The sequence below is a fragment of the Hemiscyllium ocellatum genome, chromosome 30 (assembly GCF_020745735.1).
Source record: "Hemiscyllium ocellatum isolate sHemOce1 chromosome 30, sHemOce1.pat.X.cur, whole genome shotgun sequence".
NCBI classification, from domain to species: Eukaryota; Metazoa; Chordata; class Chondrichthyes; order Orectolobiformes; family Hemiscylliidae; genus Hemiscyllium; species Hemiscyllium ocellatum.
Window position 1 is genome coordinate 31,404,209 of NC_083430.1, and position 144,179 is coordinate 31,548,387.

At 40.3% G+C, this 144,179-nt stretch overlaps 1 protein-coding gene across 1 annotated transcript; it reads right to left on the reverse strand.

Moving 5' to 3' along the window:
• Positions 1–6,325: 6,325 nt before the first annotated feature.
• fndc5a (fibronectin type III domain containing 5a) lies at positions 6,326–64,058 on the reverse strand. Its single transcript, XM_060847165.1, is given in 6 exon segments — positions 6,326–6,382; positions 6,734–6,867; positions 8,107–8,184; positions 29,490–29,682; positions 34,266–34,440; positions 63,973–64,058. Coding segments are annotated over 6 exon segments (723 nt in total).
• Between the last annotated feature and the right edge of the window lie 80,121 nt (positions 64,059–144,179).

Below are 144,179 nucleotides of genomic sequence, written 5' to 3' on the forward strand. Positions count from 1 at the left end.
CCTCTTCTTTAAATAATTTCAGTGATCTAATCTTTGTAACCCTAGGATAGAGATTTGCAGGCATCTACTACCCTTTGAAACAAGAAATTCTTTTATATCTGTTTTAAATGCGTTACTCCTTATTCTGTCATCTAATTTGTGATTCCCCTGCTAGTGGAAACATCTTTTCAGCATCTGAGGCTCCCTCAGAATCTTGTATATTTCAGTAAGTTCACTAAAACCAGAGAGGTTTAGAGATGGAATTCCATAATTTATAACCAAGTGACACAAGTTGTACATTATTGAATAGCAACAGAAGTTAGCTAAGAAAATTAGTTTCTTCATGAGTCATTACAATTATTACTGCCTTTGCCATTCACTTATACTTCACATATACTGTTGGCAAATATAATGTCATCAATCTGTAAAGTGCTCAGGAGCTATGAGCTTTTTTTCCTCTATGGTTTCCTATATTGCTCCTTTTCAGTGTAATCACTAGTTGTTTCCCCAGTGGAATCAACTTCAGCATGAGCTGTTGTGACAAAGTAAACATTGCAAAATGCTGCATTTATGTTTAATACCATGTCAACATTTCAGAATTTGTCAGGGACTGAACCTGCAGCATATTCTGTCACTATGGCGACCCTCACTCAGGTCCCCATAACTGTTTTTTATGCTGAGTACCTCAGTATCACTTCCTAAACCCTACTTTGATGTTCCATGAAATTTGCCAGGTATTTATGGAGAGGATAAAAATGAGCTTTCTATGGTGATTCAGCATCATTAAGGATTCAATGCAGAGTAATTCTCATTCAGTTATTAACAAAAACATTCTGGAGAATGTTCTATTCTGCACAACTATTCACGGTCAAATTGGATCAGGCCAGACAGATATTCAAGTCATTTACAAATACAAAAGTTGCTGGAAAAGCTCAGCAGGTCTGCCAGCATCTGTGAAGAGAAATCAGAGTTAACATTTTGGGTCCGGTGATTCTCACAACCAAGGTTCAGAACCAGATTCAAGCCATTTATCTTGATTGACTATACTGAGTAGGTGTTGATGAGACCCTGCTGTGAGGTTTCGGATGGAACAATAGATCAGAGTTTTGGGATAATTGTTTATTAGACAGTCTGGATTCTCACATCAGCTCGGTCAATAGGGAAATTACAATATCAAATATTGCCTTTGTACTGAAAACAAAAAGTGCCAGAAATCACAGCTGGCCAGGCAAGATCCCTGGAGAGACAGCAAGCTAACATTTTGAGTCTGTCTTTTGTGTAGCACCTTTTCCTGGGACAGAGACTCATTCATATCGAGTAGTTGAATTTATGTGAATTGTAGTGGCATGGTGGCTCAATGGTCAGCAATGCTGCCTCACAGCCAGGGACCCAGTTTGATTCCAGCCTCGGGCGACTGGCTGTGTGGGGTTTACACATTCTCCCCCGTCGCTGCGTGGGCCCTCTCTGGGTGCTCTTATTTCCTCCCACAGTCCAAAGATGTGCAGGATTGGTCAATTTGCCATGCTAAATTACCCATAGGGATATGTAGGTTAAGTGCATTAGTCAGGGGCAAATGTAGGATAGGGGAATAGGTCTGGGTGGGTTACTCTTCCCAAGGGTTGGTGTGGACTTGTTGGGCCGAAGGGCCTGTTTCCACACTGTAGGGATTCTAAAAAAAGGTTACATTGTTGTATCAAACTGCTGTATCTTCACAGGAGAAATCTGCATGTTGGTTATCATGCCGACATAGTACATGATCCTAAGCAACTGTACTTGGGGATGGCTCAGAGACCTGTGTTTAAAGAGGCCATTCTAATCAGAGGGTGGACGTTCCAGAAACAATGCCAGTGCAAGAAGCAGGAACCTTGAGAGAGAGAGAGAAAACAACCTTAGCCTCCATTCGCCAATTGTAACCAGGGTAGCATCAACTTCTTTAACATCCTCCGCTTCCAAAACAAATTTTAAACCAATGTCAGAACATAGTAGTTTTAGAACTGTAAGGTTACTTGGAAAGTTAGAGGGAAAAGTGGGTTTCACAGAATTGCTTGGATGTTTTCAATGATAATAAACCATGCTCCATGGTAAACCACATCGTATTACAAGTGTAAAACGAATATCACAGAATAAGTAAATCAGACGCATGTGAAAATAATGTTTACAGAGCCTCAGCTGGGCACAGTATGGGCTAACAGGATGGATGCTTCTCAGCATACCTGCTATTAAAATTCCAGTGCTCACAGAAGGAGTGCGTTTAGACGTCACTAACTGACCATAAAAGGTCCCCAATTGGCTCAAGAGCAGAAGAACCACCCAATGCCTCCCCTGCTGCTAAGTACAAAGGGAGTGGGTTGGCAATGGGCATGAGATCACTATGACACCCAATTTTAGTAGCACTGCCCCTCTCCCTGAGGGTGGATGGGTGCCAATTTAATTTGCACCTAAATTGAAGGAAAATTGAAAGAACAAAAAATTGAAGCATAATGATCTTATTTTCAAGAAGCAGCAGCATTAAGAGTTGGGCCTAGGAACTAGTTATTATTTTCTGCCTGAAATTAGATGTGATCTAATCCAATTTCTAAGTCATGATCTTTATATATTGGGGCACTGAAATGTGGTTAGTTAAATCCTTACGTCTGCAATGCTCTCATCTCCTGCACAGTAAAGGTCAGTGGTGCTATTATTTAACTTGAGTACAGACCGAACAGATGGAGCTGCCCTTTTACAGTCCTGTACAGTTCATTCACCATCCTTAAAAGCCAGCCTGAAGTTAGGTTTTCTGCAGATTATTAAATCTTCTCAGTTGCTCCCTAATCGATGTAATTATAGTGGAAAAGGCAGAGAAATTTATTTCAAGGGCTTCTCAGATGCTGCTCTGAACCAGGCTGCTAGGAAGTGCAGGAGTCCAAGCTATTAATAACGGTCTTCCTAATTATCCTCTCATTAATGCTTGTGGAAAGGTACCTAACCCGTGTGCAGTGATGCAGTTGAGATAGAAACTCAACTGCATGGGGGAAAATTAAACCAGCATGTTGTCAACATTTTGTTTCCTCGGTACTAAACTGTCAGCAACTTGTGTTAAATAATCAGAACTAGGCTTCCTTCAAATGGATACCAAACTGCCTGTAATTACATCTATAATAGATATAAATCTACTTATGAGTGAAATTAAAAACATTTTAAGATAATTGGCAAAAGAACCTGGAGGGTCGGGAAAATACTTTATGTAATGAATAGTCTGATACGGAATGCATTGGCTGCAAGGTTAATAAACACCAGCAACATTCACATCCCAAAAAAGAATTGAAAAGACGCATTAAAGGTACGACTTCCAAACAAGAACTGGATGAAATCTTGAAGGGGAAATGATTGAGGTGCTGTGGGGCAGAGAGCAGAGAAGAGAAACCATTTTCACAGTTCACAATGGATCAGATGTAGTCCTTCTGTGCTACAAAATTCTATGATTTTATAAGAATTTTATATCAAGTTGAAACTATCAGAAAAGTAAAAATGTCATGGGCACAAAACGCCCTGATTAAAAAAGTAGTGCAGACTCATTGTAACAGAGCAACCTTTATAACTTCAGAAATGGTGCAATTCACACAGCGAGGTCACAACTGCATTAGGTAAATGCAGGCTGATGGCAAGCAGAAGAGTTAGATATACTTAATCAGAAAGCATTAAATGACAAAAGCTACTCTATAGAAAGTGTTTGAAAATCTTTGCAAACAACTACTAATTTTCCATTAATATTGCTGGTCTCTGATTACAAAGCATGTTGTGACTGTCTTAGGCAATGCCATCCCCTATATTGCCATGCAAATCATCGCCAGGGTCAGGGACCCAGGTTCAATTCCAGCCTCGGGCGACTGTCTGGGTAGAGTTTGCACCCGGGTCTGCGTGGGTTTCTTCTGGGTACTCCGGTTTCCTCCAACAGTACAAGACTGTACAGGTTAGGTGAATTGGCCATGTTAACTTGTCCACAGTGTTTTGGAATGTGTAGGTTAGGTGAATTAGTTCAGGATAAAGATAGGGTAGGGGGAATGGATCTGGGTGGATTACTCTTCAGAGGGTCGTTGTGGACTTGGGCTGAAGGGCCTGTTTCTGCACTGTAGGGATTCTATGATTCATCACTAATGTAAAAAAAGCATTGGGAAGGGTGGCTGATAATGCACTCTTTCTGCAGTTTGTTTCAATTAATGTTATACATGTCCCAGAGAAAACCTAAGATTTGATTACAAACTTCAAACTTTGCAGCGTTTTCATGGGGGTCAAGTGATGCATTGCTAAAACACTGGAACCTTACACAGCAATCGCAAGAATTCATTGCAATGACAATGGTTCAGAATTAAAAATATTATTTCTTTATTTTTATCAGCAGCTTGGAGGTATCAAGCAGGAGCAGGCCTGAAATAGCAAATCTCTACTCTGACTTGGTTCAGGCCAGCAAGCCCAGCAAAAATACTTAAATGACCCTGAAGTTGGCTATAACTGCAGAATCAGTAGCACGTTTATTTTGGAGGGCAGAAATCTAACTAGAATGAAAGCAAACCGCAATTCAGCAAAGAATGGGACACTTGGACCTGCGTGTTCATTCTTGAGGGTAGCAAGTAAAGGCTTTTGGTGGTGGTTTTAAAAGGAATGGCATTAATGCTGATAAAAAGGGAGATTATAACCCATGGTCAAGAAAGGGAAATTGGCTGTTCAGAAGCTGTTCAGAAGTGGGACACAAGAACAGATGATGAGTCATACAGAGGAAATATATCCAGTGAAGCCTTCACGGAGATGTGACATTGAACAGTCTGGAGGATGCAGCTCACGTAGGAGTAGCGGAATGTTGTGCGCAGGAAATGCAACAATGGGGAAGTCAGAGCGAAACGCAACATAGGAAATGGGAGTAGGTGTAGGCCATTCAACCCATTGAGTCCACTCTGCCAGTCAACATTCTTTATTTCAACATCTATTTCTTTCTTTAATATATTCAGTGACTTCATCCCCACAGCCTTATGTGGTAAAATAATTCCTCAGGTTTATGTCCCTCTGAGTGAAAACACTTCTCCCTATCTCAGTCTGAAATGGCGCATACGGTATCCTGAGGCTGAGCCCTTGTTCTGGGTGCACTGGCCAAGGGAAATTGATTTTACATCCAAGATACACCAAGCTGTTCTACATAGGATCAGCCATTCTTATAATTTTATTCCAGATCTTATTGACGTTCATCTCCCTTCATAACATTCATTAAGTGCCATGGCGAGTTTCATTGATTGCATTATAGAAAACAGTGTGAACCATTATATAACTTATTGTCATCCTCGACACATTTTCATTAAGTATGTATGATGATAAAGTGATTAATGATCCAACCATATGCAATAGTTTGCAATATTAAGGGGAAGATACAGAGTTCGCCCCATTCAGAATTCATCCCCAGGTTCCTTGGCTTTGCAATAAAGAGTAATAAACAAGGGTAGAGAATCACATCCAAAGTGTGGGTTGATGTGTTCAGTGGAGACTGACTCGCCACCCACACCACCAAGAAGGCTTTCAAGTTTGTGCGCCAACCAATTTGTTAGGGGCTGTCCCACAAGCTTCTCGGACCATCCCAGGCCTCTATGTTTATGTGCCACCTTGCCAGATACCAGCCACTCAGGGCCAGCAGCTTCATGGGATCCATCATCAAGAACAGAAGTGGCTTTCTTTTGCTTCTCAAAATGTGGGGCTCTGTACGGAGAGACCGCAAGCAGGTCTGAAGCATGAGATGCGTAGATTAGCTTTTAGAGGTCATCCTCCTTGCCCTCAATATATGCCTCTGATCACCCCTAGATTGAAGCAAACATAAGCTTCCCAACTTCAAACTGGCAGGCAAATCGCCTTGGTTACTCAGTCAGGAAAACAGCCACTTGTCTGCTGAGGAGAAAGGTATTTAGTGGTTTATTGAGGCCTTCAATTTTCTATTAATTGACTGATTTAAGAGTCTTGTGGGTGGTGCTGGAAAAGCATAGCAATTCAGGCAGTATCCGAAGAGCAGAAGAATTGATATTTTGGGCCTAAGCCCTTCATCAGAATCCTGATGAAGGACTTAATGCCCGAAACGCCGATTCCCCTGCTCCTTGGATGCTGTCCGACCTGCTGTGCTTTTCCAGCACCACACTCTCGACTCTGATCACCAGCATCTATAGACATCACTTTCTCCTGATTAAGGGCCTTAATTATTGGCAGGTTGAGGAAGTCCGAATGGAGCTTCTCAATCAGCAATTTATTTTCAAAGTGATGAGAAGGGGCTGAGTATCTCTTGAAGTCCAACTAACCCAATTATTCCCCCCTTTCTACCTCCAGGAAGGGGAAAGATTTAGAAAGAATCTTCCTGTGGAACCAGAGGTACAGGAAGTACCTCTCCAAGTCTGGCCTAAACAAGAGAAGAGTAATATAGAGAATGAGTAGCCAGCAATGGGAGATGTTCCTTCAAAGCAGAAGTCTACAAGCTGGTACTATAATAAATAGAGTTCTTTTGTTCAAATATATGGTGAAGAAAACAATTTATGTGCATCTGAGTGTTATTTAACATGCAAACAAACGTTACTTCACTTTATTGAAATATTATGAATTCCTGAGAATTGCAAGTAATTAGAAATCCACAATTTTGCTACCTATTGGATTATGCATTCATTCAGCTTTGAAAAAATTGATGAGCCTCTATACATCATGGAGTTTAGACACAGTTACTCTTTTTTTGTATGTCAGACAGTAGTTATCCTACCTTGCTGCGTAGTAGACCTCCTGTTGGGTGTTCTGGTGTGCTGTACTCTGAAGAGCTCTTGGCTTTGTCCTTATTATTCGTAGGTTCATTGTCCTTGATGATATCATATTGCCTACAAAATAATGCTATTACACCTGGCAGACAGATGAAAAAGGAATGATTCTTAATTCATATGGATAACGCTTCACTGTCTCAATAACTTGGTACCTGTAATGTAAATGTCCCAATGCATTTCCAAAAGGGAGAATGGGTAGTAGCTGTAGATGAATTAAAGGAGGAAAAGGAATGCAATGTTGTGGATATTGAGAATTTTTTGAAGGTGTAGAAAGAATAAACAACATTAAACAGAATACCAGATGTATTGGCCTAGAAGTATAGAGGAACTCACAGATGTAAAGTAATGATACAGTAGCGCCTCAACATACGAACGACCCCATTCACGAACAAATCGGTTTACGAACAGGATTGTACGTAAAACTTTGCTTCAACGTACGTACGAAATTCAAGGTACGAACGAAGGTACGAACCTAAAAAGCCCGTGTGTGACCACGTGGTTTCATTGTTCTACTTTGCTAAGCGCTTGTTGAACCCAAAAGCTCTCGGGCCCCGAGGGATCTCATTCAGTTTGTCTTTGGCGCGTGCGCTGTGAACAGCGTTCGTTGCTACATCCAAGCATTCTTACGTTATCCGAATAATGGGAGAAATTGATTCAGTTCGTGAACTTTTCGGTTCGCGAAGGGGGTGCCAGAACGGATTAAGTTCGTAAGTCGAGGCGCTACTGTATGTTAAAGTAGTTGAGAATTCTGAATTCAACCTATTTGAGATTTCTGAAGGTTGTTGAAAACAGGATTAATGGGAAACAGCATGAGACACAGGCAATAGAATTTAAAGTTCTGGCCAAATTTAAGGTAAATTGCATCATGGGGGACTGATCAGGACAACGTTTCAGAAGTGAAATTTAAAGGTGACAATGAAATCGATGAGAATTTTGTCAGAGAGGTGGAAGTTGTCAAGAAGGTATAGGGAAGAGTTAACAGCAGAACCTTGTAACCATTGAATAATAAATGGTGCAACTAGCTAAAGGACTTGTTAATTGTTAGAGTTCAGACATAACAGATAAAGAGTTGTGACTTTTAATTTGATCTGGAATACAGAAAGCTGTTAATTTTTCTTAACTGGCAATAAAAGCTTATTAAATAATGAATGAATAGGTTTTGTAGCATTGTTTGCAACATTCCCTAAATGTGCAAAAATGCTTCTTTTCAATTTGAAATGAAATCACAATATCTTCTTGCCTTCTCATTCTGAAGGGCAGGTTAAACAAAACATATTTCGCCAAATTCAAAGAAAAATGGTATAGAGCAAACACCCACCTGCCCACATGACGAGCACAACCAGAATAATGATCATCTCGCCCATCCTTAGTTGTGTATAATGTTGCTGAACCTCCTCTGTAAGACAGAGATCAAACAGCTCAGTCAGTGAGAGACATTGGATAACATTGCAAATCAGTGTGTAAACTTATAACTACTGACAAAATATCTACTACTTTAATAGAATGACTTATTTTACTGTTTCAATTAATAAATATTTAACAAACCTTTGAAAAACAAACATTGACAATCAACTGCAGGAAAAGTACTTGCAATTGTTAAACACTGTTTATTAATTGTAGGTTGTGGCATTATAGAGAATAAACTATAGACATATTTCTATGTACGCAAGAAGAAAGATTTTGTCTGTGTAGGGTGGCACAGAATTGATAAATTATATACTTGTAAACAGGTTGTTTTGCTATATTTGTAGCAACAGATGCAGCAAGTCTTCCTCTGTGGTTTGTACCACATTTAAATATCTCTCCCAATGTCTCAGCCTACTTGTCTCCTCTGTGTTCTAGTCCCTCACCATCTGCTTCTCTGTCTCTAACATTTTCTGCTTGCAACTTTGTTTCTATCTTTCTCACAGTGAGAATGAGTGAGCAAACACTAACAGAGCCAAGTTGGTTCTGAGGTGAAACCTGCCTCTTTGGAATTTGGGAGAGAGCTGGGAAAGTGTAAAGATTTCAGTAAGAAATAATGGAACAGGGTGGAATAACAGAGGGGAGGGAGTGGGAGGTTGGGGACATATCATATTCTGTTTGACTATTTTATTGTAGATTTAGATATGTGTCCAGAATTGTGAAAGTGGGTGCCTGTAGACAAGTTGTCAGTTTAACACTGCTCTGAAGGTTGTTTCAATAAAAGATACCTGAAACTGATAAAATCGTTTTAAAGAAAGACATTTTGCCATGTTGATCTTTTCTAAAAGAAATAGAAAGAGGATAATTTAATAAATTAAATAGATAATTTACTTAGTTCTAGTCTTTCCTGACATTGGTGTTTAGTTTCTTAGCTTTTATTTAGTTGTATGCACTGCCAGGAGCTGGAGCAATAGGAAATACAGCATCTTTCAGTCCAACTCGTCCATGCCAACCAGATATCTGAAATTAATCTAATCCTATTTGTCAGCATTTGGCCCATATCCCTGTGAAGGCTTCCTATTAGTGTACCCATCCAGATGCCTTTTAAATGTTGTAATTGTACTACTTCTGGCAGTTCATTCTATATACGCAACACCCTCTGCATGAAAACATTGCCCCCTAGGTCCCTTTTAAATCTTTCCCCTTTTACCTTAAATCTACGCCCTCTAGATCTGGACTCCCCTACTCTGGGGAAAAGACCTTGACTTTTCACCCTATCCATGCCCCTCATGATTTTGTAAACCTCTATAAGGTCACATATCAGCCTCCGATGTTCCAGCGAAAATAGCCCCAGCCTATTCAACCTCTCCCTATAGCTCAAACCCCCCAACCTTGGCAACATCCTTATAAATCTTTTCTGAACCCTTTCAAGTTTCAAACATCCTTTCTCTCTCAGGGAGATCAGAATTGAACACAGTATTCCAAAAGTGGCCTGTTTCCATGTTGTACATCTCTATGATTGTATGACCACCTTTTGGCTTACTACTCTTTGTGTCCATTAACCTGAGCCTTCCCCTTTCCTGCCTTCAAGGCTTATCTGATACCGGTCTTGGCATCAATGCAAACCGATTTCAACAAGGGGTCAACTACTATATATGGTATTGTCCCACCTGCCATCTTCATGGGAATACGATGTTAGGTGCAATTTGGCAGGGGACATGGATGCATCTATCTTCAGAGGTGAAGGCTTGAGTCATACATTCCACATTGCGCCAGTTGTTGGAAATTTCTCAGCAAATTTCTCAGCCTTGATGTTGAATCTGGTGCAAAGCCATGGAGAATGCCTAATACATTAAAAATTCTATTTCTGCATGCACTTGCAGTCTTCAATTCTATTGTCATTGATATTACCTGCCTCTGTGGGTAGGGGTATTGTGGGAAGGAATGGAATTTCATTCCCTCCCTATAAATAACAGAACTCCAATGTGATAGGTCATATGAAAGTGAATAATAAACTACAGCAGGCACATTAATATGGTCTAACATTTATGAGTTGGATAAAGTATATTTCATCTTCAAATGATCAACACTGTTAATAGATATATATAAGAGATGCTGAGCAGCAATGCATCACTAACTTTGTTCTTCCAAATCAAAAATAACCTTGGTTTGTAACCATTGTGGGATAGTATGAAATATGAGATCACTTTCACAAATGAATGCATCAGTGACCACATGTGGTTTAATATTCAACACACACTACTTATCAAAAACATTGCATCAAATGGGATAAACATTGAAATAGGTGATAAGTGACTTGCCCTCCAATTTCTCCTCCCTCACTTTGGAGGGGAGATCTGATTTGTGCTTCAGCATTGCTGTGAGAGGGAGGATTTTGACTCAGAGATTTGAAGCATCTTTCACTAATTGGGAGGACCTTGATACACGATTGGATTCATGGATGTGTAATAGAGTTCCACTCTGCATAAGCATTCTTCTGTGATGAGGCATAACCTGGATAATCTGATTTATGTGCGAGTTTTTGAATGCATCAATTCTATTGAATTGCATTAGAAAGCTGTACAACAAAAAAGACCCAACTGAAAAAAAAATTAATTCTTGAATGAATATATAAATTATCTGCAGTGATAATAGCATAACAGTTTTTGTGAGCCAAGTGACACAATGAGAAAAGAATTTTTCTCCAGCAAAATTTCATTGGAAAAGAACTGACAAGGGTGGAGCACAATCCATTGTACATTGGTAAAGTGTTTGTATTCAGCCAACAAAAGATACAAACGAATATCGAACTATTATTTGAATGTTTTCATTAGTTTAGAATATGCAGTGTGATTGTTTGATCTGGATATTTGATAACCTGAGCAAGACATAGCATTGATTTTTCAATTATTCAGCTTTTGTAATGATGGCAAAACTGTCAGCAATCACTAGAATTAGTCTGTGGAATGACAATAACCTCCAGGGGCAGATTTCACGGCATCAGGAAGACTCTGCGGATCTTTAAAAAAATGGTGGATGGGACCTGAATGCAGAGATTCTAACCCAATTTTCTGCAGATCCTGTTTTTACTGGTGGATGAAGAGGGTGAATCGTGAATTGCACAGTTCAAAAACCCAAATTCAGCGGAACCATCTGAATTTAGTGCTGAGTTCAAACTGGTCTGATCTGGCTGCTCTGAGAGCTTTAACCTTGAAGTGTTGGAATCATAAGTTTATGCAGAGAATGCAAATAGCCTTGAAGGGAGGAAGAAGTCAAAGTGTCCAGATTTTAAAAAATATTTTCCAATCTTTAAAAAAGAAATAAAAGATCAAACTGTCACTAAGATTTAAAAACACCCCTACTAGAGTGATAAGCTGTCTAATGTGGGTTAGAAAAAAAAATCATAAAATTACGCAGTTTCAAAAGACGTGTTTGTCGACACTTCCTAAAGGCTATGATTATTGTATCATAATGAATGCTGGGGTGAGCTTCAAAAGTTGTAAATCTCAACAGGGAATTCTCAAATCACAGTTTTAGTGACAATTTAAGGAACCTATTAAAGGATTAGATGTCTTTGATTTAGGGTCTGATTAAAAGTTTGTTTCTTTTTATGAGCGATTGACTACTTGGAGAAGTTTAAAAGTTTTGAAAGGGTTTCTTGAATGGGAATTCTTTTCAGAGAAAAAGTGAGGACTACAGATGCTGGAGATCAGAGTCAAGAGTGTGATGCTGGAAAAGCACAGGAGGTCAGGCAACATCCAAGGAGCAGGAGAATTGACGTTTCAGGCATAAGCTGTACATCAGTTCTTTTCACTGTCAAATGGGCGTGAATGATAGCTATTTTAAATTGTTAGCATTTTTACTTTATCTCCATATGACATCTTAGGTCGCCATATAGTAAATAGTGGGCTATGGAGGTGGCATATGAATTAGCATGGAAGTGACACAGAAGTTATGAAACATCATGAGGTGAGTGAGTAGCATGAATTGGTGTAGAGGCAAGTGAATGGGAACTTGAGGTGACACGCATGTGACATAGGAGTATGAAAGGGCACAAAATAGTATGAGAAGGGTGAGGACTAGATCGCTTGACAGCATTTAAAACAGCTAACATTCATTTAGCCACTTATCTCTCCTTCTTCTCGAGTTGACAGACCAATTTGATCCCGCCCGTTTTCCCGGGGTGAATATCAGATCTAATAGAGGCCTTTCAATTGAGGCAGGTCTGCCACGTCAGGACATTTCCCAATTTGATTCCAGAAATTAGGAGCAAAATCCTGGCCTGGAGTGTCTGTTACAGTCAGTGATTCACAAATAAGAATTAAGAGATGAATCCAAAAAGATAAACGTTAAAAATAAATGAATAAATCGATCACTGAATTGTACATGACCAGTGGATTGTTTACCATGTTGAACACTGCGGCCAATGCAGTAGCATTGACGTTGGTAGTTTACCAGTCAATTTTATTAATGCTGGCTTTGTGGGCTAAAGGAAACTCTGTCCTGATTCCTTTTGTTATGAACTTGTGGGTGTACTATAACTTTAAGAAAGTTAAAAGCTAGCAGAACTACCTGATAGCATCAAGTATTCAGAACAAGATACAGTGAAACCTTTTGGTCCAGCAGCTAGTGTAGCTGGTTGCCTGGAGACAAAAACAAATTTGAATTAGGCCAATCAGTTTAAATTTTACACCCCAAAACAACCAAACTCCAATCATGTTTGAATTTAGTATATTGACAATCTTAAAAGCCAATGCTGTGGGGGTATAAGTCTGGGGAAAATTGAATAGTTGGGGGAGAACTGCCAAGCCACCAACACATGCAGACTGCCCAGCGAATAGTCTCTTAAAGGTACCTTGATCAATCAGTGACCTGTGAAACAGAAATCCTTAAGAAGAAGAAAAGAAGACAGAGCAAGATATAAAGAGAAGATTCGACAGTTGGCTGGTTTTGAAAGTTGCATTTTTCTTAAATTTTATTGAGGGGATTTTATCGGACTAGTATTGTAGAAGGGGAAGATAAAATATAGGTTAGAGGAAGGAGTTGTAAATAGCTAGTGGGCGGCACGGTGGCACAGTGGTTAGCACTGCTGCCTCATAGCGCCTGAGACCTGGGTTCATTTCCCGACTCAGGCGACTGACTGTGTGGAGTTTGCACGTTCTCCCCGTGTCTGTATGAGTTTCCTCTGGGTGCTCCGGTTTCCTCCCACAGTCCAAAGATGTGTGGGTCAGGTGAATTGGCCATGCTAAATTGCCCATAGCGTAAGTTAAGAGGTGGGTGGCAGGTCGGTGTGGACTTGTTGGGCCGAAGGGCCTGTTTCCACACTGTAAGTAATCTAAAAAAAAGTTCTTAGTTAATTATTCTCTGTTATACTTTAAGAAATAAAGTTGTTAATTTTTACTTTAAATAATGACGTTTGGGATAGTTCTTGGCCTCTCGAATTTTCACAAATTAACGCATGGAGTAAATCTTTTCTGTGTGGCTGGTTTGAAATAGCAGTAGTGGTGATGGGGTGGGGGGTGGGGTTTAGTATTGTAACAGTTCCGACAGTGGGTTGCTGGTTAGTTGGCTTCCAACACTCAGGATGAGAGACAGTGTATTTTTTCTTTACTTCTATTGCAGGTTTACTCAATGGCAGTTCTCAAGGTTGTGACATCAACAGTACACTAGTCCAAACATTAGAATGTTAGGCCATTATACATAAAGATAATCATTACTTTTGGTTTTAACCACGTCGACAAGAGGTAGTTTTCTGATGAGGTGGCAGTGGTGATGAGGTCTGGGGGTTGGGGTGGGGGGCTGGGTGTTGGGGAATAATTGCCCCCCCCCATAATATCTTCCTGTTAAGTTTCTTACTATTTGAAACTTTCTTGACATACAGAAGCAGCATTCCATAGGTTCCACAGTGGACTTTTCCAGACAGCACCTGCATTTACATCCACAGTCATTTGTCAGTGGCAGATATCTTTTAAATAACATTAAAAGGCTAACAACGTCTATGGTGCTTTGGGATTCTGATCTGTGAGCACGCCACTTCCTCTGCAGGACAAATGCAATGACATCCATTCTCATTTCATTACTAAAGAGAAAGTGAAAAACAAATTGAACATAAAGCCCCCTCCCCCAACGCTCACACAAAGTTCTGGGCAGGATGTCTGTGATCACAGATTTGATTTCCCAGCAATGTGGGTGATGTTTTAGTGGTACAGTTGAAGGAACAAGCTCTAACAGAATAACCTGGAATTGTGTCTTATCCCTTTCCACAAAAGCTGATAGATTGTGGTCAGTATTGCTGTGGTCTCTTTGTATCCATTATGGACATATACTTTCAAAGGGATTGAGAACCACTAACAATCTAAGGGTTTCCTTCTCTACTGTGGAGTACAGTTCCTAACATTTGTTTAATTTTTTGGATAAGTACCGAATTGGTCTCTCCATTCCAGATTCATCTTCCTGAAGGAGGGCAGTTCCTACTCACATTGATAGCTGCTTTAAATACTAGCTTAACTTGGAGGTGCAAGCAGCACAGGGTCAGTTCATACTGATTTTGCTTTGCCCAATGGTAAGCCTATCAGCATGGCTATTGTGCTAAGGTTTAGGGCCATGGCAGAAGAAAAGGTACCCTTCTGATCATTTTAACTTCCCAGCTAATGGGCAACATTTCCCACTAAAAAAATGTTGAACTCTTCGGCATTTGAGAATATGTCACTTGAGAAACATGGCTAAAAACAACAAGTTTTATCTTCCTGATATCTCCCAATGACACAACTTTCAAACATCATGCTCCTTTTAAACTTTTTTCAATGTTTTCTTTGCCTAAATAATTTATTCCACCTTGAGATTTTTTTCAAAATTGTACTCAGCTGTAACATTTCAAAACTGACATCTGGCTCTGTTCGGGTGCCCAGCCAACTCAGCGATCCAATTAGACCTCCAGTCCTTCATTTCAGTTTTGGAAGCTGCTGCATCTTATTCTGACGTTCTATTAGACTAATAGCAATAGGGCTAATATTTTCCAAATGAGATTGCTGATGTAAAGTGACATTTGTTCCATCCCGCCTGGTTACCAAGCCAATGTACTTAAAGGCTCAGAAGTCTGACTTCCAAGTTTGAATTTGGCTTAAGTCCATTTGTCACAATGCTTGCAAATTCTCTGCTCCCACCCTGCAAAAAAAAATCTTTATGAATCATAAAGATGTCTGGAAGTTGCAACTCAGTGTCAGTAAAACATAGAAGACAGCCCAATCTTAATAAGACAGACATTAGTATGAATAAGCAAACTCAAGGGGCATCATTCAGGCCATATACACATTTCTTCAGATTCCAGAATGTCCTCAAAGTATTTGGTGCCTCTTTTGAAGGGTAAAGAAAAACTTCCCTCTTGATCTTCCTACAGAAATGCAGCTTCAGCACCAATTGATCTAAGCCCCCAAACATTAGCTGCTGATAAAGCCAAGAAAACGTTCAAAATTGCTTTTCCAACCATGAATGAATCTAATTTTATCTTGCTCCCATTTACTTTGGTCTTTTAATTCTCAACAGGAAATATCTATGCTGTGCATAGAATGTAGAACATTACAGCACTTCAGCCCACAATGTTGCACTGACCTGTGAAATCAATCTGAAGCCCATCTTACCGACATTATTCCATTTTCATCCATATGTTTATCTAACGACCATTTAAACACCCTTAAAGTTGGTGAATCTACTACTGTTGCAGACATTGCATTCTGTACCCCTACTACTCTCTGAGTAAAGAAACTAACTCTGACATCTGTCCTATGTCTATCACCCCTCATTTTAAAGCTATGTCCCCTCGTGCTAGCCATCACCATCTGAGGAAAAAGGCTCTCACTGTCTACCCTATCTAACCCTCTGGCTATCTTATATGTCTCAATTAAGTCACCTCTAAACCGTCTTCTTTCCAATGAAAACAGCCTCAAGTCCCTCAGCCTTTCTTCATAAGACCTTCCCTCCATTCTAGACAACATCCTAATAAATCTCCTCTGAACCCTTTCCAAAACTTCCACATCCTTCTTATAATGCAGTGACCTGAACTGTACACAATACTCCAAGTGTGGCCGCACCAGAGTTCTGTACAGCTGCAGCATGACCTCATCGTTCCAAAACTCAGTCCCTCTAGTAATAAAAACTAACACACCATATGCCTTCTCAACAACCCTATCAACCTGGGTGGCAACTTTCAAATATAGAAATGACAAACAGCAGTGGACCCAAAACAGATCCTTGTGGTACACCACTAGTAACTGAACTCCAGGATGAGCATTTCACATCAACCACCAACCTCTATCTTCTTTCAGCTGGCCAATTTCTGATTGAAACCGCTAAATCACCCTCAACCTCATGCCTCCGTATCTTGTGCGATAACATACTGTGGGGAACCTTATTAAATGCCTTACTGAAGTCTATATACACCACATTAACTGCTTTATCCTCACTCACCTGTTTGGTCAATTTCTCATAGAAGTCAATAAGGTTTGTGAGGCACGACTGACCCTTAACAAAACTGTGTTGACTATCCCTAATCAACTTATTCCTTTCTAGATGATTACAAATCCTATCTCTTATGCCTTTTTCCAATAGTTTACCCACAACTGAAGTAAGACTCACTGGTCTACAATTACTAGGTCTGTCTCTACTCCCCTTTTTGAACAAGGGAAAAACATTTGCTATCCTCAAGTCTTTTGGCACTATTCCTGTAGTCAATGATGACATAAAGATTAAATCCAGTGGTTCTGCAATCTCCTCCCTGGCTTCCAAGAGAATCTAAGGATAAATCCTATTCAGCCCAGGGGACTTATCTATTTTTACCCTTTCCAGAATTGCTAATACCTCCCCCTTGTGAACCTCAATTCCATCTAGTCTAGTAGCCTGTATCTTAGTATTCTCCTTGACAACATTGTCTTTTTCTGGTGTGAATACTAATGAAAAACATTCATTTAGTGCTTCCCCTATCTCCTCTGACACCATGCACAACTTCCCCTTCATTGGCCCTAATCTTATTTTAGTCATTCTTTTATTCCTGATATCCCCATAGCTATCAGCTTTAATGAGAGGGCTCTTTATCCCCTATTTTGCACCCCAGTGTACATCACAAACTTTCTCCAACTTTGTAGTTCTCATTGTTTGGCATCTTTCATTAACCCACCTTCTAGTTTGTTCAAGGTTATAAACACTTCTTGATCAATTGACCTTCTGCTCCTGTTAAAAGGATTTCTTGCAATGGTTTGTGATCTCCTTTCACAGGGAGTGTTCACTCATCGACCCATTTTGAGCCTAAGCTTTGTTTTCATCCCTCCAATTTGTATTTCATGTTTATTATAATAGAGGAAATGGAGACACCTGGAGAAGGTTTTTGGTAAAGATGGAAAAATAATAATTCTGCAGCTAAGGAACCAAATTATTCAGATGCATTCTTCAAGGTTTCTTGCTATGAATTAAAAATTTACAGTTTCTGAAAGAGTTATAGAAAATAGAGTGTAGCGAGGTACCTCTCAGATCCATACGTTACACAGCTATGAGAATCAAACTGCCATAACTGAATGAATATTTCATGTTCCTGATCCGTGCTTCTGCCCCTCATTCAACTTTTATACATTCCAGTGGCCTTCCCCATTCTACCTATAATTTCTGTATTGACTCATCCCTTCTAGTTAATATTTTACTTTATTATCCACTTTTGTTAACTACCCTTTGGAACAATAACTGCCTTGACTATGACAACTGATTTGTTCATCATCAGACAAACTGTGGCAGTTTGATCCTCATAGCTCTGTGACATATGGATCTGAGAGGTACCTGGCTCTTCTTTATTTACTATTACTGTGATGTGGGGATGCCGGAGTTGAACTGGGATGGACTCAGCCAAAAGTCAAATGACACCAGGTTATAGTCCAACAGGTTTATTTGAAATTGCAAGTTCAACTAAGTCAGTTGGACTATAACCTGGTGACGTTTGACTTTTGACCTTTTCTATAACTCTTTCAGAACCTGTAAATTTTTAATTCATACCATGCAACATGGAAGAATGTACTTGACTAGTTGGTTCCTTTGCTGTCCACTTCTTATTTTTCCACCTTTACCCCATACCTTCTCCTGGTCTCTTCATATAAGAAACTATATCGCCCAGATTGATGCTGGTTTCTGATGGCCTTGTATGTTAACACTTGCTGAATTCTGTGAGAATTTGGCTTTAATGATACCTGCATGCAGTGCATTCAAATGCGCTGAAAAAGCAGAACTAATTGTAACACCTTCCAGAGCTGGGACTGTTCACTTTTTACTGATGAAACTTAGGATTCCTACCACAAAATAACTGATACGGACTATATCCTCCCACCATCTGCAATGAATTATACAAACAAGGAGCAAAGGTAGGTCACTCTGCACTTCAAACCTGCTCTGCCATTCAATAAGATCATGGCTGATTTGATTTTAACTTCATTCTGCATCCTTGCATATCTTTGATAATGTTTCATTCATTTGGCAATCAAAAATCTATCCATCTTTGCCTTTAAAAATATTTGAAGATGCTGCATCCATTGCCTTTTGAGATGGGGAATTCTCTCAGCTCAGTAAATGTTTTTTCATCTCAGTCATAAATGGGTGACCCTTTCATACTTAGACCATGACCCCTAGTTCTAGTTTCTCTCACAAGAAAAAACTTCCTTTCAACATTCAGCTAGTGAGGAATCATTCAGGATCTCAAGACTTTTTAGTATATAAGTTTAAGCAAGGGCAGATGATAACTTCTTCAACCAAACTTTTACAAACCATTTTGTCTGGTACTGCATGGCTCCTTTCGCATAACCCATTGTTAAAAGGGCTTTCTGATGCTCCATTCATAATTATGTCTATATTCACACACATTGCTTTGAAGTCATCAATAGGAAACATCACATATTATCAGTGAGAAATCCAGTCAGTGAACATAGAACATAGAACGTTACAGTGCAGTCCAGGCCATTTGGCCCTCAATGTTGCGCCGATCTGTGAAATTAACCTAATGCTCACCGAACCTAGATTATTCCATTATTATCCATATGTATGTCCAATGCCCATTTAAATGCCTTTAATGTCGGCGAGTCTATTACTGTTGCAGGCAGGCCGTTCCATGCCCGTACTATTTTCTGGGTAAAGAAACAACCCCGATATCTGTTCTAAATCTATCACCCTTCAATTTAAAGCTATGTCTCCTCATGTTAGCCTTCATCATCCAAGGAAAAAGGCTCTCACTGTCCACCCTATCTAATCCTCTGATTACCTTATATGTCTTGATTTAGTCATCTCTCAACCTTCTGCTCTCCAATAAAAACAGCCTCAGCCCCTCAGCCTTTCCTCATAAGATCTTCCTTCCATACCAGGAAACATCCTAGTAAATCTCCTCTGAACCCTTTCCAAAGCTTCCACATCCTTCCTATATTGTGGTGACCAGAACTGTACGCAATATTCCAAGTACAGCCTCACCACTGTCTTGTACAGCTGAAGCATGAACTCATGGCTCTGAAACACAATCCCTCTACCAATAAATGCCAACACACCATAAGCCTTTTTAACAACCCTGTCAACCTGTGTGGCAACTTTCAGGGAATTATGTAACTGGATACCGAGGTCTCTATGCTCATCTACACTGCAAAGAATTTTACCATTAGCCTAGTACTCTGCACTCCTGTTACTTCTTCCAAAGTGAACTACCTCACACGTTTCCTCATTAAATTCCATTTGCCACTTTGCAGCCCAGCTCTGCATCTTATCTATGTCCCTGTGTAACCCACAACATCTTTCGGCACTATCCACGACTCTGCCTACCTTAGTGTCATTCTGCAAATTTACTAACCCATCCTTCTACACCCACCTCCAGATCATTTATAAAAATGACAAAAAGCACTGACCCCAAAACAGATCCTTGCAGCACACCACTGGTAACTGAGCTCCAGTATGAACATTTCTCATCAGCCACCACCCTCTGTTTTCTTTCAGCTAGCCAAGTTCTGATTCAATTCGCTAAATTACCCTTAATCTGATGCCTCTGTATTTTTGTGCAATATCCACCATGTGGAACTTATCAAATGCCTTACTGAAGTCTATATACACCACGTCAACCACTTTACCTTCATCCACTGTTTTGTCACCTTCTTGAAGAACTCAATAAGGTTAGTTAGGCTTGACCTACCCTTCACAAAACTGTGTTGACTATCCCGAATCAAGTTATTCCTTTCCAGAAGATTATAAATCCTATCTTATCTCTTTTCCAACACTTTACTCATAACCAAAGAAAGGCTCACTGGTCTATAATTACCAGGTTATCGCTACTCCCCTTCTTGAATAAGGGAACAACATTTGCTATCCTCCAGTCTTCTGGCACTACCCCATCAACAATGATGACATATAGATCAAAGCCAAAGGTTCTGGAATCTTCTCCTTGGCTTCCCAGAGAATCCTAGGATAAATCCCATCCAGCCCTGGGTCTTATCTATTTTCAAATCTTCCAAAATTGCTAAAATCTCCTCTTTGTCAACCGCAATCCCATCTAATCTAATAGCCTGCATCTCCATATTCTCATTAACATTGCCCTTTTCCAATGTGAATTCTGATGGAAAGTATTCATTTAGCACTTCTCCTATGTCTTCAGATTCCACAAACTACAGTCTTTGATCGGCTGTAATCTAACTCTAGTCATTCTTTTATTCCTGATATACCTATAGAAGACTTAAGGTTTTCCTTGATCCTATTCGTCAACAATTCTCATGTTCCCTCCTGGCTCTTCTCAACCCTCTCCTTCGATATTTATTGGCTACCTCTTAACTCTCAATTCCCTTAACCGAGCCTTCACTCCTCATCCTCACATAAGCCTTCTTCTTCCTCTTGACAAGATATTCAACTTCTTTAGTAAACCATGGCACTCTCTCTCGACAACTACCTCCTTGCCTGATAGGTATATACTTATCAAGGACCTGCAGTAGCTGTGATTTGGAGATGCCGGTGTTGGAGTGGGGTGCACAAAGTTAAAAATCACACAACACCAGGTTATAGTCCAACAGGTTTAATGGGAAGCACACTAGCTTTCGCAGCGTCACTACTTCATCAGGTGCTAACTGCAGTAACTTCTAACTGCAGTAGCTGTTCCTTGAATAAGCTTCACATTTCAAGTGTGTCCATCTCCTGCAGTTTCCTTCCCCATCCTATGCATCCTAAATCTTGCCTAATGGCATCATAGTTGCCTTTCCCCCAGTTATACCTCTTTCCCTGAGGGAAATACCTAACCCCGCCCATTGCTATTGTAAACATAACCAAATTGTGGTCACTATTGCTCAAAGTGATCCAAGTCCAGTCCCTATGAACTTTTTCATTACCTTATCCACAAGTATTTTCTTATCATACTAAACATTTCTGTTGAATGACAAAATGTGGTGGCTGCACCTACAAAATGATTTTATTTTACTTTATCCTGTACCTTTAAATCTACAGTCATTACTTTATTCAAATCTCTTTTTATAAGCTATGACAGTTTTTTTTTGATGATTTTTAACAAAACCCACACCTGTCACTTATCTCTTTCATAAGCTTATCATACTGCACATTCCGTATTCATGCATCCATTACAGAAGCGTTTATCTTTTAGAAGAAAGTTAAGCAAATTACCTCTGTAATTTTAACAAAATTGACATTTTGTCCACTGAACTTCCACCCCCGACATTAAAAATAATTCTTTAGTTTCTTACTGGACAGTTAGTGTTCCATTTAAGAAGCTGAAAATGTGTTGCTGGAAAAGCGCAGCAGGTCATGCAGCATCCAAGGAACAGGAAATTCGACGTTTCGGGCATAAGCCCTTGCTTATGCCTGAAACGTCGAATTTCCTGTTCCTTGGATGCTGGCTGACCTGCTGCGCTTTTCCAGCAACACATTTTCAGCTCTGATCTCCAGCATCTGCAGATCTCACTTTCTCCTTCCATTTAAGAAGTCCAGTAGTGTCTCAGTTGTGTAGATTGCAAATTTTCTGATTTTCCAAATAGATTAGCTTTGACATTTTCCAAATCTACAAGTTATCACAAGTCAGCTAATAGAGTAGGATGACACTTGGATGCATGCTTACTATCATATACACATTTGCTCACTTGGCATTCTGTTATTTAACACCTACAAATTGTAATCAGCTAAGTATCCCTGGTGAAAATAATTAATTTACTAAAGAGAAGATCTTGAGCAAGCGAATTCCTGAGACAGTGAGCCTACTGTTGCTCCAAATGTGTATGTTTATCTAAAGAATATCCTTTTAAAAAGAATCTCCTCTACTGTGTACAAGTCTCCTTCTTTGCCAACTACTTCTGCTGCTTAGGGAGTTGGCAGCCGAGGGATAGTCTAAAAATTACAGCCAACATTCAGGAGTGAAAATATAAACACTTGCACACCCAAAGGCTGGTCGTAGTTTATAGTTTTCTTTCACAGATGGCAAATAGTACAGTGATTAAATAAAAAACAAAACATACTCTATATCTGTTAACAAAAGGTATACATTTTATAGGAAATGCTGGATTTTAATAGGTCAGCCATGACCTCACTGAATGGTAGACAGGCTCAGGGGGGCTAAATGGTCTATTTCTGTTTCTGTGCTACTGGATGATAGCACAAGGACTGAACCTGGTCTCGATAATTTCACACTATAGCACAATATTTGACAAAAATTGAATCAGATGATATAGAGATGTGCAGCATGAAAACAGATCTTTCAATCCAACTTGTCCATACCAACCAGATATCCTAAATGAATCTAGTCTCATTTGTCAGCATTTGGCCCATATCCCTCTAAATCCTTCCCTTTCATATACACATCCAGATGCCTTTAAATATTGTAACTGTATCCCCCTCCACCACCTAATCTGGCAGCTGTTTGCATACAAACCTCACTGTTCATTTGTATAATCTATTGAAGTTAAAGCAGCAACACAATTTTTGAATGGTGTTCACTCGTTAAAATAAAATGCAATTTGGATTTACTATAGTTAATGACTACAATACTCCTATCAGTTCACAATCATCAAGACTATAAGGTTGTAAGTGGAATTTGAACTGGAACCTATGAGGTTGTCTGTATTGGTTACATGCACATTGGGTGTTTGAGATGTGAATAGCAGAAATTCTTTATTCTTTTTAAATAATTTGAATGGATGCTGTCGGAAATCACTTCATGTATAATTAATACTTTAGTCTGAAATCCTGTTTATGTTCTTTTAAATTGTTTATAAGTAATGTCACTAATTAGATATAAAGTCAAAATTCATGAAAATGTTAAGTAGTTTTGCAGTAGTGTACACAGCATTATTTCAGAGTTTAAGGATTCAATTAGGAGCATTAAACATCATCCATATTTAGAATATAGTCATTGTTTAGATTACCTCTGTATTAACAACAATTACTATTACATCATTAATCAATATTACTCTCAAATGAAGAGCCTCATTGTATCAAAGGTTTACTTTTTTAATGAAACCTGAAAGTCTTGCATTTCACAAAGTATTACTAGATCTATTTGAGGAACAATAGTGCAGGCCATTATGCAGGGATGAGATATACCTTATTGCTGATTGCATGTTCTATATATTAAATTGTGATTACTTAAATGAATGTAAAGAAACAAAGTGATTATAGGAGATCTATAAAAAGTAGTAAAACATTTAACACTGCATTGAATGATAATGAAGTCTACTTAATCTGTTCAAATGTGACCATTTGATTGATTACTGTATTCATTCAGCTATAGTCTACCATTCTCAGGACATATTTTGTTTGATATCAGTATTTGTTTAATCATTCAGAAGGAACATAGAATACTCACAAGGTTTATAAAATGTATGTAAGCCATGACTTTGTTGGTATTTTCTAAAGAAGTTGACAAACATGACGGTGTAGCTAAACTCAGAATTAGGGCAGTACACAAGGAGGTGCTTGACAAGAACGAGCAGAAAGGGCTGCTGCCTGGCTTGCTGTGTTCTTCCAGCATCTTGCCTGTGTACTATGATTTTGTTAGTAGCTGTTCTATCTTTGAGTCAGAAAGTTGTTATTTACCTACATCAAAACTGAGCAGAATAATCAAACTGAGATGCTCCAGTGCAGTACTGACGGAGTGCTGCACTGTTGAAGGTGTGTGTTTTCTGGATGAGATGATGAAGCCTCATCTGCTATCTCAGATGATATAAAAGATTCCACAGTACTATTTTGAAGCAGGAGAGTTATACCTAGTGGCCTGGCTGATACTTATCCCTTAATCAACATTACAAGAACAGATTATCTGGCCACATTGTGGAAGTTTCTTTTGCACAAATTGGTTGCTATGTTCTTACATTACATTGGAAAAGTATGTCAGGGCAGATTTAAACAACAGCAGAAATAATTCAATTTGACCATTTTGCTTTTAGCTCTTGCTGTCAAAAGAAACAACGTTTTTTACAGTTATTTCTGGGTAGCAATTATTTATTTTACAAGAGTTTGCCATGGCAGCTATATTATACACAATTATACTGTGCAACCCAATTAGATAAAAAATAAGTTCTGTACAATTCTTTATTGATAAGAATATGAAAATGTAGAGAGAAGAAAATGTGCAAAACAGTTACGGTAAATGTGCTGCTGAAACATCAGTGCACCTCTTTTGACCAGTAATAAATCATCAGACTCCTTTATTGGAAATTCATTGCAGAACAATTTCCCTATCACTTGTGCAGCTCTACATTAATGTAGCAGGATTGAGAGTAGGTAGGGGGAAACTATTCCCATTACTGGATGACACCAGAGAACATCAATATAAAGGTGATTGCCAAAAGCTTCAGAGGTGACATGAGATAAAATGTTTATGCAGCAATTGATTAGGATCTGGAATGCCCTGATTGACAATGTGCTAGATGAAGATTCAATCTGAAGGGAAAAAGAAAATTATCAAGGCTATTGGGAACGGAATTAAAATGAGTGAGACTAACTGAGTTGCTCTCACAAACAGCTGGCATGGACATGATGAGTTGAATGGCATCCTTCTGTACTGTAATTATTCTATAATTCACAAAGCTATTGCAGTAAAGTGTCAACAGACAATCACAAAAGCAAGATATGTAAAACAGTAATCATCATCCCTGTATATGGTGCCTGAGAATCATCACCGGGCTGGGTTTGGTAATAATAGATGAAGTTCAATATTTAATGTTAAACTAGAAAAAAAAATTAAATTACAGCATGCTTGGGTGTTATGCAGAGTAGCATTGGAAGACATGGTAGGCTATAAAAGTGGGTTTATTGGCAGTGGCTATCACAGTGGCCACCACAGGGGGTGCAGACAAGAACAAGGTGGACATCATTAAAGTATATTGTCAGGCTCAGAAGGCAGGGAGGATAGTTGGAGGCAGAAGTTTAATGTTGTGTCTCTACATGGATGGGTGGAAATAGGCTGTCAGAATGGTGCAAAGGAAAAGGGACACGGAGCTCATTGGGGGTGGAGGATGGGACGGAAGTGGGCCGGGGGAGGGTGTTGTTGCTGATGGTAAGCAGCTGTGCTCTCTGCTGACATTTGGTGTTGTCTGGAACATGCCCAAGTTAGCCGGAGTCTGTGTCGCGTCATGTCTGCTAAACAAAGGATGTTGAAGGGACAAATAGAGGCCATTTAAATTTGCAATAATTTCATTGTGTATTTGCAATGCATGCAGAGCGAAAGTGCCTCGAATTCAAATGCTAGTCAAAGGAAAATTGCCAGTGTCCTTGCAAATTGAATGTTGACATTTCAGTGATGCAAAACTTAGTATCAAGGACGTAAAAAGAGACCAATGCTGGCCAAGAGTGAACCATGATTAATGTAAGTTCGAAGGGTGTTGTGAGAGAACATTGCTTCAGTATCTCTCATTTAAGTTTAACAATGTTCTGTGCTGAGTGCAATGAAAAATTGAACAAATGATGTGGGTCTGAGATGTGAATGGGGTCAAAGCACAGCAGACACTCCCTGTTGTGGTAATGTGTTGATCTTTCAGCTGACATGACACCTTCACCAAGTTGGTGCACATGGTGAGGCTGAATGGTAGAGACATGTCTGTCATTATCATGGTGCAGGATGTCTCACTGTATGCAGAAATGTATACAGACCTTACTGGCAGTGCATGCCACTGATAGTCCTTCTAAAAGCTGCCTTTAACTCCTTATGTTTACAACTTATGCCATTTCCACTGAGAATGTGCTGAGCTGCTGGTGGGATGTTGGTCACAGTGGGTGTCTTCTGAAGAAGTGAAAATGACTGCAGGACCAGAGCCGATGATAAGCTCAGGAACAGCCACAGGCCACCACAGAAGCCACGTAGTATTCAGCCTAGGGATAAGTTGTAGCCAGGGCTCTCTCAAGGTTCACAGGAGTTCCAGAGATTTTGATTCCATAATGGAACTGAGCTGGATGCTAGAGCAGGATCTGACGGGTGCAGGCATGGGAGACCATCCTCTCCTGATGACTGTGAAGGTGACAGCCAGTCAGGTCACCTGTCAATCACTGGAAGGAACAAGTCACATAGAGGTTCTGTGTGGGCTGTCTCAGTTGTGCTCCCGCAAATACATCAGGACAGTGACCGGCATTGTGCAAGACCACACTAGGTCATTTTGTTTCCCAATAACATGGTCAGTGTTGCAGCCTGGGGGCAGTAACATTTGGAAATAGCTGGTTTTCTCTAGGAGCAGGGTGCAATTAACTACATACATGGCATTTCACAATGCTGTGGAATTCATCGTTAGGAAGGTGCTACATTTCGTTAACATTCAGGTGATCTGTGATCCTCACTGCCACTTCTTGGAATTGTGTGCCCAAGAATTGTGTAGCAATTCCTGAAGAAGAGCTTATGCCTAAAACGTCGATTCTCCTGCTTCTTGGATGCTGCCTGACCTGCTGCGCTTTTCCAGCAACACATTTTCAGCTCTGATTTCCAGCATCTGCAGTCCTCACTTTCTCCTTTGGGTGCCCACAGTCTTAGTTGTTGCCATGACTCCGACATCCTGAAGCACTCTCGTGAATCTGGGCATTTGAAGGTCCAGGTGCCTTACAAAGATGATAACTGAGAGAAAATGTTACCCATTGTGACCTTGCCTTATGACACATTGTGCAGCCCTCTGATTGGTGCAGAGTGCAGTACAATACTGCCCCTGCTACAATCAGGAAAAGCGCAGCAGGTCAGGCAGCATCCAAGGAGCAGGAGAATCGACATTTCAGGAATTCCTGAAGAAGGGCTTATGCCCGAAAAGTTGATTCTCCTGCTCCTTGGATGCTGCCTGACCTGCTGTGCTTTTCCAGCAACACATTTTTCAGCTCTGACCTCCAGCATCTGCAGTCCTCACTTTCTCATGCTACAATCAGGGCCATGATGGAGCAAACACGGGGGCTGCTAACGATATGGGTTCCACTGGGAGCATGACCTCCAGTACAGTCTGCATAGACTGGGTCACATCAATCTGGCAGGCTGTGCGGTGCACAATTGAAGCAGGCAATGAGACAATGTGCTGGATACTGAGGAACTGTGAGAACAGGAGCAATGTTCTGAGGAGGAGGAGGATGAGGACAATGAGGCACTGCAAGTCAAATAAGACCTGACTGAGACACCCAGTTCCTGTGGATGAAAGCAGGGTGCAGCAAACTGTCATGAACTCCAGACCCATCCTTTGTCTTTACAGCCCAACATTTGGTTTGCACCATGGTGGGTGAACGGGAGCCTCGACTGATTTGGTAAATAAAGGCTCATGTTTGCAGTGGTCTGATAGGTTGCATGTATGGTGTGATGTTCCCCTTCTGGACAATGATAAAATGTGGACATTGAGGACAGAGTAGCAGTGACTTAGAGAGAGTCTTTAAATGGGGTGGAGAGGTAAACTGTGTGGCTTGGTGCAGTGATGAGGGTGAGAGAATGGGGTTTACATTAGGGGTGTGTCATGAGCAGTGTGGCTTTGTGGCTGCTGTGGTATAGAGTTGCCTGTGAGAGGCAGTGGATCAGTGGTTAGCACTGCTGTTTCACAGCAGCAGGGACCCACATTCGATTCCACCCTCAGAAAATAGTTTGTGTGGAGTTTGCACATTCTCCCCCGTCTGCGTGGGTTTCCTCCGGGTGCTTCAGGTTCCTCCCACAGTCCAAAGACGTACAGATTAGGTGAATTGGTCATGCTAAATTGCCCGTATTATCCAAGGATGTGCAGGCTAGTTGGATAGGCCATGAGAAATGCAAGGTGTCAGGGATAAGGTTGGGGTTCAGGTATGGGTCTGGGTGGGATTCTCTTTAGCGTGTCGGTGTGGACTTGATGGGTTGAATAGCCTGCTTCCACATTGTGGGGATTCTATGACCTATGCACTTGTCTGGTTGAATGGTAGCCTTTCAAAGATAATGTGGGCACAAGGGATGCAATTGGGTGAGCAGTGAGTTGTTCTGGGAATGACATTTAGTAAGATGGTGCGAGAATTGAAAGTAGGGGATGCCATGGGGGAAAGGCTAATTAGACCTGTCTGGCATGAAATCTCACATGGTGAGAATTCCTCCTAGAAACCTGACACAATTCACACAGAGCCAAAAATCACAAAATTCAGCCTCACAACTCTATTCTCACATTTGATGTGTTTGATGAGAAAATTTCTTTATTTGCTGATGATTCTTCAGTAATAAGGGCTATTAAAAAAAAAGTATGTGATGTGGAGTTAATTATCAAAATGAATTCATAAAATATTTAATAGCACATACAGAATTACATTAAAAATATTTATAGGTTATTTAGAATTGCAATATTCACTTGCAGGATTCAGCCAAAAACCAGATTCTATTCTGGAGTCAAAGTGTTATACAACATGGAAACAGACCCTTCAGTCCAACTCGTCCATGCTGAGCAGATGTCCTAAATTAGTCTAGTCCCACTGGCCAGCATTTGGCCCATATCCCTCCAAACCCTTCCTGTTCATATACCCATCCAGATGCCTTTTAAATGCTGTAATTGGAGCAGCCTCCACCAAACCCTCTGGCAGCTTGTTCCATACATCCTCTATCCTCTGCATGAGAAAAACTGTCCCTTAGATCCCTTTTAAATCTTTCCCCTCTCACCTTAAACCTATGCTGACTAGGTTTGAACTCCCCTACCCTGGGGAAAAGATCTTGGCTTTTCATCCTATCCGTGCCCCTCATGATTTTCTAAACCTCTATAAAGATCACCCTCAGCCTCTGACATTCCAGGAAAAAAAAGTCATTCTATTATTCAGAAGCCATTCCATTAAAGCACTTCAATTTAGCATTACCTTTTGAAGCTGATTTCTCGGCTTCCTTTGGGGTCCAAAAGGAGATAGGGTCACTAGCTGGGCTCACACCGCTCAGACTAATTGACTGCACATGGACAATATACTCAGTATTCTCCTCTAAGTCCCACAATACACAGGAACGGGTTGTGGTATTCACTTCCTGAATAAGGCGTAGCATTCTCACATCCTTTTTCTAGAAATAGAAAGTACACTTGTTAAGCTTAAATGAAACGATTACATATTGAACACATAAGAAAATCCATTGATAATACATTAATTTGTTGAGAACTTAGATACATTTCGTTAATACTAATGAATACTATAGCCATGAGGTTAATTCTCTGGGTAGATTGGGATTGCAGAATTAAATCAGTTTGCAAGATGAGGGGAGGCCAGGAACAATGGGCTGAAAAGAAGAACAATGTTTTAACTTTCTCATTGTTAATATTTTTAAACTAAAGTCTGGTTGACATCTCATAATATTCACTGATAAATAGAACATACATAGCCAAAAGTAGTCTGATGCATTTAAATTTACGACTCTCACATAGATAGACAGCTATCAGCAGCTGTATGCCAAATGAGGACTTGTCATTAAGAAAGTTTACTTCAAAGTGCTAGTCCTTTATTTCATCTTAAATAATGACTGCAACGTACAGCTGTCCCTTCAGTTATACCAACAGCTTTCACCGACACCTTGCCCTGTTAAATTTTCGGGTCTTGTTTTTTCTTAACAAAATGACTCAGGCTGTTAAAATTCTCATGCAAAACCTTTCAGCATTACACACAGGGGGCATGAGACTCCTAAGATTACATTGTAACAGATAGTCATGAATATTCTAAAATGTCAAAAACTTATGACACACCAGTTCAATATTTGACATCCACTAATTTTGATTGTGTTTAATTTCAGTTTCATGGAATATCATTGTTATCATCACACTCCAGAGGGGCTGGCAATACAACTGACTGAGATTGATTTCTTTGCAGTTGTTTCCTGACTGTATAATGCCTGTTAAGGTTGATACATAAAATAACCTCAAAAAGATACAGTTAGAGTATTAGCTATTAATTATCACCACATTCCTATTTACTCATTTAGACTTCCCTCCCACGCAATTCAAGAAAATGAAGAAATTTTACAGCTGCTTGCCTGATACACTAATGTTATCATATCACAAAACAGAATCCCAGGATATAGAGCTGATTAATTTTTAATCTTTATTAATGTCGTGATTACATTTGAAGGAGGAAAAGACCAGATAATGGTGAGTATCTACATAATGTTTGAATATTCTGGAGGATGAGTACTGTCAGATAGGCCGTGTTTGATGGCAATTTGTTTGGACTGATCTGGAGGTCATCACCATGAGGACATTCTCAGTGCCCCAATCTCTAGTGGGGAATAATTTTCATTTCTCAGGCATGCATTGGCATGGATGATTATTATAAATAAAGAAAGGAGAAGCCCAGATGTTGATCGGGTTCAGAATATTGAAATGATAGGGTCAAATGGATGTCCCACTAGCGATCCAGAGGTATTTTGAATTCTACAGGTAGATGTGTTCTCTTCAGGGTATCTCTGCCCCTTCAAATGCATTTCTACCTTTCAATGGCAGTCCTACCTGCAGCACTATTGATACTTCTCTCTTAGTATTTCCCGTTGGGAATAAACACCACAGTAGGGAGATAGGTTACTGCTGAGTCACATTTACAGTGATGCTATGATGGGAGAATCATGATCTAAAATTATAAAGAGAAGCTCGAGAGGAGAAATTAAAATTCATGAAGAATGTGCAAATAAAAAAAAGTTAGCTTTTTGTTGCAGTGATGTTATGTACTTTATATGTATTTTTGTGAATGGAGAGACAGCTTGAAGCCTTTTGGAGTTAAGAAAAATTTTGCCAAGTTATACTTTCACTGTGTAATAAAAAAAGACCATAAATCATTTGGATAAATGTGTGCACAGTTACTCAAACAGAACTTGTATATAAAGTTAAAGGAAAAATCGAAAGAACTATGGATCCTGGAAATCAGAAACAAAAACAAAAACAGCAGTTGCTGCAAAACTCCAGCAGGTTTGGCAGTATCTTTGGAGAGAAATCAGAGTTAATGTTTCAGATCCAGCGACACTGAAATTCTGAAGCAGGGTCACTGGACCTGAAACATTAAGTCTACTTATTCTCCACAGATGCTGCCAGACCTGCTGAAGTTTTCCAGCAATTTCTGTTTTGTTTTTGATAAAGTTAAAAGTCTTTTCTAGGGAAAGCGCATTAAAGTTATGTATGTGAATGGTCAGTGTCTGGCATTATCACAGAGTATAACTTAGATTTCAACTTCTCTACAGAAATTATATGAACCTCCAACAGTCACCTTATTCTGTGTTCAAGATATTATAACAGATCTCACAATTATTTCAGAAGCTGTAATTGATTGAGAAAGTATGTGTCATATTAAGTATATCACTCCATTGACAGCACTTATTGGAATGCTATCAAATATTATTAAAACACCCTCCCGGCAGGCAATTATTTTACATTTCAATTCTTCAAGTTTCTGCATCTTTCTATTATATTCATTGCTTTTTCTATCTCCATGCCATCCATTTTCAAATAGGTGAACAAGTTAATATAGGATGTTCTCTGGTTATTGCTATCGTCACTTTATTACTTGACTTGAAATGTACTATGTGCAGCAAGGTGGATTCTAATTTTCTATTCCCCTCAATAATACTACTGCACCATCTTTTGGCTTGCTCAAGCTCTGGTAAAATTCATCCCCTGAATGTAACAGAAAAAACATAATGTCAACCCTAGATTGAAAACTAATTTTTCTGAATAGGGTGTAAATTTACCTCACAAATGACATACATTCTAATATAGACATTGGCAGTTTGCCGACAGTTGAGCTTGCCTCAGTGTTTAATAGCCATACGGCAGTTGTGAGTTGTACAGTCAATAGAGATGTACAGCAGAGAAACAAACTTTTCGGTCCAACTCATCCATGCTGTCCAGATATCCTAAATTAATCCAGTCTCATTTGCCAGCATTTGGCCCATTTCTCTCCAAACTCTTCCTATTTATATACCCATCTACATGCTTTATAAAATGTTGTTATTGTACTAGCCTCCACCACTCCCTCTGGCAGATCATTCCATACATGCACCACCCACTGTGTAAAAAAACTTGCCCCTTAGGTGTCTTTTAATCTTTCCCCTCTCCCCTATCTGTGCCCCTCATGATTTTATAAGGTCATCCCTCAATGTCTGACACTGCAGGGAAAAATAGCCCCAGCCTATTCAACCTCTCCCAAAGGTCGAACCCTCTAACCCTGGAAAACCCTTCTAAATCTTTTCTGAACCCTTTTAAGTTTCACAACATCTTTTCTGTTCCCATGAAGCTGGAATACCTTGCTGCTTTATAGACTTTACAATTATAAAACACATTTTGATATCAAACAGCAGCTTAAGTTTGAAACTAATATTAGCAATAACAATATTTCTAAGTCAAACTGTAGAAGGAAGATCAGAACAGAAAAGTTTTGTTCAAAAGCTTGAAAAAAATCGACTAAATTCATCTTATTAATATTAGTTACATTCCATCCAGGCTTGCCCATGAATGATATCCCTGATAATGTTGAAAATGTGATCATTCTTAAATAAAGCAGATCTATGGGGTTACCAAGTTCATCATGATTTATGCTGAGGTCCCCTACTCTTGAGTTTGGGAACTATAAGTTGATTAATAGAACTTGTAGTAGAAAGTGAGGTCTGCAGATGCTGGAGATCAGAGCTGAAAATGTGTTGCTGGAAAAGCGCAGCAGGTCAGGCAGCATCCAAGGTACAGGAGATTCGATGTTTCGGATTCCTGAAGAAGGGCTTATGCCCGAAACGTCGAATCTCCTGTTCCTTGGATGCTGCCTGACCTGCTGCGCTTTTCCAGCAACACATTTTCAGCAGTAATTGAACTTGTACACTGCAATGTATAAAAAGTCATAGCAGCTTTATCGAAGCAATGTTAAAATAACAATTTTGAATACACTAGACACTTTACACATGCAGTGGTCTGCATACTGCAGATGATCCTCAATTACAATACACTTGCAATTTTTACTTAGGTTGTAATTTTAGTTTCTTATAAATATTATTAAAATGTGATGTATGTTGTGCTGTAACATTCTCAACATTAAGGATTCAGCTTACCATGGAGCACTATGTCTGGATTTTATTAAATCAAAACAAAATTCTTTTGTGGAATGAAAGTATTTCTTGTTCCTTTCATAGTGCAACCAAGACATTGATTAGATTAGATTAGATTGGATTCCCTACTGTGTGGAAACAGGCCCATTGGCCCAACCAGTCCACACTGACCCTCCGAAGAGTAACCCACCCAGACCCATTTCGCTCTGAATAATGCACCTAACATATGGGCAATTTAATGTGGCCAATTCACCTGACATGCAAATCTTTGGACTGTAGGAGGAAACCCACGCAGACACAAGGAGAATGTGCATACTCCACACAGACAGTCACTCGAGGTTTGAATTGAACCTAGGACCCTTGTGCTGTGAGGCAGCAGTGCTAACCACTGAGCCACAGTCCCACCCCTTTTATTTCCTTTTTTTCTTTTTTTAATTGGTTTTAAGACCAGTACAGAACAGTTACAGAGTCATACAGCACAGAAACACACCATTCAGATCGGATTAGATCAGATATTGAGGAACAAGTGCAATGCAATGGGCAGAATTAGAATTAAAAATGACCAAATACAGTAATACCTGCTGTGATATAGCATAGCCAATAACAGCATCTCCATCAGGAACCTCCCATGATACCACTGCCGAGTTGGCCTGCAGCTGTCGAACTGTGACATTGACGGGAGCTGCTGGTATGTCTACGATTGGAGAAAGGAATCAAATTAAAATAAATTTCTTCACATGTTCTACTTGAAATCTATTTTAAAAGCAATGGTTTCCCACCCACTGATCTCCAGAATTTTAATTTGCAACACATCCATCTAACTTAAATTGAGTTTTGTCTCTTTTTCAATTCTTGACAATTTGAGGAATGGCAGGTCTTGGGAAATAATAATTTCAACCGCAGGTATACTGCAATACAAACTCATCACACACTCCCTTTGAACTTAGTCTTCGAGGAACACCTCAGCTGTGATAGTGTGTCATTTCCATTTGTCACACTATCTGACTCAATGTAAAATTGCTAAGTCAGTGTCCTATTTGAAAGCAATTTTTATCTTACTTAGTCTTCCTAAGCACATCTCGTTTATCAATGGAACACTGTATAAAATGATATATGTTTAGGTTTCTTGCTGACAGTATCAAAATTACTTATAGATTACTATCTGATCAGTAATTTACAAGTAAGTACTTGTGGTCCAAAGCAAACTGATATTTTCATGATAGGAAAATCAAAAAGTTTCAGACAATTTCTATTTGACCTTGGTAACTTAAGTCAGAATAATATGTAGATGTTATAAATATTCGTAGGGCACCAATGCAAGACAACCTGAAGTCCCCATTCAGCCGTGCACTGTTAAATTATTTACAACTTTCAATACTCCTTCATGAAATGTTACTTATTCAAGAACACCAAACAAAAAAAAACATCTTACCAATGGCAGAAAACCAAACAAGATCGTATAAAAATGTACTTTTTAAAATGTTGAATGTATAGGGACTTTCTATTGGTAAATTAATGAAATCCTTCTACCAACCAGCAGACAGGTCTATGCCATTGTGCCTTTGCAGAACCAATCACTACAATCTACTACTTGGGTAGAGTACTACCACCAATCCTCCTTTCTATACTCTGTCCAAGCACCTGTTGGTTATCTTAGAACCTTTGCTGATTTTTCATTAATTTTATTTTATTATTTTATCAGTTTTGGATTGGATTTGTGAAGGTGGAACCGTGAGCAAAATGTGACTTTAGACTGTAGGCAATGGCTTGTGTTAAAAGGAAAATAGACAAAACAAGCTTTTGTTTATTCATGAGGCCCAGGCCTGGGAGGTAATTGCAGGTTGTTTCCTGATCAAAGGTTCTGCAGATGTTTTACCGTTGGTGAACAGCATTATATTTTAATAGGTAACAGAAGTTGGCTATTAAAGAAGTTAGCACCTGAAAATTGGTTCCAGCAAGTCTGGAAAAGACCGTATGCTCACACAGATGACAGATGTTGAATGGTAACTGGGATGTTGTAGGGGAGATGGTTAGTATGTCAGGGAGTGATCCGAGTCTCAATTGAATTTTGGACTGCTCTTTCTGTGAAAAAGAAAGGCAGGAAGCTTTCAAATCAACAGCCAATCCCCCTTGAGCAGCTCTTGGAAGTTCAAAGAACTGAAAACTAAGTATTCCTGTCTTTATCTGAATGAACTGTAAAGGTGGCAATGATCAACATCTTTCAGAAAGTCAACTAGAAAACCAAAATCTTTGCCTGTGGAACAACACTTCATGCAAACCATTTAAGTAATCTGGTCAGTTTTGTTATTTTCTTTCATTTATTGCCTAACTCTTGTTTGTTTGTCTGTCTTTTGTGTGAACAGGGCTGAAAATAAAGATTTTCAGGTTTATAGCATAAACCAATTAAATTAATTTTTGCTCTCCTGAAGTTATTGTGCTGTTAATAAATTGCTAAGTCTTTTGTTTAAGATACAAACCAGTGATTGGAATTGATTATTTGCAAAGTCTAGGATTGGTTCTTCAAAAGTCATGTTCAGAATGATTGGGATCAATTTTGAGAGTCTTTGAAGGTTTTAGTTTTAACGTGTTATTAATGTGGAGTTTGAAAAGTTGGTTTGGTTCAGCTGTTTGTCTCCATTTCATAACAGTTAATAGTGGTAAAACAAAACCACTAGTGAATCTTGACAAGATGTCGTAACAACAGGATGTAATTTATTGTATAGTATCAAGAGCTACAAGTTACTTTGGTTTATTAAGGTTATATAGAGCAAGAGGTGACACATCTAACCCCCACTGACATGTCAAACTAGACTCCTCAATTCTTCACCCAAATCTCTATGTCAGCACCAAGTTGGGTGTAGCTGACATTAACCCTTTCAGAACTTATACAACAGTGCATGCTTCATAGGATAGCCAGACATCCTGTTTTAAGCTAGATTTTCTTTATGGTACAATAAAAAAAATTTCACTTGCTTCTATGTCACATGATATGAAGGCTTTGACTTTCAAGGCAAGTAAGGATAGTGATTAATTGTCTTCAGCAAAATAAATCTCAGAACTCAAGCAAGATTACAGCCCTGCCTGTTTTTTTCAATTTAGTGAAAACTTATACTTTTCATGTCCATAAAAATAGATGGATACTGATGTCTCTACTACCCCTTCTGGATGCTGATGTTGAAACTGTCACACATGGTGCATTGCTTTTCAAGTTGTTTTTCAAATATATCTTGAGGAACCACAGAACCGCTCTTTTGTACTTAGCTGTGTGCGGTGACTGAGCAACTGTAGCATCTCTCAGACACTTGCAATCACCTGTTTTAAGACATTTACTGTTGGTTCTGAAACTGTCAAATACATTAACCAGTCACCGACTTCCAACCAAAATCCTCTTCTAGAATCAAATGGACTGCATATAAATAGACCCAGTTTGCATATACTTTATGGCCTGACTAATTTGTTTTTGTTATCTAGTCTCTCTTAACAGGGTAGTTATGTCTTAGCCATAAACTATGTCAACCAAACAAGAAAACATAACATTCCTAGCTCTTCAAAAGCACCACTATGCTGATTATCATTTGATAACAGCCTCTCTTTATATATTTACTGCATTCCAATCAAGAGGCTTAACTTCAGCTTGATACATCCAGCACCTTGCACTTTCTGCCTGCCTGTGACTATTATCCATTTGCTAGCTTCCTGCCAATCTCCTATTAAACCTTTACTCGCTTAAATCCTAATACCACGCAGGGCAAAATTTTCCCGTGCCTCAAGCAACATGGGCAATAAAGAAATGTGAGAAAGTACAGCGAGAATGAAAAAAATCTGATTCTCGATGCGGAGAAGAAAAGGACTCCAATTTTCCCCTTAAGGTTTTCACAGCAAACTCACAATCTCATTTATTTCCATGCATTTGCATCTTATTAGTAGCTAATCTTCCTCATTTATATGCAGCTCGTGGTTCTCCCATTCACTTTGAGCTCAAATTGTGAGCTTCTCTGGACCTCCATTTTAAGCTCTACTTACCAACATCACATCACATACACCGTGAACAGCATCTGCATCCTCCCTTCTTCCAGGGAAGTCAACATCAGCGAAACAATCGTTTCACCACATCTTTATAGTTGATCTCTGACTAAACTTATAATATATACTTCAGCCCTTCACTAGTGCCCTTTGGAGCTCATGGAACTATCAATGTTCTTGCAGGACAGTAGTGATGCACACCTATCTCATGCACTTGAGTAGGATGCATTTTATGGTTCTTAGCTTGCTTTCATACAGCTTAATCATTTTGAGCTTACTTGGAGGCGCACAGGATCTCTGGCATGCATTACTGTTTAGCAGATTGAGCTTCACTAAGAACTTACAGGCTTGTTGACATCTCTGGATTGCATTGCCCTTTAGTGCAGAGGGGAGGTTGGGCAGCCTGTTATTGCTACCATCACTGAACAGTCAAAGGAGTGGATATTGTTGCTTAATGGCACTGTGCTCTGTCTGTGTCACACATACAGAGTGCGCCAGCAGTATGCATGTCAAACACCCTGCATGTGCTTCAACCAAATGGCCAAGTCTGAAAGTCTTGGAGAGAATGGCATCAATGGTTAGTCAGGGGGCATTGCCAAAGTCAGTCAAGCACTCACCTGATTGCAGTCCAGATGCTCGGTCTGACTCAGATTCCATTGCCTTGCAGTTCAGGATTTTACTATGGTCAATTCTGCACATCAAGTCCAATCAGTCCAGTATGGTATATTTGGTGGAGATACACATTCAGTGCTATTAGGGAGGAAGTTCCAGGAATCTGATTTAGTGACAATGAAGGAACAGCAATATATTTCCAAGTCAGGATGCTGAGTGACTTGGAGAGGAACTTGCAATGGTGGTATTTTTATGTATCTGATGCCATTGTCACTTTAGATGGTAGTGGTTGCAGGTTTGGAAGGTGCTGTCTAAGGAACCTGAGTGAATTTCTGTAGAGCATCTTGTGGCTGTTACCCACTGTTGCTACTTGTGAACGGAATGACTGTTTGTGGATGTTGTGCCAATCAAGTAGGCTGCTTTGTCTTAGAGGGTGTCAAACTTCTTGAATGCTGTTGGCGCTGCACCCATCCAGGCAAGTGGGGAGTATTCCATTTTTTATTAGATTACATTGGATTCCCTACAGTATGGAAACAGGCCCTTTGGCCCAACAAGTCCACACCGAATCCTCTGAGGAGTAACCCACTCATACCCATTACCCTACCCTGCATTTTTCCCTGACTAATGCAACTAACACTATGGGCATTTGTGCCTTTCACATGGTGAACTGTCTTTTGGGGAGTCAGGAGATGAGTTACTCATTGCAGAATTCCTAGTCTCTGACCAGTTCTTGTAGCCACTGTATTTATATGGCTCCTTCAGTTTAGTTTCTGGCCAGTGATAATCCTCAGATTGTTGATAATGGGGGGACCCAGTGATAGAAATGCCATTGAATGCCAAGGGGTCATCTGCTTTCTGTCCTTTAACTATATTAGACACAGCACCTAATAAAAAGTGACTCCTCAGATCCCCCCACAACAGCAAGTTCTATTCTGTACTCAAATATTTGTCTTTTCTGGGTTCTGAGATTAACTGCAATTCAATATCCTATTAGCTGTCTATTTATTTTGTTCCTCAGCTCGATAGCAGTCTAAATCACTTAGAGTCAAGGAAATGTACAGCACAGGAATAGACCTTTCGGTCCAACTCACACATGCTGACCAGATACCCTAACTAATCTCATCCCATTTGCCAGCAATTGGTCCATATCACTCTGAACATTTCCTATTCATATACCCATCCAGCTGCCTTTTAAATGTTGAAATTGTACCAGCCTCACCACATACTCTGGCAGCTCATTTTATACATGCACCTTCGGACCCTTTTAAAATTTTCTCCTCGCATCCTAAACCTCTGCCCTCTAGCTCTAGACTTCCAACCTACTTATTTAATCCATTCCCAAACAATTCATCTTAAAACGCACTCAGGCATATAATATTGATTTATCCCCAAAGCACCCGGTCATCACATATGATACTCCCAAATAATTTCACTTGTACTTGCCTATGGACTTTCTATTGGATTTATCTGTAAAGATACCATTTCCATTAGGCTTATGAAAAGCTGCAAATGGATGGTAACCTGCTGATGTCATAGTTTAACAGTGTGTGATCACCGCATGTTGCTGACTGATTTACCTTTAGTAACAGTGAACTTTAAACCTGAATGTTACTTCTGTTAAAATTTGGCCAATGTCAAATGTAAGAGTTTAAAATGAGATGAAATAACATAATGAACTGCTTGATGACTACAGGATTTATTCAAGTGTAGAAAGACCAATTAGATTAGATTAGACTTACAGTGTGGAAACAGGCCCTTCGGCCCAACAAGTCCACACCAACCCGCCGAAGCGCAACCCACCCATACCCCTACATTTACCCCATTACCTAACACTACAGGCAATTTAGCATGGCCAATTCACCTGACCCGCACATCTTTGGACTGTGGGAGGAAACCGGAGCACCCGGAGGAAACCCACGCAGACACGGGGAGAACGTGCAAACTCCACACAGTCTGTCGCCTGAGTCAGGAACTGAACCCGGGTCTCAGGCGCTGTGAGGCAGCAGTGCCACCGTGCCGCCCTGCATTGACATCTGTCTTCTTTGTCATGAACAAGTTCGGAGAGATGAACTGATCCCCACTGCACCTTTTGAAATCCCTGGTTTGACTATAACAAAGATTTTTAATCCTTGTATGTATGCAGGTGTGCCATGCTTCAATTAAAACATGATACTAATCAGAATTAAAGTGACAATTACCAGGTTTTCTTGAGTGAAGAGGAATTTTATTATTCGCTAGTCACAAGAAAACTAATAAAATGCAAGTTCAACTACACACAAACACAGGTATGAAGTTTATAAAGATGTGAAAGTCTAAAACACAAAAAATTAAGAATTCCAGTCTCCCTGATATAGGAAACATATGTTGTGAAACTTGGAAGAATTCAGGGAAGACTTAGAAGCATATTGCTGGGGTTGGAGGGTTTGAGCTATAGGGAGAGGTTAAATATCTGGGGCTATTTTCCCTGGAGCATTGGAGGCTGATGGGTGACCTTATAGAGGTTTATAAAATCATGAGGGGCATGGATAGGGTGGATAGCCAAGGTCTTGTTTCCGGGATGGGGGAATCCAAAGCTAGAGGGCATAGGTTTAAGGTTGGAGGGGAAAATTTTAAAGGGACCTAGGGGGCAACATTTTCACACAAAGGATGGTGCATGTATGGGCTGAGCTGCCAGAGTAGGTGGTGGAGGCTGGTGCAATTACACACACTGCAGCACCGAGGAACTACACAGAGCAGAGGAAAATCACCTATACCGTGTATTCAAAAAGAATGGGTACCCAATGAACACAGTCCGCCGATTTCTCAGCAACAAACCCAAACAAGTAGACAAAATACGTCTAGAAACCCTAGCCACTCTCCCCTACATCAAAGACACCTCAGAAGTGACTGCCAGACTATTCAGCCCCCTTGGCCTCATGGTAGCCCATAAACCCACCAACACACTAAAATAGCACCTAATGAACTTGAAAGACCCTATACAAACAACAAGCAAAACTAATGTTATTTACAAAATATCATGCAAGCACTGTAACAAACACTACATTGGACAAACAGGCAGAAAATTAGGCATCAGAATACATGAACATCAACCAGTATCCTTAAATACAGATATGGAAGGACACCACTTTGACTGGGATAACACATCCATCCTAGGACAATCCAAACAGACACACATGAGAATTCCTAGAAGTGTGGCATTCCAACTGGAACTCTATGACCAACACATTGACTTGGACCCCACTTACCACCCCCTGAGAAAAAGAACAGGAAATAACATCACCATAGGAAATAACATCACCACAGGAAATGACATCACCACCGGAAAGAAACCCAACATATAAATAGAAAGCAGGAATCATTAGCAGTGCATTGCCTGGAGGCTCACTGAAGATGTTACCTAACATGGTGACAAAACATCTGAAAATGAACCTTCCAGCTCAGCGAGCAAACCTACATCCAGCACCTCAACCTGAGCTACAAAGCTTCTCAAAACTTGGTACAATTACGTTTAAAAGCCATCTGGATGGTACATGAATAGGAATGGTTTAGAGGGATATGGGCCAAATAGTGGCAAATGGGACTAGATTAATTTAGGATATCTGCTCAGCATGGACAAGTTGGACCAAAAGGTCTGTTTCCATGCTGTAAAACTATATGATCTATAAAGGGAGTCAGTTTGAAACATCTTCAGGGACCTTGAGGTGTTAGATTTTAATCTGAGACCATAGTTATTTAATTGTTGTCTTATATCTTGAGCAGCAGGGTGATTTATTGGTATCCTTGAGTTGGTAGTGAATGGATGTTTGCCTTATCTGCTTTTTCACCCGGCATTATTGCTTTGGAGAGACTGAGAGAAAAACAGAGTAGAAAAACAAGTCTTCTTGCTCTGCAGTTACAAATCCATTTCTCTTTCTCTGTCTCTCTCTCTCTCCACCCTATGCCCCCAAAGACTGAACTACTTTCCCTTTGTGTATTCCCATGTCTATCTTAATTGTTTATTTCCAAACTGGATAATCTGTAGACAACTTGCATCCCAGTATGTGAAATTTCTAGAAAGGTCTAAATCAAAAAGGGAGACACTGATTTCGGTTAATGGATTTAATCATTGTGATGACATATTCATTTAAGTCTTGTTTATTGATGTATTTTTGAACTGGGACAACTTGTGTTCATCTTAGATCAATGTTATTTCCTTCTTTAAAAAGGTCCATGAAATGTCCCAGGTATTAATAATTGGATGATGAAAGTCGAAAATTGATTTTACTATTATTGGAACATCTTACAATGGTGCAAATTAAAGTTATGTTGTAACTGTATTAGTCCTGAAGAAATCTGGATTTTATTTTCAGTCCCCTCAAGTGGATATAAACATTGCATGTATATTAATTCCACAATTTAAACCGTAAATTTCACACTCTCTTGTAATTCATTCTCTGGGTCTCAATGCAGGTTGCATTTCAATGACTAACTGCTTCATTTCTAAAATGATCATGGGAAATCATTTTGAAATATCCTAGCAATAGTTAAGCCAGGAATCATTGAAAATGAAGCATGTGAATCATCTAAATTTCATCTGCTATTTCTTTTAATTTCAGCTCATTTTAAATTACTGTGCTTTTATTCATTTTAACTATATTATTCTAAGAGAAATCAATATCAGACTTAAAACAGTTCAAGGCTTGCTGTGCACGTCCAGCCTCCTGCTTGTCTACCTTGGATTCCAGCATCTGCAGTTTTTTTTCTCTAAAGAGAGAGAAGGACGGTTGGACAGACAAATGAGTGGAAAGCGGTCAGCCTAAGAAAATGAATAGCTGCTAATGGGGACAATTAGTGGCTAACAATAGGTTGTGTGTAATAGCAGACCATATGATAACAAAGCCTGGTGTGTAGGGATTGGGTAGGGACATGAGAGAAATTTCCTTAGGCCCTAAAATTGTTGAACTCGATATTGAATCCAGAAGGCTATAGAATTCCCAATGGACTCCCAAGTTCTGTTCTTCTCTCACTTTGCACTCTATTTCTGTTTATCATTTACTCCTTACCCCTTCCTCTCATCCGATCCTCTGCATAAAACCAACTTTTTCATAGCTACCATCAGTTCTGAAGAATGGTCACTGAACCTGAAATGTTAACTCTGATTTCTCTCCACAGGTGCTGCTGGACTTGCTGAGCTTTTCCAGCAATTGCTGTTTTTGTTTCTGATTTCCATCATCTGCCGGTCTGTCATTTTTCATATAGCATTTTTAAAAGGTCTGGCCAGTACAGACTGGTTCTTTATTAGACAATTTTATCACAAGACAGATGGATACTAAAGTACAGCTGTAAGTCAGTTAATTGCTAAAACAATTCTGCCACAAAACACAATCACTTCCCTAACTAATCATCATAATCATTTCAACTATGGATGCAATCAATCATACAGATGTATTTACATAATTATCAAGACACAAATGTTGATGTGTCTGTTTTGACACATTAACTCATCATTTTCAATGCATCTCTGAAAAAAATTCTGAAAAATATTCTCTCCATTCAACACTGCTATTTAATGTGCCACTTTTTAAAAAGCTATTTCATAGATTTCTGTTATCTACACAAGCTGATACATTATGACAATCTGGTTACAGAAGTCCAGCCTTACTTCACCTTACAGGAAAATGAAATAAAACTGCATACTATAAAATCTTTCTTAATTAACATAGGGTTAACATTCACAGTGCTATAACACTAATGTGCATCCTGCTTAAATTAAAATAAATGCAAGTCAACAGTAAGTTTTCAGAGATGGAACTGTCAGAATTGTGCTTGTTGGATTGTCATTCACTTCTCCAGGAAGAACTTCCAATTCAATTCTGAAGGAGGACAAGGTCAAAATAGTAAAAGGAACAAAAACAATTCAATAGAAATGTCATTTCTATTTTTCTGATGTTTTCTGAGCACTTGCCTTCTCTATTCTATAGCCCATGTTGACAGCAACAACTTATTCATGGCCGTTTGATGTGGGCTTACAAATAGAAAGAGCCAGAGCTGTTAAATTGCATAGGATTTGAGAGAGGCATGAAGCCTTTGTCAGACTGGTATCAAACAATGTCAGGAATTCCTTGAGTCCAGGGGACAAATGAAGCTTTACAAAATGTCAAACGTACGTTGCATTCAATTTTCAGGCTGATCATGGAACCTATTAATTGTATTTTGTCTAAAACCCCAAGGTTCCATGAGTTTGTAAATGTATCACTAATGACTACCAACATAGATGAGACCTAATCAGAGTTTATTCTGAATTAGCCAAATTAGTCTGGAGAATACAATAATGGCCATAGTTTCAAATTCTTGTAGTTTCCATCGTTTCTTAGGTAATGCAAGTCCATCTCTATCCTTTGGGTCCTTTTAATCTTTGTTTTTCTCTGAACCTCGAGGGGTCCCTGCAGATATTTCAAGAAGTTATTCCTCTTAACTAAGTGCTAACTGCAGCTGTCTCAGCAAAGTCTGCATCCTCCCAAGTTCTCCTTAAGTGACAGTGGATTGAATTTATCCATTATCCAGTGTCAGAAGATTGTAGATGGGGCAGTGGCTCTGTGGATTGCATTGCTGCCTCACAGTGCCAGGCACTCAGGTCAATTCTACCCTTCGGTGACTGTCTGTGTGGAATTTGCACGTTTTTCCCCATGTCTGCTTGGGTTTACATCAGATGCTCTGGTTTCCCCCCAAAGTCCAAAGACATGCAGGTTAGATGGTTATGCTGAATTGCCCATAGTGCTCAGGAATGTGCAGGCTAGGGAAATGCAGGGTTACAGGGATGGGATGGGTCTGGATGGGATGATCTTCAGATGGTCAGCTTGAATTTGATGTGCCGATTGACCTGCTTCCACACTCAAGGGATCCTGTGATTATTTTTACTCTTAGTGTAGCAGTCTGAAGTCTGGACTATGGGCATTATTTTAGGAGGTCCTTGACATAAGCTAGGATCATTCAAAATGTAATATGAAAATAAGGCAATACATTGAAAGCATTGTTATAGGACTGTGAATATAGCAAACCCTTAACAATGTGAGAGGTTCTTTAACAAAGATTAAAATGTACAACATACTTAGTTATATTGTACATAGATTAGTGATAAATATTTTCTTAACTCAACTACCTTCAATTGCAAAAGAAGACAAGAAATTTGTGGGATTCCTTTATGATTTGGTTCCCATTTGCATGCCTCTACCTTCCTCCTTGTGTTCCAAATGTTCAGCCACTTCCTCCATTACAAAAATTTCTGATGTCAAACTTTGTGTTTTTTCGTTCTTGCAGTTCTTTCAGATTCAGCACTGGCATTAGAAAACATCCTGAACTGTTTCCCACTCTCTATTCTCATCTCATTTATCTGTGGATAATACTGTAGTCATTGTTTCTTTCATAGTTAGAAAATGCTCACAATGGACTGGTCAAGCATTTTGGATTAAAACGATTCACAATGTTTTTATCCTTTACCCATGGCCTATATGTGTTTCACAAAATCAAAATGTTCTATTTTTTCTTTGTTTCATGCCATATCACTGACAAAAACTATGGGTGGAATCTATTGTTGGTAATGGGGTGTTGCAAGTCATATCACTTCTTTGTGGGAGACCTGATACAGATATTAGGCAATTAAGTGTTCGCCCAGACAGAGTTATAATTCCCATCGGATTCAGTCCCTGGTAGGATGGAAATGCTGCCCGGAGAGTTGGCAAATGATCAGAAAGCCAGCAGATCTCAAGTATCAGCAGCACCACCAGGAATGTTGGCTGCTGTTGTTGCATAGCATTAGGGTTGCACGCTGGAAGTCAAGCCCTCTTACTCCCAGAGTCTTCACAAAAGTTAAAGGCTTTGCAAAAAACACAAAGTTCCCCCAATTTGCCTTATCCGCAGACACAGACTGACAGAAAACATGTGCCAGGTTTCTATACATAACCAGCATTGCTACTTATTACAAATTAATAAACACGAGTTACAGGTAAACAGTTATGAACATCATCAAATAAGCCTACTAATTAAAACTCTAACCAATTTATAAACTCCCTCGGCACACACCCACACCCACTGCACTGGCTTAGACACAAAAACATATGTATTATGGGTGGCAGGAAGGTTGGGAAGGCAGTTCACTGATCTCCGTCCACATGGCTTACTGAGATGATCTTTTTACTGATCAGAAAGCCACTTCTCAATCTTCCTTTTCCAGATGCTTCCACTTGATTGCAGGAGTCACAGGGTGATTGGTTCACACTTACAAAGAGTTTTGATTTATTGATTAAAACTCAGAGCTGACAGCAGCTGGAAAGTGGGAAATAAACAGGCTATCTTCAGGCTTCAGATGCTTTTCACTGCAGAGATCCAATGGTTGTTGCAAAAGCATTCACACCCTCAGCTGTTTACTTCCCAAGAGCCAATGCATAGTTGTTGCCAAGCAGAAGGTCTTTGTCATCATTAGCTGTTGTTAGGTAACCTGGTTTTAAAACGTGTAGTAATCCTTCAACAATCATTTATTTTTTCAAAATAGTTTTTTTTTCCATTTCTGTTCATAATCATGAAAAACAATATGACACTGCTGGTAATTCAGAGACATTCAGCAAGAATCCTCACTGGATCTTTAATAAAGGGGAAATGAGAATAAAATGCAGGTGTAGAGAGGGGATTGCTTATGGGGGAGGGAGAAGATGGGTTTGAAGTAAGAGCAAAAGGGTGGTTTCTAGCTGGTACCCTTCCTGATCACCTCAATCAGGCACTGAGGGTTTCTATTATGAAGCTGGTAAACCCATGAGGGCTTGGTGGACAGGATTCTAGACACATGGGAGACCTGTGAAATTATCATTTGATTCCTGAGTGATCATTAAATCTCGGGGATTAGTAATCATTAACAAGCCTAATTGACTTCCTGGTGCTCGTAGTTCACTTCCCCTCATTGGCTTCTTTCCAATGCACACTTGAGGCGGGAGTCTCTGCCAGGAGTTGGACTCTCAGCCTTCTGTGTGATTGCCTGCATTCGCCCATTCCAGCAGGTTGCATTTAGTAGAAATCAAGAATATACATGCCAACAGAATTTACTTATAAATCCAATAGCTTGCATTAAATAAAATGTTAAGATTGGACAATATAATTGTGCACTTACAAAATTTCAATGCTTTTATTGCAACTTAGTTTTTCCTGTATCCATTTGCATGTGTTTAGACAGTCTATAATTAATTTGTCCAGATAGTTATTCGATGCTCCTGTGCTTTTCTTTGTAATCAATGAGTGCATTTTACTTTGCAGAACATTATATTTATCCTTATGCATATTAAAGAGTAGATAGTAAGTGGAAGATGCTGTAGTTGTATTTAATGTCTGAAAAACTATATTCACCAATGATAAAATCTAGCCCCATGTCTCAGCAGCATACCGCACTAACAAATCTGTTCCTACCTATCAAATGTCGTGCTATCTGTAATTAATTCTATATTCATCACCAAGATATCAGCAATCAGCCTCAACATGCATCTAATTAAAATAAAGCTCCTAGAGTGTGTATTTCATAAGACAATAGCTATGTTAAAAATATCATTTATAATGGATTATTACTGCTTTATCAAGCAAGTATGTGTAGTGCACGGTGGGTCACTGAACCTTGCACAATAATAAGCTTTCCAGATAACTCCAGCTCAGTTTAGTAGACTTCATTTTGGATGGAATAGGAGCAATGAACCTGATTAGGAATGGACTAAAGTAGAAATAGGTTCTTGAATGCAAATGAATGACACTTATGGTATGTGTTAACATGAACATATGTGTATGAATATATGTGTGTATGTTTCGATGTATATAATGGCACAGGGTGATCACTTATCTGTGAAGTTTTTCAAGACTGAACAAAATGCAGACGTTCATTGGTTAGCTTCTTAAATGAAGAATAGTGACTCTGTGGTAGTTCTTAAAGCAATTCGGCTTCAGCAAATATATTATTGGTCTCTCTCCCGCCTGCTCTAGAGCTGTGTAATAATATCTCTGAACAGGGTAGTTAGAAAATATCTTGTCTCTTATGGTGGAAGGGTTCTTGTGGTGCAGTGCTAGTGCCCTTATCTCTGAGCTAGGAAGTCCAGAAGTTAGTAATAATGTTTATGAAGAGCTTGATTAGAAATTATTTATCATTATATTTATCGAGAGAAAAATGAAGCAGAAAATTAAATATTACAAATTGGAGCATTTGTTCCAATTTTCAATGGAAGCACTCTAGACTTCTAGGTCAGATATAATTTAGCCAGTTTACATTCTCTGCTTAAATATTTGAGTTCAGCCTCACTTGAAGTGCCCTCCTGGTTATTAAACAGCTTTACATTGTGTTGATTATCACATACAATATAAAATCAATGCCAGCTCGTTTGAAGTGGATTTGGACATATGTTTTTATTAGTTCTAGACCAACGTTATCAGCAATTTTTGCTACTGGTATGAATTTTACCACCATACTATTAGAAATGTTCTTGTTGTCAGTTAAAAGGCTGTCATCTGTGGCTGGAATCAAATCAAAGTTACATATCTTAAAACATTAAACTTGTCTGTGACAGGTTGTATATTCAGAATTTACTGGTTGATGAAATACATGCATAGTTTTTGTGAAAGCAGTGTGATTCTTCTGTGAAAGAACATTTAATTCTAACCCTGGAGAGACAAACATACAACCAATATTTCTAGCCAGTGAGAAGAGGCAGTATGATGACTCAGTGGTCAGCACTGCTGCCTTACAGTGCCAGGGAATTGGGTTTGATTCCATCCTCGGGTGACTGTGTGGAATTTGCACATTGTCCCTGTGTCTGTGTGCTTCCTCATGCAGATTGGCTGGATTGGCCATCTAAATTGCTTATAGTGTCCAGGGATGTGCTGGCTAGGTGGATTAGCCATGGGAAATACAGGGTTACAAGGAGGTGTGGTATGATGCTCTTCAGAGGGTCAGTGTGGGCTTGATGGGCTGAATGGTTGGCTTCCACACTGTAGGAATTCTAGAAAATTAAATGAATCGAATGCAGCCTAACCTTGCCTGCATCTTAAATCCTGTATCAAAACCAAAAGAACTGCAGATACTGCAAATCAGAAACAAAACCAGGAGTTGCTGGAGAAGCTGGAAACATCTGTGAAGAGAAACCAGAGTTAATGTTTTGGGTCTGGTCACCCTTCCTCAGAACTTCTCCAGTAATTTTTGTTTTTGTATCTTAAATCCTGTGTTTTTTTTTTGTTGTTTTTTTTTCACCTAGAACTGTCATGAGGAGAATGGACAGAGTTCAATACTGACGAAGATCAAGGAGACCAATGTTAAATCTGGACCTGTTAGGTTGCACACAGTAATGAAGAGGTACATGTCTCATGACCTCAGCCTGCTTATGAAAGCTGCCATCAAGCTGTGAGTGCCAGATCAAGTGTAGTGGGAAAAGCTTGAACTCAGCATGAAGAACTTTTTCTCGATGCTGACAGGGAATGTGAAAATGTATTCAGGATTTACTTGATTATTCACAGAATTAATTTCACACAATTGAAGTTGGTGTAAAAGCACTGTAGGAAATCAACAGAGTTCAAGTGGTGAGAGAGTATGGTGTAAGTTATGTAGTTAGTCAAATATAAGTCCTTTCATGGGAAGGATGTAGCAATGACGTAGCACCATCATTGTAAAATTCATTGTTTGGAGGAACTCAAGCAGCTGTAGGAGTAAATATCCATCTACAAGGTTTAAAAGATTTGGAGAAGGAATGTTTGGCCTATGTTATTATGCAAAGAAAAATGGATAATAAATGTAATAGGATCTTTGTTCAATGTTTACATTTACATTAGTGTTTTTAATGCTGTCACAATTCACGTTGAGGTGGGAGTACTGGGGTTTGTGGAGGTGGGAGAGGGACAAGTCATGAGTGGTGAGGTAAAACCAACTCAAACACAGAAACATTATCTAGCTCAGTTAGTTATGGTTTGAAGGGAGCCAAACAATGTATTTGAATACAAACATGCTTTGTTCAAAGATATTTGTTTAGTAACCCCATTTAGTGTTTAGAAGAGAAATTTTTTACATACTGCAATCCTGTTCACTATATTTCAATGTTATCATACCTAAACTTTTCAAATTGGTGTTTGAAGATACATAACAAATTAACTAAATAAAAAAAAATCAATATATTTAAAATATCATGGCAGTAAAAGTCAAACTGTGAAGATGAAAGAAATAAAATATGTAATCATAATTCATAGTAGTCATGAACAAACAATTAAACAAAACCCCACTGAGGGGCTTTGGTCAGCCAGCTAACATCTGTTGTTGGTGAGAAAAGGAATTGACAATTTGAAGATAAAAAGAAATGTAATTGGCTGCACAGAATTTAAATATTGATAAATGAAATACAAAACCTGAGCTTCCAGTTCCTTGCCACTACAATACACCACCTTGTTGATTTACCAACATCTCTGTCTCAGACTTGCTGCAGTGCTCCAGTGAAGTTCAGCACAAGCTGGAAGAACAGCACCTCATTTTCCACATGGAGACCCTGCAGCCCTCTGGACTTAATATCAAGTTCAACAATTTTAGGGCTTGAGACACCTTCTCCCATGACCTTACCCTAACCCCCACATACCAGAGCTTTGTTATCATATGATCTGCTATTACACACTACCCATTGTTAGCCACTAATATTCCCCATTAGTAGCCATTTATTCTCCCAGGCTGACCATTATCCACTCTTTGTCTGTTCTTCTCTCTCTTTGGGCCTCTTTCTCCACCTATCGTTTACTGCTTACCCCTCCCTGACCTCTGCATAAAAAAAAACTTTATCCAAGCTACCATCAGTTCTGAAAAAAGGTCACTGGACCCGAAACATTAATTCTTCTTTCAGATGCTACCAGACCTGCTGAGACTTTCTAGCAATTTCTGTTTTTGTTTCTGATTTCTAGAATCTGCAGTTCCTTCTGTTTTTTTAAATGGTCACGGCATTGTCCTGGGGAATGCTGCAGGGATTGGCAGAATCTGTAAACCTTTTCTCAAAGAAAGTGTCATGCAATGTATGTACAAATCCTTTCATGTTTACAGAACAAGGTCCTGTAGCCCCTAACACATGCAATGAAACATGTGAGCCAAACAAATAATGTAAATTAGTTTCAGAAGTAATTCTTAGTACAGTCTGGATTATTTAGCAGATGTTGTTTAATCACATTATTGCATCTAGTGTTGTGCTCTATGTTCCGAGCTTTAAAAGGCATCTGGATGGGTATATGAACAGGAAGGGTTTTTTGGGCCAAATGCTGGCAAATGGGACTAGACTTATTTAGGATAACTGGTCAGCATGGACGAGTTGGACTGTCTGTTTCTGTGCTTTAGTCTCTATGACTCTGATTGACCTGAATGGCTTTAGAGTACAGGATTAGTTTCAAGTAAGAGATAACTTTGGAAAGATAACACAACAGATGGCAGAGAGACAAAAAGAAACACTGGCAATTGGATAATTGGGAAATGCTAATGCAGAGTTTGACTAAGAGGCAGCAGCAAAGGTTTATTTTTAGATAAAGAAATCCTGAAGCTCCTTGAACTTGTTTTAATATTACTGCAATATTGTTACTTTTCAATCATGCTTACCCTGTGCTGGATAAATGTAGGTGAATGGTACTTGAGAAAGTGTACTGGCAAACATGGCTGACCCCCTTTTGATAACTTTTAATGCCATTCATGGGTATCAGTCATTTGTTTAATAATTAACTTGTTACGTAGCAGTTGGTTATCTTACACTAACGTACATGAACATGACTGGATTATTACTGGATATGGATCTTACTGATGAATAACTTAATTGAGAGTGACATTTATACACACGAACAGATAAATTAGAAACAGGAGTAGCCGTTTTTCCCCTCAAGCCTGCTCCACTATTTAATTGATCTAATTTTGATCTGAACTGCAATCAACCTCTATACCCATTGACTCACTTGTTGGTCAAGAATCTGTCTAATTCTTCCTTAAAAATATTCAATGATCCTGCTTCCACTATTCTCTAGGGAAGAAAGTTCCACAGATTCATGATAGTCAAAAGAAAGTCTCATCTCCATCTTCAATCAGAGACCCCTTAGTTTTAAACTGTGGCCCTGTGTTCCGGTCTCTCCTGTGAGAAGAAACATTCCTTCGTCATAAATCCAGTCAAGTCCCCTTAGCACTGGGCACTTCTTGGCCAAGAGATAAGACAACATCAGATTCTCTTGTTCTTTGAGTCACATATTATAGTACTTCCAGCACTGAATACAGGTTTTGGGAGCTTTATGCTAGTATTGAATAGATTTCAACATACCCACAGATCTTCAAATATCTGAAAAAAATAACATCTTACTGTATGCCTCTTATGGCCCTCAAGATGAAGGATCAGAAAAGTAAGTTATCTTTACTGGCCTGAAAAATGGTGATGTGGCTAATCCTTTCAGTGATGCTACTGAATTCCACTGAAGCTGAAAGATGCCTCTCTTTGAAATGTTGATTGACTCTTTAAATGGGCAGCATATTCAACTTAAGAGCTGGAATCGCTGGCAATGTATAGGAGCCAGAGGCCACCCAGCATGGCTCAATTAAGGTCCATGTATCCAACCATTGGGGGCCTCAGATTAATGTTATCAAGTAGACAATACAATTGTCATAAATAGCACTTGGTCAAAATCAACTTATACTTAAAACTGACCCCATTATGTACAATTGTGGTCACCCCAAAGGATACACAATATAAAGGTCTTGAGGAGGGATCAATTGATAAAATAATTAATTGTAGTCATTAAGCAGGCTTAGAGAGTTAATGCTTTAGATTCTAGAAAAAAAGATGTTCAAGAGATTTGATCAAAACCTTTAAAATAATTGCAAAGTTCATTTCAGTATATGTGAACAAAATCTGATTGTTAGACAGGTTGGCAGGCATACACAAATTAGATACTGTCAGTGATTCTTCTTCTTTCTTTTCACAGGAGGGTTTTGAAAGAAGTTCTTGACTCATGCAGTGAGTTAGTTTCTACTGTAACTGAACATTGCAACATTCAAAAGATAAATGGGACATTGAGTGAGTGCTCACTGGCCATTGTAATCTCTGGAAACTTGTTGAATGAGCCCAAACTCCCAACTTCTTTCCCACATTGTCCCAAACTTTCATTTCCTTTTTTTCTGAGCCCATTGCGGTTGGCTGGGGTACAATGCTGGATGGCACTGTATTTGCACATGGTCAATGGACCAGCTGGTCCCTCCCTGTCATTTTTGTGTACTTGTATGCTAACATTTACTGGAGAAGTAAATTCATTCCTATATGATTCATGCACCTATAGATAGGAGAACAACATAAATGAACATTTTGTATTTAAGTAAAATTCATGTCTTAGTTTGTGTGAACAACAGAATGAATGAGCAAATATACATTGGGGAGCATAATAAGTTAAATCATTTATCAACTAGAGTAAAAGCTCCAAGGTTCAGGCTGAGTTCAGTTTCCGGGATTTGAACATCTTTGTCTCAGTCAGGTGCATCCCATCAGTTCCTCACTGGGATACCATATGATAGTCTGGCAAAGGATTTTTTCTTTGCAAGTGCAAGGAAATATAAACTCCAGTCACTGGAATAGGATTTATACCAAATATTAAACACAGACTTTCCATAGGCTGTGAAAGCGGAAAGGATTTTGTTGATTCAGGAGGTGTTTCACTCCAAATATAAATAATAAAGGAAGAACATTAGCCTGCTCACCAACGTTGAGAGACAAAAAAAACCCTGCTGGTGCTGGAATCCAAAGTCGACAAGCAGCAAGCTGCAAGAACACAGCAGGGTAAAAAATGAGGTCTGCAGATGCTGGAGATCACAGTTGAAAATGTGTTGCTGGTTAAAGCACAGCAGGTTAGGCAGCATCCAAGGAATAGGAAATTCGACGTTTCGGGCATAAGCCCTTCGGCTTATGCCCGAAACGTCGAATTTCCTATTCCTTGGATGCTGCCTAACCTGCTGTGCTTTAACCAGCAACACATTTTCAACTGCAAGAACACAGCAAGCCAGGCAGCATCAGGAGTTGGAGAAGTCAACATTTTGGGTATAACCATCATTGGTGGACATATTTTATGAAAAGGACTACAGAAAGTGGGCAGACTGTTGATTGCAGATTGGAGCTTCTCAGTAAATGAATTATTTTCACTTTATTCAATATATCAAAATAGCTTTTTACTATCTTAATAAAAACAAAATCTTTTTGAAAATGAATTTATGGTAAATTGTGCCTGAGTAGATTGGGTGTAAATAATGTACAATTAAAATTAACCCCTTCAGAACCATTACTTTATGTGATTGACACTGTGGGTCAGTCGTACAACAATTCTTTAATAATACATGGGCTAAAACATGAGCAGTAATATTGAAACGTAAAGATTGTGAAAGGAAATTAGTGAGGATTATAATGGTCATTGGCAAGGTAGTTTCAACATTTGTCATGCCTCAGAGAAATGGAAGTTTATGTCACAGAAAATTAGAGTCTTGAAAAAATGGCAATTATTCTGTGAGAGAAGGAAAGAAAATGTTAAGGAAGAATTATACAATGAGACATCACTGACATTTGTGTGATATTAGGAAAACTATAAACATAAATCACTAAAGTTAGTGATGGGTTAATAAAGCCATTCACAAAAAAAAAAGCACAGGGTTCATTTGAGATAGAATTGAAAATGTAGAGCCTATGTTAAACATGTACAGAACTTTGTTAAACTTGTGCAGAACCTTGGTTAAACAGTAAATGGTTCTGGTTTTCACATTACACATAAAAAAGAGATAAAGAGACACTGGTGAAGATCCAAACATGATTTAGAAGGATAATACCAGAATTAGGAAGCTTATGCATTGGGAAAGATTGAACAGACTAGTCCTACCAGAAATTTTTGAGATCTTTGGACATTGTTTAACAATGTTTCCATTTGATAGCTTTCATCCATTATTCAAAAAAACAATCTTTCAGGCATCATGTGAATTTAATTGGCAATAAAATATTATATTCCAGCTATCATTTGATATCAACTGCACCAAAAACCAATCAGAAGGTTATAAACTAGCAAGCCAGATGTTTATCAATTGGCCCATTGTTATTATTTGATATAGGATGCCTAATTTCTTAAGAAAATGGAAGGCTGAGGCGTTAGATTTATTAAAATTATCAAAAGATTTGACAGAGTAATTCTACAGAAGGTGTTTCTAATGATAGGGAATCCAAAATCAGGGCCCATAATTCCAGGAATTCTAAAGAGACATCTCCATCCAGAGATTGGTTAGAATGAGAAACTTGTTAAGCACAAGAAGCAGTTGAGACAAATAGCATGGAATTGCTCAAATGGCAGCTGGATGCACACCCAAGATAGAAAGGAAAAGGTTATGCCAAAAGGATTAGCTAAAGAAAGTTAGGATGAGGGCATATGGAGCACAAAGAGCATTCTGGACGATCAAACCAATGGTTTCTTTCTGAGCTTAATATGTAAAAAATGAGTCAGTGATTTGTAGGAGCATACAAAATGCAAGCAGTTAAATAAAAGGCAATCAATTAGTTTACACAAGATGAGTAATTATGCTGTATAATTCCTTAAATAGTGGAAGGAGTTGTATTTGAGAGGGTCAAGAAGATGTAATTAATTATATGGTCTGATTATTAAGCGAAGGTAAGGTAAATAATGTTATGAGGTGGCTTGATAGCATTATGAAAGAGGGTGATAAGGACCCTGAGCATTTCTTATTTAGGATTAACTGCATCAGCAGCAGGACCTTGATAGCACTAAAAATACTTCACTGTGATTCCAAAGCTGTTTGACAGATGAATAAAATAATCACATGTGGATATTAGTCAGAATTTTATTGGTAGGCTGGGAGTCTCCAAAGTAGAGAAACATGAGAGCCCCAAACTGGCACAGGCAAAGATCAGGACCATGTTGATAATTTTCTATTAATGCATTAATAAATGGCTGCCTCATGTGGTCACTAGTCTGCCTCTGTAATCTGCCCACCCAAAAGCAGCTATTGGGATAGCCACCTTGATATAGTTGGCCATCTCCCAACATGCTTTATAATCAACCTGTTCATAAATTCGTGACATAACTCTGGAACAGTTGGGACATGACCTCAGGTCTCCAGGCCCAGATATAGGGAGATTATGTGCCACAAGAACACATTCTGACATCAGCAAAATGACAATATCCTGGCAATAATGACCTTTAATAAGGCAAATAAATCTTTTAATGAGTCATCAGCCTCTGATTAGTGGGCAAGTGATCTGCTGCTGATTCTCTCCTGACAGTGGGAAAGTGTTGGGCATCCCTTCCTACTACTTGGCGTGCACTGCTATTTTACCTGATCTCCCACCCATAATCCACCTCTAAAAGGGCTGATAGAATTCTGACCAATGGCACAGGATTACGAAAACATTGAGCAGGCTAACTTCAGAAGGACCTCACTGAAAAGGAGAACTGAAACTAATGAAAAGCATTTGGAAGAAGACAGTGCAAGTACAATTTTGTGGAATCTCCCTGCACAGAATAAAGGGGGCAGTTTCCCAGTTCCCAGGACCAGAACATGTTCCTACAGATGGTGAGAGGGCATGAGTGTGAACCTTTTCTTTCCACAAATGTTTCCCAACCTAACGAACATCTCCAGCAATTTCTGTTTTTGCTTTAACTTTCCATCATCTACAATATTTTGCTTGCTACAGCAGTTCAGTACAAAGGCACCAGAAGGCATCTAATCCCCTACTGAGTTTACTCAATTCCTCTTTGTTGCTTTTGATAGTCACTGCCAGTTCCCAAAGTTCTGTTCTGTAAACTTGCTGGTCTCACTAAGACCGGGATTCAGCATAAGACTAAAAACAACGAACTGCAATGTTGGAAATGTGAAACAACATCAGAAAGTACTGGAGAAACTCTGCAGGTCTGACAAAATATGTAGAGAGAACCACAGAGCTAATGTTGAGTCCAGTGACTGTTGTTAGTCTGACTATTTGGGAGTCATGATGTGGTGGTGCCGGCATTAGACTGGGGTGGACAAAGTTAAAAATCATACAATACCAGGACTATTACCTGGTGCTGTGTCATTTTGGAACAGGCTGGATTGGAAAATGGGGTGTTAGTGACAAAGATATCAGCAACAGGTAACCTGTTAGCTCATTAAAAGAGCCTGATTAACAAAAGGCCAGCCTTTCAATATTGACTGGAATTTTTCAGTCAGTATGCTTGCTCAGACTGCTGATGTGACATCAGCTGCCTCAATTTCTCCACCCAGTCCAATCCCACCCCCTCCGAACATGCAGCACTCCACTTGCTCCGCAATAGTCCCCGGTTCATCATCAAACCCACTGACAAAGGCAGGGTGGTGGTGGGTTGGAGAACAAATCTCTATGTCACAGCGGGCGAACTCCAACTCTCTGACATCACGTCTTACCTCCCCCCTGCCCATGACCTCATCGTGACCCATCAGGCCAAAAGCACCCACATTGTCTGTGCCCTCATTGCCTCAGGTGATTTCCCCTGCACTGCCTCCAAACCCATGGTTCCCTAGCCCCGTACTGCCCAGTTCTGTCTGCTCCCCAAGATCCACACGCCCAACTACCCCAGCCAACCTATCATCTTGGCATGCTCCTGCCCCACCAAACTCATTTCATCCAACCTTGACTCCATCTTCTCCCCTTAGTTCAGACTTTTCAGTAGCTTCCAGTTCCTCAGCCACCAGCGCTTTATCTTCACTATGGATGTGCAGTCTTTATACACGTCCACACCCCACAATGGCCTTCTAGGCCCTCCGCTTCTTCCTCTCCAACGGACCCATCCAGTCCCCCTCCACTGATACCAACTTCCACCTCGCCGGACTGGTGCTCACTCTCAATAACTTTTCCTTTAACTCCTCCCATTTCCACCAAATCCAGGGGGTGGCTATGGGAACCTAGATGGGCTCCAGCTACACCTGCCTCTCTACTGGCTATATTGAACAGTCCCTCTTCAATAGTTTGCACGTTCTCCCCGTGTCTGCGTGGGTTTCCCCCGGGTGCTCCGGTTTCCTCCCACAGTCCAAAGATGTGTGGGTCAGGTGAATTGGCCATGCTAAATTACCCGTAGTGTTAGGTAAGGGGTAAATGTAGGGGTATGGGTGGGTTGCGCTTCGGCGGGTCGGTGTGGACTTGTTGGGCCTAAGGGCCTGTTTCCACACTGTAAGTAATCTAATCTAATCTTCAGTACCTACACAGGCACTGTGCCCAACTCTTCCACCATTACATCAATGACTGCATCGGTGCAGTGTCCTGCATCCAGGCTGAACTGGAGCGGTTCAGTTCATTGACTTTGCCCACAACTTGCACCCCACCCTCAAATCCACTTGGTCCATCTCGGACACCTCCCACACTTTTCTTGACCTCACCATTTCCATCTCCAGCAATAGTTTCCAGACGGACATTTACTACAAACCCACAGACTCCCAGAACTCCTGGACTACACCTCCTCCCACCCAGTGTCCTTCAAGAACTCTATCCCCTTCTCCCAATTCCTCTGCCTCTGCTGGATCTGCTCGGATGAGGAGATATTCCACTCGTGAGCATCCCAGATGTCCACCTATTTTTAACAGAGTGATTTTCCTCCTTCTTTCATTCAGACAGCCCTTTGCTGCACCATTTCCATTCCCTGTTCCACTGCTCTAAATCCCTGCCCAACACTATAAAGACAGAGTCCCCCTTGTCCTCACCTACCACCCCACCAAGTCTCCACACCCAATGCTTCATCCTTAAACATTTCCGCCAACTCCAACAAGACCCCATCACCAAGAACATCTTCCCCTGCCCCACTCCTCTCTGCCTTCTGCAAAGACCATTCCCTTTGACAGTCCTTGGTTTGCGCCACTCTCCCCACCAACCCACCTGAACCCCCAGGTACCTTCCCGTGCAATTGGAAAAGATGCAAACCCCCTCCTCTCCATCCAGGGCCCCAAACAGTTCTTCCAGGTGAGACAGAGGTTCACCTGCCTCTCTTCCAACCTAATTTACTGCATCAGGTGCTCCTGATGTGGTCTTCTCTACATCAGAGATACCAACCGTAAACTTAGGGAACGATTCGTCGAGCATCTCAGCCAGGCCCACAGTGGCCGACTGGACCTCCCAGTCACCGCCCATTTTAATTCTCCTTCCCACTCCCTTTCCGACATGACCATTCTTGCCCTCCTCCATTGCCACAACAGACCACACTGCAAATTGGAGGAACAACACCTCAACTTCAGCCCAGGAGGCTACAGCCCGGAGGACTCAACATTGAGTTCTCCAATTTCAAACAACCTCCCTTCCCATCCCCTGACTCCACTCCCAGCTCCTCCGCATCATTTCTACTCCTCCCTGCCATCAACCGGATTCATTCCTCCTGTTGACCAACCAAGTTGGTCTCTCTACCTGCCTTCATCTATCCCCACCTCACCACCCTGCCCACCACCCCCTTTATTTACAGCTCCATCCACACCCACCCCCAGTCTAGAAGAAGGGTTACATCTGAAATGTCGACTTCTGCACTTCCTGATGCTGCTTGGCTTGCTGTGTTCTTTCAGCCTCCTGCCTGTCTACTAAAGCCAAAACACAGTCAAGGGATAGAGGTAGCTTTGTGAATGGCTGCATACTCCTATATCAGCTGGATCCATAAAGTTGCAGCTTGATCATCTGAATGAACGACCCCCACACTACTTCATGAGGGCAACCTTGCAGTTAAGATCTCTTAATTGTTTTAAATTCACAGATGTTTACAGAGGCTGCCCTCTCCTCATACCAATGTTACTAGGTCCGACAGTGGGGTGCCAATTTTTTTAGTACCGTCTGTCGTTTTGCTTAGCTCCATTTCATTATATTCTAGGTGTTACATAAATACATGTTGTTGTTGAAGCTGCTCCTGCACTGCGCTGGCAGGATTACAGAATTACTGTGCCCATACTATCTTGCCTTCCCAGCTGGAGAATGATGTGCAATGATGAGCAGTTTGTAAAGGGAGAAAACCAATTTAAATAAAACAAAATTGACTCTGCATTGCTTCAAAAAAAAGCCAAAATCGCTAAGCCAGCAGAATACTATGAGCTCCAGCCAAAACAAAATAACAATTGTTTCAATGTGTTCACTGCTTTCTGAAAAGTAATGTTTCCTGAACCTACACGTTGCAAGTGAAATTGGTTTCAATTTTAATTAAAAATTATAGTATAAAAGAAAGTGTAAGTGCAAAAGAAAATCAAAGATGGAAATTGACATGTATAAACCAGCAAGTATTATGCAGGGGAAGTAAAATATTACATTTATCAATAGACTTTTCACACGAAGATAGCTTATAAAACAGATTATGACCTGATGCAATTAATGCTAATTTAGTTAAAACAATTAGGGGATAATCAGGCATTTGGATCTGTACCTTGATATGTGAATTGATGCATGTGCACCCAATTTTAAAGTTTTTTTTAATTACTAAGCTATTTTAATACTTTCTAACAGAGAAATAAGCCTTTATGTGTGTAAGTGTTCCCTGGGAAATTCTTCACAGCTCTGCAGTTAAATATTAAGATTAATTTGCAGCTGAATGGAAAGAGAAAAGATGTTTTGCGTGCATAAAATGTTTTTATGGTCATCAGATGCCTCAGAGAGGTCTTGTAGCCAATGGAGTACTTTTGAATTGTAATCACCGTTACATTTGTCATGACCATGGATCATCACCATGGATCACCTTCAGACATATTGAATTTTAATTCTGCTTTTGAAAAGCTGACTGACACGGAGTAAATAACAGCAGATGTAAATTCTCCCACTGTCTGGAGAAAGATACTCTGGAATGTCATACCTGACGAGGTGCCAAGGAAGCTTCAAAAGGATGGCTTTAAAAAAGGAACAATGCACTAAAAACTGAATCTCTGTGAGTTTTGTCAGAAAGTGAACATAATGGAAGAGAAAGGCAGCAGTCTGAGCAAGTGACAGAGTCATACAGCATGGAAACAGACCCTACACTCCAACTCGTCCATACCAACCAAGTTTCTGAAAGTAAACTAGTCCCACTTGCCTGTGTTTGGACAATAACCCTTTAAACCTTTCCTATTCATGTGCTTGTCCAAATATCTTTTAAATGTTATAACTGTACCTGTATCTACTACTTCCTCTGGCAGTTCATTCCATGTACGAATCTCCTCTGTGTGAAAACGTTGTCCCTCAGGTCCCTTTTAAATATTTCTCCTCTCACTTTAAAAATTTGTCCCCAGTTTTAAACACTCCCACTCTAGGGCAAAGACTTTTGCTATTCACCCTATCTATGCCCCTCGTGATTTTATAAATCTCTATAAGGTCACCCCTCAACCTCCTACCTCCAGTGAAAAAAGTCCCAACCAATTCAGCCTCTCTTTATAACTCAAACTCTCTTGTCCTGGCAACATTCTGGTAAATCTTTTCTGAATGTTCTCCAGTTTAATAATATCCTTCCTTAGCAGGGTGACCAGAACTGTATACAGTACTCCAATGTCTGTACAACATCAACATGATGTTTCAACTTGACTTCCAGCATCTTACAGTCCTTACTGTCTCCTATAAGCAATGGTCTGAGCAATGAAGACAGGTGTGTTAAGCACCTTCTGAACAACCCTGTCTACCTGTGATGCAACTTACAAAGAACTATGTACCTGAACATCTAAGTCTCTCTGTTTGATAACTCTATCCAGGGGCCTACCATTAACTGTATAAGTCCTGCCCTTGTTCGTTTTACCAAAATGCAATAGCTCACATTTATCCAAATTAAGCTCCATCTGCCCATTGGCCTAATTGATCAAGATCTGTTTGAACATTGAGATAACCTTCTTCACTGTCCACAATACCACCAATTTTGGAGTCATCCACAATTTGCTAACCATATCTCCTATATTGTTATCCAAATAATTCTTAAATGACAAACAAAACCAATCCTTGTGGAACACCACTGGTCACCGACCTCCAGTCCTAAAACAACCCTGCACCATGAGCTACTGTCTCCTACTGTCAACTAATTTTGTATTCAATTGGTAAGCTCTCCCTGAATCCCATGTGATCTAACTTTTTTGATCAGTCTACCATGTTTTGTGCCTTTCCTTTCAAGAATAAGGGTTAGAAAAATTAGTTCAACCTGGATCTGTGTGCGCTAATGGAAGATGTGCCAGTGGATGCCAGTGCCTGGGCATACCAATGGACAGAGGTTCGATTGTTAGCATGACGTGAAGGACATAATCAAAGAACCACCCACTAGTCACTCTGGTGCTGTATTAATTCTAGAAGTAAGAATGACAATGAAAAGGAAATACAGAGTCTCACTGAGTTCTGCCTGGCATCAAAAGGAAAGAATTTCAAATAACCTGCAAAGCCTAGAATCCTGAAATCGACAGTTTAACCATCAATAAAAATAAATCCGCAGATGCTGGAAATCAGAAACAAAAACAGAAATTGCTGAAAAAATGCAGCAGGTCTAGTAGCAGCTGTGGAGAGAAATCAAAGTTAACGTTTCAGATCCAGTAACCTTTCTTCAGCATTCTTCAGAAGGGTCACTGGAGTCAAAACGTTAACTGTGGTTTCTTTCCACAGATGCTGCTAGATCTGCTGAGTTATCCTAGCAGTTTCTCAATGTTCCACTATCTACTGCTCATAAGCAATCCATGAAGACCGATCTGTATATCCTTTAATTTTTATCTTCTTCTTGGACTCACTTCTCATTTATAACCTGTGTCTGTGTGTGTTGGTATTATTATAACTTCTCACATTTAGTAACTAATAAACTTAGTCTTTTGTTAACTCATGAAACTTGGTTAAATTTGGCTCCTTTCAAAACACAAATTAACTTGGTCTGGGAGAAAGGTATCCCCAAGGGAAGGGATACTTTGTAAATTAAGCTTGTTATGCTCCACCAAAAGGCAGGTGAATAAAAAATAAAGGGGAGACCATTCATCCTGCCTCACTCAGGGCTGAACAATTTGGATATCCTGTCTGAAGTCGTAATAACTTGAGGAACCTTGACACAGGCTTAGAATTGATGTGATGCAGGAAATGTAGTAAATAATTTGCAGACAGAATCTCCCAAAACAGCAGTGTGATAATAACCACATAATCTGATTATATAATGCTAATTCATAATAAATATTAGCCAGAACTTCAGGGAAAACAGTCCTGCTTAAATCTCTCAACTTTATATAATCTTCAAGGCATGCAAGCAGCTAATACTCTTCCAAAATCTGGCAAGTTGTCCAAAGTTGACAACTGCTGATAAAAAGTATATATAAAATTAGTCCTTCACATTGGATTGCTTAATATAACATTTGGGAAGAAATGGACTTTGGGCTAAATCTTACATTTTTTGGCAATGTGCAAGTTGAGTCGAGTTTATTTTTGGAGGGAGCCTTGCCATGTGGACTGGCAAAGTTTCCAACTGAATCTTACCAAACACAACTCATCAAAGCCTACTCCATCATGTAGTATCCCTCAAGTCTGATTCTATCCCCATCTTACTTAGTGCCAATTTTGGAACAACTAACCACTCAGCAGATATCTGCCAAAAGACCAGTTGCCTTGTGCTTGTGTCATCTTAAAAAAGGCAGCTGTGTACCTAGACAAGTGTTGGTAATCTGCTGTTGCCCCTCACCTGCAATATGATGGCAGAACAGCAGCCATGAGGTCACACGTCTCACTGCTCGTAGCTACCTTGGCACATTCAAGCCCACCCGCCATCTGTGTCACTGTTTAATCACCAGGTCACACAATAACCTGTCCTTGGATACTGCCTGTCTAAGGATCCTAAGTAAGTCAGGGCTATTCTGTCCTCAGTGCCCACTGTAGACCTATGTCTTGTTATTCCTGCATTCCTGATGAAGGGCTTTCACCTGAAATATCGATTTTCCTGCTCCTCGAATGCTGCCTGAACCGCTGTGCTTTTCCAGCACCACTCTAATCCAGAATGTGTCTTGTCATTGTCCAGTAGGGGAACATCACATCAAGGCAAGCAGTTAGACAATTCCAAGCAAGTGCTTTTATTTACAGCCACCAAAAGGGGCACACGCAAAACTCATGGAGACTGCAGTTTATCCCCACTAGACAAACTGGCATGGTGACTGATTAGAATTTTACAGTCCATGATGGTCTCCTGCACCCAGATCCCCATCTACAGGGGATCGGGTCCTGTCCTGCATCTAATGCACTCAGCTCTGTGATGCACAAGAAGTCACTTCAAGGCAGAGATTGATAGATTCTTGTTGACTCGAGGAATTGAGGGCTACGGGGAGAACGCGGGTAAGTGGAGTTGAAATGCCCATCAGCCATGATTGAAGGCAGAGTGGACTCGATGGGCCGATTGGCCTTACTTCCACTCCTATGTCTTATGGTCTTAAGAACATCCTTCATCCTAGTGACCTACTCCTTCTCCTCTTGATCCCATTTTCCCAATTCTTCAGCATCTAACAAGTTGCCCGCTATAGCTGGGTAGAGCACAACATACCAGGATAATGTGGAACACACTGTCTGAACTATACTGGATGGTGCCCCCAGCCCCCACCAGACCAAGCAGTGGAACTGCAAGGTCAGCAGCCCAGTCTGCTCCATTATGGATCTGGTCAAAGTATAGGCAGCATTATACCTGTGCTCCACATCAGGCAGGGGGCTTGTGCAATGGTGTCATGAGTTTTGGTCACAGTGGGTCACTGTTGTGCCCCAGTGGCCAGCTTTGTAATGCACCTTGACACTTAAACACTCTGGGTACATGAGAGTGCTCAGGATGTTGGAGTTGGGACAGCTGTCAGAATAGCAGGCACAGGACTCCAGGAAGTGATCACCTGCATATTAATGAAATAGAATCACTTCCTATTGATAAATTCTGCAGCATTGGGAGTTAACCCTCAGTGCCATGTGTGTGCAGTCAATGGCATCCTGCAGCTAGAGGAGACCAGCTAAAATTCTGAATCTACTGCCCGGGCTGAAGAACTGACTTTGGCATGGGGAATGACATGAACTGGAGTGATCTTGCACAGAAAGCATCAGTCATTGTCCTGATGCATTTACGGTTGCACAACTGAGAGATCTCATTGCTCCTTGGAGGACCAGTTGCATGGAAGTTCAATGCAATTTCACAGCCACCTGTAAAGGGAGCAAAAGTGAGTACTGCTGGAAATCAGAGTCTAGATTAGAGTGGTGCTGGAAAAACACAACAGGTCAGGCAGCATCTGAGCAGCAGGAAAATCGATGTTTCGGGCAAAAGCCCTTCATCAGGAATGAAGCAGCCTCCCACTCCTGCAGGCCTCCGATCCAACTCCAGTATCTGGCACTGTTAAAGTGTCCCGGGACACATTACCAGATGACAAAGTGATGGTCTACACCTCCCATCACACCCTTGCAACTTGTTTTATTAATTGTTTGACTTTTTAAAGTTATTGCTGCTAACTTCAGCATCAGTTAGATGCTAATTTCCAATTTTCTCACACCAAAGCATGATGCAAATCACTTTTGATCATATTTAAACCTTAAGCACCTTCACTCTGCTTGAGTTGCAAATGGACAATGAAGTGATTGCAAATTAAATGTAGCCGTAGTTTTTAAAATGCCTGCTTCGAGTATTGATTTGTTTAATGTCCTATAGTACACCAGACATTGATCTTATGCTTTTTCCCATCAAAATGGTATTGACTCTGTCCAGCTTGGGCATTGTCCTAGCCATGAGAATGGTAAGTGATGTCAGGGAATGTCGCTTGTGGTGGACACTGTCAGCACTGGGCTTTGGTCACCAGGTCACCCCTTGTAACCGCCTTGCCCCCTGTTATCCTACTAGCCCATTTACAGCCATTATCCAATCTGGAGTGCTACCAGTTAACACCACCTCCAATTACACCCTTCCCCCAAGTCCTGCTATTACTACTTAAAGATACCAACCATACTCCTCTGCATTCCCCCTGTGGAGGCAATGCTGCTGGTGGTCACTGCCAATAAGCTCCCATCCATAGCCTACCTTGCCCCTGGTGCCATTTCACCCACATCCTCATACATCTTGAATACCTCTCCCAAACCCGATCACTGTTCTTGTCACCTATTTGTTCAAATACCCCTTTCCGCACCTCGTCTTGACTACCCCACCCTCTCACAATGCTCTCCGAATGACCGATGGACCCAGGACTTTATTCACACCAGAGTTCTGACCGATGTCAACAAGCAGTCCCTAAACATGACTGGCCAGGCCCCTAAATGCTGTCTTTGCATCTCCCTGATCAACAATACAAGACTTTCCTGACTACTAGTGCTGGTCCTACAGGACTGACTGTTGGTCACTCCCTGGACTTCTATCAGAAATATCCCTTGGTTGTAAGTAACCCAAATGGATTACTGACTGTGGCCAACCCTGGATTGAGCATGGGTTGTGCCTGTGACTGACAGCATTGAGACCCCCGAAACGACAGCAGTCCACCCTTGACTGGGTTCAGGACTAGCCCCTACCAACTTTCTGACATGGCCATTTAGTTGAATAAAGTGCATTTTTTGCCTTGTTATATTGATTTCTACATGTGCCATAAAGCACGTCATTTCCCTTCTTTCCCCCAAAACGAATCCTGCAGACAAACTAGACAAGCAGCCTGTCTGTGTTCTGTGCTAAGGAGCACTTCAATACAGTGGTATTGTTCACATTGTGGCACTTCAGCTAGAGCCAAAGACTAACAGGCATAGCACAGCAAAGCATGGATGCAGTGAATATGCAGGTAGGTGCTAAGTGAGCAATCACCAAGGCAGCAAGCAAGTATCCCTGAGGTAATACTTGGCCCAATCTATGAGCTGTGTGCCTGCCCCTGTGTACCAAGTGTCCTTACAGCAGACTTTCAGTACTGGTTGTTAGGACACCCTGAAATGTGGGTCTGTGCTTCCACAATGACCTTCTCTGAATCAAGGAAGTGCCTCCAGGATTATGAGGGTTTGGTAAGCATTGGATACCCATGCTCATTGATGAGGGTAGCATATGGATTATGTCCTGAGATGCTGAGCAACATGGAGCTGGTTGTAGCCAGCATTGAGCTAAAGCGGCCAAGTATCTGCTCAGAATTCAAGTCTAGATTTCTGGATGTCTAGTTTGTTCTGTGCTTTTGGTAAAATGGGAAACTGAATCTTAATGGGGAAAGCTGTGGCATCAATGCAGCATTTAACAAACTATAGTTTCTTTACTCTGCTGAGTGAGAAACTCACCTCTCTGCTCCACAAAAGCATAAAAGATGGAACTTTTTTATTCACTCGTGTGATATTGGTATCACTAGCTGGCTAACACTAGCTGGCCTGTTCCTATTTGCCCTTGAGAAGGTGGTGAGGAGCTGCCTTCATGAAATGCTGCAGTCCTGATGCTGTCGATAGCCACACAATGCCCTCAGGGAGGTAATTCCAGGATTTTGAACCAGTGACACTGAAGAAATGGTAATAGATTTCCATGTCAGAATGGTGAGTGGCTTTTAGCTGAACTTGCAAGTGATGGTGTTCGTATGTATCTGCTGCCCTTATCCTTTAGATAGAAATGGTTGTGGATTTGGAAGGTGCATTCTAATGATCTTTGGTGAATTTCTGCAGTGCATCTTGTAGACGATACACACTGTTGCTACTGAATGTCAGTGAGGGAGGGAGTGGATGCTTTTGGATGTGGTGCCAATCAAGCAGGCTGCTTTGTCTTTGATGGTGTTAAGCTTTTGAGTGTTGTTGGAACTACATCTATCCAGACAAGTGGAGAGTATTCAATCACACTCCTGAATTGTACTTTGAAGATTGTTGGCTGGCTTTGAGTTAATCACTACAGTATTCGTGGCCTCTGACTTGGTCTTGTAGCCACCATATTTATATAGGTGATTTTAGTTGAGTCCCTAGTCAATTGTAACCCCAAGAATGTTGATAGTAAGGGATTCAGTGACAGTCACACCACTGAATGTCAAGGGGTGGCGGTTGGATTGTCTCAGATAAATTTAGAGACAGATTTCAATTCACTGCATATAATGAGAATTAGTTGCTGGACTGATTTTACTAGATCAGAAAATCAGTACCTCAACACTAAAATTCCCAGTTGTTGAATTCTATAATGAATTTAAAAAAAATTAAAACAGTAAAGAATAAGAAAGGTCAATTACCCCATTAAAGCTGGATTCCCTGGAACCCAAGTTCATGCTCCCGGCCTTCCACTTCCCTGAATATTAAAATGTATCTTTGTTTCTGCTGCCACGTCTATGAAATTGTTTTAAACATTTAACATGCGTAAAATAATCGCTTTCCAATATATGTTTTCAATTTACTTTTCACGATTATAAATGGATTTCTCCTGATTCGACTAATCATAGTAATTTGTAATAATTAGTTCTATCATTAAATATTTTATAAGCCTTGACTTTTACAAGGCTATTCCCTTAACCATTTTCATTATGTACTGTACAGCTACATCTCCAATATTTCCTCATTAACTTAGTTCTATTACCCTTGAGATCATACTTGTTGGTTTTATTTGCTTGCATACTCCTTACAGAAAATATCCCTTACATTAATTTCAATACTGAGTTCAAATGATGACTTTCTATATGAATATGTTTTGGCCTTAGTGAACTATTAGAGTTTGGAAACTGTGTAAAATAATAACAGGCTCTTAATTCTATGATGTTGTTTATAACCACACTGATGCTGAGATAACAGCATTCCTTTGGTAAGTTTTGTTTTCTACAAGCATTTGTCTGTGAATGAAGTTCTACTCGTCACAGCAATCCCGATTGCGTGAGAACTATTCATGTGTCAAAAAGAAAAGTGTAACAAGCAGGGAAAGCCCTTTAATGTGGATCAGTCATTACAGATGATAGTTCTGTCTACATCTTAGTTGTTTTGTGATCAATGCAAGGGAGCAGGATATCTGTTTCAGGAATTTTGTTTACCTTGTCAGGATTAAGAGAAGGCCTTTTTGCAATTTATATCAGGGTACTCAGGAAGGCTGATACAAGATGACCTGACTAACCTTTAGAAAATAAAGTTACTGGATTCATTATTTTGATTGAGTTGTCATTGAGTAAAATGACAGCAAGATCATTCATTACGGTCTTGAGTTCAATTTATCTTGTCACCTTTCATTATATCTAATAATGAGTTCAGCTTCTAACCACATATCAGTTCAACCACTAAGACCACCTACTTTAATCTCAAACACCCTTCTCCTCTCCTGTCTCTGTTCACCTCCAGCTGAAACTCTGATCAGCCCCCTATCTTCTATTTTGCTGCAAAAGGTGAAATATTTGCTAATCTTTGGTGTGAAATTTGTTGACATCTTTACATGTCAAAGATACTTATTCTCCGTAATACAATGATTTGATTAGTGGTGTAGAGCATTATTGTTCTCTCACACAGAACACTGAAATCCATCTCAGATAATCTATCATCTGTGTTTGCTAACCGAAACTGGTTCCTCATCTGGCAAATTGTCCATTGTAAAACATTTGCCTTGTTTCAAATCTTTCCATAGTCTCAGCACTCCCTGTCTCTGTAACTGCATCCAGCCCTCCATGATCACTGTAGTCCTTCAATTTTGGCTTCAAAGTCACTTAAGATGCCCCTTAAAATGAACATCATTGGCTAGGTTTTTTTATAACTTATGATCATGCAATGAATCTGTGAATATGGAGCAGATTTCCAGGGAGTTGGTTTACAGCTCATTGCATTTTGATCAAAGAAACAGTGACTTTCATTCTGCTGACATCTTTGAGTTGAGCTCTTTACTTAACTCCTTGATTAGGTTGGATATCTTCATTAGCCCTCTGGATTCCTTTCTGATGAATTAGACATTTTCACATTCTCAGTTGTATTGCTGGAGAAGAGTAGCTCATTCATCATAACCTCAGCGATTGGTACTGACAATTCTACATTGTAAAATAATAGATTGGAATGCACTTCAGTTATAATAGGAATAGGAAATATTCCCACCAGCTCTGTAAAATCTGTAAATGCTTTCATATTTACAGTATGAATAATTATCTTATGCAAATATAGATAATTAATTTGATTCTTTCTTCTGTTTAGGCTCTGTCATAAGTCTAGGAAGCCCAGTGCAATCTTCTACTAGTTGCCCTTTGACTGGTTGGTTGACAAAGGTTTGTTTGGCCATTAGCTCTTGGGGAATTTCTTGCATAGCTGCTATCTGAAATCTTTCCTCATTTTATTAAAATTCAGCTCTTTCGATTTTCATGTTAAAACATATAACGCCATTTTACCCACATTATATTCCAACTGCCAATTTTTGTCCACTTGCTTAACCAGTCTATATTCCCCCTGCAGACACTATGTCATCCTTTCTACTTGCTTTCTCACCCTATTTTTGTATCATCTGCAATCTTGGCAATAAAACATTCATTTTTGTTACCTGAGTCATGAATGTTTATTTTAAATAATTATGATCACAGCACTGATTCTTGTGGCAGCTCATCAAGTTACCATACTGGAAATGTCCCTTTATCCCAACTTTCCATTTTCTATTAGTTACCCAGTTCTCTCTCTATACTAATATACTATCTTCAACCCCCAGGGCTGATATTAAGTCATTTTATATACAATACCTCATCAGCACCTTCTGGAAATCTAAATATATTACATCTACTAGTTCTCCTTCATCTACCCTGCTTGTTATTTCAATTAATTACAGTAGATTTGTCAGGAAGTTTTCTAAATCATCTATTATTTCATCCTTTATACTATATTCAAACATTTTCTCAAGGACGTTGGTTAATCTTTAGTTACCCATTTTATTTTCCTCTCTCTCTCTTTGAATAAGGGTGCCACAGTGGTAGTTTTCCAATTTTCTCGGATTTTACGAGAATCTAAGGATTCATGGAAAATGACTATCAGAGCATCCACTATCTCTGCAGTACTTTGAAAATCCTAGGACACAACCCATCAGGTCCAGGAGGCTAATAATGCTTACACCCCATTTATTTCCCCAGTACATTTTCTCTAGTGATAACTATTTTGTGATTTCCTCTCCACCCATTCCCCCCTTATCTGTTTTTCCTTGTTTATTTAGTACTTTTGAAGTACTATTCATGTCCTCTACAATGTAGTCTGATGCAAAATATTTATTTAGCAAATCTGCCATTTTCTGATTCCCCATTATTATTCCTTCAGCCTCATCCTCTACAGGACCTATGTTACTTTGGCCTGTCCTGCCCTTTATATGATTTTGTTTTTATACTACTTTCTTGCTGGCTTGTCCTCTTGGTTATTTACTCCTATTATTTTATTGGTCACATCATGTGAGCTTTTACACCTTTCCCAGTTTTCTGATTGCCACTAATCTTTACCACACATGGTTTATTGCTTTCAAGTTGTTACTATCCTTAACTTCCTTGGTTGACTATGGTTGGCATTCCTGATGAAGGGCTTATGCCCGAAACGTCGATTCCCCTGTTCCTTTGATGCTGCCTGTCCTGCTGCGCTTTTCCAGCAACACACTTTTAAGCTCTGATCTCCAGCATCTGCAGTCCTCACTTTTTCCCTATGGTTGGTGTAGTCCTATGCTAAAGTCCTTCTTCCTCATGAGGATGTATCTTTGTTTTGAGTCATAAACTAATTTCCTAAATGTCTATGATTGTTCCTCAAACATCCTTTCTGTTAAATAACTTTCCCCGTCCACTCCAGCCCTCTTCCCTTTGTCGTTACCCTTCCTTAAGTTTAACACAGTTGTTTGTAACCATGTTTCTCACTCATAAACTGAATGCTAAATTCTGCAAGTTTATAGTCACCCTGTTCCTAGGGATCTTTTGCTTCAAGATCATTTATTAAACCTGTCTCACTACACATTACCAGGTCCAGATTAGTATGATTCCCTGATCCAGGAAACTGCCCCAAATGCACTGTATGAAGTCTCCCTAATGACTACCTTTGCCAGGTTAATTTTCCTAATCTACATAAAGATTAAAATCCCTCATGATTAATCTACTGCCTTTTTTATATAACCTCATAATCTCTTGATTTATTGTCTGTCTTACAGAGCAGCTACTGTTAGGGAGATACTAACTTACACCCACCAGTGCATTCTTCCCCTTGTTATATCCACCAATATGAATTGTACATAAGCAGATCCCAGATAATTTCTTACTATCTTAGTCCAACTCATAGTAACAAAGTTTCTTCACCACATTTCATTTCCTCACCACAGTGCAAAAAAAATCACATACCTCTGAATGTATAGTTGCCAGCTATTTGTAACTCTGTCTTTGTAATGACAATAATATCATGTCCATTAATCCCTTTGGGCCACAAAATTAATTTATTTTGTTCTGAATACAAAATAATGCATTTAATTAAAGAGCATTATGTTGCATTAATTTTGTTAGTACCAATGTGGATGATGACAAGTGGTTCCCTCTTCTCCCATTCCAAATTCCTCTCCAATCTTGAGGAGATGTCCTTAATCCTGGCATCAGGCAAGCAACACAGACTTTGGGCCATGGGCTCATGGTTGCAGGAAATGGTATCTATTCCCTAATTATACTGTTCATGCCACTATTATTTTCCTATTTCCTCCCACTACTTGAATGGTTCCCCGTACCTACTCAACATTCATTCACGTTAGCAGTGTTAAAATCATGCCTTTTATAAGAAAGTCTATGAAATTTGCTTTTCGAATTGCTTGCTGTGCCTGCACGTCAACTTTGTATGATTTACATTTAAGGAGACCTGAATCCCCATGAACACCAAAACTTTCAATATCACTAATTAAAAATATTCTGAGAGAGAAATAGAAAAGCAAATTTTAAAAGCCTCATATTTTATATTCCATCTGTCCTCTCTTTGTAACTTATTTATACCATTATGCAGTGTCTTTGTATACTCTTTACACATTACTTTCACTCCAACTATGTATTATCAATAAGCTTGAATATTTTGTACTCAAGCTCATTAATAGAGTTTATAAATGAAGCTCAAACACTGATCCTAGCAGTAACCTGAGATTTACAGCAAGCCAACCTGAAAATAATCTGTTTATTATTCATTATGCAATCAATCAAAACTCTAAAATGTCTGCCTTAAATCCATGTTGACTCTGCCCAATAATATTATGATTTTTCAAGTGCTCTGTTATTTCTGTTATTTGACCTTAATAATAACTGAGCTATAGATTTGTAATTTTCTATTTTTTCTCTCTTTTCTTGAACAGTGGAGTGATTTTGTTGATTGCAAAAATATACTTTATTTATAGATTATCTGTGCACGTACACAGGTATTAAAGCAGTTCTATGCAATCGAGTCATAGAGTCATAGAGATGTACAGCATGGAAACAGACCCTTTGATCCAACCTGTCCATGCCGACCAGATATCCCAACCCAATCTAGTCCCACCAGCCAGCACACGGCCCATATCCCTCCAAACCCTTCCTATTCATATACCCATCCAAATGCCACTTAAATGCTGCAATTGTACCAGCCTCCACCACATCCTCTGGCAGCTCATTCCATACACGTACCACCCTCTGCATGAAAATATTGCCCTTTAGGTCCCTTTTATATCTTTCCCCTCTCACCCTAAACCTATGCCCTCTGATTCTGGACTCCCCCACCCCAGGGAAAAGACTTTGTCTACTTATCCTATCCATGCCCCTCATGATTTTGTAAACTGCTATAAGGTCACCCCTCAGCCTCTGACGCTCTAGGGAAAACAGCCCCAGCCTGTTCAGCCTCTCTCTATAGCTCAAATCCTCCAACCCTGGCAACATCCTTGTAAATCTTTTCTGAACTCTTTCAAGTTTCACAACATCTTTCTGATAGGATGGAGACCAGAACTGCACGCAATGTTCCAACAGTGCCCTAACCAATGTCCTGTACAACTGCAACATGACCTCCCAACTCCTGTACCCAATACTCTGACCAATAAAGGAAAGCATACCAAATGCCTTCTTCACTATCGTATCTACCTGCGACTCCACTTTCAAGGAGCTGTGAACCTGCACTCCAAGGTCTCTTTGTTCACCAACACTCCCTAGGACCTTAGCATTAAGTGTATAAGTCCTGCTAAGATTTGCTTTCCCAAAATGCAGCACCTCACATTTATCTGAATTAAACTCCATCTGCCACTTCTCAGCCCATTGGCCCATCTGGTCCAGATCCTGTTGTAATCTGAGGTAACCCTCTTCGCTGTCCACTACACCTCCAATTTTGGTGTCATCTGCAAACTTACTAACTGTACCTCTTATGCTCACATCCAAATCATTTATGTAAATGACAAAAAGTAGCGGACCCAGCACCAATCCTTGTGACGCTCCACTGGTCACAGGTCTCCAGTCTGAAAAACAACCCTCCACCACCACCCTCTGTCTTCTGCCTTTGAGCCAGTTCTGTATCCAAATGGCTAGTTCTCCCTGTATCCCATGAGATCTAACCTTGCTAATCAATCTCTCATGGGAAACCTTGATGAAACGCCTTACTGAAGTCCATATAGATCACATCTACTGCTCTGCCCTTGTCAATCTTCTTTGTTACTTCTTCATAAAACTCAATCAAGTTTGTGAGACATGATTTCCCACGCACAAATCCATGTCTTTGCATATAAAAAAAATAAACATTAGAATTTGATATTCCTGCAGTTACAAAAACTTTAGTCTTTTCCTATCCACATAGGACACTATTTACATACAGTTTGAGGCAAAGAGAAGGTCTGATAGCTGAACATAACCTTGTTGTACTTTGGCAGAAAGACCATTGTCTTCCCTCATTGCATTTTGGCACAGCTGATCCACACTTTGGTGTGCTCCTCAGCACGTAGCCCTGGACATGTAATGCACCAGTCTGCAATATTTGGTTAAGGTCAACACTTTGCATTGGAAGACCAACAAATTCGGAAACCAAAGGGTATTGTTCACTGAGTTGATGGTCTTCCAATGCAGTAAGTGTTTGTTTTGATGTGCGTCCCGGATAATAGACCATAAAACACAGTCTTGTGTCATGGAGCTGTTTGGGACAAACCTCGACAAAAATCATTGCATCTCTTTGCAGACCTTCTTTGCAAGGGTATATTCTAGAAGGAGATGTGTAACAGTCTCATCTTCCCAAAAGCGGCTTCGAGAGCAGTGTGAAGTTTTGCAGAGAATCCAGGCATAATAGAAGAATCTTCTCACCTCCAGTCAAGCTAGATCTTGGTGCTTGTTAGACTTGTATTTGTTACTTTCAAATCCAAGGGGACAGTCCCAGGATCTATTGGATTCTGGAAGATCAAAATCAATGCCTAGCTCTTCAACTCAATGAGATCACATTGCTGTGGCAACATACACATAGTTATTGTAATTCAGAGATATTGTAGTGTCATGCACATGGGTCAAACCACCGAAATACTGGGAACATTTTTAATGTAATTTCAAAGTGTATGTTTTTAAAGGATGACTCATATGGCCAAAATCAGCAATGAATGTAAATTAGCTGGCTGGCTAGAGAGAGAGAGAGAAACCCGCGCAATATCATCGACTGATGCAAAGGTAACTTCAAACAACACGCTCTTCAAAATTGGGAAACAAGCAAGTCAAACAGACTAAACAGTGATTTCACCTGATCGACTAGGAATCCCTCTTGGTTTTAGTGGATAGAGTTCAGGTTGCTACTCTGTCTGATTCATTGCATTGTGAATGCACCTTCCATATTCATCAGTTGCTAACTCTTTTATAACCCTAGGATATGGGCCATCAGGTCTCAGGGATTAGTCAGCTTTTAGTTCTATTAATATCTCTTTCTTTCGATAATATTAATTTATTTAAATTCCTCAATCTAACAAGACTCTTGTTTCCTCACTTCACCTGGCTTTTCTTTGTTTTTTTCCTCCCCCTCTTCCCTTACCATGAAATCAGTAACAAAGCATTAATTTCATGATTCTGCCATACACTTATTCTCCATTATATTTTTTGGTCAGCTTTGCCTTCTTCACTAATCTCTTCCTTTCTCTGACAATCAGTGTTGAAGTAATTTGTTAGTTTGCTCTTATTTCATGTTCTCTTTCTTTACCAATTTATTGCTTGTCATTTTCTGAATTTCTAGAATTCTTTCAGTCCTTTAGCTTACTAAATATTTTGGGCAATATTGTAATCTCTTTTTTAAATGTAATATTTATTTAAACAATACATTCACTATGCAATGAATAATCATTGTGAATTATTAATTGAATGATCAAGTTTTATTCATTTCTCAATTAACCATATGCCTTTCTTGACTATTTAGTTGCTCTCGTTTTAATTTTAACTAAGTCGACCTGAAACTCAATGTAAAATTCAATCATTTAACAAACGCACATAAACAATTGTTCCTTCACTAAGAAGTTATTAATTCATTATTTTTCATTGTACAATAAGTTAGCTAGTCTTTAACTGGTTCCAAACATATCTGATCTAGCTAATTATGCAGAATGCACTTCCTAAGCTAATTCTCCATTTTCTTCCTGCATGCTTAGTTTGTCAAGTCCATATGAAGATTAAATTTCCCCATGATCCCTGTAGAAACCTTGTTGCATTCACCTTTTAATTTCCTGACTTAGACAATGTCCATGGCAGGGCACTTAGTTCTGTTGGCTAGACTTCTAAGGTATAGTACAAAATGATATTAATATTGTGGGTTTAATTCCTTCTCTGGTGGAGGTAAACTTGAGACCTATGTCCTCACTGTCGCTCTGAAACTTGAAGGCAATGGAAAGTCTTCAGTGACAAAAACCACCAAAGAAAATGGTTCAGGATGAAACATCAGTTGACGTGTATTCCCTGGAGTGGAAGCATCCATAACCAGAGAGCATATGGTTAAGGTGAGAGGGGAAAGGTTTAAAAAGGGCCTAAGGGACAACCCTTTCACACAGAGGGTGGTGTACGCATGGAATGAGCTGCCAGAGGAAGTGGTAGAGGATAGCACAATTACCCATTTAAAAGGTGTCTGGATGGGTATATGAATAGAAAGGATTTATAGGGATATGGGCAAAATGCTGGCATATGGGATTAGATTAATTCAGGATAGCTGGTCCACATGGACGAATTGGAATAAAGAGCCCGTTTACCACTCTATGACTCAATGGCCTGCATGGAGCACAGCAGTCACAGACTCTGTCCAATGCTACAACTTTCATTAATGGCTTTATAAATTACTCCCATTAGTATTTGGCAGTATTGTTCACTATTTGTTTCGCCTTGGTATTCTGAGCCAAGAACTTTGCTGTCATCATCCCATCCTTTATTATCAGGGTACCCACTCCACCTTTTAAATTTCACCTTTCTCTTCCAAAAGAGAAGTAGTAGGAGTCCTAGTTCCCAATCTTGGTCATTCTGCAAACATGTCTCCATTTGGATGTAGGTTTGCTCGCTGACCTGGGAGGTTCATTTTCAGATATTTCATCACCATTCTAGGTAACACCTTCAGTGAGCCTCTGGACAAAGCACTGCTGATGTTTCCTGCTTTCTATTTATATGTTTGGGTTTCTTTATGTTGGTGATATCATTTCCTGTGGTGATGTAACTTCCAATGGTGATGTTATGTTCTATTCTTTTACTCAGGAGTGGTAAATCGGGTCCAAGTCCATGTGTTTGTTGATAGAGTTCCGGTTGGAATGCTATGCTTCTAGGAATTCTCGTGCGTGTCTCTGTTTGGCTTGTCCTAGGATAGATGTGTTGTCCCAGTTGAAATGGTGTCATTCCTCATCTGTATTGAAGGATACTAGTGAAAGTGGGTCATATCTTTTTGTGGCTAGTTGATGTCATGTATCCTGTTTTCTGCCTGTTTGTCCAATGTAGTGTTTGTTACAGTCCTTGCATGGTACTTTGTAAATGGCATTAATTTTGATGTCAGGAATCTCCGATATCAGGGTTGTTAGCAGAAACAGTAATGCAGAGACTCAAACAAATAGCCCTGCCAACCATCCAACCCAAATTTTGGGTTCGCTATGTGGATGACACCTTTGTCATCACTAAATGAAACAACTTAGAGGAAACCTTCAAGACCATCAATAATACCCTTACTGGCATAAAACTCACTAAAGAGGAGGAAATATAACAACAAACTGCCATTCCTAGATGTTCACAGTAAAGCGAACAGCCAATGGGCAACTTCAAATCAGTGTCTACAGGAAAACAACACATTCTGACCAAATATTGAACTACAGAAGTAATCATTCCAACATCCACAAATTAAGCTGCTTTAAAACGTTATTCCAATGAGCCACTACACACTGCTGCACAGAGGAACTATGCAGAGCAGAGGAAAATCACCTACACATTGTATTCAAAAAGAACGGGTACCCAATGAACACAGTCCGCAGATTTCTCAGCAACAATCCCAAACAAGCAGACAAAATGTCCAGAATCCCTAGCCACTCTCCCCTATATCAAAGACATCTCAGAAATGATTGCCTGACTACTCAGACCCCTTGGCACTATGGTAGTTTGCAAACCCACCAACACACTAAAACAGCAGCTGATGAACTTGAAAGGCCCTATACAGACAACAAAATACCATACAAGGACTGTAACAAACACTACATTGGACAAACAGGCAGAAAAATAGCTACCAGGATACACGAACATCAACTAGCCACAGAACGACATGACCCTCTCTCACTAGTATTCTTAAATACAGATGATGAAGGACACCACTTCTACTGGGACAACACATCCATCCTAGTGCAAGCCGAACAGAGACATGCACAAGAATTCCTAGAAGCATGGCATTCCAACAAACACATGGACTTGGACCCGATTTACCACCCCCTGAGAGAAAGAACAGGAAATGACATCACCACAGGAAATGACATCACCAACCCAAAGAAACCCAAACAAATAAATAGAAAGCAGGAGTCATTAGCAGTACTTCATCCGAAGGCTCACTGAAGATATTACCTAGTAAAGTGACGAAACGTCTGAAAATGAACCTTCCAGGTAAGTGAGCAAACCTACATCCAAAACCTCAACCTGAGTTACAAATCTTCTCAAAACTCGCTAATGTCTTCATTTGCCTGACACATTCACATATAGCCCTTAACTTTTTTCTCTATTTTCCTAATGTCATTTTAGTCCCAATGCCGTATTATTTTTGTTAAGCTGTCTATCTGTTCTTAACCCATTCTGCTTATTTTTATCATCATTATTGCACTGTTTAAGCTCTTTGATAGCCCTTGACTGTACAATGACCTGGACTCACACAGGCTTACTTCATTTGTCTAATTTAATTTGGGGGCCATGATGTGGAGGTGTTGGTGTTGGACTGGGGAAGACAAAATTAAAAATCATACAACACCAGGTTAGAGTTCAACAGGTTTATTTGGAAGTACAAGCTACCTGACGAAATACACCTGTTGGACTATAACCTGGTGATGTGTGATTTTTAACTTAATTTTGGAGGGTAGCTATATGCAGTTTGATTGCACACCAGTTCAAAAAGGTGAACCCAATAAACACTGAGTGACTTTATTTCAGTTATAATTTGTCATGTTTAATTTCTGTGGACTATGAAGTAAAATAGAGGTCATCTTAATACCTAATTATAGCTAATCTAACCTTTGTGCACTAATGCTGTCAAGGCTGTACATGCTGATATACCTGATTTACACACCTGGAGTTAATGAGCCTGCAAGAGTTCTCACCCACTGTGGGCAACTTCTGACAGTTCTATTTGGGGAGTGGGTGTGGGGAACAAGCTTGATGGAATTAAGTACCAATCAGGCACTTTTACAGTCACTGTTGGACTTTCTTCTGAATTAAAGACTGCAGAGATGGAAATCCAATCAATTAGAAACCAGCCTCTCCTCATCAATGTCAGCTTCACTGGGATTTAGCAACTGTCATTTAACCCTAAACCACTACTAACTACCATGATTCCACTGCCATTTAACGTCAATTGGCTGTTAATGGCTGTATTTCATATAATCATAGAATCACTACAGTGTGGAAGCAGGCTATTCAGCCCAATGCATCCACAGCCTCCGAAGGACATCCCACACAGAACCTCTCCCCTACCCTATCCCTGAACCCTTCATTTCCCATGGTTAATCCACCTAGTCTGCACATCTCTGCATACTATAGACAATTTAGCATGGCCGACCCACCCTAAACTGCACATCTTTGGACTGTGGGAGGAAACCAGAGCACCTGGAGGAAACCCACACGGACAGGGGGAGAAGTTGCAAACTCCACACAGACAATTACCAGAAGGTGGAATTGAACCTGGGTACCTGGTGCTGTGAGGCAGCAGTGTTAACATGCCACCATGCTACCCTGCCAGCAGTTGGGATTTCCGGTCAGGTTATTCCTTCCCTCAAATTAATTTGGGATAATTCCTTAGTGCTGGGAATGCAGCGGAGGTAGTCATATCCAACTCTCCCATCAATCAGTCCCCAAACCACCTCCCCCAACATCATGCCCATTCTGGTTCAATTAATTTCACCCAATGGTTTTGAGAGAAACAAAATCATAATTGCCAGATTCTCTGTGACATCTCATGTTATAATTAATTAGAGAGGTTAAATAGATATTCAGTAACTGAACTTTGTATGTGCTTTGGTAACCTATAAAAAGTCTGGATAGATAATATCACTAACTGTCATCATAGAAATGGGCTCTTCAACTCATCTGTATCAGATGATCTGTGTCTAGATTTGAATGTTCACTGAAAAGGAACAGCTATGTTTCACATCACTGACCAACTCCATCATTAACCAACTCAGCACATTATAGAGAGAATAAATACTTTCAACATGCAAATACTTCATCAAAACATCCCGGTAAAGATGAATAAACAATTAATATATTACAAATATTGCCCATTATTACTTTTATGATCAATTTCCATGAATTGAAACAATTTTAATGTATTTTGAAAATAAGCTGCTAATTTTATTCACGTCTATCTAAACTGAACAGAGTGTTGCCAAATTTGGCGTTTTACATTAAGCACCCAATTAAATTAATGAGATCCATCATTACGCGTTTCATGAAGGAATTAGTTGTAAATTTAGTTCATAAAAATCCACTCATAAATGCTCACAAAGCAAATCTGTCGTGCACCCTTTCAGCACTGATGTCATTCGGAGTCTATTTACAATACCATGTGACTTTCCGGATCTTACACACAATCTCTCAAAGAAAATAAATGCTATATTATTGTTGTTTCATTTCACTGTCTAATTAGTTTGTTGATAGATCATACTTCAAAATCAGCTTGAAACACTAATTTACTTAATGCTTTAAACTCTACTCCCATGGCCTTATCAATAAAATTAGTTTAGACAGAAGTATAAAGTTGATAGATCTCTTGTTTACTCTTTTGGAAAATGATTAATACACTAGTTACAGTATTCTAAGTTTTCATTTACTCAACACAATGATTGAAGTGCCAATCACATCATTTGTCGCACCACTTCTTTTTTATTTTGGAGAATAAGAATTAAATTCTTATTTCAGAATTACTGGATGGATGCAAACTGTTTGGAATAAATATTCTGAAGCTTTCAGAGATAATTCAAGAAGTTCTGAACTGCTTATTGTTTCTTTGAAGATTAAATTATTGCATCTGCCAATCAAGTATGCTGATGCTTTTCTTAACATGGTGAATTGAATTTAATATTAAATGAGCAATGTCAAGAAAAGCTTATGAACAATACAATATCCAACAACTGCAAATCAGAGATTAAGTATACTCAAATGAGCTTTAACAAATTCCTTGATGAAATAGTCCTCTTTCAATTTAAAAGTTCCTAGCTGTTATTATAATCACATTGTCTAAATACGGAGAGTACCACAAACTATCAAAACAATAGATTATGAACGTTTCAGCCAGTTTCAGTTAAAAACAGTAAAACTAGATACATGCAATGCTGTTTGAATGATATAATACTGTAAAGTAAATATCATTGTATTGACAGAACCCCTTCAACTGATATTCTACTGTTAACTCATAGAGATTTCCTCTATGATAAAAGCATGTTAGATTTAAGAAATGAACAATGGCACTTCTGTATATCATGCGTTCTCAAACTGGTGGTAAAGCACACTAGTGCCATGGTAAATTAGTATAATGTATTAATCATATGAAAATGCATGTGAAATATACCTAACAAGTACAAAATGAGATAAAGCTGAGCTATATCACCTCTTCAATTTAATATTTAAATTTCATTAATAACTTTGATGCACTTGGGAAATTTTAATAGCTTCTACATCAAAGTTGCATTTTAATTTTCAATTGCACATAAATATAGCTTTCTTGGCCTATAGTGTGTTGAGGTCATATGGCATCAGAGATATCATCCCAGATTAAAACTAATCACATAAAAAATATCTTATATCAACACTGCTTCACGGAAATGGTGAATACCCAAAATCAATGGTATTAAAATATTATTTTCGTAAAAATAAAACTTAAATTTATGAACAAGTATAGACATTGAACTCTGTGCATATTGTTGGTATTCATGAAACTTGATAATTCATGACATTTATTTTTGAAGTTAAAACATTCCTAGTAATTCATATGTTGCCATACTGTAATCATTATGTTATTACTGGAAACAGTTTTACTGTTAGGTTTGGGATGAATTTGAGTGCATTATAAGAAAGTTTATTTCGTCAATAAATTATCACACTCTAGGTATTTTTAAAATCAACCTGTTGAGGTGTATTGGACACATCTTTGGGGCAGGTGGGACTTGAATCCAGGAATTATCTGATTCAATTTAAAAATATCACAAATAGGAAGGAAAATTGACTTGCGGATATTTCAGAAGTAAAGTGTGCTTTTTGTAAACTGAATGAGCAATCAGGATTCTGTAAATATGCTAGTGGGGCAATGAGGGAGCTTAATAGCAAAAGTCTGAATTTTACAGGTAAATCACTGACACTTTAACTTAGAGTCATAGAGTCGTAGAGATGTACAGCATGGATACAGACCCTTCGGTCCAACCCGTCCATGACGACCAGATATCCCAACCCAATCTAGTCCCACCAGCCAGCACACGGTCCATATCCCTCCAAACCCTTCATATTCATATACCCATCCAAATGCCTCTTCAATGTTGCAATTGTACCAGCCTCCACCACATCCTCTGGCAGCTCATTCCATACTTGTACCACCCTCTGTGTGAAAACGTTGCCCCTTAGGTCTCTTTTATATCTTTCCCCTCTCACCCTAAACCTATGCCCTCTGGGGACTCCTAGACCCCAGGGAAAAGACTTTGTCTATTTATCCTATCCATGCCCCTCATAATTTTGTAAACCTCTATAAGGTCACCCCTCAGCCTCCGACGCTCCAGGGAAAACAGCCCCAGCCTGTTCAGCCTCTCCCTATAGCTCAAGTCCTCCAACCCTGGCAACATCCTTGTAAATCTTTTCTGAACCCTTTCTAGTTTCACAACATCTTTCCGATAGGAAGGAGACCAGAATTGCACTTAATATTCCAACAGTGGCCTAACCAATGTCTTGTACAGCCGCAACATGACCTCCCAACTCCTGTTCTCAGTACTCTGACCAATAAAGCAATGCTCATTATCTTCATTGTTCCTTTCATATGGGAATATTTTTCAATTGAATGTATATCATCGAGTTATAGAACGGTGTAGCATGGAAATAGACCCTTCAGTCTGACTTTTCCATGCCGAGCAGATATCCTAAATTTATATGGTCCCATTTGCAAGCCTTTGGTCCATATTCCTCTAAAGCCTTTCTATTCATATATCCATTGAGATGCTTTTTAACTGCTGTAATTTTGCCAGCCTTCACCATTTCCTCTGATAGCTCATTTCATACATGCACCACTCTTTGTGTGAAAACATTGCCCCCGGAGACTGGTTAGCAAGGTTAGATCTCATGGAATACAGGGATAACTTGCCATTTGGAAACAGAAATGGCTCAAAGGTAGAATACATAGGGTGGCAGTAGAGGCATGTTTTAGAGACAGGAGGCCTGTGACCAGTGGAGTGCCACTAGGGTCGGAGCTGGTCCATTACATTTCATCATTTATATAAACGAATTGGATGTGAGCATAAGAAGTATAGTTATTAAGTTTGCAGATGATGCCAAAATTGGAGGTAAAGTGGACAGCAAGGAAGGTTACCTCAGATTGCAACAGGATCTTGATCAGATGAGCCTATGGGCTGAGAAGTGGCGGATAGAGTTTAATTTAGATAAATGTGAGGTGTTGCATTTTGGGAAAGCAAATCTTAGCAGGACTTATACACTTAATAGTAAGGTCCTAGGGAGCGTTGCTGAACAAAGAGACCTTGCAGTGCAGTTCATAGCTCCTTGAAAGTGGAGTCGCAGTTATATAGGATAGTGAAGAAGGCACTTGGTATGCTTTCTTTTATTGGTCAGGGGTTGGGAGGTCATGTTGTGGCTGTACAGAATGTTGGTTATGCCACTTTTGGAATATCGCGTGCAATTTTTGTCTCCTTCCTATTGGAAGAATGTTGTGAAACTTGAAAGGGTTCAGAAAAGATTTACAAGGATGTTGCTAGGGTTGGAGGATTTGAGTTTTAGGGAGAGATTGAGTAGGCTGGAATGTCAGAGACTGAGGGGTGACCTTATAGAGGTTTATAAAATCATGAGAGGCATGGATAGGGTAAATAGACAAAGTCTTTTCCCTGGGGTGGGTGAGTCAGAATTAAAGGGCATAGGTTTAGAGTGAGAGGGGAAAGATATAAAAGAGACCTAAGGGGCAACTTTTTCACACAAGGGTGGTATGTGAATGGAATGAGCTGCCAGAGGAAACGGAAGAGGCTAGTATGATTGCAACATTTAAAAGGCATCTGGATGGGTATATGAATAGGGGTGGCATGGTGGCTCACGATGCCTCACAGCGCCAGGGACCCAGGTTCGATTCCAGCCTTGGGTGACTGTCTGTGTGGAGTTTGCACAATCTCCCTGTGTCTGTGTGGGTTTCCTCTGGGTGCTCCGGTTTCCTTCCACAGTCCAAAGATGTGCAGGTCAGGTGAATTGACCATTCTAAATTGCCCATAGTGTTAGGTGGTTTAGTGAGAGGGAAATGGGTCTAGGTGGGTTACTCTTCGGAGGGTCGGTGTGGATTTGTTGGGCTGAAGGGCCTGTTTCTACACTGTAGGGAATCTAATCTAATCTAGGAAGGGTTTGGAGGGATATGGGCTGTGTACTGGCAGATGGAACTAGATTGGGTTGGGATATCCAGTCGGTATGGATGGGTTGGACCGAAGGGTCTGTTTCCGTGCTGTACATTTCTAAGATGTGGGTCCATTTTATATCTATCCCCTCTCACCTTAAACCTAGTTTTACACTCCTCTACTCTAGGAAAAAAAAGACATTGTCTATTCAACCTATCCATGTCAATCATGATTTTATAAACTTCTATAAGTTCAACCTTCAGCCTGTAATGCTCCAGGAAAATAGCCCTAGCCTATTCAGCCTCTCCCTACATCTCAATCCCTGCAACTTTGGCAACATCCTTCTGTATCTTTACTGAACCCTTTCAAGTTTCGCAACATCTTTCAATAGCAGGGAGACCAGAAATCCTCCAGTAACTACATCAGCATTCAAAGCTAGCCACTATTGATACTGGTCTTAGAAGTACCAGCCTCTCCACCAGCCTCCCCACCAGCAATATTTATTGATTAAGACTAAGGCCTCTTGATTCTGATGTATAAAACTTGACTATTTAAGTATTTTCCAATATGAAGTAAACATCGCAAGCAATGATATTTATTATATATGTGCATGCACATGCAAATAAAACATACTTTGAACCATTATATAGTAAATTTAATAAGCTATGATTCCAAATATTTCCATATTTGATTTATATTAATTTGCATTATAAACAATCCATTTACCATCATACATAATCACACTTTAAAAAAATTAATAAAATCCAATGGATTATAATTCTTGGCTTGCTGTTAAAATGGTGTGATTACTACTTAAACTAATTTTTTTCTTAGAAGTGTGAGCTGACAGGCATATGTATATCAAGAACCATCAATGTTTCAGGGAAAATGCCAGTGCACGTCTGGTAACAAAATGCATTTTTCCATAATAGCAACATGTTTGGAATATTGAACCTTTATATTTCTTGATAAATATTTATAAAGTGAATTATTAGATGTTTGATAAACTAATGAGTACCTGATCGTATCACCCCTCTTCCTTTGCGTTTCTCACTTGCATATCCAAACACGTTACTTACGCTAAGTTGATAACCCTGCTCTTTACTATTTAGCGACTAACAATGTAATGGAAATAAGAAGCAGACGTTGCTCCATTGATTTATCCTTCATTATAATGCAACAACCTCCACCACTAGTCATCAACTCGAAGCTGCATTTTAGGTTGCTTTAAAACTGTGCAACATGCTGCAATTGGCAGTACTGTGGATAATCTTCTTACACTGCTTCCCTTATGTTGTCAGAATGCACCAGTGCTGCATCTCATACTTTAGATATTAAAATACAGGAAATGCAAATACAATATCATATCCAGACAAGTTATAGAAAATGAATCGATTTTCAGGTATGACTTTAAATAAAATAACTGATATTTCCTTCTAAAAGCTTCATGTTGAATTTCGAGTGCATCTCACTCTAGTGTACATGTGTTGAAGTTACAAGGACCATGTCGCCGAACCCGTTCGGTTCTGGATATTATTTGCAGTTTCCTGGCATTTGAACAAACGATCATGCAGGTGGAAACTACGCTGCGCTATTGCAAGATGAAGCTACACAAGCGAAAGGAAACGTGGCTTATTTCCGTGAAAATGCCAGAGAGAGAAAAAAAAATCCCGCTCCGCGTAAAATCAAGTCAGATATTTTGCCTTGGCGCAACATCCGTAGCTGTGAACCTTGTAGGGTTAAAAGAAAAACAAATCCAGGCCAGTTAGTTTCACAGCTCTGCTTCTCAACAAAGGGTATTACACAACCTAGATTTACAACTGACGAAGTGTGGGTGACAGTTTTGTTAAGGTTTGATTGTTTTATTCATTTTTAGTCGGTTGGCCAAATGACATACAATATGAAACCGAAAAAGGCTAATTTGTCGGTGCAACTCATTTTAAGACGAATACAACTAACTAGAAAGACTTTGATTAAGGCGAGGTTCAAGAAATAGGATTGATACTAATCTTCATATGACAGGATATCTCGTGGTACATTTTGACCGTTGACCACATACCTGATCCAAGCTTAATATTCCAATCCTGCTATTCCTATTGTATTTCTTGGGAGAATCTCTCGGGGAAGCTAAACCATGGTCGCGAATCGAACAGGAGAATTCTTGACAAACTCACTGCGGGGGCGCAGGAACAGCAGCAGACGCTGGTTGACTTACCCGCTGTGATCAGGCAGATGTTAAAATAGCTGAGAAACAGTAGCACAGTTGATCTCAGGTATACCAGAAAACGGCCCATTCCGTCAAATCCTGCCACGCATACTTGGAGCAAAAAGAAAGCCCCCTCGACATCAGGGGTGTAGATCTTCACGTCCCATTGCGCTATAAACTGCAATGTAACTTCTCAGCGGCGTAGCCCATAGTATCCACCTCGGATGAGCAAGGCTACATTTCAGCACCTTGGACAGATCAACGCTCGCCCCTCAAAATGCACATTCCAGATGTCGGTTTGGCGGCAAAGTTTTTTTTCCTCAAACGCCCGGATCCTTGACAGGAGTGGAAACAAATGCAGCAATCTATCACCCACAGCCAGTGCAGTCTTATCCCTGGAAGCGATCAGATTCCTGTCCCCGGCGCAGATGATCCGCCGCCGTGTTGCTGCGTTTTGTGTCTTATTCACGGAGAGCGGAGACTGCCAGCTACCGAGGAATGCAGGAAACAACAGGCTCATCGACTTCCCCAGCGTCCCAGCTGCCTCTCGGAGACAGGGCAGTTCCCAACTTTGCAATGCCGACGGCACATTTGGCGAGAATTTGCATATTAGGTACCGCACTGGGCAAAGCAACGATTTATTTGTAAATAAAGATTCAAGGGTGATAAAATGTTCTCAGCCACATCTCATTGCAACAGTGGCTCTCAGTAATCGCGATTACACGGGGAGTTGGGCAGATTTCTCCAGTTTTAGTATCTTGGTCAGCCTCAATTCCCAGAAATAACCTTGAAAAGAGATTGCAAAAGTCAAGTGCCTGAGTTCGGCGAGTGTAAAAAAAAACTCAATTAAAGGCGCCGCCTCAACTTTACTAGGTAGCCGTTCCAGTCAGATTCTGTTTAAACCAGATCAGATTTGATCACGGTAAGGTGAGCTTCGGCCCATGAGAAGTTTCCAACCTGGTACAAAACCTTCAGGAAATCTATCACCAAACGCTGCTGTCCTTGCAAACCAGCGGGAATCCATCATTCTTACAACCCGGGTGCATTGTGAACGAAGCACCACTGAGCTCTGAAATCCCAGCAACAGCAGGATTGTGAAACTAACCGGTTTAATAAGTAAGCTAAGTAGCTATTCAACGATGTGTTACCTCAACTAAAAAACAAACATCATTTTCACAATATGTTACTTGTACAGAAAGATGTAACATTGTAGGAGGCTATCACAGTCTCACCAGAGCGAAAAACGGAGGTGGAGGGCGCGGTTATGAGTAACACAATGGGTCAGTTGGTGGTAATGATGGCAAATTGGGTTAGTCACCTTATTACCAATTCAGTACATTAATATGGACATTTCCACGTTGAAAGGAACCCGCCAGTGGTTGTCCAAAATGTCCACTTGATTCAGGCGACAGGTTTTTATTAAGATGTAGGATTGTCATCGAACAACATACATGCCAGGGTTAGTTGTGAATCTAGTAGGGGTTCGCTGGACACCACACATTATTTTTCTGAGCTGCAGCCGTCCCCCCTTGATCATGAACCCAAAGAGCTGAAAATGTGTTGCTGGTTAAAGCACAGCAGGTCAGGCAGCATCCAAGGAACAGGAAATTCGACGTTCATCCTGATGAAGGGCTCTGGCCCGAAACGTCGAATTTCCTGTTCCTTGGATGCTGCCTGACCTGCTGTGCTTTAACCAGCGACACATTTTCAGCTCTGATCTCCAGCATCTGCAGACCTCACTTTTTACATGAACCCAAAGAACTGAGCTATTCATCACTTGCAAGTCAGTTTCCATCTTAAAACTGAAAACATTTGTTTCAAATCCAGAACGTTACTACTTTTAAAAAAAAACATGGATTTGAGTATGATACAGTGAATGGATTGAACAGATCCATTTCTATCTCATTACTTGCGGAGAGGAAGAAGCTTCCTGGAACTTCAATTCAATAACCAGAGGCTCTAAAGACCAATTGAAGAGGAAAGGGCACGACTAAGAGGCAGAGAGATGAGCAGAGGACCTGTCCTGAGGGGCATCACTATTACAGAGAGAAGCTGGGATGTTATGATGGCGTATGAAAGCCTTGCAGAAAATGAAGATTTGGAAGAGGTTTCTCATAAATTGGAGAGGGGCCATTGCCAGCAGCATAATGACCAAAAGGTAGCATCTGATGATGGATTGGAGGAAGCTGAGATGTTGGATGTTGGCCAAAAGGAAGATCACAAAGTAGGCTGTAGAGCAATAAGGCAGCAGCAAAATGCCTAATGACCATGGGAAATGATGCACTGATGATGTATGTATCACATAATTGTGTAGAGTCATCTGGAATACAACAACAGAAGCTGTACCAGATTCCCAGAGGAATGTGTGTGTCTACTAGACTTGGGAGATTTAAGCGCTTGCTGGACATGCACATGTACAACAGTGAATTGAGGGGGGTGTAGGTAAGGTTATTATATTTTACATTAGGATTAATCCTCTGCACAACATGTAGGCCGAAGGGCCTGTTCTGTGCTGTATTTTTCTATATTCTATGTTCTATCTGTGTTCTATGTAAATAGACTTTTAAAGAAAGTACCTTGGACTCAAGAAGCAGTACTTGGGAGCCTAAAGTCAGTAAGACAATGTGTACTCAATCAAACAGCAGAGAGAGGTAGAGCTATACAATGATATGAAAACTAGAGTGAGTATTTCAGGGTATCTGAACACAGCCAGAGAGGCAACGATAGGGTCAATGGGAAAATGAAATTAGCAATGCAATAATTTGTCACATTTAAACATTTTGTGAATAACATCTGAAAAAAAATGACACTAATTTGTTCAAAGAAGCTGTCAATAGATTGATGAGGTGCTGTGATGTGGATGTTGTGAGAGCCGGAATGCTAACACTAGTTATTACGAATTACTAGAAATCAGATCAGTATAGCAATGAGACAAATAAACAGAAACTGGAAGAAATTGCACTGATAAGGTGGTGCAGTGCAGAGATATAGGAATTTATGATGGTAGATAGTTTGGAGAGGTGGGGTGGATTCGACTCCACAGGGCAGAGCAGATGAGAGCCTAGAAAAAGTGAATTGAGCTGGATAGAAATAAAGGGTGCGAATTTTAGACTTGTTTTGCTTCAGTTTGCCATTGTTGCTGTACATTAGTGGTATTGATTTGTCATCTTGTCACTGAAGTGTAGTCATTGGAAACATATCAGTAGTTTTTGTGTTGAACATGTAGTACAGAAATTCTTGCACGAAACAATACTTTCACACTGGGCTTATTGAACTGTGAATGGGGTCCTGATAATGAACAGCTTTAATTCAGGCAACATGTCAATTGTATGCAATTGCTCCACACAAAATCAAACTTTATTTACATAGCAAATGATTGATCTTCATGCGTCTCTTCTTTCTGTTTCTCTATATCATAGCTCTGCCAAAGGTCAAACAGGAATGTTGATACTGACTGTTGGAATCAAATGGAGAAATGTTTTGACACGAAGTTGAAATAAAAATAAAATCAATCCATATCATGGGGTTTATGGATCCAATGCTAAAATAGGAGCCAGAATTGTATGTGTACACTGTGGGTTCTGACAGTGATAGGAGGATGTTGGCCTTCTCTCCTGGTGCCTTCTGCCACCATTTTACTCGGCCTCTCACCTCTTATTCCAGCACTAGAGGGCTGATAAAATGCCAAACAGGGAAACATCTAAACTTAAAATGTAAAAGCGTAGGGAAACACAACTTCCTTATGAGGGCTATGGAAAAGATAACTGGGTGCAGTGACACAAGAGATCCAGTAAATATCTTTTTTGTCTGAACTCAATGTAGCTTCATTCCAGTTTGATGCTGAAACAGGGATGCCTGTGTTATGTTGTACCATAAAATAGTTCCAAAATATAGCTAATTTGTAACAACGTACAGCTGTTTCATGGTTTCTTTGAGAATATAGTGAATATTGGAGCATTTTTCAAGGTGCAATAGGAAACAGACCAATGATTATGTCATAAACAATTGAAAAGGTTGCAATGCCATTCTTATTACATTTTACAAAAATATGCCAGTGTTTCACAAACAATGGGAATAACCGGCAATGCCTGCAGGGATGTATAATTGGTGGTAATGGTCCAGTTATATAATGTGTAATGTTCCAGAGTATATAGCATGCAGTTGACCTAATACCAGTTTTGCTTCCCTGATTCATTTTTACATTCACTTTCATGCATTCCTTTGTAAGTAGCTATAAACTGTAATCAAATGTAGTGATAACTTGGCATCCAAGGAGCAGTGAAGTCGACGTTTCGGGCAAAAGCCATCATTCATGATGAAGGGCTTTTGCCCGAAACATCGATTTCGCTGCTCCTTGGATGCTGCCTGAACTGCTGTGCTCTTCCAGCACCACTAATCCAGAATCTGGTTTCCAGCATCTGCAGTCATTGTTTTTATCTCTGTAGTGATAACTTGTTGACCGAGAAACATCATATTGTTAGAGAGGTATCTTCTGGGCTTAAATATTTATGGCCAGATGGAATTTCTGTTCAATATGTTATCCAAAGGAATATGCTTCCAACAGTGCAGCTCTCCCTTGACCTAGATTATGGTATCAGTTCTTGAGCTTGAACCCAAGGCCTTTTATTTCAGATGCAAGAATGCTGTGATCAGCTAATTCTGCCAAATGCAGTAACAGTATACAGTATCTTCAATTACTGTGAAGCCTGTTTGATTTCCTGATTTCGCCTAAAGGCTGCACCATTCATGCCATTATCATATAAAATTCTCTTTACTATCCTTTCTTTCTGGTCAGGAATTTTGAACATTTCTTTTGATTGTATTAATCCTGATTCGAGGTGGAGTGCACAAGGTTTAGGCAGGGTGTTAGGAAGTATTTTGTTCACCCAGAGGGTGGTGTGAATCTGGAGCTTACTGCCCGTAAGGGTGCTAGAGGCAGAAAACCTCACAACATTTCAGAAGTAATTAGATGTGCACTTGAAATACCAAAGCATACAAAACCATGGACCAAGTGCTGGAATATAAGACTAGAGCAGTGAGGTGTTTATGATTGATACAGACTCAATAGGCCAAAGGCCTTTTTCTCTGTGTTGTAGATCTCTATGCCTCTATGATTGGATGACGTGTGACAACCTATCTCAATAACTGGGACACTAATCATAAAATACATCCTACAATAAAGTTATTTTGGTCCCAACAACAGTACACTACATTAAAACAAAACCTGGTGTATTCTCAGCTAACAGTTAGCAAAGGGCAGGATTGGAGAAATTCCAACATGAACCTATTATTGGTTAATCTCAAAAGGATTCACTTTAAATCTGTAATATTAAATATCTTTGGCACAATCATTTTATCATGACCTTCCCTCCATTGGAGGTGGGGATGTTTGCTAACAGTTGCACATTGTTCAGTATCATTTGCAAATCCTCAGATACTAAAACAGAGTGTGGCCACATACAACAAAGCATGAACAACAGTGAGACTTGGGCTAATATGTAACAAGTAATACTTATCCACATGACTGCCAGGTAAAGACCATCTCCATCCAATCTAAGTATCAGCCCATGATTGTTAATGGTATTATAATTGTTGAATCTCCCACTATTAACATCCTGGGACACCACTGACCAGAACCAGCCATTTAATTATTGTGGTTGCAAAAGAGAGTCAGAGGTTAGGAACTTTGTGGGAAGTAATCCACCACCTGACACCCCACAGTTTTGTCCACCATCGATAAGGCACAAGTCTGGAGTGTGGCGTAATACTCTCCACTTGCCTAAAGTCATGTAACTCCAATAGCATTCCAGATTCTCAGCATCATCCAAGGCAAAGCTTGCCATGCACCTTAAGCACTCAGACCTTTCCCCAGCAATTTCCATCGCAACTGTTTGCATCATCTACAAGGTGCACTGCAATAACTCTCTTTAACAGTTCCTTCCAAATACATTACCTCTTCCAGCTAGAAAGACAAAATAGCAGAAGCATTGGAACACCAGCAGTTGCAAGTTCCCCTCCAAACTACAGACTATCCTGACTTAAACTTATGTCACTGTTAATTCATTGTTTTTGAATCAAAGTCCTGGATGTACCTCCCTTACAACATCCTGGATATACCTACACCACATGGCTTGCACTTGTTCATAAAAACAGCTAGCCATCACATTCACGACAGCAATTATGGATGGGCAATAGATGTTGGTTTTGCTGGTGATATTTGCATCCCATTAATGATTTAAAAACTACATGTTGTGAGCAATTCTTAAGGGCTTTTGCCTGAAACGTCGAATTTCCTGTTCCTTGGATGCTGCCTGACCTGCTGCGTTTTAACCAGCAACACATTTTCAGCTCTGATCTCCAGCATCTGCAGACCTCACTTTTTACTTGGAAAATTGTTGACTGTTACAAAACAGTATGTACATTTGTAAGCACTGTTGTCCACCATTCATGATAAATGTTCTATTGCAATGGATCACCACTTCAATTACTTATTCTGAAGAAGGGACACTGGACCTGAAATGTCAACTTTTTTTCTCTCCACAGATGCTTCCAGCCTACTGAGTTTCTTCAGCAACTTCTGTTCTTGTTTTAATTCAATGAACTGCATTTACTGACTAAAAGTTAACCATATTGGTCTGAAGAAAGTCTGTGGTGCAAATAATTTTTTTCACAAATACCTCGAAGCTGATGAGATAGCAATGGATATTTAATCATGAATATCACAGTTTAATGGCATTTGCCATCTTGGTGGGTTACTGCAGTATAAATCATGCTGTTCTTTATCCTTAAGCTGTCATTGTATCCAGAAGTAAGAAATAAATTTGAAGAGACTCCAGGCAAATAGTTCCTAAATTTGCTCGTCACCGTTTTTGTTTATCTATCTTTGTTTACTTGGATATTTTTAATTTTATTGTTGTACTTGCTTGAAATTATCCTTCCTTATTTGTTTCACCACCTCAGACTTGAGGAGAAAAATGGACAAAGATGAATTCTGGCATATTAATGTTTCGTATGGAGAAATCAATCTTCACAATATGAAGGTGTTCTCATTTTTGAATCAGTTCAGGGCTAACATCACAACATTATAATTAATGAATGTTTAAATGTTTGCTTAATGACTGGGTGGGTTCTGCTAATTCAAGCAGTTTTGAGCTCAACCCTCAGCCAGAGATTGATATTTACTGATACGGATTTCAGAGTTGGGTGGGGGATAATCAGGAAATCCAGAAGCATGATTTTCCCAGAGTGTCACATTTTAAGAAAGAGATACCTCTTATACCCCTGACAGAAGCCTCCTTGACTGGCAAACCTTAATCCCTGTCAGATAGCAAAATCCAATGGCAAAAGGAAAGTGAACAATGTGGATCATGGTTGGGAGGTTCGAAAGGCTTTGGCAAAGATTGGAAGAGGGTCGGCAATTAGAAGGAGAACTGCAATAAGGTGGAGATCAGGATCAAAGATATATGTGTTCAGGTTCAGGGCAGGGTCTTGGAAGTCATGGGAACTTTAGAAGTTACACTTTAGCGTGTGAAGGCAATACTGCTTCTGGCTCACAAGCAGTACATTAAAAATACTTGCTTGATCAATCCAGCCGTTCTCATTTCCCAAAGTCTGGAAATCACAAATCGTTGTGGATAAAATTAGAAACACTACTGGAATGAAGACACACAGCTTCATTTTAGTGACTGACTCACCACATGAGAAAGGATGAGCCATTGCCTTTTCTCCTGTGTCCCTTAGTTGGTGGAATCCAGGTGTTTCTAAGTTTAAACATTTGCATTTCCAATCAAATTTTGGGATTTTAAAAGTAACTGCAAAAAAGGGTTTTGAGTTGGGAGAAGGCAGATTTTATTAAGTTAAGGCAGAATCTAGCCAAAGTAGACTGGGAACAGTTATTCTGGGCAAATCTACAGTGTGACCATGGGGATTGCTTAAAAATGAATTGGGGAGATGTACATGTTCCCTTTAGGGTGAAATATCGAAACAACTAACTGGGAAAAACATGGGTGTTTAGGAATAATCAGAACCAGATGAGAGGAAAAACAGGCACAAAGGGAACAAATCAAAGGAAGCCCTAGTGGCGGATAGAAAGGATGGGTGTGCAGTGCGGAACTTGAAAACACAATTAGATGAGGAAAGAGGGAGCATGATAAAACCGGTGGGTAAGATTAGAGAGAATTCCAAGATATTCTGTGTCCAGTGTCCAGTGGTTTACCACAGGGATCAGTGCTGGGAATCTATTTCTCATGCTTAATATAAATGATATAGAAAAATATGTGTGGTGGGGCGGGGGGACAATAAGCACATTTACAGATGATATGGCATAAAGATTAGCCAGGTGGTTGACAGTGATGAAGAAGTTCTCAGGATACAGGAGGATATAAACAGATCAGTCAGATGTGAGGTCTAGTGAGAGAATGTAAACCTTAAGTATGAGATGATGCATTTTTGAAGAAGTAACAAGACAAGGAAGTACTCAATGAATGGCAGGACACTAAGAAGTTCAGAATAGCAGAGGGATCTTGGGGTGACTGTCCACAGATCCCTGAAGATGGCAGGACCAGATAATAGGTACCTTTACCAGTCATGGCACAGATTATGAGCAGGGAGGTTATGTTGGAGTTGATCAAAACTTTGATTAGGTAATAGCTATAGGAAGGATATGATTTGCTCCAGAGGGGATGCAGAGGGGATTCACCAGGATGGAGCAATTAACTATGAAGAGATCTAGACCAGGGAAGGCTGAAGGAGGAACCTGATTGAGATGGACGGTCATAGACAGGGTGGATGGAAATAAGCTGTTCCCCTGAGTTGAAGGGCCAATAATGAGGTAGCACAACTTTAAGCTGAAAGGCAGGGAGCTTAAAGGGGATTTGAAGATTTTTTCAAAAACATCTTTACCCAGTTGAGTACTTGGATGAGAACTTGAAATGTCATAACTTTCAAGGCTATGGGTCAATTACTGAAAATTAGGATGAGGGTAGATTTGAAGTAGTATAATCAGTGCAGGCTTGATACAGGTCTCTTCTGTATTGTATGATTCTAAGATTAACAGAACATTAGAATTCTAATGTTTATTTCTATTTCTTCAGCAATACTTTCAATACAATTAGCAAGTTTTCCAGTTGTGGAATTAAGTTATGATATTCTTATCAGTTTCTGAGGGTGGCAGCAGCAGCATATTCCATGGCATTAAAAAGGCAAAGGTCAGAGGTTCTCATTTTTCTTTTGATGCTGAACAAAGAAGATTATATGGAGAAAGTCTTGGTGGGTCACATACATGAAAATCCGTAAAAATGATTGTAGCGCCAAAGGCTGAGAGATGACCTTGTAGAGGTTTACAAAATTATGAGGGGCATGGATAGGGTAAATAGGCATAGTCTTTTCTCTGGGGTCGGGGAGTCCAGAACTAGAGGGCATAGGTTTAGGGTGAGAGGGGAAAGATATAAAAGAGACCTAAGGGGCAACTTTTTAACGCAGATGCTGGTACGTGTATGGAATGAGCTGCCAGAGGAAATGGTGGAGGCTGGTACAATTTGCAACATTTAAGAGGCATTTGGATGGGTATATGAATAGGAAGGGTTTGGAGGGATATGGGCTGGATGTTTGCAGGTGGGACTGGATTGGGTTGGGATATCTGGTCGGCATGGACGGGTTGGACTGAAGGGTCTGTTTCCGTTCTGTACATCTCTTTGACTCTATAACTTGTGGAAAGAGGTGGCACGTTTTACATTCTGAGGGTAGCAGAGTTGGTGTGTAAAAAGGCTGAAGCGTCTTTGGACTTATCCACATTCATTTCAAGTAATCTGTAAGACTGACTAGATTCTTTGCTCAAAGAGCTGTGTTTGTGAAAAGAAATTTCAACAGATGATGTTCACAGAGGCAAGCTGAGATCATTGACCAAACTTGCACAATGTTGCAACCTGGGAAGTCACTGCCAAAGTCGCCTCAAGATTGTATGAAAAACCAATGTAAACACTTGTTTTTGCTGTCCACCATTAGTCTATACATCTATGGGAAAGAGTGACTAGGATGATGCAGAAAAGTTTGACTTCGGCAGTAAGAATGGTAAAAGAATATCCATTCTAAAACAAAAAATAGAGGTTGTTTACAAGACATGGGAGAAGAACAGCACACAACTCACTGATGGGCCACTAATCTCTCTGTTTGCCAAGCTGAAGAATTGGCCATTTCACATGGAAGCTGTGAAACTTTAATATTAAAGTTGTCTAGGCTGCCAGCTGTAAAACTTGGCATTTTAATGTAAATTAAACCAATTAGTTAATATTTTTAAAATCTTGGTTTATCTAATCTATGATTACCTGCTAATGAGCAAAAAGAGTTTCTTAAACCCTGTGAGTTCAATAACTTGACAAAGGTTGGCTAGGTAAGAGATTTGCTGCTTTTTATTTTAATAACAAAACCAGTTTTTATCATTCACTCTGTGCAGTGGTTACTGGCTCTCTAGCTAGTCCAACTAAACCCACATTGAATTCCACCCTCAAAAATCTTTCTTGCATTCAACTCCATATACCTCCATCCTCTCATGTAATAGAACCCGTCAATCACTTGTCCTTCCTATTATAACACCTAACCACTGACTCCAGGAGACAGCTCTCAGAGTTTTATTTCCACCCAATTATTTTGATATTGTTCATCTTGATCCAGCAGAAAAAGACAGACAGATACAAACATCAGTTTGTTTCCCCCTTCAAGGCTTTTCAATGATTTGCTGAGTGTTTTGTATACTTTTTAATTTTATTACATCTATAATGCTTGCTCAATGGAATTTCAATGTTGTCATGTATGCAAAATGGTTCATAAAAGGTCAATATATAAAATTATTCAACAGGGCACTCAAGAAAAGAAACAGCAGAAGGTTCACAACCGCAGCACACTGCAAAAGGTGCCAATATCCATGGAATTGAATGCCTGCTGGTTAGCTTAGTGGCTATTTGATTACTTCAAGAAATCCTGTACATCACTCTTTAAAAGAGTCCTGGTGGGAATCAGAAAATAGATTTCTTAGAGTAGGAATTTAAGGTTGTTTGAGATTTTATTTGGCGGCTGGGTAGTTTTCAAATTTTAAACCTAAAGCTTAAGTGCTGTTTGCAATACAGGAGACAATTGGACCACTGTCTTGTCAGCTCTTACCCAAAGCATTCCAAAACGACTGTACTCTTCCTGCTTTGTAGAAGGTTTTGTAATTAATTTGTTCTGTTCTTCATTATGTCCCTGTGCATAAAGTCCAAGGAGGTGTTAATTGTGTGCACTGGAATTTAATGAATTATATATAATGCTTGTGTTGCTCTTTGTCTCTCAACACATTTCAGAATCTTTCCTTTAAGTTCTTAATTTTATTTTTTTCTGATCAGAATGTAGATATATCACCTTCAATGGATTAGATTTTGAAAAAAATCTGTTTGCCTCTTCTTTTAACTTATTTTAATGCTCTCAAATCTTCAAGAGTGCACCCACCATTTCCCAAGCCTTCACTTTTGTGTCTCAAGCAAATTTCAATATTGAGCTCTCAATGAATGTTCAAGGTGAAACATCTCTGTATATGAAAGGACAAAATGATATCCAGCACTGATATCTGAGCATACAAATTTTCCTGCAAGCTCACTTGTGTAGTGTTAGTGTCTCTGGGCTAGAAGGTCCAAGTTCAAGTCCCATCCACTTAGAGGGGTGCCATTACTGTTCTGAAGAGATCATATTGGGCTCAATTTTTTTTAGTATTTCTTAAAATATTTTTTTCCGAAGAATTTGTACTCCAATCTGTATCTATGATGGCACTGTAAGTGACGACTTGTAAACTTTTCATTGTACTGATGTGAATACGTTGGCAATAAAGCTATTTCAGTTAAATCCCCTCTCCACAGATGCAACCAGACTTGTTGAGTTTCTGCAGCACTTTCCATATTCGTGTCATAACATGCCTGAACAGGTTGATTTAAAATAGCCACAATGTTCCTTCAAGGTGAAAGTGAGGACTGCAGATGCTGGAGATTCGAGTCGAGAGTGTGGTGCTGGAAATACACAACAGGTCAGGCAGCATCAGAGGAGCAGAAAAATCAAACTTTTGAGCAAATGCCCTTCATCAGGATGGGCTTATCAAACTGTTCCTTTAAACTAAGCATGTCATTTTTCATTTCCACTCCTGGAAGAACAGGCTGTCTCTTTATTACTCAAAACAAACTGATTTTTCTTTTCTCTTTGACTATATGTTTATAATTTTGCAATAAATGACAAACAGGTGGTAAAAATTTTTAAAGAAAAGGTAGTGTCACCATTGCCCTAGTGGGCCACAGGGCTGCTCTCTCATTAGAGAGAGAACTGTTAGTGTGATGACCTTCAAGTTAAATGCATCAGGCAAGAGGAGAGGTTTATGGTCACCTAAGTCCATGCAGGAATTGAACCCATGCTGTTGGCATTACTCCACATTGCAAACCTGCCAATTGACTCCTAACAGTCATGATTTGGAGATGCTGGTTTTGGACTGGGGTGTACAACGTTAAAAATCATGCAACACCAGGTTATAGTCCAACAGGTTTAATTGGAAGCACTAACTTCTAATTGTTCACAACCACCTAATGAAGGAGCAGCATTCAGAAAGTTGTGCTTCCAATTAAACCTGTTGGACCATAACCTGGTGTTGTGTGATTTTTAACTTTGAACTCCTTACAGGAGGACATCTTACCTCTCTACTGATTTAAGATTGTTGGAGTGAAAATGCCTCTCAAAAGGCAACAAAATAAGTCACGTCCTCAAGGGTTACATGCTTAGATTATAGAAAGTACCAAGGACTCACTGTGAACATTCTTTTCTATGCAAAACAATGCTGTCAGCGATATGGGTAATCAGATCTATTCTCTATCACTTGAATGTTAGTATTTTGGCCATGCGTGGCAATGAGAAAGAAAAAAATGAATGTGCAAGTTTGAATGATTTTCTTTGTGGTGGGAGGAATGGAAAGTAGACAGGACAATCTTACATAATTAGTACAATTCTGATGGAAACAATTTAACAGCTGCAAGCAAGGAATAATTTATAGCTGTTTGCCAATTGTGGTAAATGAAATGATGGGATAAAGGTATTTCGGTTTCCAAAGTAACATCAGTTTGATAAGACAGCGACTGAAAAGCATTGGATTAGTTGAACTGAGCAGAGCTCAGTTGTCACTAGGACCTCTACAGGGGCTCCTTCAGACAGATGCTGCAAATTTATCATCTCACATCTCTCGCCAAAAGATGTCAAACGCAGTCATCTCTGGCAAATTATAATAGGATGAAAAGGAACAAGATCAATTGAATAGAGAAGACTGGAACTGTGTCAGGGAATTGCCAACACATTGTGGGCAGGCTGATAAGAGTGTGCTTTAGAAATTTGCTTGGCAGATGTCATTGTGAGCATACTTCACAGGAAGTGATTTTTATGAAGTTTTACATGCACATGTACACTAAGTTACAAACTCAGATGTCAATGTTCAAAAGTGACTTTAGATTCTCTAAGGGTGTTAACAACATACAATTTGTATTACAATTGCTGATTTTTTGTCCCATAAATTATAAACTTGCATTACAATTATGTCAAAGGATATTCAGCATTCTGTCTTTGTTGAATATAATGTTTCCAGATCTCTCTGCCGACTACGTTGCATGCTACTTCAGTGGGCCAGTGGTGCAATGGATAATGCATCTGACGACAGATCAGAAGATTCCAGGTTCGACTCCTCGCTGGCTCAAAACTTTGGGTGGCACGGTGGCTCAGTGATTAGCATTGCTGCCTCACAGCACCAGGGACCTTGGTTCAACTCCCGCCTTGGGCAACTGTCTGTGTGGAATTTGCACATTCTCCCCGTGTCTGTGTGGGTTTGCTCCAGTTTCCTCCTACAGTCCAAGGATGTGCAGGTTAGGTGAATTGGCCATGCTAAATTACCCGTAGTGTTAGGTGCATTAATCAGGGGTAAATATAGGGGAATTGGCCTGGGTGGGTTGCTCTTCGGAGTGTCGGTGTGGACTTGTTGCGCTGAAGGGCCTGTTTCCACACTGTAGGGAATCTAATCTAATCTTGAGCTACTCTCCAATCAAATCAAAGAGGCTGATCCCAATTCCCAACTGATGTTGTCCTTTTCTTTCCAATATTAATCAAAGGGAAGAATTTCAGAAGTGGTAAAATAAGCCCTCCAATTTTCCACCTTGCTTTTTTGAAAGTTCGGCTCTTGGTGGGGAGTAAATTTGAAGGTTGATAGTCCCTTTAATCACTAACCCAAGTGATTGATTGTTATATGCTAACACTGAGGGAGGGGACATCTTGTTGTACCTGAAATGCAGCTGGAGGTCAACATGGTCATTGTCATAGTTGGGGGTGGGGGTGGATGGTGGTGGAGGAAACCCATAATTCAGGATTTCCCCACACACCATGGAGCCTCATTTCAGAGGAAGCATTTGGGACTATAAAAAAACAAGTGAGGACGAGAGCAAAAGTGTGGGGCTACCTGTTTTTGGAGCAGAAATTGAAGTGTGAAATTTCAGGAACTCATAAGTTCATTGGAAGTGGTTATTCCTGAAACTCAGGGAATGGAGCTTCTTGTGGCATTCCTCACACTGGAACCAGGAGAAAAGAACAATCAGGACAGAACAGTTTGAGCTATCATTTCCAAACTAGCACAGGCAAAGAAAGAATTTTATAGACACAGAAGATACTGATTTGTCAATGAACACAGGGAATTTCTACTTACCACTAATCTCCCATCTACAGTAAATAGCAGAGAGCAAACCTAAAGTCATTCAAAGTAAGATTATGGTATGGCAGGGCAGGACAGCTTGGCCAAATGGAATGGCTGATCTGTGGAAAGTGTCACCATTTGTACAAGTTTAAACTCTGGGTTTTGGAGCTGGAGTGTTGGCTGGACTCGCTGAGCATTTGCAAGGCAGAATGGTGGAGCAAACTTGATGGGCTGAATGGCCCAACTTCTGCTCCTGCGTCTTATGGTCTAAAACTAAACTCATTGAGGTTGTCACACTACAAATTGCAGGCAAATAATGCAATATGACTGCTAGACAGTCCAAACCAAGCAGGCAGCTAGTTCAGGAGGCCCTAGCTGCCCCTCTCACTAACCAGTTTTCCATTCTCAACACCAGAATGCTTCACTGGAGGAGTGCAAAAGTGGTCAGGTTTGAGACACCACCAGGGGCCCAGCTGTCCAGGAAGGATAGAAGAAGAGTGAAATGATAGTGCTGACAGTGGAATTTCATTACTTAGGGATTTCTGTAGCCATCAAACTGACTCCAGGATGGTATATTGACTCCCTGGTACTATTCCTTATTCCTGATGAAGGGCTTATGCCCGAAACGTCGAATTTCCTGTTCCTTGGATGCTGCCTAACCTGCTGTGCTTTAACCAGCAGCACATTTTCAACTGTGATCTCCAGCATCTGCAGACCTCATTTTTTACTCCCTGGTACTAGGACTGAGCATCTCACAGAGCTGCTGCTGGGAGGTCTTCTGGGAAGGGGAACAGCCACATTTCATGGTCCTTTATTGATACTGGCTGCATCGGTAGAAAAAGGGATATGGTCCCCTAATCATTCTTTAGAGAGCTAGGCAGAAAATTTACAAACTGGACCTCAAAGGAAGTAATTGTTAGAATACTCCCAGTGCCATGTGCGAATGAGTACAGAAATAGGAAGATAAAACAAATGGATGTGGGTTGGAAAAATGGTGCAGGAGGGCAAAGATTCCTGGCACACTGGGACTGGCTTTGAGAGTTGGCACCTGTACAAATTGGTGGGTTGACCTGAGCAGAGCAGGGACTGGGATCCTTGCAGTGTATGCTGCTAGTCCCGTTGGTGAGGAATTGAAACTGATTTGGCAGGGATGTGGGAACAAGGAGAGAATATCAGAGTAATATTAATGTGCACAAAATGCTGGGAGATGTAGGTAGCACTAGAATAAGGAAGAAAGTAATGAAGCCTAAATTTGGGTTATGCCATGTATGTGAATGCCTGGAATGTAATTAAGGTCAGGAAGGTAAAGGTATACTTAACCACGTGGAAATATGAAATTGCTGCAGTAACGAAAACCAGTGTAAGGAAGGACAGGACTGGGTGTTAAATATTCCTGGAAATGTTCAGAAAAGAAGTACTAGTGATGGAGGAATATTATTTTCCACAAGGTTCAAGTAGAGAATCAGTTTGGTTAGTGTTCAGGAACAAAAATGGTGCAGCTAAATCACTTGGTGTAATGTATATGCCACAACTAGTGGGACAGACCCAAATGAACAAATCTGCAAGGAAAAGTGAAAACATCATGGAATATTATAATAGGGGACTTTAATGATCTGAATACAGATAGGAATAGGAGTATCTTTTAGGTTAAGAGAAACAAAAGATTCAAAAGGGAATTCAGTATTTATCTCAAGAGGGTTGGAATATAAAAGCACCATTGTGCTACTGAGACTTTATAAAGCTCTGGTTAGGCCCCATTTGGAGTACTGTGTCCAGTTTTGCTCCCCACACCTCAGGAAGGACATACTGGCACTGGAACGTGTCCAGCGGAGATTCACACGGATGATCCCTGGAATGGTTGGTCTAACATACGAGGAACGGCTGAGGATCCTGGGATTGTATTCATTGGAGTTTAGACGATTAAGGGAAAACTTAATAGAAACTTACAAGATAATACATGGCTTGGAAAGGGTGGACGCTAGGAAATTGTTTCCATTAGGCGAGGAGACTAGGACCCGTGGACGCAGCCTTAGAATTAGAGGGGGTCAATTCAGAACAGAAATGCGGAGACATTTCTTCAGCTAGAGAGTGGTGGGCCTGTGGAATTCATTGCTGCAGAGTGCAGTGGAAGCCGGGACGCTAAATGTCTTCAAGGCAGAGATTGATAGATTTTTGATGTCACGGGGAATTAAGGGCTACGGGGAGAATGCTGGTAAGTGGAGTTGAAATGCCCATCAGCCATGATTGAATGGCTGAGTGGACTCAATGGGCTGAATGGCCTTACTTCCACTCCTATGTCTTATGGTCTTATGGAAGCGAGAAAGCAAATAAAAGACGCAAAGAAGGATTATGAGCAATACCTAGCAGCTAACAGAAAGTGCATCAGTTGGCAAATTAAAGTGACCTGGAATTTGTTTCTGTACACTGGACTGGCACTGCAGTGAAAAATTAACATGCTCACTTCATTTTAGCACTACATTCTTGACATATAACCCTGGCAGGGGATGAGATTATTCCTCTCCCTAAATTACCTTGAATATGGGGTGGTGGCTTGCCTTCTCAGACTTCTGCAATCCTTTGCAATGGTTTGTTGCAACTAAATGGTTTTCTATGGCAGTTATCAAGAGTCACCTGTGTTGGTGTGACTGGAGTCACATATGGGTCTGACTGAATAAGGCCAGCAGGTTTTCTTACCCACAGAACAAGAATGAATCTGATATGTTTTTGGTACAATCTGTGGGTAACTTTACTTGTCCTAGTTTTTCAATGTCCAGATTTTTAAAATAATTATCAGATTCTCAAACTGAAGGGAATTGGACTTGGGCCCTCTGGAGAAGTCCGGTTACCTATTCTGCTGTACCTACTTCTTAGACCACTAGCATTTTAAATCATAAGATTATAACCCATAAGAGTAGAAATTAGGCCATTCAACCCATCCCATCTGCTCCACCATTCAATCATGACTGATAGGTTTCTCAACTCCATTTTCCTGCTTTCTCCCCGTAACCCTTCATCCCCTTAATACTCAAGAATCTGTCTATCTCAGTCTTAAATATACTCAATGACCTGGTCTTCACAATCTGGGCCCAATACACCGGCCACTGCAGCGGACAACTGGAACTGACAACCGGAAGCGGCAGAGACAAACCACTATAAATGTCGGAGGAAACAACACAGAAGCGCTTCACTGGAGGCTCCCAAGCACTGAGGATGTCACCTAGACAGAGGACGAAATGTCTGCAACACAAATTCCTAGCTCGGCGAAGAGAACCACAACAACGAGCACCCGAGCTACAGATCTTCTCACAAACTTTGGGCTACTTTGTCATGGATGGTATCAAGTTTCTTGAGTGTTGGAACTGCACTCATCCAGGCAAGTACATGGTATTCAGTCAAACTCCTAATTTGTGCCTCGTGGATGTTGGGCATTTTGGGGAGTTAGGTAAGTTACTTGTTGCAAAATTCCTAACCTATGACTCACATTTGGCACAGCAGCTATACAGCTAGTCCAGTTCAGTTTTTGTAACCCCGAAGATGAACATAGTGAGTGATTCAGAGATAATAGGACCATTGAATGTTCAGGGCAAAGGTTAGATTCTCTCTGTTTTTGAGGAGATGGTCAATGCCTGTATATGTGAAAATTACTTTCCACTTAACCCAAACCTGAATGTTATTCAGGCCTTGCTGTATATGATACAGACTACTTCAGGACCTGAGGAGTCTTGAATGATGCAGAAATTTTGTGAAATCATCAGGCATCCCATTTCTGACTTTATGATGGAGCAAATGTCGTTGATTAAGTAGCTGAAAATGGTTGGGTCTAGGATATTACCCTGGGGGAATTTGTCCAGTGAAGGGATTGAGATTATTGACATTCAACAACCAGCATCATCTTCCTTTGTACTGACCTTTTGGAAAACTTACCCCCCATCTCTGAGTGACTTTTGAGTTCTGAAGAAAACAGACATTAACTCCGGTTTCTCTTTCCACAGATCCTACCAAATCTGCTTTGTTTCTCCAGTACTCTATTAATTTCAGATTTTCAATGTTAGTATTTTTCTTTCAGTTTGCTAGGGATTCTTAGTAGTAAGCTCAATTAAATGTGACCATGATGTCAAGGACAGGTACTCTCACCTTGCCTCTAGAGTTAAGCCAATTTGTAGACCAAGGTTGCAATGACATGAGGAGCTGAGTGGTCCTGGCAGAAATCAAACTGAGTGTTAGTGAGCAAGTTATTGCTGAGTAACTGAGAGGTGGCAAATAGAGTTCAATGCACCTAAATGTGAGGTGATTCACTTTGGGAAGAATAACAGGAAGACAAAGTACTGGGTCAATGGAAAGATTAGTGGTAGTTTGGATGTGCAGAAGGACCCTGGAGGCCATGTACGTAGATTCCTGAAAGTTGCCACCTTAGTGCTGTTAAGAAGGCATACGGTGTGTTAGGTTTCATTGGCAGAGGGATTGAGTTCCGGAGCCGCAATATTATGCTGCAACTATAAAAAACGCTAGTGCAGCCGCACTTGGAATATTGTGTACAGTTCTGGTCGCTATATTTCGGGGAGGTTATGGAAGCTTTGGAAAAGGTGCAGAGGAGATTTACCAGGGTGTTGCATGGTCTGGATGGAAGGTCTTATGAGGAAATGTGAGAGACTTGGAAAGAAAAAGGCTAAGAGGGGATTTGATAGAGACATACAAGATGATTAGATAGGGTGGATAGTGAGAGTCTTTTTCCTCGGATGATGATGTCAGCTTGTACAAGGGGCATAATTACAAATTGAGGGGTGATAGATTTAAGACAGATGTCAGAGGCAGGTTCTTATCAGAGAGTGATAAGGGTGTGGAATGCCCTACCTGCCAATGTAGTTAACTCAGCCACATGAGGGAGATTTAAACAATCCTTGGATAAGCACATGGATGATGATGGGATAGTGTAGGGGGATGAGCTGAGAATAGTTCACAGGTCGGCGCAACATTGAGGGCCGAAGGGCCTGTTCTGCGTTGTATTGTTCTATGTTTTAAGTTCTAACTGCTGCTTGACAGCATTGTCAATGGCCCCATCAAACACTTTGATGATTGAGTGTAGACTGTAGGGGTGATAAATGGCTAGGTTGGATTTCTACTGTGTATGGATAGGACACACAAATACAATTTTCCAGATTTCATGATAAATACCAGATCTGTAGCTGTACTAGAATGGTTTGGTTTGGTGGAATGGTTAGTTCTGAATACAAGTCTTCATTATTGTTGTCAGGGTCCATAGCTCTTCCAGTCTCTTGTGCCTTCAGCTATTTCTTGATAATTTCTTCATCGCCAGATAGATCATCATTCAGCACGTGCTGAAGATGGATGTAAATGCTTCAGTTTTGTCTTTTGCACTAGTATACTGGGCTCCTTCACTGTGGAGAATGGGGATATTTATGGATCTGCCTTCTCCTATTAGTTGTTTAATTATCCATAACAATTCATGGGTGGATCTGGCAAGTATGCTGAATTTAAATCAGACCTATTGTTTGTGGGATGCTTGATCTTTTGCTGGTGACATAACAGAGAAAACTTAGCAAGTATCTACAGCACAATTTCTCCTGATGTAAATGAGGTCCCAAGACTCAATGATCTAGAACTTTCTCATTTATTCAACTCGTGCTAAATGAGGCCGAAATGAGGAGAGGCAGCGAGAAACTAAAAGAGACAGCTAAAGGGACAGGAGCTGAGAGTAGTGCTTTAGTGGGAAAGGGAAGGGGTGAGGTTGTGAACTGTGCTTTTGGATAGAGACAGAAAGAGCACCATTTCTACTGAGAAAGAGAGAAATGCTGGAGAATACAGGCATTCAGGGAGGGAAAAGAGGATATGGCATTAATTAAAGGATTGGAAGACTCCTGTTTGAACTGGTGGCATGGAAGAAGTAAGGTGAAGTGAGGTGAAGAATGCATGATCTTGAACTGGATGGGTCAAGAATGTCTCCTCGGTGGGATGAAAGGAGGAGAACAGTATCACCTTGGAAGAGAGACTGATATCGTCCCAGACATACTGGAGAGAGTGCTCAATGGCCACTTTGGGGGGCAAAGATCAAGAGAAGCCTTTGAATTGATAGATGGAAGTGGGAGAGGAGCATCACCATAAATTGGATGGTTGGAGGAGGATCAGTTGTCTGAAAGAAAGTGGGGAGAGGTGGATATGTTAAAGTAGCCTTTTTCTTGTATGTGCAGTTGTAGTTAGTTCATTCAAAACATAAGTCAACTTTGTTTTTCCTTTATTTTTGAATCCATCAATAGTGTTTAAAGTTAGCCAGAATTCCTGACTTTTTTTAATATAAAAATTCAACTTTCTGGATGACTAATCCCCCAGAAGCCTCCTAAAAATAATTTAACAATTTGGCACCTCTGACATTTGCATTTCCCCGATAGGATTTCCAGTAGTTATGTTTGATTCCATGTAATATCAGGGAAGGAATATTAGTTACACCCATAGGTTTAGTTTCAAAACTCAGTTGACTTCCTGCTCTCACATGCCATATTCTACACTCAGGGTGACTCCAGCCTTGACTGATAGTTTGTTTTTTCAGAGCCAGTTGTGCGGGTTATTTTTCAGGTTGTTACTTGTCTCATGCTTGACTGTTATTGATATTCCCTTATCCATTTGGGCCAAAGAGCTGTGTGCAACATTCAGGGGGAAGAAAAATCACTCGACATGAGCAAAAGTGGATCTTTTCTAGATTTTTATCCCAATTGCTTAACTGATTTCAGAATCTATCTTTCTGATCTGCCATATCCAGTATTCAATTGTCTGATAAAGTGAAGCCTGATCACGAACTTTAGCCTGGTGGCTCACTCAAAACAAATTTTTGATTTGCTTTGTTGTCACATGTACTGAGATACAATGAAAAGTGTTGTTTTGCATGCTCTATAGGCAGATCATACCATACAATGTGCATCAGCACAACAGGAGAGAGTGTGGAGCACAGAGAAGGTACGGAGAGACAAATTTCAACATTAACATTTGAGAGGGCTGTTTAAAAGTCTAATAACAGTGGGGAAGAATCTGTTCTTGAATCTGCTCACATGCATATTCAAACTTTTATATCTTCTGCCTGATGGGAGAGGGTTGAAGAGTATAACTGGGGTGCGAGGGGCCTGTGATTATGTTGGCTACAGTAACAAGAAGTGTAGATGGAGTCAATGGATGGAAGACAGGTTTGTGTGATGGACTGGGCTATATTCACCGCGATCTGTAGTTTCTTGTGGTCTTGGGAAGAGCTGTTGTTAACCCAGATAGATGCACCATAGAAAGTGTCCAATAAAAATTGATAAGAGTCTTTTTGGACATGCTGAATTTCCTTAGCCTCATGAAGACATAGAGGTGTTGTTGTGCTTTCTTGACTGTTGCGTTGACATGGGTGAACCCAGACAGATTTTCAGTGATCAACACTCCTAGGAACTTGACCATCTCCACCTCAGCACTGTTGATGTAAATGGGGGGTATCCTCACTCTGTTTCCTGAAGTCAATGACCATCTCCTTCATTTTGTTGATGTTGATGGAGAGATTGTCTTTGCAGATGTCTCCAAGCACTCAATCTCTGGTACTGTCTCATTGTTGTTTGAGATCTGACCTACAATGGCAAACTTGTAAATGGAGTTGGGGCAGAGTTTGGCCACTGTTGTGGGTGTGTAAGGGATACAGTACAGGGTTGAATACGCAGCTTCGCTTGGTACCAGTGTTGAGGATTGTCACGGAGGAGGTGTTGTTGCCTAATTTTACTGGGTTTTTTTTTACAGTGTGGAAACAGTCCACACCGTCCCTCTGAAGAGCAACCCACCCAGACCCATTCCCCTACATTTACCCTTTCACCTAACACTACAGGCAACTTAGCATGGCCAATTCACCTAACCTGCACATTTTTTTGGACTGTGGGAGGAAACCAGAGCACCCAGAGGAAACCCATGCAGACACAGGGAGAATGTGCAAACTCTACACAGACAGTTGCCTGAGGCGGGAATTGAATCCAGGCCTCCGGCGCTGTGAGGCAGCAGTGCTAACCACTGTGCCACCGTGCCACCCCAATGGGTCAGGAAATCAAGGATGCAGTTACCGAGTGGGGAACCAAGACCTAGGTCTGAGTTTAGAGATTAATTTGTTTGGAATTAAGTGTTGAAGGTGAAGCTGCAGTGAATAATTAGAAGCCCGACATAGGTATCCTTGCCATCCAGATGTTTCGGCAGTAAGTGTAGGGTCAGAGAGACGGCATCTGCCACAGACCTGTTGTGCTGATAGGTCCACTGTAAAGAATAAAGGTAATCTGGTTGGCAGGAGTTGATGTGAGCCATGACTAATCTCCTAAAGCTCTTCATAATGATGGAGGTCAGAGCTACCAGGCAGTAGTCATTGAGGCACGCTGCATGACTTTTCTTTGGCACTGGGATGATAGTGGACATCTTGAAGCAGTTAGGGATGTCAGATTATAGTAAGGAGGGGTTAAAGATGTCAGGGAATACCCCCACTAGCTGTTCAGCATAGGATCTGAGTGCACTACTAGGGATTCCATCCAGGATGGTCATTTACCATGCATTCACTCTCAAGAAGTCGATCTAACATCAGCAGATGTCACCGTGGGTACATGTACAACCAAGGCTGCTGGACCAAGCGGTATCAATTCGCTGCCCTTCTGTTCAAAGCGAGTGTAGAATGTATTGAGCTCTTTGGTTAGGGATGTAGGGATGTCCACAATTCTGTTCGACTTCGCTTTGTAGCCCATTATCTGATGTAAGCCTTGCACAAACGATGGGTGCCTGTGTGGTTAGACTGGCTCTCTAACTGAGTTTGGCCTTTTAGCATTTCTGACCTTGCAAAGATTAGACCTGGACTTACTGTATTGGTCATGGTCACCTGACTTGAACACCTCAGACCGGGATTTCAGTAGGGAGTGGATCTCATGGATCGTCTACGGTTTCCAGTTGGGGAATGTTCATATTAACTTCTTTGGCACGCAGTCCTCTACACACTTACTAATGAAGTCTGTAATGGTAATGGTATACATGTTCAGACTGGCCACTGGGTTCTTGAATATGAACTAGCCCACTGACTGTAAGCAGTCCCATAGAAGCTTTTGCGTTGCCTCAGACCAACACTGTACTACTTTCTGTATTAGGTCCTCACATTTCAATTTCTGCTTGTAAGCCAGGAAGAAGAGCAGAGCATTGTGATCTGCTTTTCAAAAATGTGGATGGGAGCCCTTTGGTTATACAGCAATAATCAAGGCTGTTCGGATCTCTGGTGGGACAGAAGACGTGTTGATGTTATTTTGGTCTCACGTTCTTGAGTTGGCTTGGTTGAAGTCACTGGCTGCAATGAATAAGACCTCAGAGTATTCCGTCTCAAGACAATTTGTAGAGTTGTATACTTCTTCAAGTGCATGCTTCACTCTCATATGGGGTGGGATGTAGACTGCTGTCAGGATAAAGGAGGTGAATCGCATGGCAGGTAGTAGTGACGACACTTCGCTGGAAGATATTCTGGTTTTGGGATTAGTAACTCATCACAGTCGCCATGTCTGAGCATCAGGAGATGTTGATTAGGAGGCATTCTCCCTTGCCATGCTGGAGGATGCCAAGCAGTCCGTTCAGTGATCTGAGAAAACATCAGGGTGTAAGTCACAGTCAGGTGGAGTAGTGGTGAGCCATGCTTCTGTGAAGCAAAGCACACAGCAGTCTTTCAATTCGCTTTGGAAGGTGAGTCCAGCTTTAAGGTCGTCCAACTTGTTTTCAATGGCTTAGACATTTGCCAGTAGTATGCTGGGGAGGGGGGAATTGAAACCCTGAAGTTTTGCTAACACCTTAAGTCCACATTTCTGTCATATCCTGAATTGGTGGTTGATCCCTGGTTTTGATGAGGGAAGTCTGCTGCTCCAGAAAGTAAATGGGTCCTGGATACTGTTCGCGGCCTGGAGTGTTCCGGCGGAGGGGAGATTGGTGGGGGGTGGGGGGGGGGAAGGGGGGAAGTTGGTGGAGGTGGGTGGGGGAGGGAGTTGGTGGGGGGTGGAAGGGGTAGTTGGTGGGGTTTGGGGGGGTAGTTGGTGGGGGTTGGGGGAGAGTTGGTGGGAGGTGGGGGGAAGTTGGTGGGGGGTGGGAGTTGGTGTGATTGGGGGAGGAGTTGGTGGGGGGTGGGGGGGAGTTGGTGGGGGGTTGGGGGAGTGGGAGGTCTTGAGGTTGATTCAGTCAGGCCTTCTCAATGTCAGGTCACTGTGGGGTCAGGTCTTGTTCCCATGGCGGATGAACATCGGTTCTGGGTTTCCACTGGGAGGTTGGGCTTGCGAGAAGCTGGTAGGCTCTGATCGTCTGGTTTTGCCTCCAGCATTGGTAATAGGGCCTTGTCAGTCAGAGAGTCTTCTAACCTGAGAGTAGGTTTAAGAGAACATTATTAGTCATTCCAATAGACTTAAAATTGAGGATTAGTAAAGCAGAATGATTGTAAGAATGTAAGAATAATGAATGGAGACAGCTCACAAAACATCATGATGAAGCAGTGCCATTTTCCCAATGACTAAGTCCATTCAATAAAATCTGACAGTGGGTTTCCCAGAGGTCCTGTAGTTTAAAAATGTGCTTCATTCTTTCTACACCTCTTCTACCACCCCTTCGCCCCCTCCTCACCCTCCACAAATGGTTTCCACAGGCAGCTTGCTTAACAAGTTGGAAACCCTGGCAGATAGCTAAAGCCTAATGTTGTAGGCTTAACTAACTTAGGACAGCAAGGCCTTCCAATGGGGCCAAGGTCCAGTTGTAGGTGAAAGGATCCCATTGAAGGATGAGATTGAATCACAATACAGGAGAGATGTGTTGCTTCTGTGCATGGGATGTGTTCAGGAGAGTCTGTTGCTGCTTGGGATTGGAGTTGATGGTGGGGGTTTAGGGGAACTATAGAGATTCCAGGGGAGGTGAAAGGGTGTGGTGTTTTAATGGGCAGTTTGTAGGTCTGAGAGAAAGCCCTTCTGCATTGAGTGGCCTCCAAAACCAGACCCCTCCACAATTCTCATTGAGTCATTTTATCAAATACCAATGTGACATCATCACATGTTACAGAACTTCCCCAACACTGGGGAGACAATGGGATGGGGAAAAATATTAATGCAAGCTCGGTTTTTATGTTCCAATCATATTGAAGCAGCTACAAGCAGGGAACAAAATGTTTGCTGCTGACACTTGATTAATTGGGCTCGGCTAAGGGTCAATATATGGAAAGTGATGCCATCTGCTACAAGACTGTGGCCAGACCAAACATAAAAACCTCCTCTTCCAATACACTATCCAACTTCTCTTGGCCCACAAGCAATGATACAAGGATGCTCACCAATTAGTTCAATTCTTCCAGTCTATTTTCACATGCTGGGGTTTTCTGAGACTTGGAAATTAAAAATGGAATGATTGTTAAACTGAAGACAGTTGGCTCTTTTAAAGGACCAACCAGGATCCCACTAACAGACTAGTCATACACACCCTTGCCACTTCTGTTCAAACTGGAAGTGGGCATGACTTCCTGGCAGAATAGGCTTTCTGTTTAACATTTTTTGAATTGGACTTGATCCAACATATTAATTTCTGGCAGTTAAGATTAGCCTATACTTCTGTAGAATCCAGATAATGAATTTTCACAGATGCAGATTTAGACATCTACATTATAAAAGATCACAATTTGGTGTATTATGCCTGCTATCTGCTCTTGCAGCACCTAAAGCCAACTGCAGTTCCCTGTCCAGTTCCTCAGCTCTGCATTTCATTCAGATTCAAATATTTATCCACTTTCTCCATTAAGAAATGACACAGCTTGTGCTTTAATTATTACCTTTGGCAAAAGCAATCCATTGTCAAAACCATTGAGTGTAAATGTCTTCCAATTTCTCTCCTAGCCTCTTTAGTGGCAACTCTAAATTGATGACCATGAAACAATGACTTCCCATCTAATAGAAATATTTGTTCTCTATTCATCCTGTCATAACCCAATATAAATTTTAAAAACCTCCATCAAATTTTTTTGTTGGCCTTTGCTGCTTTGGTAGAAACGGTCCAAGTGTCATAAATCTCCTTAATCATAGTCTCCCATCTTTGTAAAAAAAAATTTCCAAAAAAAGTATTGATTTTCTTCTGACTTGGCAAAAGTAGGAGAATTCTCGGTGAAGCTCAAACCCTTGTCACAAAATCCAAATTACAACAGCTATGCAAATTGTCTCATTATAGGTTGCAATCGACTACCATCATTGTATAACTCAAAGACTTGTATATAATGTGGATACAAGAAAAGATCAAACAAAAGAGCTGACATAGAGGTGGTGAAGCAAACATTGGCTTGTGCTTGTTACCAAACTAGTTGCAAATAGAGGTTGACAAGGCAAGGCAAGAAGAATTTATTACTGCAATCACTGCATTTAATTTGCTACCATTCTGGCTGACTTTGCAAAAATTACCCTTAACATCAGTGGTTGAGCCAGAAACCTTGTGATCCATATAGTTGAGAATATGCTGCTGTGTGTAACTTGTTAGACCTCATGCAGGACAAATCAAATCAAAACATTAGTTCTTTAAGTTTGTTTAAGCCCGATTGACTGTACTTCAATCTACTTTCTTCAACACTCACTCTTCACAGAGTCCATCTCTGTAAGACACACACTAATCCCATGGTTAGAATGGTTCAAGAAGTCAGCTCTCAACCACCTTCTCAAGGGAAATTAGAGATGGGAAATAAATGCTGGCCCAGCCAGCGACTCCCACACCCCCATGAATAAATAAAACCAAATTTATGGCTTATTTCTTTCCCTTTCCTGTACTTTATAATTTACAAATATAACTTTCTGAAAACTGAATTGGCTGTTTCATTTCCTGTGTTATGTGAAGCAGCTTGAAATAATAAGGCTGATATTGAACAATTAGGCTCCGACTCTGTCATGATCAGATATAGAAACCTGAGACTGAAGACTAATACATTGGGATCAATTGCTGGTTAGTGCAATGGGAAGAGGGTGCCTGTCTCTAATGCACATGTTACACTCAAACAACCTTCCAGTCACCAAGTGCTTATTCTATTTTTTTTCCAGCGTGGCTTTTATTACCCCTTACCTTCCCATAAGGCTACTCCCACAAGACAGAAGTGTTCCAATGACTTAGTGCTCCGTGAGAAATTAGCTTCCCTCCACAGACAAATTGGATAGAATTTTATCAGAACCTGAAATCCAGGGGCTGTGATTCTGTGAAGGCTGAGAGAATTGAATGTGAAGTTTGACAAGATCTCTCGGTGTCGGGAGCAACTAGTTTAATTTTCCTAAAGGGTTCCGGGCATTGACATGAGATTCTCTCCAGGAACTGGTGAGATGCCTATGAATGGAGGTTATTACTTTCTGCCAGTCTCATTAACTGCACAGCTCACCTTGTTAAAAGCAACTTCTTGTCCTATCACCTGCAAGAGTCATTTCCACAGCACACACTTTGGAACAGCTTGCCCTCAAGCTTTTTGTCAGCAGTAGCCAGGAAGGCTACAGAGCAGCTTTTAATGAGCAAGTTTTCAGAAGCTGATGACATTCCACCTGAAATATTCAAGTATGGAAATACTCACATGGTTAAGAGATGCAGTAGTGCCTTCTGCTTTATCTGGACTTAGGATGATGTCCATCAAGACAATTTCTGACTATGTGAACAAGGACCATTGGCCATTCGGATCCTTGAGCCTGCTCTGCCTTTCAATAAAATCTTGACTCATCCCAAATCCCACCTATCTCAATGACCTTTGACTTCCATGCTTAACCAGAAAGTACCCCTGCCTTAGAAGTATTCAAGGACTGTGTTTCTACCACATTTTTAGGAAGAGAGCTCTGATGATTCTCAATCATCTGAGAGAAAAGATTTCACCTGATCTCTGTTTTTTAAAATGGGCAATCTCTGAGATTTAGTGGCTACAAGGATGCCTCTAAAATTTATCTCTACAAGTCAAAAAGAGTGAAAGTCCATCTGTGAAACAATGAGAAGTTCTTGCAAGGCTTATTCTTAATTGCATTGTCACTCCCTTATTGACTCTGTGCCTAATCACAGCCTATATTCTATGCAGGTAAGGGAATAGCAGACATGATCTTTTCAGCACTTCAGTTTGAAGAAAAGCCTCACAAATAGAATAAGGATCTCTCTACGATGTTTGGTGAACTGGCCAAGTTTGGGAAGGCTTGTGGATAGTTCTGTACAAATATGGCTGCCCTAAATAGATGATCAATGTCATAAACCTGGGGATGAGCAAAGGCTTTATCTAAGAACAATGATTGAGGAGATCTATGATGGCGGCAGTGTGAGAGGTCTGCTGTGCTGGGCTCTGTGCCATACCGGGGCAAGGTGGACCTTTAGTGTCCCCCCCCACCCCCCCTCCCCGCTAACCATTGATGATATAAAGTTGATAAACATCTAGAGCTGCTAAAACTGAGATTTGACAGGTCTAGGATGAGAGTGAAGGTGAATAATGGGAAAGGGGTACAGCAGACAGGGCACTCCCCTACTGGGGTGGCCCCTTTGGTTTTAATGAGGCAGTAGCATTTACTCTCGGAGTTTGCTTAACTCTGAGAAAAGATTGAGGCAGCGATGATATATGCCATGCTGAAGAAGCATGAGCAGGAGATTCAAACACTGGACCAAAGAATGGAAGCAGTTGAGCATCAGGGATCAGGGCGGAGGTCTTGGGAGGACGGATCCAAAAGCTGGAAGACCAGGTTCAGGTCCTTCAGGAACAAGTGGATGACCTGGAAAATAAAAATAAGAGGGAAAACTTACATCTTGTGGGTCTCCCAGAGCGTGAGGAAAAGGAGAACCTCGATGAATTCTTGGAGAAGTGGCTCCTGAAGTTCCTGGGGCTGGGGGTAGACTCGGGCCTGGTGAGAGTGGATGGGCCCACCAAATCACAATGTGCAGTTCTGGATCGGATCAGCGCATCTGCCCGGTCCGAGTGCAGCTCCAGCACTGTAAAGAAAAACAGTTAATGATTGAAACAGTAAGAAGACTGGGAAGAGATCCACAGGCTTTAATATACATAGGCTGAAGAATAATGTTCTTTCAAGACTTCTCTGGAGCCATAAATTAAGAAGAGAAAGCATTTGATGAAGTCAAGAGGAAATTAAGGGACCTAAACATTCAATATTCCTTGAGGTACTCAGCGGTGTTGTGTTTCGCTTACAGAGAGGCAATCTATAATTTTGATTCTGCAAAAAGGGAAAAGAACTTTGTGAACTCTTTGAAATGAAGGAGTCAGGTTGGAGCGGGGAAGGGGCACCGTTATGAACAATGGTACAGTTTTGCTTTACTTTCTCCGCCCCTTTTTCTTTCTCTCTCCCGTTTTGTGGTTATCAGTCTGATGGATTCTGTACTGCCTTGGTGTAAAACCTGATTTATTTAACATTTCGATCAGTTGCTCATTGTTTCGGGTTTTTTTGTGCTGTCCTTTTCTGGATTAGGGGTGGCTAAATCTGTGGTGAAGATGTATGGAGAAGAGGTGTGGAGAGGAGAGGGTTTTAACTCTCAGGAATGTAAATAACATGTTCTTTTTGTTTGTGAATTGCCTGGGACTGAGTCAGGATGATTAGATTCCCCTACAGCATGGAAACAGGCCTTTCGGCCCAACATTCCACACCAACCCTCTGAAGAGTGACCCACCCAGACCCATTTCCCTCCGACTAATATACCTAACACTATGTACAATTTAGCGTGGACAATTCACCTGACCTGTACATCTTTGGACTGTGGGAGGAAACCAGAGCAAACCCACACACAGGGAGAATGTGCAAACTCCACACAGACAGTCGCTTGAAGCTGGAATCGAATGCGGGTCCCTGGTTCTGTGAGATAGTGCGAACTACTGAGTCACCATGTCGCCCCTGGTTGCAAGGATTGGGAGGAGTGTCCCCCATAGACAAGTGGGGAGATCTCTAGTGAATTGGAGTTTATTTGGGTGTTTGTTTAAGTTAATTGTAGTGGTGAGTTTTTTTAGTCATAGTAGTTTTCATTGGAGTAGTTTTTAGACTTCATAGAGTTAATTTTTTTTTGCTCGCTGCACCTCAGATAATCTTCCTCCTCTTGGCAAACCACTGGTTGCCCTGGGTGACCATGGCTAGTGATCTGTTTAGATGGTGCACCTGGAATGTAAAAGGGAGCCATTCCCCCATTAAAAGAAAGAAGGTGCTTTCAAGCCTTAGGAAGGAAAGGGTTGACATTGCCCTGCTGCAGGAGATGCACTTAACTAATTAGGAACATCTGAGGCTGTAGCAGGGGGTTTATGGTAGGGTATTCTTCTCCTTCTTTAGCTCTAAAAGTAGAGGAGTGGCTATACATAAAGTGGGGGTAGGTGGGTGGAATAAAGCCCTGTTAGCAAATGTGGGTGACTGGTTACGGGGGGGATTCGGGATCGCTTTGGCCTGACGTTGAAGCCTCACAGTCGACATATCCCCTAGTTAATCTATTATTCATGGATAAGCTGAAATCTGTGACTGAGAAGTGTAAGAGCCCAATCGTTTCGAATACAGTGAAAGCTTGGTTGATAATGAGGCAAGATGAGGGCAAATTAAATGCAGTTTAATTTATTCATCCTACCTTGTCCCTGCCTGCCCTGACTCTTTGACTCACTTCTGTTCTCAACTGTACCAGTCTCAGATTGATCTCTTTGCTCACTATCTCTCTGGGTCTCACCCCCACCACCTTACTAGTTTAAATCCTCCGAAGCAGTTCGAGCAAATTTCCCTGCCAGTATATTAGACCCCTTCCAATTTAGGTGCAATTCGTCCTTCTTGTACAGGTCACTTCTACCCTAAAAGAGATTCCAATGATCCAAAAATATGAATCCGTCTCCCTTACACCAGCTCCTCAGCCATGCATTCATCTGCTCTATCCTCCTATTCCTGCCCTCACTAGCTCGTAGCACTGGGAGTAATCCAGATATTACTACCCTTGAGGAGCTCCTTTTTAAATTTCTACCTAACTCTCTGTAATCTCTCTTCAGAATCTCAACCTTTTCCCTTCCTATATCGTTGGCTTCAATGTGGACAATGACCTCTTGCTGGCCCCTCTCCCCCGTGTGAACATTCTGCACTCTCTCAGAGACATCCTATATCCTTGCACTAGGGGAACAACACACCATTCTGCTTTTTCTCTGTTGGCCACAGAAATGTCTATCTGTTCCTCGGACTACAGAATCCCCTAACACAATTGATCTCTTGGAAGCCGATGTACCCCTTGTTGCATTGGAGCCAGTCTCAGTAAAAGAAACTTGGCTGTTCGTGCGACGTTCCTCTGAGAATCCATCACCCCCTGCATTTTCCAAAACAACATACCTGTTTGAAATGGGTATATCCACAAAAGAATCCTGCCCTAGCTGCCGACTTCTCTTACCCTTCCTGGAGTTAACCCCTCTAGGTGACTGTACCTGAGACTTTCCCCCCTTCCTATACCTGCCGTGCATCACATACTGTTGCTGTTGCAAATTCCTCATCGCTTCGAAATGTCTCTCCAACTGATCCACTCGATCTGACAAGGTTCTCATCCAACAGCATTTATGGCAGATATAATCTGCAGTAACTCTTAAACTCTCTTTAAACTCCCACATCTGACAAGAAGTACATCTCAAAGGCCATTTTTGCTCCTTCCCAATCTGCAGACCCAGAAAATAACACCGTCCTATTCCTCTGCAAAACACTGCACCAGGTTAAATTACTAGTTATGGCTTATATTTTAAGTTTAATCAAGAGACTTACCTCCACAAAACATATAATCAAGAAAGAACCCACTGTACTCATTACTGCAGCCTTACTATTGGACAGACTTAAAACAACAATTAACTTATCTGATTCTGTGTTGTGAACTTTGCCAAACAGATTCCTCCAAGATTACACTGTTTGTTAATTTTCCCAGATACTCTGATGTCCAGCGATACATGAATTCAAAAACAGCAAAGGCAGTAACTGTGCAGGTTCTCTCTCTCCTGCACTGACCTCACCATGTGCTTCCTTTGTCTGTTCTTCTCCCTTTTAAAACTGCTGTTGTTTTGATTGTTTTTCCCAAAGTTCCAAATCCATGCAACAGCATATAAAACATTAATTGCTGCTCCTGGAATTCGAGGAAATCACCTCCAGCACCTAAAAAGCCTCAAAAAAAGGAGCAGCTGTTACAGCCAGAAATTTTTCCCGTCCTCCATCATGAAGATTTTACACAGGGCTCATATGGCTCCAAAGAGACTTGCTAAGTTCAAGAAAGGAGCGTCTCCAGGATGCCCCAAATATAAAATTAGTATAGGCACTCTGACACACTGCTTTTGGTCATGTTATAAGATCCAGAGATACTGGAGTGCCATAGTAAGGAAGCTGAAGGAAATCCTGGGAATTGAAGTCAAGGTGGATCTGGTATTTCTTCTTCGGAGTTGCCAAACTTGCCGTCTCTGGGGGAGCACGGGAAGAGACTGTGTAACATTCTTACGTACGGTGCGAGGAAGAACATTATAATGAATTGAACATTGGAAAAACTCCCAGGTCTTATGGGGTGGTGCAGGCTGGTGATGGAGCATCCCCCCCCCAAGATTACCTTAAAAAATGGTGCACCATAAAAGAGCGCAGTTCTTTAAGATGTGGAGGCCCTTTCTAAATTATATAGATGCAGACTTATCGCCAATATTGATCAGGGTTGTGAGATATCTGTTGGAGTCAGTTTGGATGACCTGTGGGACCCTGGGAGGGGGAAGATGGGAAAATACAGATATGAAGACTGGTGCTCCTAGGGGTGGGAGCTTCAGTGGAGGTGAGGTGAGTGAAATAGAATAAAGTAAAGAGATGTAATTTAATTTAATTTGAATTCAACTTAATTTAACTTTTATTTAATTTGATTGTAGTTTGTTTAAGTCAAATAGATACATTTGTTCTGGTAGAATAGTAGATCGTTTATTATTCATAGTTAAAAATCACACAACATCAGGTTATAGTCCAACAGGTTTAATTGGAAGCACACGAGCTTTCGGAGCAACGCTCCTTCATCAGCTGGTAGCCTGATGAAGGAGCATCGCTCCGAAAGCTAGTGTGCTTCCAAGTAAACCTGTTGGATGAGAGATCCAAGATGGCGGCGACTCAGCAAGCCTGAGTCTATAGTGCTCCTCCCAAGACCTAGGCAAAGTGGGCCACCCTCCTCCACCACACTCACCAAATCATTTAAAATAGCTTTTGCTTAATGTAATTAGTGGTTCAGTACTAAATTTAAACAGTTCAGTCTCCTGTAAAAATGACTAGGGGGAAGGGAGCCCGCAGTTCTCAGCAGGCAGTAGCCCATCCCCCACCCTCCCTGTCTGCAGCTGCCCCGGCGGACTTACCTACGGTGGCGAGCCTCACGGAAATATTCTCCAAACCCGATGCAAAGATCGATGCTTTCATTAAAGAATCCTGAAGTCGATGGAATTCATTCTCAGCCGCGCTACAAAAGCATGGCCAAGACATCGAAGAAAATGAATGCCGAGTCGGAGGGGCGGAGCTAAAGGCCGCGACTTCCGAGGTCATTGCAGAATCAGCTGTGGATCGGATCCGGACTCTCGAGCAGCAAGTCTGGACCTTAGAGAATCATATTGACGACCTTGAGAATCGAGGTTGTTGAAAAAATATTCGTTTGCTAGGTGTTCCCGAATGGGAAGAAGAAGGCCAGTTTACAAGGTTCCTTGTACAGTGGCTTCCACAGCTTTTAAATCTGGAGGCTGAACCAGGCCAGGTAAGGGTTGAATGCGCTTACTGGGTTGCAATACGCAGGCCCGGCTTGAACCAGCGCCCCCGCCCGGTCCTGTTCTGGCTGCAGAGCTATAAGGTGAGGCAGATGCTCTTGGAAGCCTCCAGAAATCTTGGGAAAGATCCCCAAGCCATGACTTATAAAGGATTCAAGATTATGGTATTTCAGGACTTTTCCCCAGCTTTGGTCTGAAAGGGGAAGGTGTTTGATGAAGCGAAGAACGTTTAAGGGATTTAAACATTCAATACTCCTTGCGCTACCCAGCTATACTATGCTTCAGCCATGAAGGGTCTGTGTATAACTTCGGATCACCGGAGAAGGCCAAGGAACTTTTGGACTCTCTTAGATAAATTATGAGAGTTAATTGATGTTGTTTTGCCCTACCCGCACCCCGGTTTAACCCCCTTTTTTTTCCTTGCATTTCCTTACTGTTTGATATTATCTCTGGGGGGTGAGAAGAAGTGTTTATTTATTCATCCTTTACTTAGTGTTTTTCTTTCCCCATTTTTTATTTATATATATAGAGGCCAGGGGGTCTAGTTAATGTAGATGTGTGTGTGTGTGTGTGGGTGGGGGTGGGGGGAAGATGGCTACCTTATCTTATTTTATCTTTGTCCTTGGGAGCAGGGATGTTTTCCCCTGTTATTTTGTATTAATATATTTAATTATTATTTGCTGAGACTGTAATTTTATAGTCATATATGTTCCTATATGGTATTAACATTACCAAATATAACCAAATGTTAGTTCTAGTTCAGTAGTATACTTGAATTTTCTTTATCCCATCGTGGGTGCCTGGGTCAAGGGCACTGGTTGGGAGAGGTTATGATGGGTTTTTTGGAAAGGAGGTGATGCCCCCTGGGAATAAGGGGGAAGATCTCCATTTAAATATGTTTTATTCCTTTTTTTACTATTTAGAAATAGTTTTTTTATTATATTGATCTGAATGTATTAAAAAGCTTTTACTTTCGTGAATTTTATATGCTCTATGCTCGGGATGTTTTGGATAGGGTTTCTTCTCCCGGGGGGGTCTCGGACTTGCCTGGTGATTATGGATGATCGGTTGATTAAATGGTGCACCTGGAATATCATGGGGAGTAATTCACCAATCAAAAGGAGGAGAATACTATCAAACCTCAAGAGAGAAGATTAGTATAGCTCTCTATAGGAGACATATTTATTGGATAAAGAACACCTGAGATTACGACAGGGAAGGGATTATTTTCCATTTTTTCTTTCTGTGCAGGGAAAAGCATATTGGTAAACTGGGTGGCTGAGGGCCCTTATGGACTTTCGAGTTGGCACAGAATAATTATGGAATCTACTCCCCCTGACTTCCTTACAAATATGGTGCACCAGGAGAAAAAGCCAAATTATTCCATAAAAATATGGTAGCCCTTCTTGAGTTGCACAAATACAGATATCTCGGTCATCCTACAAGGTCTTTATTTAATTGAGAGGGTGAACCCGGCTGGTCTGGTGCCCCTTGGGAGAGGAATCCCACCTGAATACGGGTTTTGTTGTGATCTGATGTTAACACATTCCGAGAATGTAAATCACTGCTCAGTTTATGTGTTATCCGTTGTTTTTTTTCTTGAATAATTTAAGAATTTTAATGATACACTCTGGTTAGTTGTAAGTTAGATGAGTAGTTAGTTGAGTTTTGTCTTTTTTTTCTCTTGGTATTTCTGTTTTCTTGTTTGATAGATTTTGGTTATCATTTATTTAAGATTTAACTGTATATCAATGTTTATACTTTTTTTAGTTTTCTTTTGTAAACTTGTAAAAACATGTTAAATTTTCAATAAAAAATATCTATAAAAAGAAAAAAACCTGTTGGACTATAACCTGGTGTTGTGTGATTTTTAACTTTGTACACCCCAGTCCAACACCGGCATTTCCAAATCATGTTTATTAGTTATAGTATTGTGATATGGCACAGTTGTACTATCTCTATCTTTTTGTATTTTGGTATTGTTTTATAGTTGCTTTTGTAAAAGATTTGAAAACACTTTTAATAAAAATACTTTTAAAATACAAAGATCGAAGTCCACCAGGTAATAGCTCCTACATAATTTCTTCAGTCAGACTTGGACAATTACTGGCACCACAGAGCAGCTCGAAGTTTTCCATCTTCACCCTGTGATCGGGTTGCAATAGCAGGCGGCAGGACAGCACTAAAAGTGCTGCAAACTGCCGCATATGTAACATTGAAAGCAAACTTATCAGAGCTCAGCTTTGTTGGCTCACTCAGGTGAAGGATTCTGGACATCAAAGGCAATGCTCTATAGACAGCTGAGAATGTGTACCCACACCACAGGATATCACAAACTTAGATTTTAAATCTATTTGAAAGCTGACTTCAGAATTACAAGCTGGACCCCAGTACAGAGGGAAAAAAAAACCTTGGACAGACATAAATGGAGAAATCTCTGCCATCAAAACATCTCAACATTTGAGTGCAGCAGATTCAAGGACCTTGAAAATGTGAATGTGGTGAAAATCCAATAACTCCATTCATTCCTCTAACACTGACTTCCTGGGAAGTATTTGCTTTTGGCCATGCAAATCAAGGCTTGATCTACTATCACATTGAGATAACATCAGTCGAGCTGTAAACTATTTCTTTTTTCTTTTTACTTTTCGTAGTTGCTGAACACTCATTCAAAGATGTTGAGAGCATGCAGGTAGGCTCAAGGTGAATGAGCATAAATGACTAAGTAAGTAGTCCTGAGATGCGACCTGATCCCGAAGGAACTAAGTCAAGTTAGCCAGTTCAGATTGACTGACTGCTAAAGGGCCCACTCCTGTCTTCTAACACTGGCTTCTTGAATTTGACATCAAGTAGAACGTGTCGCCTGCGCCAACTTCCTTTTTTAAGTTGAGTCTTCTGAGCAAATCCTGTTTCGCAGAATGTAGCTGCAGATTGTATCTGCCCAGCATTCTGATTGAGGCCTGTTCTGTGCTCTAGAAATCATTTCCGTTAGGTGAGGAGACTAGGACCCATGGACACAGCCTTAGAATTAGAGGGGGTAAATTCAGAACAGAAATGCAGAGACATTTCTTCAGTAAGAGAGTGGTGGGCCTGTGGAATTCATTGCCACAGAGTGCAGTGGAGGCTGGGATACTAAATGCCTTCAAGGCAGAGATTGACAAATTCTTGATGTCACAAGGAATTAAGAGCTACGGGGAGAATGCTGGTAAGTGGAGTTGAAATGCCCATCAGCCATGATTGAATGGCGGAGTGGACTCGATGGGCCAAATGGCCTTACTTCCACTCCTATGTCTTGTGGTCTTATTACTGTCTCAATGTTCTGGCATTCCAATGTATCGGTTCATATGATTGTTTTGTATTTTGACTGCGGTGAATGGGTGAGCAGACAGGTGCAGGGAGAACAGATTTAGTTTTGGGTTCCTTTACTTCTCGTTCCCCGGATTGGAGAGAGCAGTGCTGTACTTGAAAAGGTTTAGTCTGTTGCTTTAGGAGGACACAAGGTACTGATCATTTGCTGTTACAGTTTTCCCCACATTTTAAAAACAGATTAGCACAGGAAGCCAGTTGTAAGAGTTTGATTAGGAGATACTGAACTTATAGGACTATTTTGTTGAATAAAGAACGTCTCAATTCTTTTCACCCTCACAGTCCTTCCTCATGCATTAATATCTGTATGCTATTGTACTATAACCCATTGTATGATTAGCTATATCACATAATGTACCATTCCACATTCCCCTAGTAAAGTAGCAGAGATTTGTCCCAGGGTACCAGGAATAAATTTTTGAATGATTTAGAAGAAAATCATGTGCAAGCAAAAATCTTTGTGGAAGCTAAGATGAACATTTAAACTTTGTTGAAGTTTTCTGAATGCAAAACCCTTAAATTAATCACAGAGAAAAATGATTTGCAGATTGGTGTCAGATTTTGTAAGAAAGTTCATTTAAGCAGAATGGAATGTAGGATGTTACACAGCTGGTGCAATGAAGCACAACTGCACTAACTGTAATTTTATGCAAAGAGCGTGGTACTAGAGGCATTATCGACATAGTTCCAGAAAGTGTTTAAAATCTCATTGTGACATCAACAGAAATATGGTGGATTTAAATGAGAGAGCCTGGGCACAGTTTATGAACGCTTTACAATCTTGGGCATTGTAGAGATGATGTGTCAAATAAAATTGGATGATAAAGCTGTTTTGATGCTAATAATATCTGCAATGGTTTCCCTCCCTTGACCATACAGTGATCCTGATTGCGTTGCCAACTGCTTTCTGAGATTTACCTGCATTTCCTTCTACTTTGCCATCTCTGAACATGATGCAGTGGTGCACTCACATTGGTCATTTTCTGCAATGCTATTTTAGTGGCAGCCAGCTCCAGTATTTTCAGGGTGTATCAGTACCTTAAGAAAACTTATTCCAAGGAGCCCTGAAATCTGAAGATTAATTCTCTGTCTGTTTTACAGGAAACAACAGAGGAGAGCATGGAGGAAGAAGGGATGGAAGCTTATGTAGCACTCCTCACAGCCACAGGGCATCTCCAAATGCTTGACAACTATTGCAAATTTCAGAAACCTTTGCACTCACTAAGGCTACATAATAATAATTAGACAACCTGTTTTTATGATTCTGATTGAGGGATAAAGATTGACTGGGATATGAGGGGTAACTCCCCTACTCTTAGTCAAAGCACAGACATTGGATATTTTATATTTACCCAAACAAGCAGAAATAGCCTCCATCTAATGTCTCATGCAAAAGGTCAGGTGTTATCATCCTTTTAGAGTTTCAACTTTAATATTTGTGTTCACTTGAACCTTGTGATTTCATAGACCAGAGCGCTACTTCCTGAGTCATTGTGGACCAATGTGGAATCATGCATAGGGGTAACTCGTGGCTAGCATATGTCCTTACCACTGTCTCCACAGACCAGAGACTTTCTATGTGATTTATTTCAAATAGGCAGCAATTTCCCACAACACCATGATAAACGAAACATTGAAAATAGGAGCAGGGTAAGTCATTTGACCCTTTGAGCCTGCTCCAGCATTCAGTATGATCATGACTGATCATCTTACTGTCGGTATCCTCGTAAATGCTTCCTCCCCACCCATTCAATCCCTTTAGACCTCAAGATTACATTGAACTCGTTCTTGAAAATGTTATATTTTGGCCTCAGCCACTTTCTGTGGCAGAGAGTTCCACAAGGTCACCTCTCTCTGGATGAAGAAACTTTTGCTCAATACAGATCTAATGGTCTATCCATCCCCTTAAACTGTGACCCCCTGGTTCAGACCTCCAGGTGATCAGGAACATATTTCCTGCATTTAGTCTAGACCAGTTAGAATTTTGTAGATTTTTGTGTTTTTTTCCCCCTTCATTCTTCTAAATTTGAGTGACCATAGTCTTAATTGATCCAATCTCACTTCATGGGTCAGTCCTGTCATCCCAAGAATCAGTTTGGTAACCTTTTGCTGCACTTCCTCCAAACCCTGAATATCCCTCCTCAGATAAGGAGCTGCAAACTGCACAGAATATTCCAGGTGTGGTCTCACCAAAGCCTTGTACAATTTCAGCAAGTCATCCCTGCTCCTGAGGGTAGGGATAAGCCATTAGAATTGCAATGAGGAGAAGCTTCTTCATCCAGGAAGTGGTGACCCTGTGGACCTCTTTGTCACAGAAAGTGGCTGCGGCCAAAATATTAAATGTTTTCACCCTACTCAGTGTCATGCAGCACGGAAACAGACCCTTCGGTCCAACCAGTCCATGTTGACCATAATCTCAGACTAAACTAGTCCCACCTGCCTACACATGACCGTTATCCCTCCAAACATTTCTTACTCATGTACTTATCTAAGTGTTTTTAGAGGTTGTATCTGTACCTGCATCCACTTCCTCTAGAAGTTCATTGCACACGCAAACTACTCTGTTTTTCAAAAAAGAAATTGCCCCTCACGCCTCTCCTTAGTCTTGAAATCCCCCACCCAAGGAAAAAGATGCCTGCATTCACCTAGCTAATGAGACACCTTATTATTTTAGGAACGTCCTATAAAGTCGTCTCTCAACCTTCTACCGCTTGATGAAACCTTCTATCCAGCCTCTCCTTAGAACTCAAACCCTCCATTTCCGGCAACATCCTGGTCAATCTTTTCCAAACCTTCTCCAATTTAATAATGTCCTTCTGATAACAGGGCAACTAGAACTGGAGATGCTGGATGTACAGAGAGGAGGAGAACCTCTTGAAGGTAGGCGTCCTTTCAAGGATGCCTACCTTGAAGTTCTCCTCCTCTCTCTATATCCAACATCTACAGTCCTCACTTTCAGACTAGAACAAAGTACTTTGTGAGAGGCCTCACCAACATTCTGTACAGCCTGACCATAATACCCCACCTCCTGTACTCAAATGCCTGAGCAATGAAGGCAAGCGAGAGGCCTCTTGCAATGGAGGCCAACATCTCATTTGAATTCTTCACGCTTGCTGCACCTGCATGCTTAGTTTCAGCGGCTGGTGTACAAGGACACTCAGGTCTCGTTGCACCTTCTTCTTTCCCATCTATCACCATTCAAGATAATACTGTGCCTTCCTGTTTTTTGCTAGCAAAGGGGATAACCTCACATTTATCCACATTATAGTACATTTGCCATACATCTGCCTACTTACTCTATGTGTCCAGTTATGCCATCTGTTGAAATCTGACACAGCATCTTCTCACCAGGGACATTGCTGTGTCTTGGGCTGTGAAGGTGACAGCAACACAAACTGTTCTGCATCATGATGTTTCCAGGCAGCCTCTGGTATAATTAGTCAGTCAATAGCTCAGTGCTGCATTAAACGTGTCACAGATGGTAGGCACACCTCCTGAGTTTATTCATTCCCAAATGAATCCAGATAAAAAAGAGAGAGAAACTGATATATTCACAAATTCCTAAAAACTGAATTCCTACAAATGCAAGATGACATTGATATTACCCACATCTGAAATCCTCATCAACTTCATTAAACCGATCGGATTTTCCTTCCTGAATTCCAGTAAGTGACGTTAGGCGCCATCTCACTAGCGAGTGACCATAAAGTGTTTATTCTCAGGCAATCCAGGAAACCATCATTGCTCAGTCAGAATAATAAAGCTAAGAACATAAGACTTGGGAACTGGAGTGGGCAATTCAACCTCTTGAGTCTGCTCCACCATTCAATATGATCATGGCTGATCTCATCTCCGTGTCAACTCCATTTTCCTGGCCACTCCCCATAACCCTTCAAACCATTATCAATTGAAGATTGGTCTATATTCATTTTAATTTACTCAGTGTTTCGGCATCCACCTTACTAGGGGATTAGAGAATTCCACAGAAACACAACACTTTGAGAGAAGTAATTTCTCCTGCTGTCTGCTTTAAATTTTCCACCATGAGCCTCAAGCTAAGATTGCCCCTCAAGAGGAAACATTCATACATAAAACATTCGTCAATCCCCTTTAGCATCATGTATATCTCAATCGGATTCTTCTCATTCTTCTAAACTCGAGGGATTGTGGGCCCAAACTGCTCAAGCATTCTTCTTAAGACAAGCTCACCCTGGCCTCTGGAGTCACTCAAGGGAATAACAAAAACATAGAGATGTACAGCATGGAAACAGATCCTTCAGTCCAACTCATCCATGCCAACCAGATACCCTAAATTAATCTAGTCCCATTTGCCAACATTTGGCCTATATCCCTCTAATCCCTTCCTATTCATGCACCCATCTGCAGTAACCTTTTAAATGTTGTAATTGTTCCAGCCTCCACCACCTCCTCTGGCAGGTTGTTCCATACGCACACTACCCTCTGCATGAAAACATTGCCCCTTAAGTCCTTTTTAAATCTTTACCCTTACCTTTAATCTATGCTTTCTGGTTTTGGGGTCCCTTAGCCTGGGGAAAGATCTTGACTATTCATCTTATCCATTCCCCTCAGATTTTATAAACCTCTGCATGGTCATCCCTCAGCCTCCTATGCTCTGGGTAAAACAGCCCAATCCTATTCAGCCTCTTCCTATAGCTCAAAACCTGACAACACATTTGTAAATCTTTTCTCAACCTTTTAAAGTTTAACAACATCTTTCATATAGTAGGGAGACCAGAAATGAATGACATATTCCAAAAGTGGCGTATACTTAGTGTGATGACTGATAAAGGTAAGTGTACTGATTGCCTTCTTCGCCACACTGTCTACCTGCGACTCCAAGGTCTCTTTGTTCATGTTTATCTAAATTAAACTTGTGGTGTTCAGGAAAAGACATGGGGAGCTCCCTTTAACAATAACTGTGGAAGCCTTTTTGAAATCCGAAACCGGGGGATCATGATGTCTTGGAAGGACCTGGATCATTGTTGAACAATCCATTAGAAAGTTTTGTAGGTCAATGCTTCTAATAATGAAGGACTTTAAGAATGATAATTAGTGAGTGTTGACTCTTCAAAGTAACCTGATGCACCATCAGGCAAAAAGTAAGTTCTTCTGATGAAGAAAAACTCTCCATCTGTATTTCACAAAAGAGCATTATTGAAGTGAGGATTCATACTAAAGGCACGAGTGCTGAAGAAGAGTCATACTAGTCTTGAAATGTTAACTTTGTTTCTCTCTCCATAGCTAATACTGGATCTATTGAGCTTCTCCAGTATTCTGTGTTCATTTCAGATTTCTGACAAACTTAAGTTTTCTCTCCTGTATGAAATCCGTAAAATGGGAAAAAAACATTTTGGATACTGAAATCTGTGGTTTTGTTTTATAGAAACATTGAAAATAGAAGCAGGAGTAGGCCATTTGGCTCCTCAAACCTGTTCTGCCATTCATGGCTGATCATCCAATTCAATCTGTTCTTGCACCATATTCTTTGGATCCCTTTAGCCCCAAGTGCTTTTTTCAATTCATTCTTTAAATCATACACTGTATTAGTCTACTTTCTGTTATAATCTTATTGTGTATGTAATGAGGAGACAGTTTTTTTTGGAGAAATGTACTTTGAAAGTAGCAGACAATATAAACAACTGTAAGGATCTCTACAAGCACAATGATTTCTGATTTTTTAAAAAATAAAATGCAGTGAATTTCTATAAATTGGATACTTCATGTTCCTTTATACATTGTGTTAATTGCCCTGAATCTCCAAACAGAATAGGAAATCAAATCCCATGCCATTTGTGTTAATCTGACCCATATGCAAAGTCAACCTACCCTGTGTACATTGTCCATTTTCAAATAAAAAGGGGGCAATATTTGTATTATTACTGCCCTGTTGGTTTCTAAAAACAGTGTAAAATATAGTCCAAAGAGCTGGGGGAATGCCAACTTGCCTCTGCTTATCTGCAATTTTCAGGCACACCTCACTTTAAACAATTAGAGCTTGTAGAAACAGGCAGGGACTTGGCAGACGGATGCAAATTGATGGTTGTATTGATCACTCGAAGCGCTATTTTTCTCCTTGCCTATGTTGCTGCTGCTGCTGCAGTTTCTCATCTTCCTTACAAATCATAAATAGTACAAATTGTGGGACTGTCACTTGCAGTGATACTTAAAGGGATCTTTCAAATCTGAGGTTAGAATGTGTTGAGTGATAGTCAGCTTGTGTGACTTTGGGGTGTTTTAACTACGTAATTTCAAGTGATTGTCACGGCTGGAGAATATTTTAAACTCTTAAGGGATTCCTGTAAAACATGTGGATGTACCTACTAGAGAAGGTGCAAAATGTGACCTACTCTTGGGAAATAAGGCATGGCAGGTGACTGAGGTGTCAGTGGGGGAACACTTTGGGATCAGTGACCATAATTCTATTAGTTTTAAAATAGTGATGGAAAGGGATAGACCAGATCTAAAGTTGAAGTTCAAAATTGGAGGAAGGCCAATTTTGACAGTATTAGGCAAGAATGTTCAAAAGTTGATTGAGGGCAGACGTTCACAGGGAGTAAAGAGACAGCTGGAAAATGGGAAGACTCTAGGCTGATGTCCTTTGAGCAATTCCAGAAATAAACACAACAGAAAGAAGAGGAAGAGGTAAGTACAGCTACTACTGCAGAGAAGCAAGGAAATGTGCTCACAGGAATCCTAACCTTCCACAAAACAGTTTTCAGAAGCAGTGACAAAATGATATTTCTTTAGGAAGACTGCAAGACTTGCAACTCACTGGAAACCCACTGCCTCTTGAAGTCAAGATCATTTCAGCCCTAAACCCCTTTTATTTCCAACTCCTTCAAAATCGGCACAGTGGCATCAGCAACATCAAGCATCTACAGTTCATGCTTGTGTTGAGCTGGTGGCTGATGACGTTTTGCCCCACAGCTAACTGGAAGTAGCAGCAATTTCTATTCTGGGAGAAAGTGAGGACTGAAGATGCTGGAGATCAGAGCTAAAAAATGTGTTGCTGAAAAATGTGTTGCTGGAAAATGTGTTGCTGGAAAAGTGCAGCAGGTCAGGCAGCATACAAGGAGTAGGAGAATCGCGTTTTGGAAGAAGGGCTTATGCCCGAAACGTCGATTCTTCTGCTCCTTGGATGCTGCCTGACCTGCTGGGCTTTTCCAGCAACACATTTTTCAGCAATTTCTATTCTCACAGTTTGCAAGTGAGTTTTTATGGTGTTGTGATGTCACCTAAACAGTTTAAAGGGTTCCCCACATCCAGGGTGTTCAACCATTTCAACATCACAACATTTTAATATTCTAGAAAGTGATTGACATAATCTAAATCGTAAAAGATGCACATAAGACAGTTTTAGACAGATTGGTCTGATAAGCAGATCAGTGGCAAATGGAATTAAACCCCGAAAACTGTGAGATGATCATTTGGAAGACATAACAAGACAAGGGAGTAGTCATTGAATGGCAGGAGTTCAGGAAGCTCAGAGGAATAAAGGGATCTTGAGTGCTTGTCCACTAATCCCTGAAGGTGGCAGGACAGGTTAACAGTGTAGTTGAGAAGGCATACACTTACCTTTATCACTCGTAGCAGGGAGGTTATGTTGGATTTGCTTAGGCCACAGCCTGATCACTGCACTATAGGAAGGATGTGATTACCCTGGAGGGCCCGCAGAGGAAATTCACCAACGTGGAACATTTTAACTCTGAAGCTGCCTGATCCAACAGTACCCAACACGGCTGCTGCATTTGCTGTTTGGTTTCAAGTATCTCTGGATATTGGTGTTCCTTCTAAAAAAAACAACAAAAGTCACAGTTTACCTTTGAAAAGCCTGTATGTGGGAGCTCACAGCATGGGAGCAGCTAAGTGGCTTTTTAAAGTTTGACCTTATTGTTTTTCTTTTGTAAATGTACAATTGGGAGTAGAGTCGGTTCTTTGTTAATTATATGTTTTATTGAGATCTGTCTCTAGATTAAACTCTAAAAATATAAACACATAGGTATCACGCTAGCTGAGGGTAGTGTTTTTAGAGCAGTAAGACTGCACTATTTTTGGGTCTGTAAATTGTTATGGTGCAAAGATGGCCTTTAGTAGAGTGATGTGTTCTTCCTGTTGGATGCAGGAGATCAGGGAGGGTTTCCATGTCACTGATGATTATGTCTGCAGGAAATGTATTTTGTTGCCAACTCTATCGAATCACCTGGGTAGGCTAGATTGGAAGTTTGAGGCAAAAAGGAATTTACAGAAGCTAGGGGATGTGATGGATGGTATTTGCATGAAGAGAGATAAACCAAAGATATAATCAGGTAGGTGGGTTACCTCCAGGAAAGGTAGGAGAAGGAGGCAGAGTGTGCAAGAGTTTCCTGTGGCTATCCCCATCTCAAATGAATCTGCTGTTTTGGAAAATGTAAGGGGATGTTGGACTCTCAGGGCAATGTAGCAGTAACAGGCAGGTGTGGAGGAATAGTGGGATCTTGGGGTCCACATACACAGATCCCTCAAAGTTGCCAACCAAGTTGATAGGGTTGTTAAGAAGCTGTATGGTGTTTTGGCTTTCAGTAACAGGGGGGATTCAGTTTAAGAGTCGTGAAGTTTTGCTGCAGCTCTGTAAAACCCTGGTTAGATCACACTTGGAATATTGTGTTCAGTTATGGTCACATCAATATAGGAAGGATGTACATGCTATAAGAGAGGGTGCAGAGGAGATTTACCAGGATGCTGCCTGGATTGGAAGGCTTGTCTTATGAAGAGAGGTTAAGTGAGCTAGGGCTTTTCACACTGGAGAGTAGAAGGAAAAGAGGTGACTTGATAAAGGTGTACTAGGTAGTAAGAGGCTTAGATAGAGTAACCAGCCAGAGACATTTCCACAAGGCAGAAATGGCTGTCACAAGGGATCATACTTTTAAAATGACTGGATGAAGGTATAGGGGAGATATCAGAGGTAGGTTTTTTACACACATAGTGGTGGTGTGTGGAATGCATTGCCAGTGGTGATAGTAGAATCAGAGACATTAGGGACATTTAAGTAACTGGACCAGTACATGGACAGCAATAAATTGAGGGGTGTAGGTTAGGTAGATCTGAGGTTAAGATAAATGCTGGGCATAACATCATGAACTAAAGGGCCTGTACTTATGTACTATGTACCGCATGGAGACAAAGGATTTTAGTTTAGAAAGACATCATGTGTCTTGGTAGACTTGGTTGACTAAAAGGCCTGTTCCTGTGTTGAACTGTTCTTTGTTCTTGATGTGGTAAATCCCAAATATTAAATAATAACAGAATATTGAATCAACATAAACACTACACGTTATTTAGAATAGATTTTGAACATGGTGAGGCAAAAAATGGTTTCATCGATAAACATCAGTACAAGTGCTTTCAGACAGGTCGACTGACCCCCCCACAAATGACCCCATCAGTCAGCAAACAGCTGTGGTATTTAACAGTGTTTGAGGGAAATTTGTGTATGACATTAGTGAATTTAAAAGTCCACATGAGTTTCCAGGTGGGATTAGAATAAGGTAGTGAGTTTTAGTTAACTTCATAAGCAATAATTATATGTATGATTCAAGATTGATTTTCATTTATTCCTATTCAAGAAAGTAGTCAGGTTAAAAGTAAAGTTAGTTGATTCACATAGACACACTCAGATGTTGATGCAGCAGACATGTATAGACGGAGTTTCTGTGAAAATGCAATGTGGCTGCTCCAGCATTAATCCTGAGGTCTCACTTGGGAATGGAATATGAGGATGAGCCTGTACCACACTGAGAAAAACAACACAATATGGCTGAGTCAAGAATCGCAACAAAGCACAGGCTTCAGAGAGGAGAGAAGATGGCACCTGGGAAGATAGGGAGTGATGAGACCAAGGGGAACAGGCACGTTGGCACCTTTGCAATAGGTGAAAAACAAGGTATTTGTCTAAAACAGACTATTTCGGAATCTAAGTAATGTACTGTCTGCATTACTGTATACAATGTATAAATATCCGATGGATTCTCATTGAGTTAGACTGCTTCCTTGGAATCTTTTCTGGCATGAATGTGCCAATATTGGCTCAATAAATGCTTGTTGACCTGTAGCTTGAGGCTCCTGAGATTATTTTACAAAATGATCTACCACAATACCAGGAATGCGTCAAGTGGGAGATCCCAAACAAGTAAAGGTCTCAGTCACCATCTTTGTCCCAACCTCAAATTCATATGTGAAGCAAGATGAAAATTTAAATACAGAACAGCTTACAGATGGAGGACTCTTCACTTTATAAAGCCTTAAAAGATCAAAAACATCTAAAAAAAACCCTACAGTTCTGCTATGAAGGGGGCCAAATATCTTAAATCAGAGACTGAGATAATTTTCATCTTTAACTGTATACTGCCGCATTCACATTTTTTTCTTTGTGTCTGTGACAAATCACATTTAATTTGAGATTATTTTGAGAGAATTAATAACTTATTTATAAACTCTCAAAAGCTTGCTGTTAGAACATTTAGTTTTGGGGATAAGGAAAATATGCATCTTTTTCATCACAAAACATGTGGGATCATTGATAATCAGCAGACACATAAATCAAGTGAATGACACTTCACATTAATTTTTTCCCAAACTTTAGTTAAAAATCACACAACACACAACACCAGGTTATAGTCCAACAGGTTTATTTGGAAGCACTAGCTTTCGGAGCACTGCTCCTTCATCAGGCCCAAGTCATGATTCCCAAACTTTCGTATCTAATCCTATCATCATATCCCTTTTTAAAAAAATATACTTTTTCTTTTATTTGTGCATCTGTTTTTCTTTAAATGCATTATGAAATAGTTTCCTATCTACGGGCCTTGAGTCAGCCTTTACTATAATTCCAGTCCAGTGTGAAGAAATAAAAATAGGTGTGCATTTTTATTGCCCTTTTCATGACCATCCAGATGTGTCAGAATATTTCTCACCAATGAAGCACTTCTTTAATGTAATCCTTGTTGTAATATCAGAAATATGACAGCTAGTTTGCACATAGCAAACTCCCTGAAATACCAATGTGATAATGCTCAGATTTTGTAGTTTGAGATTTGGGTTGAGCAATAAATATGGAAAAACTCCCTCACTTTTCTTTGAGATAGTCTCATGGGCATTCAACAAACACGTCCACCAGCGCAGAACTCCTTCATGGGGAATGTCAACCTCAATATTTTTACTCAAACATTAGAGTGAAGCTTTTCACTAAGACACACGGAGACCAGGTCTTAAACCATGGAGGTTTACTGGATGATCTCAGGACCTTTAATACTCAATGAGATCTATTCAATGATAGCAGAAGTCTTCTACTTGCAGCCACTGTCTCTTAATGTTAACAATTAACCATCCATGAATGGAATGCTGCAGACCTGAGGTGCCTCTTGAATGTATTGAATTGTGGATCTGCGGTTTTATAATTTTTAAGATCTCTGTTGTGTGAAATTTTCATTATAGAAAGTCTGCAGATAAAGTACTTTTCAGAATGGATTGTAGCTCCTGTGTTATTCGTACCAGCTGAGATACCAAGGCATGTATGTACTTGAAAACAATTGCAACATTGTTGTACCCAGTTTAACTTGTCTAGTGAATTAGCAATCTGAGGGTTTGTATTAGTTCTGTGAGGATAGTTAGCTATAATCTATATTATTTAGACATTGAATTTTAGCCTGACTTCCCTGACAGTTCAATCAATCCCTGCATGTTCCTCTTCTTTGAGATCAATGCTCAGGCAGGTCTCAGTGGAAGTGACATTGCTCAGGTCTAGATTATTTGGAAGACTTTACACAAAATGTTACTGTTTGATTTACACCATCCCAATCTAAATGCAATGAAAACATAATTATATCACAACAATTGTTGTATAGCTAGCGTACGTTGAGCATTATTTTATGTCAGGTAGTGGTGAGTCTTTCTTGGGAGTACTTTTCAAAGTGCCACAGTTTTCTAACCCAGAAGGAGACCATTCTGTTCATTGCAGTGTTCTCAGTCTCTGGTAGTTTATTCCATTCCTCTTCTCTTTTATACATATCCCTTTACTGTTTGTTTTTTTAAAATCCATGTTCCTCTTATTTTTTTTCTGCTCAGGCTTGACGTAAAATTTCTGTTGTATCTTGAGGATATCATTGGCAACTGACAGGCAAGTGCTATAAGGAATAAAAACTGAACAAACTGTGGGGAATGCTGGAAATCTGAAACAAAAACAGACATTGCTGGAAAACCTCAGCAAGTCTGGCAACATCTGTGGAGTGAAATCAGAGTTAACACTTCGAGTATTCTTTCTTCAGAACAAATAAGGATCCTGCTGACTTTAACTCCAGCATGATGACTCACTTAGCTCTGTCCCTTAGCCTTAGCCAACAATCTTGTGTGAGTAACACCTCACTTTCAAAGCCACTCTGTACCCACCTTCTTCAGTCTCCATCACCTGGAAGGACAAACCTATCTGCCCCTAGGCTTTGACCTCTTCTGGAGCAGTCCCTGACTGGATAAAAAACTTATCAGGTGAGGTTTCTGGGTACAGACCCTGTTAAAAACAATGCAAGGAGAAATCCGATCTGCACTTGGAAATCAACTTCCCAATAAACATTCTCTTAATTGTATCCTGCTGGAGTTCATCCTGCCTGGTCAGGGAGGCAGGTTTATATTACATATTTGGTGTTTCCTGTATATGCTTCATTGGGTACATAATTTAGGCAATTTGAAGTGGCCATTCACAAATCAGATAAATTTAATATTACACTCAATGTTTTAGCTGTGGCTTAATAATATTTAGATTGAACGTGCAGGAGTGACTTGTAAAGCACCTTTCAAAACCTCAAGACATCCCAAAGTTTTTTATGGTCAATTAAATATTGATGAGGTGCAGTCAAGTTAATGAAAGAAATGCAGCAGCCAATTTGCACACAGTAAATTCCCATCGGCAATGATGCGATTCTGACCAGATGGTCTGTCTTACAATGTTGATTGAAGGATAAATATTAGTGAGGGCACCTTCTCTACTTTTCTTTGAAATAACATCATGGATTATTTTATAATACTGTACTTGCAAAGGTAGTTAGGGCCTCCATTTAACATCTGATTCAAAAGTTGTCACCTTCTTGCAACATCCATTCAGTACCATACAACTGTCAGTTTGGATATTAATGTTTAAGCTGTAGAGTGGGAGTTGAATCCACAAACTTTTGACTCAAATGTAAGAATACTCCTAATTGAACCAAAGCTAACATTCACATTTCTTTACATTTATACACGGATTTGTAAAATTTGTGATCCCATCTCCTTTCCCAAAAACATTACCAACTTGTCCTCCCACCTTTAAATATTTATGAGTCTGGAGTAATAAGTAATAAAAAAGGAGGAAATTGTGTCTTTGCCCTGTCAGTGATTTCCTTTCCATTGATAATAAACAGTGTATTTCTGCCATCTGAACATATGTAGTCCTTATACAACGCACAGCCCCCGTCACCACAATTTTTAAATGTATTTTGTTACACTATTTACTCAGTAACACTGCGACCATATTAATTTTATAAAATTGTTTACAAATGTATAATTTTGTTTATGATACAATTAAGAGAATGTTTATTGGAAAGTTGATTTCCAAGTGCAGATCGGATTTCTGCTTGCATTGTTTTTAACAGGGTCTGTACCCAGAAACCTCACCTGATAAGTTTTTCATCTAGTCAGGGACTGCTCCAGATGAGGTCAAAGCCTAGAGGCAGATAGGTTTGTCCTTCCAAGTGATGGAGACTGAAGAAGGTGGGTACAGAGTGGCTTTGAAGGTGAGATGTTACTCACACAAGATTGTTGACTGAGGGACAGAGCTAAGTGAGTCATTAATTAGGAGTGGGTGGCCCAGTTGTGGGTGGTTTTCCGTGGTTGTAAGGATGAGGTTGGTGATATTGGACGAAGTTCTGATTATGATGGGTGGTGGGAAGTCTGACTGTGACTGAGGGAAATGTATTAGAATGGTCAACTGGTGGGAGCGGTCCTGCTCCCCAGAACCCATGTGATGTTATTTCATGCAATCATCCTCACCTATTTAGATGCTGCATCTCCTCAGTCCTGCAGGCAAATGTAGGTTCCAATGATATACATTACTCATTAAACTACATTATATGACAGTTCAAAGTTGACTTCACATTAAAAGATAAACACCAATCTATATCATTTAATATAATATGTTGAATTCTGAGGTGCTTCGCCATGTGCATAATTGCAGATTATATTTACAATTTACAAAACAACCCAAAGGGTAATACAGTTTCCAACCATTTCTGAATAACATAGGGAAGGACAGTGGTCTTTCCCCATTGTCATGATTTGGAGGAGCCGGTGTTGGACTGGGGTGTACAAAGTTAAAAATCACACAAAACCAGGTTATAGTCCAATAGATTTATTTGGAAGCACTAGCTTTCGGATGCTGCTCCTTCATCAGGTCGTTGTTTATTGGGAAGTTGATTTCCAAGTGCAGATCGGATTTCTGCTTGCATTGTTTTAACAGGGTCTGAAAGCTAGTGCTTCCAATTAAACCTGTTGGACTATAACCTGGAGTTGTGTGATTTTTAACTTTCCCCATTGTGCCTCTGAGAAGACCAGAAAAGTTTTCAGTCAATGTCAAACCTTGAAGAAAATTGAAATCTAAGGCATGAATTCTCATGAAAATAGTTAAATGTCTTATGAAAGCAATTGGTGGCCTCCCCAATCTCTAGCCTTTTGAACTATATCTCAGTCAGTATGTCAGTGCACTATGAATACACATACTCATGATATCATCACCGTACTGGAGTAATTGATCTGAGGGTATGAAGGTCTCAGTCTCTCTCTTAACTAAGGCCATTTGAAGCATGATGCACTGATCGAAGCATGCTACTGTTTGTAATTGAATAACTTAGGGTTAGCCCACACATGAGGTGCCTGTGACATGGGGCTCAGTGGTTTGGGGAGGCACAGTGGAACAATGGTTAGCACTGCTGCCTCACATCTCCAGAGACCTGGGTTCAATTCCAGCCTCAGGCAACTGTCTGTGTGGAGTAAGCATATTCTCCCTGTGTCTGCATATGTTTCCTCAGGGTGCTCCAATTTTCTCCCAGTGTCCAAAGATGTGCAGTTTAGGTGAATTAGCCATGGGAAATGCAAGGTTACAGCAAATAGAATACGGTAGCTCAGTGGTTAGCACTATTGCCTTATAGCGCCAGGGACCCAGGATTGATTTCCTCATTGGGTGACTGTCTGTGTGAACTTTGTACATTCTCCCCGTGTTTTCGTGGTTTGCTCCAGTTTCTTTCCACGATCCAAAGATGTGCAGGTTAGGTGAATTGGCCATTCTAAATTGACCATAGCTTTGTGCGTGGGAAATCATGTCTCACAAACTTGATTGAGTTTTTTGAAGAAGTAACAAAGAAGACTGATGAGGGCAGAGCAGTAGACGTGATCTATATGGACTTCAGTAAAACGTTTGACAAAGTTCCCTATGGGAGACTGATTAGCAAGGTTAGATCTCATGGAATACAGGGAGAACTAGCCATTTGGATACAGAACTGGCTTAAAGGTAGAAGCCAGAGGGTGGTGGTGGAGGGTTGTTTTTCAGACTGGAGGCCTGTGACCAATGGAGTGCCACATGGATCGGTGCTGGGCCCTCTACTTTTTGTCATTTACATAAATGATTTGGATGCAAGCATAAGAGGTACAGTTAAAAAGTTTGCAGATGGCACCAAAATTGGAGGTGTAATGGACAGTGAAGAAGCTTACCTCAGATTACAACAGGTTCTGGACCAGATGGGCCAATGGGCTGAGAAGTGGCAGATGGAGTTTAATTCAGATAAATGTGAGGTGCTGCATTTTGGGAAAGCAAATCTTAGCAGGACTTATATACTTAATGGTAAGGTCCTAGGGAGTGTTGCTGAACAAAGAGACCTTGGAGTGCAGGTTCGTTGCTTCTTGAAAGTGGAGTTGCAGGTAGATAGGATAGTGAAGATGGCGTTTGGTATGCTTTCCTTTATTGGTCAGAATATTGAGTACAGCAGTTGGGAGGTCATGTTAGACATTGGTTAGACCACTGTTGGAATATTGCGTGCAATTCTTGTATACTTCCTATTGGAAAGATGTTGTGAAACTTGAAAGGGTTCAGAAAAGATTTACAAGGATGTTGCCAGGGTTGGAGGATCTGAGCTACAGGGAGAGGCTGAACAGGCTGCGGCTGTTTTCCCTGAAGCGTTGGAGGTTGAGGGGTGACCTTATAGAGATTTACAAAATTATGAGGGGCATAGCTGGATAAACAGACAAAGTCTTTTCCCTGGGGTCAGGGAGTCCAGAACCAGAGGGCATAGGTTTAGGGTGAGAGAGGAAAGATATAAAAGAGACCTAAGGGGCAACTTTTTCACACAGAGGGTGGTACGTGTATGGAACAAGCTGCCAGAGGATGTGTGGAGGCTGGTACAATTGCAACATTTAAAAGACATTTGGATGGGTATAAGAATAGGAAGGGTTTGGAGGGATATGGGCCGGGTGCTGGCAGGTGGGACTAGATTGGGTTGGGATATCTGGTTGGCATGGATGTGTTGGACCGAAGGGTCTGTTTCCATGCTGTACATCTCTACGACTCTATGTGAAGTTTAGGTACATTAGTCACGGGTAAATGTAGAGTAGGAGGGTAGACGGTGGGTTCCTTTTCTTTGGGTTGCTGTGGACTTGTTGGGCCAAAGGTCCTGTTTCCACACTGTAGGGATTCTATGATTCTAAGGGTAGGGCAGTAGGTGTGGGTGGGATGCCCTTCAGAGGGTCGGAATGGACTTGATGGACTGAAAGGCCTGTTTCCACACAGTAGAGATTCAATCATGCCAGGAGCTGTATTAAACATCTGTTGAATATTTCAATACTATATTAGCCACATCTAGATCTAACATTCCAGGAGCTAACATAAGCATTGCTGCATTGGGAGCAAATACCTTGCTGGAAGCAAAGATCACACAATTGAGACACATTCAAGATGGGTTTCATTTGGGCTTGAAAAATAAAAAGTTTTTACATCTCACTCAACCCAATACCTGTTTTGCAGATTCAAATCCCCTTTTACTGCAGATTTATTCAGAGCCAAGTTTTGGTCTGTTTCCCAGCAGGGACTGGGGATAAGCAATTGTTTCATTTGATTTGCTCTCATTGTAACTCAGCTAAGGAGAAAAATAGCTGCAAGGTACAGCTCCCTCCATTTGATTGAGTTGGCAACAGTCAATGTGCGAATAAACAAGTAAAATGTCTCTCCTGCGTATAATACAATTGATTGCTAATTTAATCTTTAATTATAAACATGGGTCAATTAAAAGAACTGTTCCAAGGACTGTTTTAACTGTCTGTGTAGTACTGCTGCTCGGAATTGTATGCTGAGAGCCCAAAACTGGATTTTCAAGACTTTTGTTTTTGTAATTCCCTTGCAATGAGACTCAGCTGTAAATGTTAATTTAAATGAGAAATGTAAGTGATCTAAATGCAAAACAGCAGTTTCATGCGGGGTTACCAAATTGAGGGGTTTTTTCATTTGAATGTCAACATCATGGGAAAGTGACATTATTGTATCCTCTCTATAAATTCATCCTTCATCATTTAATTCTACTGCAACACTGAGGAGTTACAGTCTATTAAAGTGTTCTTGTCTGAAAAAGGTTTCACATGAATCCTGTAGGGAAATAAGAAGTGAAACCAATAAGCAAAATAAATATAATGGAACAAGTAAATAGATAACTTTCAAAATATTTCCAACTCCACATGCAACAGTAATGATTTTGATAGCCGAAGGTCACTGTATGAAGTCTAAAAAGCTAGGATTACTCAGTGGGGAGGTATACATGAACCATGACTTGCAGATCTGGATCACACCATGTACAGCTCTTTGGTTTCAGAGCTGTTCATTTTCACAGTGAGAATGCACAGTGGGCAACAATCATCACAGAAATCAAATAGTTTGTATTTAAAAGCGCAGTAGGGAATTTCATTATAATTTTATAAATCTCTCACTCATTCAGAACATTTTTATTCTGGTGAAAATGGCAACAAAAACAATAAAATTTTGGACTAGTTGACGGAAGGGTAATGTGATTAAATATGCTGACAGTACTACAGGGGGCTTAATTATTTAAGAATAACCCTGACTTTAAAGACCAAATTTTGGCAAAATCAATTGTTGCTCTCAAGTGTATTTTGCAATCGATCATTCATATTATTCACATCTCAAGGATAAGCTGACAGCCAGGATTGCGTGGGATATGCTGAATAATATTGGGACCTACTTCACATGAAAAATGAAGACAATCATTGCACAAAACCTGCGTGGAATTAAAATAATCAATCTCATGCATTAACCACAACAGTGGGAGTGTGGCAAATGGAGGTATTGCATCAAATGGTGAATCTCCAAAGCTGCCATTTGGAATTCATTGACAGGGTTACATCTAATCTGTGTCATCTATAAACTAACAGAGATTGATATTACGACTGAGATAAAAAATGTGGGGAAATTATTCTGACTACTACCATCCGTGGTCTTAATTAAAATGCATAAACCTGAAGTATGGTACACAATGCAAAAAGCTTGTGTCATCGTGCCATGAACTGATGAGACAAAAATCAGTTATGCTCCATTTCTGTAATTGTTCAACTGAGTTCTT